A 143,818-nucleotide genomic window follows, 5' to 3' on the forward strand; every position below is an offset into this window, starting at 1 on the left:
ACAGGCCAGGGAGGGCGTCTCTGAGCAGAAACTTTAGCTGTTTTACAGAAAACTGAGTCCTGGCTGATTCTGTTCAAGCTGGATGTCTCTCTGCACGTCCCTCGACTCTGCCTCTGCTGGCCCGGGGGGTCTGGAGTCTCCCTCCTTAGGTGAATGAGAGCGTGTGTGTGTGCACGAGCGTGGGTGTGTGTGTGCACGTGTAAGCGTGAGTACGGGTGTGTGCGTGGATGTGGGCCGGTTTGGTGGGAGAATGGGAGTGAGGGGAAAGTGCCGTCTGTGGAGAGAGTACTTCTGAGGCTCTTTCTCTGAGTTTGACAAAGGAGCCCCTGGCTGGGTTGGTTTTTAGGGGTCAGGGAAAGGCCAGTCTATTTACACACCTTTGCTGAGGAGTATGGAGGGGCGGCGATGGGGGCCGGGATTAATGAGCAGTTTTATTGCCTTGCCTGTCAGGAGGGTCATGCGATATTATTTTGATATCGGGGCCCCCAGAAGCAAACACAACGGGCCAGGTTATAAATGGAAGAAAAGCCAAAGAAAAGGTGGCCTCACCCCTTGCCATTGAGCGTTTCCCTTTCTTCTCGGCCAGGGTTGGGCCCCAGACACTCCTCCCGCCCCCAGTGCCTTCGGGTGGATCGCTTCAAGGCGGCACCAAGGCCAGCTCCCAAGATAACACTGGCCAGTGGCGCCTGGCCGTGAAAATTAAACATCGCATTTGCTAATGAATAAATGGGCCACGCCATCCCCCAGCCACCATGGCCCCTGATGAGAGCTGGGCCAATCAGGGTGATTGACGATGCAGCCTGAGTGACACATAAGGAAACAAGGGGATTACCTGCCCTCTGAATTGACTGGCCCAGGCTTCCACCTTCCCCAGAAAGGCAAGACTTAAGAACAGGCCAGCCCAGCTGTGGGACCTCAGGATTTCCAGGGGTTTGTGATGGGATGAGAGAGGGAAATTACTGCCCATCTCTTGTTTCCTCCCCTTCCCCTCCTCCCTCCCCTCCCCTTCCCCTCCTCCCTCCCCTGCCCTTCCCCTCCTCCCTCCCCTCCCCTTCCCCTCCTCCCTCCCCTCCCCTGCCCCCTCCCCCTCCCCTTCCCCTTCCCCTTCCCCTTTTCTCTTCTCTCTCCTTGCTTCTTGCCTCCTTTTCTCTGTCAGGGCTAACTGTAGCTGTGACCAAACACAGCCACCTGACCCTGAATGGGAAGGAGGAACTCTGCCAGATAAACACATCCACAGACGGACAGCTCCACATGCCAGGGGCAGGGCTGGGGGTAGAGCCAGGGCTGACATGGCTGCCTGGCTGCAAGTGGGGTGCAGCCCTGGGCTTCCCAGCACAGGGACACAGCGAGCTTCCCCGGCTGGGGCCAAGATGCCTGTGCACCGTCCTGCTACTTGTCACCTATCACCTTGCTCTCTTGGCCTAGAAGATTCCAACCTTTCCCACAAAGTCTGGCTCTAGGTTATCTGCTCCAAGAAAGCCTCCCTGAGCACTCTCAGAGTGCCCATGGGTGCAGCTCCCCACACTGAGCCCCTCCCTGCCAATATAGCAGCTGAGTCTGTGGTTCACCCACTCTGCTGGACAGAAGCAGTGTCTCACCTGCTTTTGCAAGAGGCCCTAATCTGAGGCTTCATTCATAGTCAGCACCCAATAAGTCTTTTCTCGGCCACTGGATTGCTTTAAGTACACGTCTCTATCCGCCTGTCATCCAACAGGTGCTGTCTATGCCCCCAGGGCCAGCTGCACAGGATGTATCAGTGAATAGGCAAGAAGCCCTGCCTCACTGGAGCAGAATTTGTGGGTACATAACAAAGGAGAGGTCAGTCCCACGGGAGCTCTACTTGTAGAGTCAGACAGCTGGGTTCAAACCCCATTCCACCACTGATAGCTGTGTGACCTTTCTAATCTGTAACATAGGGATAGTATGGTTAACCTCATAGGGTTGTCATGAGAAGTAGATGAAATGATGGATGTAGAGGACCCGTGTACACGTGCGCATGTGCCTGTGTGCACACAGACGCCGCGCGCACACACACACACACACACAGTAGTTATTATTGTCAGTGTGGTCCCAGTTGGAGCCATGGCGCTGTGTTAGATCTCAGATGTCATTTAAGGGAGCTCATGAGGCACGCTGACGAAATCGTCTGGACTTTTCAGGGCAGAGCCCAGCTGCTGAGGGCAAAGTTTGATCCTCAGAAATAAGCGGGAGGGCGTGTTTCTGCTGCTGCCACCATCCCAGGCTGCATCCCAGGCTGTGCGGCCCCGGAGGAGGGGCTCCGCTCCACAGCCCTCACTGCAAGCCTGCCTCTGACACAGCTCAAAGCAAAGGGGAGGGCGGGACAGCCGTTACCTCTCCAGAACCTGCAGTTTTCCCCCTTCACAGAATAATTTCACTTCTGGTAAATTTTACTAACTGCAAACTTGTCTTCATTTGAGGTATGTGTATATTTCAACTGGTTCCTTGTAGTTATACCTTTTTTTTTTAAAAAAAAAAAAAGTAATGAACTGTTTTCTTTCTTCCCTGAAAACATGAGGCTGACATCAGAGAACAATTTTTGATCCCAGTTTTAAAAACAGACTGGGTGGTTTAGAGATGGTGGGGCTCCCAGGCTGGGGGTTGGCTCTCTTTCCCTCAGTTTCATTGGAAACAATTTCTTCAGTGAGCCCACAGCTCAGGGGCACAGCGCACTCTGGATTATTGAAAGTTTAGAAACATTTAGCTGATTATGGTAAATAATTCACGCAAATCCTGACAAATGCAATCTATTCTTTCGTGCAAGCCCAAGGAAGAGCAGAAACCTGCTGCCCTTTCCTCTCTTGACTTCCCAATCCTTTTAGCGACATCTAGTGGACGATCTCCGCTAAACACAGGATTGGCTTCTAAGATGTTCCTTCTCCAGAGCGAAGGAAGTGAACGCCATTTACCTAGAAGCCATTTACAAGTTACTCAATCTCTGGCAGCCTCGGTGTTCTCAGCTGTAAAATGGCTCTAACAAAAGGACCCTGCCCTACAGGGTTATCACAAGGAAGAATGAATGGTACCCACAAGAGACTCAACACAGTGCCAGGCGCACAATAAATAATCAGTATCACAAACTCACAGTAACCACAGCGTACTTCTCATCACCCTACACGCCGCAGATTCTACCTGCAGAAACAACGCTCTTGGGTGAATAGCTACTCGGTATGGTTTGTCCAGGCAGACAGTTTGCTAATATTATTTATGGAGTGAATTCATTTTTAAGATTCATCTTCTTTTTATTCTCACTGTTTTTGTTTTTATTTTCATATTGGAGTATAGTTGGCTTACAAAGTTGTGTTAGTTTCAGGTGTACAGCAAAGTGATTCAGTTATACATATACACGTATCTATTCTTTTTCAGATTCTTTTCCCATTTAGGTTATTAGAGAATACTGAGTATAGTTCCCTGTGCTATACAGTAGGTCCTTTTTGATTATCTATCTTATATATAGTAGCGTGTATATGTTAATCCCAAGATGCATCTTCTTGAAAAGGCAATGATAAACTTTCTCTCTTTTTGCCAAAATCTAACCAATAAGTAGGAATATGTCATCTATACCCAGTAAAGATCTTGGGGGAAAAATGTAAAAGTTTTAATAACACCTTATGTTTAGGAAAAATTTGAAAAATCTTTCGGGTTTGAGTGAGAAGTAGCTGCTTTTAAACTGAAAAGATTGGTTGTGTGATGGCCTAGGAATTCTATTTTGATTTCATTAAGCACAGTTTGGAAAGGAAAAACGATCCTTTACATTCATCCATGATGTGCAGTGTGCTGCGTATTTCCTCCTGGGTAAAGTCTGCTTTAGAATCAGGCACATTTCTTTTTAAAGCGACAAGAGCAGTCTTCTGTGCATTTTAGGCAAATTTAGATTAAGGTAAAAGTACCTTCTAAAGCAAATAATGTCTGCATTTTGCTAACAAGTTTAATTTTTATTTACTTTTGGCTGCATTGGGTCTTCGTTGCCACGCGGGGTTTCTCTAGTTGCAGCAAGCGGGCTACTCTTCGTTGAGGTGTGTGCACTTCTCATTATGGTGGCTTCTCTGGTTGCGGAGCACGGGCTCTAGGGAGCGTGGGCTTCAGTAGCTGTGGCATGCGGGCTCAGTAGTTGTGGCACACGGGCTCAGTAGTTGTGGCACACGGGCTTAGCTGCTCCGCGGCATGTGGGATCTTCCCGGACCAGGGATGGAACCCGTGTCCCCTGCATCGGCAGGTGGCTTCTTAACCACTGCGCCACCAGGAAAGTCCTTGCTAAGAAGTTTAGGTGACCAGAGTTAAGCTACTCTGGTGCAGCTGGGATCATCCCTAAACACCCACAGCTGCGAGAAGGCATGTAATGGTGACAGCATGTCTTGGGGGCCTTGGTGGTGGCACCTTGCCTTTGGAAAGCTCCTGGCGATAGGGGCCTCATCCTGTAGGGACAACAGACCCAACAAAGCCCCAGCAGAGGGCTCAAGCCTTCTGTAGCCCCATCTGGCAAGTGGCCCAGGGGCTCTGGGTCCAGCCATGAGCCAGAGAGATCGTTGGGAGGGTGCAGATAGCAGGAGAGAGCTGGGCTAGAGATCTGGGCTGGAGTACCAGCCACCCACTTGCCACCCACATGGCTTTTGGTACATCTGCTTCCTCATCCATGAAATGGGGATCAGGGCCTGAAGATGCTCTCCCCACCCCAGGGGGTGCAATGGCCACTGTGGTGCTTCCTGGAGGTGGGCTGCCCCACCCAAGGTGCCCCATCCTGTGACGAGAGAAACCAACTTAGGACTCGAGGGCACAATAACTTGGAACACGCCAGTCGCAACAGTTTAACATTTTACTAAATCAATTCACACGAATTCCAAATTGCAAATATAATTAAGGACAACAGATTCTGTTCTGCCTTTTAACTCTTTCATTTTCAAATCCATCATTAAGACAAAGAGTAAACAAAAATTAAGTCTGCTGCAGATTCATGATTTTTCTTCTTGAGGGGAAAAAAAAGAACATTATAGTAAAAAGAATGCCACTGGGTGTACAATAAAGCACCACGACACATGGTTACAAAATGGGCTTCCTGGACTCTGCCCCACGTAGAAGACACTGCTCTCCCCGCTGCTCTGCGTCAAGCAGGATTTCATTAAAATAAAACTATAAAATCTCCTAGGTTACACTAAAGTCAGACACGGTCTGGAACACAGTGCTTAACAACAGTAATGTCAACTATCAGTGCTAACGTAAAAACATTTTAGAAGGTCAAAAACAATTAAACTGGAAACCAAAACCTTATTTTCCCTAGATGAGCAAAACTGAAAAAAATGAAAGGGTTCCCGCCTCCCACTAGGAGTGGAGGGAATCTTTTTTTTTTTTTTCCTTTTCTTTCTTTCAAATTGGAGGCGGGGGCACGGTGCGGGCTGGTTCTGCAGTTCCTCAGCCTAGTTGGCGTCCAGCTTGGCCATTTCCTGCACGTAGATGCCTATACTCTCGCTGTCAAAAAGCACAAAATACACCGTTTTGATGGAAGAGGACATTGTTGACACGAAGTAACTGGAGATGGCCTTCAGGATCAGCTGAGCTGCCGTCTGCTTCGGAAAACCGTTCCTGCAAGAGAGAGAACGATGGCTCAGCAACTAGGGGGCCTTGGCGGCCACAGGACCCCCTCCCTGGCCACATCCTCCCTCCGCGAGCCCCTCGAGGCCCTCTGTGCTGCAGTGGCCTCGTGTTGGGTCAGGGTCCACAAGTGGTACTCGACCTCTGGCTGCCTGTACACAGGCGTGAGACAGCCCAGTGCCACCAGACAGGGGAAGAATGAGTAGACAAAGAACTATGGCCCGCAGGAGAATGTGCTGTGCTCTGAGAGGCAGCATGCCAGCAAGGCGACAGAATCTGTGTTTCGCGGCATGTGGGCTGAGTGTAGTCTCCCGCAGGCAGTGTGAGCGCCCACGGTTCTTTTCCCAACATCACCGGGACCAGTATGGGCCTTGAGACACAGCCCAGGCTCCCAAAGGCCCCCCGGGGGTCTCAGCTTCAGGGACGGCTGGAGGCTGGAGCTTCTCCAGGAAGCACGAGCCTCCATTCACGCTAGTAGAGGGTTACATCCTTCACACTGGCCTTCAGATTTCATGGGCAGCAGGAATCCACCTCCCGGCACACACCAGCTTGGACACCCCATAGGCCCAGGCCTTGGGGAGCTGCGTGCAGGTCGTTACCCTGGGACAAGTAGGCTCTTCATCTCAAGGGACAGCATCCCAGTCTCCAAGCCAAACTGGTGTGAATTCCCATACAATTCCATTTAAAGTAAACGTCACGTGGCAATTCTGGAGGCAGGGGCTCAGAGCTCAGGCAAGAATGTGAAAGCTGGACTAGGAGGATGGGCGCTCCTCGCTCTGTGTGTGCTGGGGCTGTTCCTGGTCAACGCTGCAGGTGCAGGAGGACCCAGGAGGACCATGGCAGCAATGTGTCAACTTGCCTAGTCTGGGGGAAATAACGTGGACTTTGGAGCCAGTGGCCCTGGATTCAAATCCCTACTGACCCCGGTTTACAGTCCAGGATACTGAGGGTGAGAGTGAGGGGCTGGTCTCCATGGGGATTTCTTTGTTCCTAAGCAGATCGTCTTCAGTCTGCCCGGAGCCTGCGGGTCCAGTGGAGTCCGAAGTGCTGGGTCAACCTGCCAGTTTCGGCCGGGGCTTTCCTTCGGATGGGGTACCTGCTGCCAGGTGAGAGGTTTTCAAATGTGTCAGGTGCGGGATTTCTCCTAGGCTCACTCGCTAAGTGCCATGAGTTGTGGACCACCTCAGCGGCTTCTTTTGGAGGGTCACACTTATTCTATTGTCAGCACTCAGGGCTTTTCAGAGCCTTTCAGAGCCAAGGAGAAAACCATTCTTGCGACTTGTTTTTGATCAAACAGGGCTTCACCCAGCTTGACAGTGGACCCCTAGCAACTCGTGGATGCTTTAGAAGTGAAGTTCCTTTTTAGAGGACCAGGGTGTCACCCCAGGCCCGTTCCTAGCCTGTGCAGAGGAGCCTGCAGGCAGTCGTAGGGTGTGACCTAGAGTTGGGGCCCCTCATGTGCAGGTGCCTCCCCCACCCCCAGGCACAAGGCACTCCTGCCTGGCAGCCAGCACACACGAGCCTGTGAACCAGACCGGGGTCAGAGTCTGAGAGAGAGCTGCAGGGGTGCTCCGGCCAGGCCAGGGCTGCCGGACAGGCGGCTTCCTCCTGAGGAGACCCTGGGGCTCCGACCACCAGCAGAGTTGGGGGGACCAAAAGGTGGACTGGGATGGAGGGTGGTGGGAAGAGGGGCTGTGCTGGAAGTGGGGAGGGTGGGGACCCCGCGTGGCAGGTGATACCCCTCGCACCCTTCCCCACTTGGGGCCTGCAGGCTCAGTCTGGGAAGAAGCTGTCCTCACAACACCTGGCTCGGCCTCCTTGACTATTTTCACAGGAGTCGAGGAGCACAAAGGCTACACTGTCCGGAACAAGACACGCGCTGGAAAGCGCTGGATGGAGTGAACCCGACCTTCTGCTTTGAGGGCCTCTCCGCAGTGAGTGTGTCGTGGGGCACCCAGCTCGCACCTTTATAGAGGCCGCCCTTCCTCCAAGCAACCCTACTCCTGAGGCAGGGGCCAGGCCAGCCATGGCGGAGCGCAGGCACAGGGTCACGCGGATGAGGGCCCATTTTAAACATCTCACAAAGAGCAAGTGTTTATTCTCCTGCTGTAAATACAGGAGCTGCCCTAAGGACTCATTTCGTTCCTGGTGAGGAAAGCCTGAGGCGGCGGCAGCCCCTGGGCAGACAGGCGGGAGTGGGCAGGGCTGCGAGGCTACGGCAGGACAGCGGGGCCCGGCCCGCCACTGGAAGCAGCCTGCGCTCAGGCCAGAGACTCTGAGGGCCGCTGCCCCAGGCAGAGCTCGGCCTGTGGGCACGACCTGGCTAGGCGGAGGCTGAGAGAACTGCAAAGAGTTGCCTCCAGTTGCACTGGAAGCCCGAGACCACGCTCCACCAGCCCCAAGCTCCCCCACTAAGGGTGCCCTCCTGCACGTCGCAGGTGAGCTGGGCAGAGGTGAGGGCCTGTGGAACTTCCCTGAAGAGCAAGCTGTCTGTTGTGTGGCCTGATGGTCACAGCCCATCTCCTCTGGTGTTTGCCCAGCCTGAGCTGACCCTGGCCTGGGCTTCGTGAGCTGCCCTTAGGCCACCCTGCGGCCGCTCTGCCCGAGCCAGGGGAGATGTGGTGCCGTGCAGAGACGCAGGGTGTGGCCGCAGGGCCTCCCTGGAGCACCCGCAGCAGGCTGGTCACTCCGCCTACGCCCAGCGTTTTCTGACACAGACCTTCTCCCACAGCTTTCTATGCCTCTGCCTTGGACCCTTGAAAAGGGATGTGTGACTCTGACCGAAGGGACCTCAGTTCCTGTTCCTCTACATCAACAGTTCTCAACATTAGCCTCTGTCAGGATTACGGAGGGCCGGCCAAGACGCAGGCTGCCAGGCTCCGCCCAGGAAATCAGATGAGGTGAGCCTGGGGACCATGCTTTGAGATCCACTGTGCTACACGCACTCAGGGTGGGCCCAAAGGTTAAGAACCTGCATTGGGAAGAAAGGTCGGGATCAAAGGTCACAGACCTGCAGCCCATGCCTGGATGCCCTACTGTTAAGGGAGCTTGGGCTGGTCTGGCCTTGTCCTTCAAGGTTGCTGTTGGGTGAACTGTGAATATGATTTGTTTCCAGGAAAACCTCTTGCTGACAAACCCATCCCTCTGTCTGAGGCACTCACAGCCTAAAGGAGAGACCCAGCCATGGGACTATGGCCCCTCTGGACCACGCAAGCCGCCAGGAAGGAATGAAGAGGTGATGGCTTTCCTGACGTTTCCAGGTGGGTCCCGAAAATGTTTTCTAGTAGGCACAGTTGGAAGTATTTGTAATGAAATGGAATGTAGACGTGGATGCTTCACATGCAGAGGCCCTGCACCCTCAAAACAGGGGCAGCTGTGGCACACGCAGTGGCCTGGAGCCACACGGGATTTGCGTCTGGGCCCTGTCTCTGTGCCTTGTTTCCCCACCTGGTGAAATGGGGCAGGTAATCAAGTATTGATTACCTGGGGAGGCTGTGTATCGAACAAAATACTGTACAGAGAGCCCTCAATCGACAGTGTCGTCTCTAAAGGGGGTAGTCTCGAAGGGTCTTTCTAAAGGCCCACACAGTGGAAAATGGCCTTCCCAACCCGACCCCATGATAGCTGGGACTGGGTGACTGCTGCTATCTTTGCTGCTTCCCTGTGCTGACAAAGTCAGCATCAGGGCCCCAGAGGGCTGCTGCCCGGGTCTGAGATGTCCCGTTCTCTTGGAGGGCCACGGGCACGCTGCGGTGTGGCAGGGGCTCCGTCGGGGTCCCCTGGTGCAGTACTGAGCAGCTTGAGGAGAGTGGCTTGCCTACGCATCTCACTCATCTTGTGGCTTCCTGGCTGGCTGGCTGGGTTCTTTTGTTGAATAACCACAGCCCTTCCGGCCAGGTCTTGTGCCGTCCTCCCCAGCTCAGGCTTACTGCTTCTGTGACGGTCACTCTGTTCTACCGCTGTACCGCCTTCTGGATGAGACCAGATGGCCCCTCCTCAAGGCACATTAGAGCAAGGGCAGGTAAGGGCTTCTGCACTCCAGTCAGATTCCAGTTTCAATCTTAGCTGCCCTCGGGAGCAGGCGTTCACCTCTCTTGGCATTAGATCTCTCCACTGGAAACTAGGTACTGCTTGGCGATGGCAATGACGACAGTGGTGGTGATGCAGATGCTGCTCCCCGTGAGATGGGTGCCCCTCCTGTTCCCATTCGGCTCCTGACCCTGCCAGCTGTGCTCACGCCAAATGTCTTAAGTTCCCCTGCGGCCAAGCGCTTCCCACCCCACATGGAGTTTATCTTAGACTTAGACCTTTTTTATTGCCTTGACCCCGACTAAGAAGGTGTCTGAGCTTCCCCCTGAAGTCGCTCCAGCTGTGTCTGCAACAGCCTTTCCCAAGTGTCTTAGACCTCAGTTTCCCTGGCTGTTGCAAGGGGACCCCATGGGCTACCTCCCACCTGGTGCCCTCCTGGGTCACCTGCTCAGTGATGGCCGGGGGCTGTACACATTGGTTGCTTGTCCACTGTCCCATCTGATGGCAGAGACGTGAGTTCACAGGGCCACAACACAGAAGAGGATTTGCTCCCTCCAGCTGTGCTGGGCCCCTCCTCATCCCTGCTCCGGGTGAGCTCAGCCTCCAGGGCGGGACAGGGCAGATGCTAAGGACTCCAGGCCAGGGGCTGTGCTGAGCCGGCTGATCAGGGACCCAGAGATTGCCGTGAGGAGAGGCTGTGTCCTGGGGGTTGGAAAGCGTGGATGGATCTTCTGGAGGAGCAAGTTTAGGAGCCTGACCCTGAAGGCTAACTAGGAATTAAAGCAGATTCTAGATGGACTCTGCTTTTCTTTTTGCTGGACCAGGCCACCTGTCTAATTGTCTGGGCTGTCTGGGAGATGGACAGGGCGGGGCGTCTTGGCAGCCTGGGTGACGTGGGCAAAATGTCTGTCACCCCACGTGGACCCTCCTCTGCTGGGATTAGGTTTCCCGCACACTGTGCTCCTGGGCGTTCCTGTGTTCTGTCTGGCTTTGAGTAACTGCCCAGCCAGAGACTACCCCATCCAGAGGTAAAGGGCAGGCTATCAAGGTCCTGAGCTGAGAGCAGTGGGTTAGAAGAGGGTGAAGCTAAAATTCAGAAGGGGATGGTGATGGGCCCAATGCCTCCAAAGCTAGAGAGAGGCCGGGGCAGCACAACCCTACAGAGGCCTCTTACCTTCTCTCACTCCAGGGCTCACGTGTTTTGGGTTAATAAGTAATTCTCCCCAATTCAGTTTGTCTCTGTCCTTTATATTTGTCTTCTGAGGCCCACACCGAGGGGGTAGGGAGGCTGACAGCTCTGCCTGGGCAGGTCAGGGAATTCCAAGAGGTGTTTCCAAGGTTCTCTAGAATCCACTCAAACAGAGAGCGCAGAGGCAGTGGGGTGATCCTCTGGCAGGATGCTCGGAGGTGGGTCTGTTGACCAAAGGGGACAGGAGGCAGGGGTTCCGTGTGCCTAATACCGAGAGCACTGAGGCCAAGGACCACTGAGCAAATTCTGGCTCTACCAAGTACACGCCGTGTGACCTCTGGTGAGTGACTTGACCCCTCTAAGCTTCTGTGTCTTTGCCTTTGAGTGGAATTAATAGCGCTGCTCACTTTGTGGGGTTGTGAGATACTGCAGACGAAGGGATTAGCACAGTGCCTGGGACTCAATGAATACCCACAAGTGGTAGCTTCAAGAAAACAAACTGGCTTTCCTTTTAGGCTCATAAACCTAAGGAGAGTTTAATCAAAGCCCCAAACTAGCTATTCCCCAAGTACTGCCTCTCCGGAGAGGGGTCGTCCCCTAATGTCAAACAGAGCGGAGGGAGTGGGGTATCCATCAATATTGTGACCAGGATGCCCAAGGACAGGAGGTCCGGATGCCAGAGGTAGTTTCCCGAGGCCAGGGTTACACCCCGGGTCTCATTTGCCTCCGGTGGGCTTTAAGATTGGCCCCCAGTCTTGGGGGCCGATGGGCTGGAGGAAGGGAGCTGTAGGGCTGTGGTCATCGTCCACATGCCCAAGATGCCGGGCCTCAGCTGAGAGAAAGTGATCCCACAGCTCTTTACCAACATGTTTTGCATTTATATTGTTTTAATTCCAACATGACTTTTATGCCAGAGACACTGGATGCCACAAACAAGCTGTTTTATTTCCCCTCCTAAACCCCACTGTGATTTACTGGCCAGCTCTGGTATAATCCCAGTCTTTGCTCATGAAAGAGAGGGCAGCTGTTTACACGGCTCTGTGGGGCAAGGTCTGCCCGACAGATGTGGGGCTGGGTGGCTATGCACATGTGCTTGCCTTTGGCATTCCGCCCTCTTAAAAGCTTTCAACTGATTATTTTTTAAAACTTTTTACTCCGTGAAAAATGTAAATAAGTTTGTAATAACAGATGCTCTTTTATGGGCATGACTTTTACGCTTCAATTAAAAATTTCCCACTAGTCATATGAAAGAGCATGAAATTATTACCTCCAATAAAGGCTCCTATTGCGTCTCTCCTCGGAAGCACCTTTCATCAGAGTAGATCAAAGTGCCTCCGAAACACTAATTAACTGAGCCTCAGAACCGTGTGTGAGGAAGGGCAGGCCCTTAGCCTCACTAGCTGATAAGGCAGGCCAGGGACAGAGAGGGTGATTCATTTACCAAAGGTCACACAGCAGCGCAGTGCTGAAGAACAGAACTTCCATGGGAGGTGGGGGGCTGGGAAGGTGGGAGAAGCAGGAAGTTAGCTAATTATGCTCAGATCCAAAAGCACTTTGTAAAAAAAAAAAAAAAAAAAAAAAAAGGTCTTGAATTGACTCTGGGACTGAATCGGGCACCTATACACCTCTCCACAGTTCCTGGGAAAGTTTAACCTGCTAGGTGCTTGCTGACCAGCTTATGAAGGATGCTCGTCTTCGCCAGGTGCTCTTAGAGCCGACCGAAAAAGGCTGTTAGATGCTCTAGCTCTGTCAGCTCTGCTTTCAACAGGCATTTAAATGGTATTGACTTTTAAAATGATGCTCAACAGATGCTTTTGGCAGAAGCGAATGGAATGAAGATGTATGGTGACGGGAAACATAGATGGCAGTCCAGAACAACAATCGTGTCAGCTCTGGATGTCCCTGCAGAGCTCGGCACAGGGCGGAGTGAGTGTGGGAACGCGAGGCTGGGGGCCGTGTGCGGGTTCACCTGTCCTCTGCTCAGGGCCCCTCCCCCGACACCAGCTTCTTTGTGCTAGTAAGCCCCAGAAGAGAGCCCACTGTCAGTGCAGAGGACTGAGGGGCCCTCACACAAAGGAGCACCTGGTCTGGGAGGCCTCGGCTGCCCGGAACTGCAGGGCCAGGGCCAAGGCCAGGAGGGGAAGAGAGGGGAGGTGCGGCGCCCACAGCTCACCTCCAGGAGGGACTGCAGAGGAATGCTCCTTCTGTCCCAGATGGAGGCAGGCAGTGACAGAGGCTCCAGAGGAAGATCTTTTCCCACATCAGGTCCTCTGGTGGGTCCACCAGTCACGTGTGACTGCCCTGGCCCACAGGAAGCCCTGGGGCACAGTGCCTGTCTGCCTGTAAGCAAGGCCTTCTGGGTACAGCGACTAAGCTCTGCTTGAGCAGATGTGACAGGAATTCCGCCCGGACTAGCTCTGTCCCTGGCACTTGGGGTGTGGGACCCTCAGTGATGGCACTGTTCAGGGAAGCAGAATTACAAGGCCTGCCCAAGATAAAAACAGCAAAATCCACTCTCTGTCCTCCTCATGAGTTTGGAAGAGAAGTGCTTTGAGAAGAGCAGCTTTCTATACACACACGGAATAGTGCTGAGGACTGTGACTCAGGCTCTCCCAGGAGGGCGATGCAGCCTGCGGTGTCACGGGACATCAGTGTGCTGGGACCTGTGTTGCCACCGCACAGCCCGCCTTCCTCGGGAACTGGGAGGGACTTCTGGCAGAGACCCTGGAAGGCTCCCGATCTCCATGGGAAGCCCCAGGGATGATACAGAGTCCGGGGCTGCAGCAGCTCTGAAGGCCAGTTTCCCTTTGCTTCCGTGCCCCATCCAGAGGGCGAGCCTTCCAGAGGCCTGCTGCTCAGACCCTTGGTAGGGAGGACCGTGGAGATGTGGCAGGCAGTGAGACACAGCCTCAGAGGCAGCCCTCATATCTTCATCGTGGCAGAGAGTTCTCAAAGCATGCTCCCTTTGGAGAGCTCCTTTAATTTCCGAGCAGTCCTGAGAGGCTGCGTGGGGGGGACGGTCACATCTATTTTACAGAGTAGGGGGCTGGATTCAGAGGGGGGGGTTAATTTGCATGCCATCACGCAGCTGGTTAGCCAGGCCCGCGCCCAGGGCTGCCCTGACAGGCAGGACCTGATGGGCTGTGGGCTGGCATCTGGGGGTGCACCACCCGGGAGCGGGGGTGGTTGGGGGTTGTGGCTGAATCCTGTCTGCCTCATCAGCGGCTCAAGGACTACACCCTTCCAGTGCGGGCCCTCTGGGTTGTGTGTGTGTCTTAGGGGCAGTTGCGCTGCTCCCCACAGCCTCCGTGAGTCTCCCTGGGGAGATTTCAGGGCTGGGAGGTGGGGGAGGCCCAGCCCTATCTCACTCTCACGTATCTGCCCACTCAGAACCACCTCATCAGCAGGGCAGTGAGGCACAGGGAGAGCAAGCAGGTTTTGGGGAGGTGGAGGATGCTTGGGAATACAAAGATAAGGGGCAGAGGGCTGTGCCCAGAGGATGCTGGGGTTCGGGGACAGAAGTGTAACACAGCTATATGGGCTGGGTCTGGGAGGGGCTCTCCCGCTCAGTATCCCTGCATTCACGCCTCCCCACCCACCTAAGGTCTTAGTGTCCTTCAAGGGTCACCTTCTGTGATGACATCTGCTGTCACGGCTCAAGTCTGATTCTCTCCTCAGGCTTCCTGTCTCCCCACATCTCTTCAACTGTCCCTCACAATTACTTAATGTCTATGTTCTTCCCGATTTCGAGCTTCCGGTCTCCTCAACAAAGGCAAGTGCTTGAAAGTAGCCTTAGCCGACCATGGGCACAGTCGGAGCTCCCTGCAAGCATGGGCCGCATACGCAGGGGGACAGGCCGTGGGCCCTTACCTGCCGCTGCCGATGGATGGAAAGGCGATGGACTTCAGCTTCTTGTCATCCGCCAGGGCCAAGCAGTTCTTCACTGTCTTTTCCAGAAGTTCCTCACACTTGTCTGCACCCCAGACTGGACTGTTACAGTGGATCACAAACTTGGCGGGCAGGCCATGGCCTGCGCTGACAGCGGCTGGAGGGGACAAGACAGAAGCAGTGAGCTGGGTCCCCCTGCAGTAGCACGCGTGCTAGGTGCCGAGCCCAGGCCGGCTCTCCAGCTCCAGCACGTCTTCCCGGGCCCCCCGACCACCTGGTCCAGGAGGGCTGCAGCTGCCTGCTGCCTTGTGATTCCCACGGAAGCTCGAGCCGGAAACTGCTTGTCCTGCAGTCTCCTCCCTCGGTGGCGGGGTGGGGTGGGGGGACGCCAAGCCAACCCCCACCCTTGGAAAGTTGGCGTTAGGACGCGTGGCCACCAGGAACTTCAGCCAAGGTCACAGTAAACCCTCTCCCTAGCCTCCCAGAAGGCCGAGCCACAACCATCTAACTTGACCAAATGTGTCAGAATGTTTGTAGCCTCCAATTAATCGCCTTTCGGGGGTCTCCAACCGCCCTATCCTCAAGTGGATTAATGTGCATTTAATTATGATGTACCGATATCTATAAATCTCTGACACAGTTCGGAACAAACCTCCTGGGAGAGTAACCCAGAGAGCATGTCTGCTGCCCTGTTCTTCTCCCTGACTAACCGATCCTGTTTGTTAGTTTTGACAAAATTAATTGGACAGTGCTTTTAGGATGGAACTATTTTCCTCTCCTAGAAGAGGAGCCTTTCTCCAACTACAGATCTCCATAGCAGACCTGCCTTTCCAGGTTTGTTCTCATTCTCTGCCTCTTGTCAGATCTGAAGACACTGGTCTTGGGTCTGCTCCTACCAGGAAATATATAACAGGCCAGCCCATGTCTCCCAGAGCATGTTCCAGGATTCCTGTCCCAAAAGTTACAATGTAAAGGTGGTGGTTCTGGAACCAATGGGTCTGGTGAGTGCTGCCTGGGAGACTTCTATGCAGGAGCACACTACCGTCTCCACCCACTGCTCCAGTAAGACACCCAAACTTTTTTGACCAAGTGTTTTCTAAACCCACTTTGTGACGAACACCATCAGCGCTATCCAAGGGGTCTGGGCTGTTAACGGGTATCGTCTGTCGCTAGGAGAACCTGGAGAAGAGTGATTTATGGGAGGTGTCTCATGCTGCAGTAGCAACTGCTCTGATCCCAGAGTCACAAGTCTGATTTTGAGTCCTGGCTCTGCTTGCTGACTGGTTCAAGAACTGTGGGCTTGAGCCTGGGGGGCTTAATTCACCTGCATGTCCACGTGAGAAGTAACTGCTAAACTATGCATTCAAAAGACAAGAAATGTGTTAGCAGTGATTATCTTTGGACAGCGGAACAGGGATATGTTCTATTATTTCCTTTATACTTAAAAAATATTTTAAAACATTTTCTAAAATAGATCTTAAAATCAAGAACGAAATGTGTTCTTGCTTTTGAAACAGGCAAACATATCTTTAGCTGTGCTAAGTCTAACGGGTTTGTACCAGCTGTGGCTCCGGTGTCACCAGACAAGTTTGGTGTGTGGCAGCATCAGGGCCACCTCTTATCACACCTCCTGCTGAGGGTCACCGAATGGGCTTTAACTGGAGCACCAACAGGAAGGACCCTGGGCTGGCACAGAGAGAGGTGCCGGTAAGGGGCCGAGGAAAGGCCAGGAGCCCCTGGCTGGGTAGTTTATGCTGTGTGTGTCCTCCCTGTTCAGTGTGGGCGGTTCCAGCGGGGAACTGCCTGGAAGAGCTCGGTAACTGCGCCCCCACCAACTCTCTGCAATGCCATGCCCTTTGCAGGCAAAACAGAACTGGCAGTGCAGAGGTCAAAGGCAATGCCACCCTCTTATCCCCGCCAGGACCCGTGACTAGCCCAGGATGGGAGTTTGTGCGTTAGTCACTGGGGAAAGAGAGGTAAGGCCTGGGGTACCCTCAGAGAAGGTTGTGTGGCTGTCACATAGTAACTGTTGATGCCCATATGAAGATTCATTTTAAAAACAAACAGGATTGGGAACCATCTAGTAAGAAGAGAAAACTGGAGCCCAAAGGGGAGGAAGGGAGTGGCCTGTCCTCACATAGCTGGTGGGGTGAGCCAGCCTCACCCACTGTTCAGACTCCCAGGTGCTCGGGAAACCCTGTGTCCACCTAAAATCCCCAAATCCAGGCTGGCATCAGTAAGAAGTGCCCTGCCTCTAGTTCTTAGCAGTAAATTCTCCTCACATCACATTTCAAGTCATCTTCTTACACCCCTCTTATCAGGAAAGGTGTAATTGGCAAATGAGAGATGTATATTTACATTTCTCCCATGAAAAACACAGATGGCTGAATGAAAATGATTCATTTGCATCTCTCATCAGCAATTTTGCAGATGGCTCAGTATCCCTATCTATACTTCTCAGCTCTTAGATTTGCCGAACTTGGCTTCTGTAACTGCTTAAAATTTGAGGGCTAGACATCAAACACTTAGAAGCTATTTTAAGTAATGAAGAAAAAACTTGGAAAGGCAATTTCCACAACCCTTAAGTTCCCCTGACAATTTGTATGTGATAAAAGTCTAACAGGCTTTCTTCTGCCTCCGTCTCGGAGACAGCCATGCACCTCTGAATTCTAAGTCGTCCTGTAAAACCGTTTCCCTAAGGCAGCATGCACCACGCCCAGATCAGCACAGTGCCTCCCCACCTCACCTCCAGCTACTTCCAAGGGCCCGTTCTTTTTCCGGAGTTCCAGAACAGCTTCCACGAACTCCTTGCCACCCTTCTTCTCCAGCGTGTTTCCTAGACAAGGACAGGGCGAGGTCAGATGGCCATCCTTGCGTCTCGGGGCACACACAGACACTTAGCATGTCAGGTGATTACATACTAAAAATGATCTGACTGGCTAAATGTCCAGACAGCTGCAAGACAGGAACAAAGCCCTGGCTGAGTCAGAAAAGTGAAGTTTCGAAGAGATTCACCATCGGCCAGTTACCACTCTGCACTGCCGGTCACCGAGCTATCTTTGCTGCCTCTTATCTGGGGGTGACTCGGGGTGATCCTGGACATGCCAGAGATGCGAGGGAGATGGGAGACGCCTGTTCTCTGCAAGCACGCCTGTCCTGCATGCTTTCCATCAGCGTGAGAAAGCAGATGGTGCCGGCTTCCAAGGCTGATGCCTCCCCCTGGATTTTCTTCCCTGTCTCTGGGGAGAAACCCCAAATAAGGAGGTTTTAGAAGAAGCACGCCGCGCTTCCATCAGCAGCTAGCTCTCCTCTTGGCGGCAGGCCCGGAAGAGAGCATGCAGACTTGGCCACCTCGGGGCCAGCATTGTTACCATGCTTAGTTCCTATTTTGCAGCTCTGGTGTCATATGTGAATACAAAAAAAAAAAAAAAAAAAAAGGCCTCAGACAGTATTTCCTTAATCACACAAATGATTCAGAATCGTTTTAGGTAAAGGAGAGCAACACCAGAAACAGAGCTTAAAGATGAACTTGTACGCTTAAAGAAGGATGACTAACTGTTCAGGACCAGATTTAAAAAAAAAAAAAAATCAAATGGAGGCAGGGAGCAACTCTTCTTGAATTAGGGTACTTGGTAAGTAATCAATTCTCGCTATGAAAGCCAAGTTCCCAAATAAGATTACCAACACCTATAAGGTCTGTGGGTTAAATGTCTCGCATGGGACAGCAAGCAGCAGTCAAAAGCGTCCTTGTAAGTTTGGCCAGAACGGGGTCTTAGTCTTCCATAAGCTCTGCTTCCTCAGTTGTGCACATTTTAAAGTACATTCCTCACAAGAGGATAGCATACTCCCCTTAAGATTCACCATTTGTCTTGGAAAATTCAAGGTGCCCTCGGCACATTCTGGTATGGGTCAGTGAGGGTGCACTGGGAGGCACCAGCCCAGATTCTCTTTGGATTCACCCTGGAATGACCAGGACTGATTATCTTAGAGAAACCTGCCTCATTTGCATGTTGTTCTGGTAGGGTGAACTAACCCCAGGAAGTGCCTAGAAGGAAAAGCAGACAGCCTGGGCACTGTTACAGATGAGACGGCACAGGGCTAATGGCAGGCACTGCCTATAAGCCACCCCACTCTAGGAAGTCTGGGGGCCTGAATGAACGTGAGCAGCAGGCCATCACCCACAAGGAGCTCTCGGCTAAGAGAAGGCCTGACTTTCAGACAGAGATTAACTTGGGATCCCTAAGGTGGGATCCAGCGTCCCTCCTCATTAGCCCAGACTGCCCACAAGCCTTCACCTGTCTTGGAAAGCAGCGAAGTGGGCTTTAAATGGCAGAGGTGTCCAGAGGGAAAACACATCCGCTTCAGAGGTTTTTACCGGCAGTGGTGGCAGCCTCTGCGTGTTTCTGACAAAGTTCAGCATCAGAGACAGTGGCCAAATGGGCTTAAGGGAGCAGGCTTGGGCCTCGTGGCTCAACTCCACCCACCAGGAAGTGGAGAGTTTGAGGGTACAACCCAGGTGAATGAGGCCCAATTACAGGTTCACCCGAAATATCCATGCAACCGAGAAAGATGAATCCAAAGTCTGAATCTGCTGGATCCCAAATGCTGCTGCCCAGCTGTACCCGGTCTGGCCTTCCCTCCTCACCCATCCTCCACCTTGAAGGATGGATACAAACATGCTCCAGGCAGGACTACTTCAGGTCCACATTCTCTATCCTATCTACTCTTTAGGAGAAATGGGAAATTTGGAAGGTAAAGTAAAATCAGTGTTGTATTAATACTACCAACTCCTTTATGAAATAGAAAAATATTAAGAAAATGGGCTGATTTATAATTAAAGGTGTTTTATCTTAGGAAGAGTGTTTACTTTAAAATTTTTACTTATAATTAAATCTTGCTTTAATTAGAAGTGAAATTTGCACGTTAAATTACACTTAATGCATTTCCCAAACTTAAAAATTGAACCCTAGATTGCAGGCAATCAACCCGGTCAGGACTTGACTCCTACACACACATATGTATGCACATGTTCATGTAGACACACGTGTACTTTTTAACAAGAAACAGGCCCATTTCAACTGTATTGTCAACACTCTGAATGTAAGACTCTTGCTTTTTAGGCTTAACTTCAGGGTTAATCATAAGGCAATTGGCTTATTTGCCCCCAAGCATAAACATGTGTTACTCCCATGAGAACAAGAGCATTATTTCATGCTTAGAAAGCAGGCATAAGTATCAGTGTTCAAACCAGCCTAAGCGAAAATTTAGGCTTGGACAAACGTCAGGCTCAGCCTGTGGTCTATTTCACTGTTAGAAAGAACTTTCGATGGGTAAAAGTTAATCACTGGGGCTAAGCATTCCTGCACTCGCATTCCTTCTTCCAGCAGTCTCGGGACTCAGGAATTCACACCAAGTATGAGAAGTGGAGTGATTACATCCTCGCTTCCTCTTTTCCCCTCTCACACATCAAAGTGGGAACTGGAACCAATTGAGACCATGTGTGAATCTGGTTGATCATTGTTTTGGTATTGCAAGAGATCTGGGTTCAGTACTAGTTTGGAATGGTTCGCTGAGAAAAAGCACTGAGGTGGGCTTTGGAAGACCTGGGTTCTGGTCCTGGCACCATCTTTCCTCCTTGGCCAGTCAGGTTGTCTGGACCTGCTGTGTCACTCGTGGGAGTGACGTACGACGTAACCGTGGCCGAGCTCTCGGACCCGAGTTACTTACATGTCACCAAGGCTACTCATGCCTAACCCGTGCATATGAATGGGTTAAGGGCAAGCATGTCAGAGAGAAAAGCACTAGCACTGTCATTATTCCAAGGAGACCGGTTCCATTCATGGTTTAGGAAGGACTGGGCTCTTCTGGGGGCAGAGGGCGGGGGGACAGTTGGCTCTGCATGTTACCCCGTCTGGCCCCTGCCAGCCTCAAAGCCTCCAGCTCCACCTCCTGGTGTGGCTAATCCTGAGGAAACACTTTCACAGCCGCAGCAGGCTGGCCCCTTCTTCCTCTCCCTGAGCCTGGGCGAGATTCTTCTGCCCAGCAAGTTTCACAATTTCCATTTCACCCAAAGTTCTGGATGGCAGGATGAACCTAGGCCTTAGTCACTCCTGGCTGAAAGATAAGCCCTCAGCTGTTTGTTTATTTAGTTTCCTCCAAGTAAGTACTTCCCTCCCATCAAGTTTTCACTTGGTTAAGAAAGGAAGTATCTTTCTCTTAAGCTGCCTGACTTAGGAGCTCTTAAACTCCTCCAAAATCTTGGGAAAGGGGAGTTTATTTTAATTGCCTACAGCCTGATTTCATTTGGGCCTGGCAGGCTTGGCGAATCCTGACTTTCCATCCAGTTTGTCTTTCTATCCTTGTCCAAAATCCAAAATGCCCAGGAGAGCAATTAGCCCAAATCAAAGTGGCTGGGGCAGACTGTGAACAGCAGGCTTTGCGAGTGACACTGAACAGAGCTGGACAGCTACAGATTGCTAAGCTGTTGCACTTCCAGTGTCTGGGACACTCACGTGAATCCCAACAGCATCATCCTTCAAGATGACTTCACTTCTGCCCTTACTAGAAATGTACCCCTTCTCTTTGGAAGTTGGTGTTTGAATCTATACTCAGAATGCTGCTCTCAGCACCAGCACACCTACTGTAAAAATCACATACGCACCTGAGAGCAAGACCTTTGCAATAAGCGCCTATCATGAACCAGGCAATGAAGCAGGGTGCTTTGGTTACATGACTTTACATAATTCTCTTCATCACCATTATTTTACAGATAGGGAAGACCAAGGCATTGAGGAGTTATGTGACTTGCCCAGGCCCCATAGCCAGTAAATGGTAAGGTTAGGATTCAGGATCCTCTTACCTAGCTCCAAACCTGTACTTCTTTGCCATCACACCTGGATGCCTCCTCATTATAAAGGCCCCTCAACACATTCTTAAAGCAGGGCACTATCTATGTTCGTGCAGCGGGTCTGCAGTCATAGTACTTGGCACGCCACATGCTCTCTCCGCCTCACCTCACCCTCAGCTACTCAGTGCCAGAAGCCAACTGACCACGTGTGTCAGCTGCCGAGGAGAGGAAGGAGCTTTCTGGGTCTAGGAGAGTGTTTCTCAAGAGTGATCTAGGAACAGCACATCAGAATGAGGTGGCTTTCGTACACATAAGGCCTGAGAAACCCTGAGTGTGGGAGTGCTCTAAAATTCCCCCCACGTGCATCTAAGGCTTGAAGGCCATCTCAGGAATGAGTGTGCTTCTGAGACAGACCCATGCATAGGCATTCCTGTGTATCTGGTCCACGGGGGGCACAGAAGTGGTCCTGGATGCCACTCAGCCGATCTGTCTGCATCCCGCTTGCAGCTCAAATCACGTGTGAACCCAGTCTCCCACAAAGCTGTGCCTCAGGAAGCAGTGAAGAAACGTTGCTGAACCAGTTTCCAAACCAGAAGTGTGCCCATTTGTGAGCTGCAGGATGCAACCTGGCTGACAGTTAGCTGTAGTTCTCGCATTCACAACCCGGGGACAGGAGACCTGGGGAAGGTCAGGACAGCTGGAAGTGTGAAATGAATGCAGCCCTGCATAGCTGTCAAAGGATCAAGCTGTCTGCGGCGGCTGACTGACCATGCACACACACACTCGGCAGCACCCAGCTAGGCATTACCTACTTCACCACCGGTGTAGAAGTCAGTGTTTGTCGGGTGAACGACAGCATCACTGTCGATCGAGGCAATGTCAGCCTGTACAACTTGCAACTATAACAGGTAAACAGATGTATATCAACTGTGTTGGACCGAGACCCACGCACAGGCACATTTACTAAGGCCCCAATGGCAGGGCTGGCCTACCTGGTCGATTCCAACATATGAGCCAAAAGGGCAATCAGTCCACGAAGTGTGCGCACATGTGGATGGGGGTGAGGAGAGGAGGAGGAGGAATATCAAATGTGACATGTTTAAATTAAACATTTGAATGACAAGTCCAAAAAAAGAGAAACAGACACATGAGATCATTTCCAAAGGTTAAAAGAAATAACAAAACAACGAATGCCCCACTTCACTTCGCAAAAGCCTGTGAGACTGGCACCCCACTGAGAAGGCTACTAAAACATGGCATCTGTTTTTAAAAAACGTGGACTATCAGGCGAACCAAAACAACAAGTTTCTCCATTTTATCGGCAGTAGTCACCTTTTAGGGTTTGATTTTTATTCCTGTGATGGTTAGCATTTTGTCTACCTTCGAGGGACGTCTCTTGAAAACTGAGAAAACAGTATAGGTGTGCACAGAGGAATGCCTTTATTTTTCCCCCTCGATGTGTAAAAATATTTTTCCAGCCTACCTCTTATTCTGATCAATCTCATTTTTATGTATTTTACATATAAGATATACTATGGATAGACAGGATCCTAGTTTTTTCTAGCTTGTGGGGGTTTGTTTTTGTCTTTTTAAAGAAATTATCTGTTTAAGGCAGTTAGAAAACAAGTTCAAGCAGGGCATTTTTGAGTCCCAGTTCTCATGTCTTCAGCCCACTACTGTACCCAGTCTGTGTGGGTCGGGCCTGGGCTCTGGCATGAGCATCTCTCCCGGTAAGGAAATCTGCCATCTTACAAAGGTGGCCGAAGATGGGAACTAAAGATACAAAAAACATACCTAAGTCAGCATCAGGCATAAGGCTGCCTTGGTGGGAACCTGCTAGCCTGTTGCCCCTGCAAGGCTCACAGCTAAGGAAACAGGAGCCTTCACTGTGCCCTAAGCTGACAGTTCTTCTCTGTAAAGGTGAGGCCACAGAGTGGGACACCTGAGGGGTAGCCCTCAGCTTGCCCTGAACCGTCCACCCTCCTGTGCAGGGAGATGCCATGGCTCTGGGGCAGTTTTCCTCTGGAAGAACTCACTCAGAAAGAGATATTGCCCTTCTTTTTAATATCATACACGAGCCAAGTAATTCATGAAGGTGGCACTCAGTCATATACTGTTTTCAGTTGTAGAAGAAGTCGAAGTGACAGTAGGTGGTAAATTTGGGGGAAATCAATTTGCTGGTGGATTAAAGACAACTTTATAGTATACTGATGCAGCTTAATTGTCTCCCTTCTCAAGTGTTTTCATGCTTTGTTTGTCATTTCTAATTAAGGCTTAAATGGAGAAACTATCATTTTGTAGTTACCTGAGATTTTTCAGTTCTTAAAAAAACAAAAAAAAACAAAAAAACCACAGTTTTAAAAAATCCCCCCCGAGTAACCAGCAGTCAGTGTGATCATTATGGAAGAGAATTTAGATGGCAATATATTTATAATCAAGGAGAAAGCAGCCAATCGGGCTTAATAAGACATAATCAGATCATTCCCATTTGGAATGGCTTGAAGTAAGTAGACATTCAATGTCTACCCTCAAACATTAACCTTGCTTTTGGGAATTTGGTTTGACCATTTGAAGTCTGAGAAGATGAAGAGCCAAAATTCTGGGTTCCATAACTTTTCAACTGACAGCTGATGGTGCCAAACCCCATCCCCAATTACCTAGGTCATCTTTAAGGTCAATGTCAGCATTGGTAGGATTGATTATGGCCTCCACCTCAAAGCCGGCTAAATTACTGATTTCACTGTGAATAAGGTTCAGCTGAAAAGAAAAGCATGAGGTGGGAAATAACAGGACAGCTGGGAAGTCACAGAGACGTGAGCCTTGGGATACAGATGAAGGGCAGTGGACACTCCAGGTGCACTGGGCACAAAGGGGAAGAGGGAGTCACTGGCTAAACTGAATCCGTGTCAAACGAAAGACTCAAATGCCACTCGGGATGCTAAAAGGAAGCAAGCTAGGCTGAGGGTCCAGAACGTGTTTGCCTGGTGATGCCTGGGGCCAAAGGGAGGCATAAGCCATATCAGGCTGGTGGATCCACTTCCCTTGAAAAGAACTTGTGATCTGGGGGCCCAAGTACAGCAGCTCTCAGGACCCAGAGTCAAGTACTCATTGCTGGGGTAGGGTGGGGTGGTATATGTGACCGTCCCCTTCTTTGAGCACTGGGATGGTGCGGAAGTCCTAGCTGGTTTGGGCAAACCCCTCGTAGCTCTACCATTCTCTTCCAAGTGGTCATGGGTCTTTGAGGCTGTCCCCATCACCGTGACTACTAGCTGGCTGGCTCCTGTGCCCTGCTCAGGGGTGGTGAGAAGCAAGAATGGCCTGTTATTTAGTAACATCTAATTTTACGTGCCTGTTAGTCACGTAATACTGAAGTTCTGGCCAAACCCAGGAAGAGACACAGCAGTTCTCCAGCAAGATAGTGTGTCTTTTAAACTGTTCACGTTGTTGGTGAGGCTACTCTGAGGCCCAAGGGGTAGAGCATTTTCTTTAGTGAGTTTTAGGAGTACCCTACCACCTGAGCCTTTGTAAAGAACCGCTGAATGTCCTCCCTCCCCACTGTTACTCTGGTGCCATGGCAACCCTCAGTTTGAGAGGAATCCTAAGTTCTAGACTGGCTGTCAGAGGGCAGGGGGAATTAGCTGGCCCAGGATCCCCTTCCTGTTCTTAGGTCCAAGCGCCTGCAGCTCAGCACTCACACTCTCTCAGGGAAGATGGCTGTTCTTCAGTGACAGACGTTCCTACCAGATGCAGCAGAGAGCAATGCCCAGAGAAGCGGATGACCAAGACCAACTGCAGTCCCGGCCTGGGGAGCTGACCGCACCCTCAGGGCCCAGCAGGGCAGGCGCTTAGTCCAGGCGCTCACTCCCAGGAGAGGGCCGTGTGCAGACACTCAGCTGGGAAGCTCTTGGCAACTGAGCTCCAAGTCCCTAAATTTCTGGGGCCAAACATTTTGTTGAAAACAAAACCAAACAAAAAACCTGATGTGCTATAAGCAGTAGAAATATAAACCCACATTTCTGATTCCCAGATGCAATCAGCAGATTCTCAAAAAAGGGACCTGCTTAGACTGAAAGTTGTGGAAATGAATTTGGTCTTATGGCCGGGGGAAGGACTCTGGCTAGGCCCTGCCACAGTGTGGTACGCCTCATTTTTAGTTAGGGCTCGAAGAGAGAAGAGGTACAAGCTCTCTCCACTTGGACTTTCTGGGGTGTGGTTCCCAGCACTGCAGGGTAATTAGGGGCCAGCCACTGGCATTCCTGAAGCTGAAGGAAGCCCACTGGGGTGCCCTCACACAGTGAAGCTCTCAGAGCACAGGTCCTGGTGCCAGGACAGAGGCACAGAAGAGACAGCATCAGGGAGAGGGTGCTAATGGTGTTGGTTCAGGGGGAAGGGGTGTGGATGGGCACACAATGGGGGGGGGGTCGGGGTCTCAGAGTAAGGCAAGTGAAGGTTTAGGGTTCAGGACAAGGGTGAAGGGTTTGATTATGATATCATGTAAGTACTGCATATGACTTCAAGCAAATGCTGTTTATAAAAACTCAAATCAAGCCAGTACTCCCTGCTCCCCACCAAAAATAAAAACCTACACTGTGTGAAGCAGCAGGAGATTGTTGGGGGAGGAAGGGAAAGGAGAAAAAAGGGAAAAGAACACTTCACTTGGTGTTATGAATGAATACACTTTAAAGACATCTAGGAGATTCCTTTTTTGTTTGTTTAAAAACCATACATGTTTAAATCTTTAAACTTCATAATATTTTTTTCTAATTGTATACACACTTCTGGATTTGTATTCAGAAATGTCTCACCGGAAAATCAGCTCCTGCCATGGGCTCTGATTCAACTAGCCGGGGAGACCCTGGTAGACTGTCTCTGCCTCTGCCTAGGGAGCACTCCCCCTGCTCTTTAGGGCTTTCTGGGGCAAAGTGCAGGGCTTTGTGGCCTTGCTGAAGCGAGGGAGCGGTTGCAAACAGAATTCCCAGCTGACTCAGGGCTTACCACCGTCCCTCTGAGCAGAAGCAGCCCCGCTCTTGGAAGCACTGAATCCTGCACATCAGGGAGCCACTGCCACCAGCATGGAGAAGCCCCAGCTAACCAAGTGCAGTTTCACTCTCACCCACCTCATGCTCTGCTGGGTACCAGGCTCAGCAGAAGTCCTCAGGGTGAGGGGCTGAGCCACAAAACAGTGTTGCTATTAAAAATGTACAATTATAGAGGACTATAAAGCATGTGCTTGGGGGAGGGGGGCGGTCTGTGTTTGTGTGTTTGGGAGAGGAATGGGGAGGGGAGAGGACAAATTGCTTCAGGCACTTTGGAAAGACAGATGGGCAATCATCTTGGTTTGGGCAGGCTGGCCCAGGGGGCAGAAGCCAACAGTGATCTGATCATCTGGTCATGAAACAAGAACAGAAGCTCCCCTGGACAGGAGAAGGATAAGCAGAGGCCACGTATACACATGCCTGAAAAGGATCTCACTGTGCCGAGGACACACACCAACAGGCCTGGCAGGCCCAGGATAGATGCCCAGTCCTAGGAGGTCCCAGGCCCCCCTAAGCCCACCCAGGGTCAAATTCACCTGGACCTCTTAGCCAAAGGGGCCCACAGCTGTCTGAAGCACATGGCAGAGCAGGGGTATTTGTGGGCTGGGAAATCAGATTTCTGGGAAACTGTGAAAATTCCCAAGTTTAGTCTGATTTTCTGGGAGGGGAGAGGGTCATTAATGATTTCAGAATATGAACAAGCTAACTACTTCCTTGTCTTAACATTGGGAAAGATGGAAAACTAAGTTTTAAACCACAGAATGGTGAATTTAAAGTATCTGTGAAGATTGCTGGCCACTGGAGAGAGTGCCAGTTATAGAGCAGAAGGGGGGTCCCACTTGGCTGCAGGGTTGGGGGAAGGGGACTGAGCTAAGTGTCCTTCAAGATCTCTTCCACCACGGGGACCTGATGATGCTCATGTCAGTGGCCTCTACTGGAGCCAGCCTCTGATGTCTACAGTACCCAGTCCCCCCTCGAGGGGTTATGCCCAGTTAACCCTTGTTGTCTACTCCTGATGTGAACTCGTTAGGCTACAAGCTCCTTGAAGGCAGAGTGCAGGCTGCCTCCTGCCCAAGGGCCATCCAATACCTAAGACAGTGCTCGGGTTTCTGTAGGCCCACAAACAGAGCTGGAACTGAATGTCAAACATCCAGACACAACTTTAAGATGAAGTGAACAAACCGCTTCCCCGAAAGCAGAGCTAACGGAAAGGCCAGAGCTCAGGAACCGGGCCCTTGGCCTGGCTGGGACCTGAGGTGGCTCAGAGCTAACCTGGCTATCCTGGAAGGGAGGACGGCACCCACCACTGAGAGCAGGTCGGGAGGCAGCCTGCCCATGATAAGGAAGGAGCCGGTGGCTTGGGGCTACTGGATGGACATCTGGGCTGCCTTGACGTGACCTCCTTGGCCACGGGAAATAGTACAATCCTTTTTTTTTTTTTTTTACACATATGTGATCAGAAATTCAATTTTAGGAAATAAACGTGATTTTTAAAGATTATCTGAGTGACTTGTTAAGTCTAGCCTGTCACTGTCCAGACTAGCCTGTTCGTATCTCTCATTCCCTCACAATGGACAAGGAAGACTCCTTTCCCTGTGCCCACCACATAAAATGCAACGCTCTTCCTGTCCCCAGGGTCCACTTTAACTAAGGAAGATGGAGAGGTGAGGTCTTCCACAGAACTGTTTCCACTTCCTCATGAATCACCATGTGTTCCCTGTGGCCTGCTCCAGGGCCCATTCCTGCCCTGGCCTCTGGGGTGGAGGGACTCCTTCCTCTGTGCTATGCTGCCAGCCTGCACGCATCTCCAGCCTGAATTCCCCCAGAGCCTCAGGCCTGGAGGTGGCATCTGGTGGGTTTCAGGCTAGAATGTGCCACACAGAGACAAGGACAGCTGTGCGCACTGCTGGAGGCCCAGAAGCATGGCTTCATCAGCGTCCTAAACTGTCTCAGAAGCCAGTCGTCAGCCACAGGGTGGAAGAGGGTGGTGGGCCTTTCCTCCTCATTCCTGCTTCAAGAGCTCCCTCTCTCTTTACTGTTCCCCAGCCCCCGGGACTAGGGTGTCTGGATCTGAGGAAGAAAACCCATGGTACCTACCCCTGCCTCTAGCGGCCCACAGGGCTGTGGCTGCAATCCTGATAGTTGGGGAGGCACACACGCATGCCCTCCTGACACTGCTTTCCCAACTGCTTCTAATAATACTGACTCTTCCAAGGAAGCCTACATCGCTTACTACCACTGACACAGATTTATAGAAATGCACTTTTTTTGGACATTAAACTTTTTAAATCTTGAGAAGAAGCTGAGAATCTCCACTGAACCACAAAGCAAACACATTTAGTCGATTCAGATTCACAGCACTGTTTCCCTTTTGAAAACAATTCAACAATGTGTGTGAATACTGGGTAAAATCAGAGAGCAATGAGGGCGGTTACTCCTGAGATGTCAGTATGTGAGATACATTATCATCAACAACAATTGGATCCCAGGCTCCTAAGCCCTGGGCCAGCTTCTCCTGCAAGTAGCTTAGCAACCGTGCCTTTCAGGGCTGTAGCGAGCACAGTATCACCTTTCTGACCTCAGCTTGCTTTGCACTATTCCAGCATTGGTTTCACTGTCACAGGTGGAAAGTAAGACTCATAGAACACAGAGCACCATACAGTCACCACTGTAAAGCACCCTTTCTGAAACACTTCCTAAAATCCAAGTCAAAATTAATGTCTGTAATGATGACATTTTAAAATGTGCTTTGTGTAAAAATTCCTATGTGTCAGTTTGACCACTCTGGCCCCTTTTGCACTAAATGCCATGACTTTCACTTGACAGTAAAAACTATTTATAAAGGGCCAGAAAGCCCTGCTTCAAAATAACGCTCTCAACTATGAATACTTATTCCCTCTCATGCTGCAGGGCACAGGGTTCCAGAAAGGGCTGTTAGGACACTAGCTTCTAACAGGGTGCCCAGGCTGACTTGAGATGATGCTTTATTCTGTGACACCACTTTTGGGGAGACACAGTTTACTCCGCTAAAGGGCACCTGCGGGGCTGGATTTGGGGGTAGCTCATCCTGGATGCGTGTGTCCTGGGTCATTAAGCTGGAAGCAAAGGGCCGCCTTGTGGTAGTTTGGGCTTCTGTTCTCACCACTCACATCGGACTGTGTGATATGGGAAAGAAGGCAGGTGTACTTTCTGGCTCTGCACTCAGCCCCTTCTCTCACAGCTGACCATGTTACACTGGGCTGCAGTTCAACCAGTCCCTTCAGGCTCTCCCTCCAAAAGTCAAGATATCAAAAAGCCACATTAGTTTTGCTGTCAAGCCTCCATCTTCCATTTTCCTCTATCTCCTAAATAATATTAGATACCATGCCTGTAAATGACTATAGAGTATCAGTGCTTCTCTATAGCTTTTTGGACTCTCCCTCCCCAACCGTGAGTGGCGTATAGTCAGTATTAGCTGGATCTGCACTTTCTGGTACTCTCCTGCCTGTGGTGCCTGGTTCTGAGGCCTGAGACCAGGCTGTGCCCAAAATGGAGGAGACGGCACTGCTTGGTTGCAGAGGAGCTGGCAATGTGTCTGCAGTCTTCGTTGCCTCCCTTCCCTTCCAGGGCTCGTATGCAGCAGACGAGGCCCTGATCCCAAGGCCAAGAAGGGCAAGAAGGGCATCTCCATTTGTACACAGACATTTGTATGGCTATTCCGGAAATCCAGCAAGGGGGTGTGAGGAGTTCTGACTTGATGCTGGCTTTGGGGTAACCAGCAGGAGAGAGCAAGAAGAACACAGGGAAGGGAAAGGCCAGGGTCAGGGCACGTGAGAGTGGGGTATGGGAAGGAGTGAGGGAGAGGGTGGACCCAGGCACTGAACTGTTCTACTTGCTTAACAGGTTTCCAAGTCCTGGCTCTAATCGTCAGCATTAGGGATCTGAAGCACACTGGAGCTAGTCCTAAATCGCAGAGCTTTTTTGCACTTTAGTTCAAACCAAAGCAATTTGGATGACAGGTCACATTAACTTTCAATATATTACCCGAAGGACAGGTTAAAGGGTGTGAAAGTAAACCCAGGTGGTTGCCTTCACTGCTGAGCTGAAATTTTATAAATAAAAAATATTTTAAACAAAAACTTTCAAAGCCCCAGACCTTAAGATGACAGATAGTGCTGCTTATTTTTTCCTTTGAAAAATGCATACAAAATACAGATAATGGTTATAAAATGTACACTGTAATGGTTATTTGCTGGAACACAGAGTCCACCACAGGAATTGCATCATGGGAGCCTGAGTGCAATTAGCGACAGGAAGAGGGAGGGGGAGAAGGAGCACTTGCAATGACGTGAGCAGGACTGTGTCACTGAGATGCCAAAGAAAACTGACAGTGAGGTTTTAAAAATGATGCAGCTTCAGAACCAAGTTGTTCACCACATGCAAACTGAATGCGATTTACATGGAAGCTCAAATCCATGCTTTTAATTTTTTTTTAATGTAGGATAAAAAAAATTCAGAAAAGTAATTCCCACTCTCTCTCCACCCCCTTTTTTGGCGTTAACAGAGAAATATGAACTCTCATTCTCAGGTCTTAAAAGCCTTTGCATCATTTTTATTTTCAACAAAAGTGAATCATTTGTTACAAAACCATGGCGTCCTGGCAAATTGGCATCACTGGGGCGGCTGAAAACATATTGCCCACGGTTAAAACAAACAAACGACTGGCTTGAGGAGTCCTCAGGTGGCACAGTGTGTCTAGCAACAATCCCGCCCCCTGGATCAAGGTTCCACCTTCCGTGCCCACCGGAACACCTGGGCTGCCTGCTAGATCTTTCCCTTTCTAGGACCCAGTTTTGACTTCCAGCTGCTTTTCTGGGCAGGACTACAGGATGACCAGGTCATCCCATATACACAGCTCCTTCCACAGGCTAAGCCCAGGGTGTCCCGACCCCCACAGGAGCTGCTGTCCCTCTTCTTTACCACCATCTCCTCTCCCCACCTGCCAGTCTCCCCTCAGCACCCTGTCCAGCCCTCCCTGAGTCCTCTCCTAAAGCCGCCCCAGGCCCCACTCTCTCCTCCAGCCCATGAGGCCAGGAGTGGTCCTCAGTCAGCCTTCCTGCTGGTGGAGGCACCCACCTGTCCCAGGGCCTGCGAGCAGACCGGGGCCCGCGTTTGCCTACCTTCTGGCCGAGGAAGAGGCTCTTGGTGGAGAGCACAGTGAAGCCATCGGCGGGTGTGCCCTCGGTCGTGCTGTCAGCGCTGGCTGCCTTGCTGACTTCTCCCTGCTTCTTCTTGCACAAACAGAAGAGTCAGTATGAGGCCTGCACAGATGGAGACCACGTGAATCTGGGCTTTTCTAACAGGCAGGTGAATGCCCATAATACTCAAGAGAAAACAGGAAACTAAACCACTACTAGTTCTCAGCATTTTTCAAAGTGGGGGCTGCAGGCTTATTTTGAAGTCCAAGAGTAAAGAGTGCTAAACTGTATTTTCATCACCTTTATAATCTTAAAAAAAGAGCTACCTAAAGGCAAAACTTCACAGTGATAATTTAGAACAGAACCACTTGCATAACTTTAGACCAAGTAAATGTCTCTTAATTCAGGGTCTTCACTTTCTAGATGCCTGTACAGTATTCACGTCTGCGGGGAAAAACCAAACTGCTCTGGATCCTTAGTTCTCCAAGAGCCAAAACTCAGACCAAGGATCATCACCCTCCAACCCTCCGAGCCCAGGAGGCAAGACTCTCCCACCCTCTTTCATTAAGACCTGCCCTGGAGAAGGATCCATATGGGGGCTGTTGGCGAGCCTATCTGGCCCCTTGAGATGCCCCACCCCCCTGCAGTGAGCATGGATCTTGACAGGCTCTTGGGCCTCTTTCCAGCATCGTTCAGACTGAAGTATATGTCCTCTGGGGTTTCCAAGAGCCTTGCAAAGGTATGTTGAGTAGAGAGGTATGATTACTTTCCAGATCCTCTGCTGCCTAATGTACTTCTTCCTGAAGTGGATCTGCCCTAAGAGTGATCTATGCTTGCAATCAAGGTTTCATGCTGGGTCTCCCTTCACAACCATTTCTCCCAGTTCCCAAGAGTGAATATGAGCACCACCCTTCAAGTAGGGATACATATCTTTCTCAGTCTTTTATTTCTGTCAAGGATGAGGCTTGTATTAGAAATGGATATTTTGGCTCATTTGGGGATTTCTTGCATTCAGATATATTGTTGAGTGAGAAAAGTGGGCACGATAGCAATTTTTGTTTAGGTACTTTTTCCTTCCCCCAATTATTATCAAAAAGGACATTACTCCTGAGGATGGTCCAGTGGGAGCAAATCAACAAAGTACGGGGTGAGAAATATTATAAAATATATAAAATATGATAAGTGGCCATGGCTTCCTGAAGGAAGGATCTGGACAGAAAACTCAGGGCAAGGCCTGTGCCCTATCCATTTTCCCTTTTAATACTCAAATTCATTAACATATTAATATTTTTACTTACACTGAAAAATAAGGTCTAATTTTACTAAGTGCTTTAACAATAAGGACTGCTTTGGCATTTAGGTTATGTGGCTAACCTGGAACATTTTCCATTAATTAAATGAGCTAAATTTGATGCTCCAAGATTTTGATATAAATGCTAAGACAGAAGGCCTTTTAACAAGAAACACGGTATTAGCAAAGATATAGTAAAATTATCACTATTTTGGTTTTCCTAACACTTCAAGTGTATCAGATTTGACAGGTATAATCAACAATTACATGGTAAGTCTTAGTAAAGCCTTTTTGATATACTTTCCAGGAAATAAGAAAAGCAAAGACGGGATGACAAATCCTTTCACAAGTCAGATGTTTCTAATTCTGTGCTTTCAACAAAACTGAAGAAATACCAAATTGAGTTAACAGCTGATAGACCATTAAAGAACAGATTGATGGAGTTTAGTTAACAGTAACGTACCAATGCGGGTTTCTTAGTTGTGATGAACGTACCAGGGTTATGGAAGATGTTAACAACAGGGAAACTGGGTGAGGGATATTCAGGAACTCTCTATACGGGCTTTGTAACTTCTGTAAATCTAAAACCGTTCTAAAATAAAACATTTATTAAAACAAGTTGATGACAGATTACTATGTGATTGTTGGCATGTAACTCAGAAAGAGTTCAGAGGATTGAGCGATGTTGCTATAACAAAATCCTTTCCAGTCCCATTTAATTACTTTTGTGAACAAGATTTCCCAGGCACTTATACCTATAAATAAAATATAGGATGATGACTCATTTTTACAATGAGCAACATTTATCTTTGGGTACTTGAGTTAACTGCAAAAACTATCTCCATGCATTCCACGACATGATACAGTTCCAAAAAAATTTTACTTCCTCCTTAATAGTTAAAATTAAAATGTGTCAAGTATTTCAGTTTGATCAACTGTGTATTATTAATAAATGTGATAACTATCCAATCCTGTGGAAACCATAATACTTAGTGCTTTTATGATCACAAGAAAATTTTTCAAAATGAATTTAAATTTATGTACATTATTTTTGTTGCGCAAATCACTAACATACTACAAGCAAAAAAAAAGTGTTACATTAGGATAAAAATTTGTGGGGCAAGTGAAAGGAGAATAAGGGCTCAAAGGAGTAAAATTATATAAATTTTCCAACTGTTAAAAAAGAGCCTGTTTGTGTATTTTGTGGTATATCAAATCATCACAGTAAGTAGATTTCTTTGGATACATTTAAATGATGAGAGTTTTCTTTTTAAATTTCAATATGTATTATATATCAAAATCATACCCTTTGTAGTAGATATTTAAATTTATTATGAGACGTTTAGCTGTCAAATTTTAGATGTATGAGCTATGAAGATTTTCAAAACTGCTTTAGGAAGTATGCAAGCAAAAAAGTTTTAAAGCCACTACTCTACCCAGTGAACACCATTCATACACGAGGTGCTCAGTAAATGCTTGGGAATGAAATGCAGTTGCTAAGTAGATAAATATTTAGTGCTTCTGCCCAAGGATACTTGGATTTGAAGAGGTCAGAAAGCCCTAAATGACAGAATTTCAAGCATCTGGGAATTGGAGTTGGTTTTACTGGGAGGAGGGGACCTGAAAGGCTCCCTGGGCCCCTGATACAAGTCAGCAGCTGCCTATGCAGCCAGGTTATAAAGCTTAACCTGTGATAATTAATACTGATAATTTTCAGCAATGATTCATTTGCATATGGTTACCTGCATTAAAGCTGTTGCCCCACATTGTAAACTGGTGCAGCCACTATGGGAAAACAGTATAGAGGTTCCTCAAAAAATAAAAAATAGAACTACTATGTGCTCCGCAATTCCACTTCTGGAAATATATCCAAAGGAAATGAAAACACTATATTGAAGAGATATCTGCATCCCCATGTTCATAGCAGCATTATTTACAATAGCCCAGACATGGAAACAACCTAAGTGCCCATCAACAAATAAATAAAGAAAATGTGATACACACACAGACACACACACACACACACACACACACACACACACACACAGGAATATTATTTAGCCATAAAAAGGAAGATAATCCTGCCAGGAAGCTGAGAGTTCCAAATAAGATGAACGCAAACAAAACCATGCCAAGACACATTATAATTAAAATGGCAAAAGTTAAAGACAAGGAGAGAATCTTTAAAACAGCAAGAGAAAACCTGTGACACACACACACAAAACCCATAAGACTATCAGCAGATTTTTCAGCAAAAATTTTGCAGGCCAGAAGGGAGTGGCATGATTTTTCTAAATGCTACGAGTAAAAAAAACTTCCCACCAAGAATACTCTACCGGGCAAAACTGTCCTTCAGAAGTGAAGAATACAGAAAGAGTTCTCGAGACAAGCAAAAGCTAAAGGAGTTCATCACCACTAAACTGGCCTTAAAAGAAATAATAAAGGGACTTCTTTTAAGCTCAAAAGAAAGGGCACTAATTAGTAACAGGAAAACATATGAAAAGTACAAGTACCTTTGTCACTGATAAAGGTAAATATAAAGGTGGTAGATTAATCACTTATAAAGCTAGTATAAAGGTTAAAAGACAAAAGTACTAAAAATAACTGTAACTACAATAATTAATTAAGGACTATACACAAGATAAAGAGGTGTAAAATGTGATGTCAAAAACATAAAACATGGAGAGAAGAGTGAAAATATAGAGCTTTCGATTGGGATCAAACGTGTTATCAATTTTAAATAGACTGTTATAAGTTGTTATATATAAGCCTCATGATAAACACAAAGCAAAAGCCTATAGTATGTACACAAAAGAGAAAGGAATGTTAAGTGTACCACTAAAGAAAATCATCAAATCACAAAGGAAGAGAGCAAGAAAAGAAGAAAGGAACAGAGGAACTATTGGATTGGCCAAAAAGTGCCTTCGGTTTTTAAGTAAAAATAAGAGACACATTTTTCATTTTCACCAAGAACTTTATTGAACAACGCATTCAACCTTTTGTTCCACTACCCTCTGCCATTGTTCAGGCAACTTCATAATTCCATCTTACCAAAACTTTTTATCTTTTTTGAGCAAAGAACTGTTCCAGGTGCCTTTTACAGTCTTCCAGGGAACTGAAATTTTTTCCATTAAGAGATTTTTGTAAAGACTGAAATAAATGGAAATCTGAAGGTGCAATGTCTGGTGAATATGGTGGATGAATCAGAACTTCCCAGCCAAGCTGTAACAGTTCTTGCCCAGTCATCAAAGAAACATGCGGTCTTGCGTTATCCTGATGGAAGATTATGAGTTTTCTGATGACTAATTCTGGATGCTTTTCATGGAGTGATACTTTCAGTTGGTCTAACTGGGAGCAGTACTTGCTGGAATTAATCGTCTGGTTTTCCAGAAGGAGCTCATAGTAGAGGACTCCCTTCCAATCCCACCATATACACAACACCAACTTCTCTGGATGAAGACTGACCTTTGGTGGGTTGGTGGTTCATTTCGCTTGCCCCATGATCTCTTCTGTTCCACATTATTATACAGTATCCACTTTTCATCAACCATCACAATTTGTTTTCAAAACGGAACGTTTTCATTACGTTTAAGTAGAGAATCACACGGGGAAATATGGTCAAGAAGGTTTCTTTTTGCCTACCTTATGTGGAACCCAAACATCAAAGTGATTAACATAACCAAGCTAGTGCAAATGATTTTCAATGCTTGATTTGGATATTTTGAGTATGTCCAGTATCTCCAGTGTGGTATAATGTTGATTTTTCTCAATTAATGTCTCGATTTGATTGCTATCAACTTCAACAGGTCTACCCGACCGTGGAGCCTCGTCCAGGGAGAAATCTCCAGCACGAAACTTCGCAAACCACTTTTGACACATTTGATCAGTCACAGCACCTTCTCCATACACTGCACAAATCTTTTTTTTGTGTTTCAGTTGCATTTTTACCTTTCTTGAAATAATAAAGCACAATATGCCTAAAGTGTTGTTTTTTCTGCCATCTTCAGTATTAAAAAGGCTACACAAAAATTCACCAATTTTGAGGTCTTTTATAATATGCATGCTGATATGACAGCTGTCACAATACAATCGAACAAAATTTTTTTCGAATGAAGTTAAAGACAACTAAGTGCTACTAGAGCCATCTTATGGAAAAAACCAAGTGAACCTTTTGGCCAACCCAATACAAAACAGCCAAAAAACAATTAACAAAATGGGAATAAGTGCATACCTATCAATAGTTACTTTAAATGTAAACGCACTGAATTCTCCAATCAAAAGACACTGAGTGGATAAGTACACAACACCCATCTATATGCTGCCTACATGAGACACGCTTCAGATGTAGGGATATACACAGACTGAAAGTAAAGGGATGGAAGAACATTTTCCATGCCAATAAAAACCAAAAGAAAGCTGAGGTAGCTATACTTATATCAGACAAAACAGACTTTAAAACAATGACTGCAATGACAATGAATGTCATTACATAATCATAAAGGAGTCAATCCAACAAGAGGATATAATATTTGTAAATATTTATGCACCCAACACAGGAGCAAATAAATATATAAAGCAAATATTAACAGACCTAAAAGAGAAAAAGACAGCAACACAATAATAACAGGGGACATTAATACCCCACTTTCATCCATGGACAGATCTTCCTTACAGAAAATCAATAAGAAAACACTGGCCTTAAATGACATGTTAAACCAGATGGATTTTAAAAATATACACAGCATATTCCACCCAAATCAACAGGATACACATTCCTCTCAAGTACACATATAACATTTTCCAGGACAGACCACATGATAGGCCACAAAACAAGCGCTAATAAATGTAAGAAATCATGTCAAGTATCTTTTCTGACCACAGTGGTATGAAACTAGAAATCAATTACAAGAAGGAAACTGGAAAAATCACAAATATATGAAGATTAAACAACATGTTACTGAACAACCAATAGGAACGATTACTTATCTTTAGTTTATCTGTTAGTTTCATTTATCTTTTCTGTTGTTCTTTTAATCTCTATTTCGTTCATTTCTTCTCTGGCCTTTGTTATTTCCTTCCTTCTAACAACTTTGGGCTTCATTTGTTCTTTTTCTAGTTCCTTCAGGTTATGTTTTTTTATTTGAGATTTAAAAAAATTTTTGATGTAGGCATTTATTGTTATAAATTTGCCTCTTAGAACTGCTTTTGGTGCATGTCATAAGTTTTGGTAAGTTATATTTCCATTTTCACTTGTCTGAAAGTTTTTAAAATTTCTTTTTCCTCTTTTCCTCTAGCCACAGCAATTAGGCAAGAAAAAGAAAAGGCATCCAAATCAGAAAGAAAGAAGTAAAACTGTCACTATTTGAACATGACATATTATACACAGAAAACTCTAAAAACTCCACCAAAAAAACTGTTAGAATAAATGAATTCAGTAAAGTTGTAGGACACAAAATCATTACACAGATTTCTGTGGTGTTTCCATACACTAATAATGAGCTATCATAAAGAGAAATTAAGAAAACAATTTACAACCACATTAAAAGGAATAAAATACCAAGGATTATATTTAACCAAGGAGGTGGAAGTCCTGCATGGTGAAAACCGTAAGGCACTGATGAAAGAAATTAAACACACAAATAAATGGAAAGATATTCTATGCTCAAGGACTGGGAGAATTAATACTGCTAAAATGTCCATACTACCCAAAGCAATGTACAGATCCAATGCAATCCCTAATCAAGTTCTAATAGCGAGAGATCCCCAGCCAAGACAGCAGAAGAGAAGGACCTGAGCGCACCTCCTCTCACGAAAACACCAAAATCGCAAGTAACTGCTGAACAACCATTGACAAAAAAAACTAGAGCCTACCAAAAAAGATATTTTCAAAGACAAAGAAGAAGCCACCATGAGATGGTAGGAGGGGCGCTTTCATGACATCATCGAATCCCATATCCAGCGGGTGGCTTACCCACAAACTGGAAAATAATTATGTCACAGATGTTCTCCCACAGGAGTGAGAGTTCTGAGCCCCACGTCAGGCTCCCAAGTCTGGTGGTCTGGCATCAGAATCATCAGAGCATTTGGTTTTGAAGGCCAATGGAGCTTAAGTGCAGGGGCTCTACATAACTGGGAGAAACAGAGACTCTGCTCTTAGAGGATGCACACAAGGTTTCACATACACTGGAACCCAGCACAGCAGTAACTCCACATGAGCCTCAGCTGGACCTACCTACGAGTCTTGGAGAGTCTCCTAAGGAGGCGAGGGTCGGCTGTGACTCAGTGGAGGGGCAAGGACACTGGTGCCAGAGGTCCCAGAGAATACTGATTGGCGTGAGCTCTCCCAGAGGTCACCATTTTGGCATCAAGACCTGACCCTACCCAACAGCCTACAGGCTCTAGTGCTAGTACACCTCAGGCCCAACAACCAGCAGGATAGGAACACAGCCCCACCATCAGCAGACAGGCTGCCTAAAGCTGTGCTGAGCTCACAGCCACCTCTAAACACACCCATTGACACAGTCCTGCCCAGCAGAGAAACTCAACCCAGCTCCACCCACCAGAGGGCAGGCACCAGTCCCTCACACCAGGAAGCCTGCACAAGTCCAGGACCAACCTCACCCACCAGAGGGCAGACACCAGAAACAAGAGGAGCTACGGTCCTAGAGCCAGCAGAAGGAGAACACGAAAACAGAAAGTTAGACAAAATGAGATGGCAGAAAAATATGTTCCAGACAAAGGAACAAACTAAGTGAAGTGGAGATAGGCAACCTACCTGAAAAGAATTTAGAAGAATGATATTAAAGATAAGCCAAGATCTCATAAAAAGAACAGAGGCACAGATCGAGAAGATACGAGAGACATTTAACAAAGAGCTAGAAGATATAAAGAATAAAGAAAGATGAACAATTCAATAACTGGAATGAAAAATACACTAGTAAGGATCAGTAGCAGAGTAATTGAAGCAGAAGAAGAAATAAGGAGCTGGAAGACAGAATGGTGGAAAGCACTGCTGCAGAACAAAGAAAAAATAATGTAAAGAAATGAGAACAGTTTAAGAGACCTCTGGGACAACATTAAATGCACCAACATTTGCATTAGAGGGGTCCCAGAAGGAGAAGAGAGAAAAATGGCCTGAGAAAATATTTGAAGAGATTATAGCCAAAAACTTCCCTAACATGAGAAAGGAAACACTCACTCAAGTCCAGGAAGTGCAGAGACTCCCATACAGGATAAACCCAAGAAGGAACATGCTGAGACACATATTAGTCAAAGTGACAAAAATTAAAGACAAAGAAAAAATATTAAAAGCAACAAGGGAAAAGCAACAAATAACATACAAGGGAATCCCCATAAAGTTATCAGCTGATTTTTCCGCAGAAATTTTGCAGGTCAGAAGGAAGTGGCACAATATATTTAAAGTGATGAAAAGGAAAAGTATATAACCAAGAATGCTGTACCCAGCAAGGCTCTTGTTCAGACTCGACGGAGAAATCAAAAGCTTTACAGATAAGCAAGACCTAACAGAATTCAGCAGCACCAAACCAGCTTTACAACGAATGCTAAAGGAACTTCTCTAGGCAGAAGATAAAAGCCCAAACTAGAATCAAGAAAAGTACAAATGGGAAAGCTCACCAGTAAAGTCAAACACACAGTAAAGGTAGGAAATCATCCACACACAAGAAGAGAGTACAAATGCAGGATACAGGAAATGCATTTGAAACTGAGACCAGCAACTTAAAACAATCTTCTACATATACAGACTGCTATATCAAAATCTCACGGGAACCACAAACCAAGAATCTATAGTAGATACATACACACACAAGGGAAAGCAATCCAAACACAACACTAAAGATAGTCACCAAATTACATGAGAAGAGAACAAAAGAGGAAAGGAAGAAAAAAACCTACAAAAACAATCCCAAGACAATTAACAAAATGGCAATAAGAACATACATATCGATAATTGCCTGAAATGTAAATGGATTAACTACTCCAAACAAAAGACACAGACTGCCTTAATGGATACAAAAACAAGACCTGTATATATGCTGGCTACAACGGACCCACTTCAGATCTAGGGACACAGACTGAAAGTGAGGGGATGGAAAAAGGTATCCCATGCAAACGGAATCAAAAGAAAGCTGGAGTAGCAATACTCATATCAGACAAATTAGACTTTAATTTTTTTTTTTGGCTACGCTGCATAGCATGTGGGATCTCAGTTTCCCGACCAGGGATCGAACCCTATGCCACCCTGCATCAGAAGTGTGGAGTCTTAACCACTGGACAACCAGGGAAGTCCCCAAAATAGATTTTACAAGAATGTTACAAAGAGACAAAGAAGGATATTACATAATAATCAAGGGATCAATTCAAAAAGATATAACAATTGTAAATATATATGCACCAAATATAGGAGCACCTCAATATATAAGGCAAACACTAACAGCCATAAAAGGAGAAATCGACAGTAACACAATAATATGGGGGGATTTTAACACCTGACTTACATCTTTGAACAGATCATCCAGACAGAAAATCAATAAGGAAACACAGGCCTCAAATGACACATTAAACCAGATGGACTTAACTGATATATATAGAGCATTCCATCCAAAAGCATCAGAATTCACTTTCTTCTCAAGTGCACATGGAACATTCTCCAGGATAGATCACATCTTGGGCCACAAATCAAGCCTTGGTAAATTTAAGAAAACTGAAATCATATCAAGCCTCTTTTCTGACCACAATGCTATGAGATTAGAAATCAACTACAAGGGAAAAAAAACAAAAAACACAAACACGTGGAGACTAAACAATATGCTACTAAACAACCAATGGATCACTGAAGATATCAAAGAGGAAACCAAAAAATAGCTAGAAACAAATGAAAATGAAGGCATGACAATCCAAAACCTATGGGATGCAGGAAAAGCAGTTCTAAGAGGTAAGTTCATAGCAATACAATCTTACCTCAGGAAACAAGAAAAATCTCAAACAAACTAACCTTATGCCTAAAGCAACTAGAAAGAGAACAAAACCCAACATTAGTATAAGGAAAGAAATCACAAAGATCAGAGCAGAAAAAAATTAAATAGAGACAAAGAAAACAATAGAAAAGATCAATGAAACTAAAAGCTGGTTCTTTGAAAAGATAAACAAAATTGATAAACCTTTAGCCAGACTCATCAAGAAAAAAAGGGAGAGGGCTCAAATCAATAAAATTAGAAATGAAAAAAGAGAAGTTACTATTAACACCACAGAAATACAAAGAATCATAAGTGACTACCTACAAGCAACTATATGCCAAAAAAATGGACAACCTGGAAGAAATTGACAAATTCTTAGAAAGGTACAATCTTCCAAAACTGAACCAGGAAGAAATAGAAAATATGAACAGACCAATCAAAACCACTGAAATTGAAACTGTGATTTTAAAACTCCCAACGGGGAATTCCCTGGTGGTCCAGTGGTTAGGATCAGTGCTTTCACTGCGAGGGCCCAGGTTCAATCCCTGGTTGAGGACTAAGATCCCGCAAGCTGCAGTGCAGCCAAAAACAAAAATACAAAACAAAAAAACCCAAAAGAACTCCCAACAAAAAAAGTCCAGAACCAGATGGATTCATGGGCGAATTCTATCAAACATTCAGAGAAGAGCTAACACCTATCTTTCTCAAACTCTTCCAAAAAGTTACAGAGGAAGGAACACTCCCAAACTCATTCTATGAGGCCACCGTCACCCTGATATTAAAAGCAGACAAAGATACCACAAAAAAAGAAAATTACAGGCCAATATCACTGATGAATACAGACAAAAATCCTCAACAAATACCAGCAAACCAAATCCAACAGTACATTAAAAGGACTTTACACCACGATCAAGTGGGATTTATCCCAGAGATGAAAGGATTTTTCAATATCTATATATCAATCAGTGTGATACACCACATTAACAAATTTAAGAATAAAAACCATATGATCATCTCGATAGATGCAGAGAAAACTTTTCACAAAATTCAACACCTTTTATGATAAAAACTCTCCAGAAAGTGAGCACAGAGGGAACATACCTCAACATAATAAAGGCCATACATTGATATGTCAAACCCACAGCTAACATCAGAGTCAATGGTGAAAAGCTGAAAACATTTTTTCTAAATCAGAAACAAGACAAGGATGTCCACTCTCGCCACTTTTCTTCAACATAGTTTTGGAAGTCCTAGCCATGGCAATAAGAGAAGAGAAAGAAATAAAAGGAATCCAAATTGGAAAAGAAGAAGTAAAACTGTCACTGTTTACAGATGACGTGATACTATACATAGAGAATCCTAAAGATGCTACCAGAAAACTACTAGAGTTCATCAATGAATTCCATCAAGTTGCAGGATACAAAATTAATACACAGAAATCTGTTGCATTCCTATACACTAACAAAAGATCATAAAGAGAAAATAAAGAAACAATCCCACTTACCATCACATCAAAAGAATAAAATACCTAGGAATAAACCGATTCAAGGAGGCAAAAGACCTGTACTCTGAAAACTATAAGATGCTGATGAAAAAAATCGAAGACGACACAAACAGATGGAAAGATATAACATGTTCTTGGATTGGAAGAATCAAAATGACTGTACTACCCAAGGCAATCTACAAATTAAGTGCAATCCCTATCAAATTACCTATGGCATTTTTTTTTGCAGATCTAGAACAAAAAAATCTTAAAATTTGTATGGAAACACTGAAGACCCCAAATAGCCAAAGCGATCTTGAGAAAGGAAAATGGAGCTGGAGGAATCAGGCTCCCTTACTTCAGACTATACTACAAAGCTACAGTCATCAAAACAGTACGGTACTGGCAAAAAAACAAAAATAGAGCTCAATGGAACAGGACAGAAAGCCCAGAAATAAACCCACGCACCTATGGTCAAGTAATCTACAACAAAGGAGGCAAAAATATACAATGGAGAAAAGACAATCTCTTCAATAACTGGTGCTGGGAAAACTGGACAGCTACAGATAAGAGAATGAATCAGAACATTCTCTAACAACATACACAAAAATAAACTCAAAATGGATCAAAGACCTAAATGTAAAGACGACAGTATAAAACTCTTAGAGGAAAACATAGGCAGAACACTCTTTGACATAAATCGCAGCCATATCTTTTTTGATCCACCTCCTAGAGTAATGAAAACAAAAACAAACAAATGGGACCTAATTAAACTTAAAAGCTTCTGCACAGCAAAGGAAACCATAAACAAAATGAAAGGACCACACACAGGATGGGAGAAAATATTTGCAAACAATGCAACAGACAAGGGATTAATCTCCAAAGTACAAAACAGCTCATGCAGCCCAACAGCAAAAAAAAAATACACGCAACCCAATCAAAAAATGGGCAGAAGATCTAAACAGACATTTCTCCAAAGAAGACATACAGATGGCCAAAAGGCACATGGAAAGATTCTCTAATGATTAGAGAAATTCAAGTTGAAACTACAATGAGGTATCACCTCACACCGGTCAGAACGGCCATCATCAAAAAGTCTACAAACAATAAATGCTGAAGAGGTGTGAAGAAAAGGGAACCCTCCTACACTGTTGGTGGGAATGTAAATTGGTGCAGCCACTATGGAGAACAATATGGAGGTTCCTCAAAACACTAAAAATAGAGCTATCGTATGATCCAGCAATCCCACTCCTGGGCATATATTCAGAGAAAACCATCCTTTGAAAAGACACATGTACCCCAATGTTCACTGCAGCACTATTTACAATAGCCAAGACATGGAAGCAACCTAAATGTCCATCAACAGAGGAATGGATAAAGAAGATGTGGTACATATATACAATGGAATATTACTCAGCCATAAAAAAGAATGAAGTAATGCCATTTGCAGCAACACAGATGGACCTAGAGATTATCATACTAAGTGAAGTCAGACAGAGAAAGACAAATATCATATGATATCACTTGTGTATGGAATCTTAAAAAATAATAAAAATGAACTTATTTTCAAAACAGAAACAGACTCACAGACTTAGAAAACAAACTTACGGTTACCAAAAGGAAGGGGGGAGGGGAAGGATAAATTAGGAGTTTGGGATTAACATACACTCTACTATATATAAAATAGATAATCAACAAGGATCTACTGTAGAGCACAGGGTACTCAATACTCTGCAATAACCTATATGTGAAAAGAATCTGAAAAAGAATAGACATATGTATATGTATAACTAAATCACTTTGCTGTACACCTGAAACTAACACAACATTGTAAACCAAATACACTCCAATATAAAATAAAATTTAAAAAATAAAATGTGCTCTTAATAAAAAAAAGTATATATAACTGAATCACCTTACTGTACAGCACAAATTAACACAACACTGTAAATCAACTATACTTCAATTTAAAAAAATAGTAAAATGTGAAAAAAAATTCCAATGGCATTTTTCACAGAAATAGAATAAACAATCTTAAAATTTGTATGGAACCACAAAAGACCCCCACATACCCAAAGCAATCTCAAGAAAGAAGAACAAATCTGAAGGCATCGTGCTCTCTCATTTCAAACTACGTAACAAAGCTGTAGTCATGAAAACAGTATGGTATTGGCATAAAAACAGACACAAAGATCAATGGAACAGAACAGCAAGTCCAGAAATAAACCCAGGCATATATGGTCACTTAATTTACAACAAAGGAGGCAAGAATATACAATGGAGAAAGGACAGTGTCTTCAATAAATAGTGTTGGGAAAACTGGACAGCCAATGTAAAAGAATAAAACTGCACCACTTACATCTTACACTGTACACAAAAATTAACTCAAAATGGATTAAAAACTTGAACATAAGAGCTGAAACCATAAAACTCCTAGAGGAAAATGGACAGTAAGCTCTTTGATATTAGTACTGGCAATGATTTCGGATTTGACACCAAAAGAAAAGGCAACAAAAGCAAAAACAAGTAGGACTATATCAAACTAAAAGGTTTCTGCACAACAAAGGAAACAATCAACAAAGTGAAAAGGCAACCTATGGAATGGCAGAAAATATTTGTGAATCATTTATCTGACAAGGGGTTAATATCCAAAATATATACAAACTCAGACAACTCAAGAGCAAAAAACTCAAGACCATTTTTCCAAAGAAGACATACAAATGGCCAACTGGTACATGAAAAGGTGCTCAACATCGCTAATCATCAGGGAAATGCAAATCAAAACTACAATGATACAGCACCTCACACCTGTTAGAATGGCTATTATCAAAATGACAGGAAATAACAAGTGTTGGCAAGGATGTAGAGAAAAGAGAACCCTGGTACACTGTTGGTGGGAACGTAAACCGGAGCAGCTACTATGGAAAACATTTTGGAGGCTCCTCAAAAAATTAAAAAGAGAACTCCCACATAATTCAGCAATTCCACTTCTGGGTATTCATCCAAAGGAAACAAAAACACTCACTCAAAAGGATATATGCACCCCATGTTCACTGCAGCATTATTTATAATAGCCAAGATATGGAAATATGGAAAAAAACCTAAGTGTCCATCAATGGATGAACGGATAAAGAAAATATGATACACGTACACACACACACACACACACACACACACACACACACACACCTATATAAAACAAAATGGAACATTCATCAGCCATAAAAGTGAAGGAAATTCTGCCATTTGCGACAAAATGGATGGACCTTGAGAGCACTATGCTAAGTGAAATAAGTCAGATAGAGAAATTAAAATACCATATACCACATAATCCCTCTTATATGTGGAATCTTAAAAAAACAATAACAAAAAAACCCAAACTCACAGGAAAAAAGATCAGATTTGTGGTTACCAGAGGCAGAGGGTTGGAGGAGGAGGGATGATTGGAGGAAAGTGGTCAAAAGGTACAAACTTGCAGTTATCAGATAAATAAGTACTGGGAATGTAATGTACAACACAATGACTATAGTTAACACTGCTGTATGATACGTAGGAAAAGTTGTTGAGAGTAGGTCCTAAGAGGTTTCATCACAAGGAAAAAACCATTTTTTTCTGTATGTGAGATGATGGATATTAACTACCCTTATCGTGGTCATCATTTCATGATACATGCAAGTCAAATCATGCTGTACACCTTAAACATATACAGTGCTTTATGTCAATTATAATTCAATACACCGAGAAAAAGAATGTTGTAGAGGGTAAGAGGTGGAAATTATAAACAGAATATATATCATGAATGTACAAACAAATTTAATGAGAGGCCAGAATGTGTTATTTTAAAAAAGTTTTTTAAGGTGTTGCCCCACTCACTCTGCAGTGGGCGGCTTTGCAGCCCTCTACCATCAGACCAGAGGGGATTCTACCTAGGGACGTGGTCCATAGTCACAGGACACACAAGTAACACTTTATCTGAACTCTAAAGTCCTGCATTTGAGCCCTGGTCTACTAGCTGCATAGCCTTAGGTACATGGCTCACATTCCCTAAGACTTAGCTTCCTCATCAGGAAAGTGAGATAAGGCAGGAGAACTGACTAAACAAGTGGCCAAGGCAGGGAACGTGGCAAACCCTGTGCAACACCAGCTGCTCCTTCCCAGTTCTCACAGTCTGTCCACCTGGCAACCAACACCTGCCTCTTCCCTGCTAGGCGTGCAGCCCGTGACACAGTGCTTCAGGTCTACACAGTTGCCTTGGGAGATGTCACTATATTCCAATCGTAACAACTGTGCCCTAAGTTTTCCTAAGGTCTGCAGTCTGCGATTAAGTCCCTTCCTCACTTCTTGGTATTAAAATGCCCTTTCTTATATGAAATGGTGAGAGTAGATGGTAGATTCTTTACACAACCTGGCCCAGGGAGGACAAAAGCTAGCAAGCAATACTTTGTCCATCTCCAAAATGATTGACATTTTATGGATGGCTAGTGGGAAGCTGCTGCATAGCACAAGATCAACTCTGTGGTCTGTGATGACCTACAGGGGTGGGGTAGGGAGGGTGGGAGGGAGGCTCAAGAGGGAGGGGATATGGGGATATATGTATACTTATAGCTGATTCATTTTGTTGTACTGCAGAAGCTAACACAACATTGGAAAGCAATTATACTCCAATAAAGAGTTAAAAAAAATGACTGGCAGCTGCATAGCACAGGGAGATCAGCTCGGTGCTTTGTGACCACCTAGAGGGGTGGGATAGGGAGGGTGGGAGGGAGACGAAAAAGGGAGGAGATATGGGGATATATGTATATGTATAGCTGATTCACTTTGTTATAAAGCAGAAACAAATACACCATTGTAAAGCAACTTTACTCCAATAAAGATGTTAAAAAAAAAAGATTGACATTTTAGAAATTCATATTGTTGTACAAATCCAAAAACTCCATGTATTGTGCATACACCCAGTTTTGTTTTGAGCAGCAGAAAACCTGTAAGGTCAGAGTCAGTGGGAGACGTATTTAAGAATCTGTAGAACTGAGTGTCCAAAAAGACTTGTGTGAAATTATCAACCCAAGATTTACTTACGCCTAGTCTCCTTTGCTCTGCTGTTTGAATCTCTGGAAATTTCATTAAAAAGTCAGCAAAATTTTGCAAGGATGGCAGCTTCTCAAAAGAACCAATCCCTTTTTCTGGCATCCCTTACCAGAACATTAATCACTCATTTGCAGTTTAAATATTTCTCAAAAAGAAAGAGGCGCTCTCCCAAAATCATCTTGGGCTTTTTGCCAGGCAGTGAGGAGCAAGTGTATCTTCTTGATGGGGAAGAGTGATTCACATATGGGGGTGGAGTTCAACTGGGGTGGTAGAGCGGGTTTACATTTGAAAAATCCTAGGTGAGATGACTATTTATCAAAACTTTTGGCAAAAACTGCCTTCTTGGAGATACCTTAAAGATTATCCTATGAATCTTGGTGAGCATTCTGACAGGGGTCTTAACCTTGAAGATTTAGGCATAAATGGTTTCCTTTGAATCTTCGGTATTTTATGCATTTTAAAACCTTATTTTGGACTTCCCTGGTGGCGCAGTGGGTAAGAATCCGCCTGCCAATGCAGGGGACACGGGTTTGAGCCCTGGTCCGGGAAGATCCCACATGCCGCGGAGCAACTAAGCCCGTGTGCCACAAATACTGAGCCTGCGCTCTAGAGCCCGCGAGCCACAAGTACTGAAGCCCAAGTGCCCTGGAGCCCACACGCCACAACTACCGAAGCCCAAGTGCCCTAGAGCCCGTGCTCTGCAACAAGAGAAGCCACCGCAATGAGAAGCCCGCACACCGCAACAAAGAGTAGCCCCCGCTCGCAACAACTAGAGAAAGCCTGTGCACAGCAACAAAGACCCAACGCAGCCAAAAAGATAAATAAAATTTAAACAAAACAAAAAATCATTTGGGGCCAGCCAAGTCCCTCTTAAAAAAGTAAAATTAAAAAAATAAATAAAACCTTATCTTGAGAAGAGTCCCCAGGCTTCTCTGAAACGTTGGGGACCCCACATGAAGGCCTGTCCCATTCTCTCTGGGAAGAGCCAGGCATGCTCCCCCCTGTGCCAGGAGCTCTCTCCTCTCAATCACTTAAATGCCTTGAGTGTTACCTTACCAGAGAAGCCTCCCCTGAGCACCTATGTAAGACAACACTGCCATGCCATCACTCCACTTTATTGTGGTCGGAGCACCACTTGCCCCCCTCCTTGTGCAGTGACTCTACCTCCCTCACTAGACCAGAGCTCCCTGAGCACCAACGTGCTGTACTCTCACTACCAAGAAGGGGAACAAGCACATGTAGATGTGATAAATATGGATCGAATGGATGCATCTTCTTTCAACAACTCAGTGTCAAATGTGTAAATAAGTCCACTCTTGAAATTTATTAATGGGATAATAAGCCATCAGAGTTAAAAAATACACTCTCTGCTTCAGTAAGTCCACCTTGAGGACTTTCTCCTACAGATACACTTGCACTTATGCACAGAGACCCACACACAGTGATGGTCACTGCGGACTGTTTGTCCGGATGGACACGAGGAACAATCCAAAGAACTGGGTACATTGCTCCTGCCTACAGTATCAGTAACTGGAGTCACACCATGAGAGACTAAAGCAGCTCCACACGCCAAGATGAGTAAGAACTGCCAAGGGAGTAACAGCGGCAGCTGACATGTGTGCCAGACACTGCTGTAAGCACTTCACACGAATCCTCTTTTAAGCCTCCCAACCACCCTGTGTTATACCTCCATTTTACAGATGAGGAAACTGAGATACCAGAGGAATGAAGTAGCTCCCCCACCTCACACAGCCAGCAACTGGCAGAACTGGAATATGAAGCCAGATGAGCTGGCACCAGTAACCACTGACATCACACTGCAAAAACAGTGGGGAACACGACACACACACACGCACGCACGCACGCGCACACACACACACACACACACACACACACACTCTCTCTCTCTCTCTCTCTCTCTCTCTCTCTCTAAAGGCCAGTAGGATGGGGAAGACTTTATGTATCTCTATGCTTTTTATGTGCTTAGACTTTCTGAAAGGTACATGAAAACTCATTCCAGAGACTGCTCTGGGGAGAAGTGGGAGGACTGAGTGAGATTTTATTACCGCACACTCTTTGTACCATCCAAACTCTCACACATATTGCCTACACAAAGACATTATGCAAACATTCACTAGAGTCAGTAAATTGTAGGGCTGGGATGGACCCCATCATTTCACGGCGGGGGGTAAACTGAGGCACAGACTTGCCAGAGGCCACCCAAGTAGAAGGAGGAACCCCAAGGCACTGCCAGGGCCCCGGATGCCCAGCCCCTGGTGGGTTCTGTCGCCTTCTCTAACAGTTTCCACTACGGCTGACTCAGCTGTCACAACTGGAGACTTTCAAAACCTTCCAATTACATAGAATTGGGGGGAAAATTATGATTTGGAATTCAAGTGTTGACACTTGAAAAATACCAACTCCCTTTCACTACAAGTGCTTTAGCATGTTACTAAGGCTTTGTCTGCATGTCTCTGGAAAGGTTATTTTCAGAACATTCCACTTAAACCTGGAGATGCAGGGTTCTCCGCTGTTTCTGGGAGCTGGTACCACAATTTACATTAAACAAATGTTTTGAAAATTAGCTGTTCACGGTTCCAATTTCAGCTTCCCCCAGGGTTTAATGTTAGCCAAATACTGGTACAGTAAGCAGACAATGTGTTTTATTGTGTAGAAGAAAAACAGACCACCATAACAGACTTCCTGCTTTTGTAATCAAGGGAAAAGTTGAGTGTTCAAGTGATTATTGGCATATGGTTATTAGAAACACTGAGTTCCGAATATAGCTACTAGAAGACACACACACACACACACACACACACCCTCTATATTTCAAGTCCAAAAAGAAAGAAAAAGCATTCATAGTGTTTGGGAAGTTGGGAAGTTCGGAAAGTTACGGGGCAAAAACTACGCCAGAAGACTGGGGGTGACAGGGAGCAAGGTTCAACCCAGGGTTGCCAGAGACACTCGGGTTGGAGAGGTGCCACAGTTTCGCCCCTGCTGGCCCCCTGCTCTGTGGGCAGCCAGCTCCCTGAGGCCCATAATCAAGAGATGATGGATTTGGCATCTTCATCTTCTTTTTTAACATTTAAAGGGGGATACACAGGCACTTTCCCCTGCCTTCCCTGTCCTGCACCTCCCCCCAAATGCAAATGTTGTAAGGGAAAAAAGAAACAGTTCAATCTGCTAATTTTATAGTTAGCAGGAATGAGCACTCTGTGAAATCCCCAGCCTGCCCTGAGCCTCCTCCAGGGCTTGTGAGCAAGGTGGAGTGCAGTGTCTGGAAATAACTTACAGGACACTCTTCTGTATCCGGTTTCTCTCTCAAAGAGCTGGGAGTGATTCTGAGCCTGGTGGGGTAGGGTGGGGTGGGGGGTGTCTGTTGGCAAGAGGAATTTAGATTTTGTCGTTTTCAGGAAAGTGTTTGTCCACACCCAGAAGGATGTACAAAAAATACAGCCTCTTACACCTCAACTAAAGAGAGTCCACAAACACAAACAGTGTGGGTGGGAGGTGAGAGGTCACAGAAGGTGCCCCCATGTGGTGAAGGCCTGCCTGATGTCTGGATGGGCTCAGCGGAGGGGACATGCTGGGAGGGCGGGCTGGCATGTGGCCCCGGGTCACTGCTCCTGGACCTGTTCTGGGAAGGTGTCCTCACCAGCTCACTCTGGTGAGGGCTTTGGGCTCTAGTAAGAATGTCCTGACACTGACACTGCATTAGGCCTTGCAGGGCATTTCCAAGGGGATATTACTGGGGGTCTTTCAAAATAGAGAGGCCACCTTCTGCCAGAGATAATTTCCTCTTAGTCTGGCTAGAGGCCAGAAGGGTGACTCCTGAGGGGGCACCCCAGGGCAGGGCAGGGTGGAGCAGCCTTAAGATTCCATTTTATTAAACACAGAGCTGCGCTGTTCCTAGTCTGCTGGCCCTGGAGTCTGTGACAACAGCTGAGAGGCAGGGCCCAGCGAGGAAGAAACACAAACCATGTGTCCCAGTTACCCTGGAGTCTCAGACAGGTGAATGCAACCAGCCACGGGTGTGGACCTCCCGAGGGTGGACCAGGAAGATCCTGGCTTGGGATTAGTGGGCCTGCCCCATCCTAGAAGACATTAGGTCACACTCATGAGAAGGTTTCGCTCCCCACAGAAAGATCAGCACCTACGACCTAGTCTCAATCCCAGCTGGGTCTGGCAGGAAGCGCCCAAATAACACATCTATTTTCCTCCTTAACAAGGTGGTCATTTCAAAGAGCTAACCATCTGAACCATCCCTGCTGGAACAGGCTCGGAGGAGGACATGCAGCCATGGCAACACAATGACAGTTCTGGGCACGTCAAGGGCAAAGCGGGCAGCTGGCAGCTCTGGGCAGGACTCGACTGCTGTCGCTCGCACAGGGAAGCTCCTGTATACACATGTCCCATCCCACGGGCGTGAGCATCTCCTGGAAGGGTGGGCACCAGGTCCCTCCAGCCTGGGGCTATCTGCCCCAGCACCTCCCCACATCCCCCTTGCCTACAGAAATCTAGTCCCCAACTTGCGTCCAGACGCTGGCCACTTGAGCTGCACTAGCCCTCTGTCACCAGCTCCATTTGTTCCACAGGCCCCCACCCCAGGGGGGAATGAGCCCTCAGTAGGAAGGGGAGCCCGCATGACCCCACCTGCCGGCACCCGCCCAGCCCCACCCTCCACATGTCCCTGCCAAATCACCTACGCACCTTGGATTTCCGGGCCCCTTTCTTGCCCCCTGCTTTCTTAGACACGGGCTTCTTCTGGGACGGAGACTTGGCCTTTTTGGCTGGGGGTGGTGTGATGATGGCTTCCAACTTCCCTTTGGATCCTCGTTTCTTCGCTAGCAACTCCGGATGGATGTTTGGTAACACTCCCCCGCTGGCGATGGTGACTCCTTTTAGCAGCTTGCAGGAAAACCAAAGTAGTGGATGGTGAGTCAGACCAGCACGTCCGTGACCTTCAAGAACTCAGCCCTGCCCCCACCCCATGCTCTTGCTTTGGGTTGGTAGAGCTCCCTCCTCCATGGCATCTACAAGGAGGCTGACAGGACCCTGGCTCACAACACGGGGAGCAAGTCTTCAGAGTCCCTCACTCAGGTGGAGTTTCCACTCGGGTGGAAGAAAGAACCATCTTTCTTCCAAGGAGAGCCAAATACCTTGTTTCATTCCCCTCCCCCAAACCAATAAAATCTTGGGGAAAAACTGCCATGGGGTGGGGGGGGGGGACGGGGAAGCTGCTAATAGTCCAAAATGCAGTCCACACCCTTGATAGCCAGCCAAACAGCACCCTCCCTCTGGACAGACAACTCTTGGGCAGCAAGATTGCCTGCTGGTGTGTCTGGGTGGGGGAGGGAAAGGAGAGCCCCATACCTGATTCAGCTCTTCATCGTTGGCCACGGCCAGCAGGATGTGCCGGGGCGTGACCCGGCCCTTCTTGTTGTCTCTTGCTGCATTGCCAGCCAGCTCCAGAATCTCCGCTGTGGGGAGCAGAGGGGAAGGGCATGTGGTCACGTTAAAGCATCAGAGAACCGTGTGCATCCTCCCGGATCCCCTGTTCTTGGTGCCAGGAATGGGAGCAGGCAATTGGCTTCCCGAAGCAGCTACCCCGAGCTACGAAGCTGCAGGCGGTCTGCCTGGCAACACCTGGAGCCAAGTCACAGAGGTGTTGAGAGGCAAAGCTGAGTGAGACTAGGAAGACCCCTGGTCCAACCCCTTTGTTGTGGACGTGAAGACCCCGAAGCTGAGAGAGGAGAAAGGACCACCAGCTGAAGGCCCTCAGTGAGAAGTGGTAGAGCTGAGATTTGAAGCCCTTTCCTAGAACAGGGCTGCCCACAGTCAGCGCTCCAGACGTCACCAGCAACAACCCCGTGGAGCCAGCAGTGTGGCCGAGACTGAACTGTGCATCCTGAGCAACGGGTCATACATGGGTTTACAGGACTTCAGGGGGTGGTGGCATATTACTCAGTAAATTTCTGTTAATGGAACCAATGTTGAACGCCTGTACACTCAGATTCAAAACTAGAAGGATATGACTGGACCCTTTACAAAGTCAACATCATAAAAACATAAAACAAAAAAGGTGGAGTGTAGTAGATTAAAAGAGGCTACACAGCCACAACAGCCAATTACATACAGTGTCAATCCTTGATGGGATCCTGATTGCAAAAAAAGCTATAAAAGTCATTCTGGAGACAACTGAGGAGATCTGAATGTAGACCAGATATTAGACACAAAGGAATTATTGGTTTTCTTGGGTGTGACAATGGTATTACCACTCTGAAGGGAACATCTTGTCCTTAGGAGATACATGCTGAAGTATTTAGGGGTGAAGGGCTTTGGTGTCTGCAATTTACTCAGATAATCCTGAAAAAGTCTACAGAGGAAAACAAATGTGGTGAAATACTAACACTTGTTAAATCCAGGAGTGATGTAAGAGAGCAAGACGTCAGAGAGTTCCTCTCTCAGCTTTCTGTATATTTGACTTTTTCCACAAAATAATAAAAAACCTAGAAGGATATGAGCCTGACTTAGAGTTGGTGCTAAGTTAGAGTTTATTGACCAGTCCTTTGGGGCAGGGTTTGCCAGACAAGAAGACAGGTTCTTCCACAGCACCAAAGATGGGGAAAATTAGGAAGTACCCTTTGGCAAGAGATTTTTTTCTCCTTGGTGGCCCAGTTCTCTTTGTAAGTGTCAACCTCATCACTTTCGCCTCATTTTCTTAATGAGAAATGCAGACTGTCCCAAAATGTATCTTACACCCTCACTTCTGCAATTCTGTCCACGCCACAGCCCTGCCTGTCATATCCACCTAGCACTCCCTTCTAGGCTCAGTTCAAGTCTGACCTCTTCCTGGTACTAAAGGATTTCTAATATTCGAAGTTATGTTGCAAACACTAGATGTCTCCAGCAAAGCGAAAACTCAGAATCATTATAAAATAACTAGGGAAAAAATTCTAGCTACATTAAAACCAGGTATTTAAAATTTACAATATTACATGGTTTCTGTTGTTAAGGGGTACTAACAGCTGAACCCAATGCAAAAACTAGTCTGTGTGTCAAGCTGAAAAGCTGCTTGGATACTCACACCTGGATCACACGGATTCAATGCCTAAATCCAAGGCAGGAATTCATTTACTCAATAATCAATCACTGCACTGATGATACTTGGACACCAGAGGCAACTGAGGCCCCTGCCTGCTTGATGCTCCCAGGCCATAGGGGTCCCTCGCCCTGAACGTCACATGAGCAAGTCACTAGAGTGAGGCCTGGGGAAGAAGGGGAGATAATCAGTACACTTCCCACCCTCATCCATGAGTCTCCACAGGGCTGTTCCCCATACAGCCTGAGTACAGGCCCACCTGTCAATTTCATGGAAACTTCCCTATAATTGATGGTGACTGTGTGTCCCGAAGCCCAGAGGAGATGACCCTGTCACGGCCAAGCAAGAAAGCGTGCTTGGGATACCTAAGTGACCTGATGCCCATGTGCAGAAATGAGCCCAGCTTGGCCTCCATTCTCCCACGTTCACGCAGGAGGCAGCACATCTGCAACGCTATTGTCCAACTCACTGCCTGTGAGGAAGTGAGGCCGGAGTCTGACGCAACAGGAGTCTGACCCTAGGAGTAAGGGCACAGGAAGGAGAGCCAGCCACAGCCAGCCCAAGGGGCAGGAAGGCTGGAGAGGGTAGCTGGCACCGCTGAGCTGTAGCCCACTTGGCTGGCTTCCTGGCCTCCACCACCCCCTCACCTCCCCAGCCTTCCTCCACTTTGAGGCCACAGGAAACACGAGGCCATCAGTATTTACAAAGCCAGAATACACAGGAGGAGGCTGGGGGATTACAACCTTCTCCCCATAATGTGCTAAGAATGCTTTACCTGGCCCTCATTTAAAAAGAGAGAGAGAAAGAGAAGGAGAGAGACAGAGAAACCCACAATAGTGTCCTAAGCCCATCCATTTGGCAAGAAGATCGTTTGAAATTATGGTTTCTCGGGAAAGTGGAAGTGGCCTGTTTTCTCTTCCTGCCCAGAGTATTGGTGCAGGTTCTCCCCAAGAGAAGGCACAGTGGCCGCTGGTGGAGGCTGGAGGGGAAGAGGCAAGTGGTCTTTTTATTTTTGGCATCACTACTTTATTTTTTGTGCGGGGAAGGTGCAGATGATGAATGCAAAGACCTGGAGGGTGGAGAGGGGTCACCAGAACTCCAAGTGTGTTTGGGCCCCTGATTTGAGTGAGGGACAGGCAGTATGTAACACAAGCAAGTAAAGCAGTGCACTGAGCTCTAAGGAGCACCCACAGCTGAGAAACAGGACGATCAGGTCTCCAAGAACTCCCCTGGACTACCACTAGCTCCCCCTCCGCCGTCACTCTCACATTGTGTCTGCAATTGCAAATAGCCTGAGTTTCTCCTCATGGGAAATGTCAAGGACTGTGCTCACTTACTGCTAATTCAGCCTGGACTCAGGGAAGCCAGACTGGATCCACCTGGGAGTAATAACAAGGTGGACACGGAGGGGCTGGAGAGGTGTGTGGAGTGGGGTGAGGAGTGTTCTAACTCCTCAGAAAGAGCTGGGCTGGGGTGTCCTTCCTGTCACTCCTCTGACTTCTTCACCAAGGAGCTAGAAAATCCAGGACTCCTTCCTTTCTGCAAAACCCCAGCTCACTTGTGATCTGCGAAGACCAAGATAACTGGCCCTCCCACTCCCTATCTTCAAAGAGAGGACCCTCAGCCCTGTGGGGAGAGAGGGAGCTGCGTCAAGTGGGGTAACAAAGAGGGGCAGAGATTCCCATCTTGGCTGGTTGCACAAGAGCTTTATCTTCCGTTTACTCCTGCATGTTTTCCAGTTGGATAGTTACCACCGCAACGGCTTCGGTCAAGGGACACACAAGAGGGAGCACCTCAGAGACCCACCTTTTATGAGCTGTGTTCGCCGCTCCGCCCCAGGCAGAGGGCTGGGGAAGTTGACAACAGCCCAGAAAGATGGAGGACGCACTCCCGCTGCGCACAAAAGTAGGAACCCAGAGCACGAACTCGCCCCTTGCCAAGTATTCAGTAATACCAACCCCCCTTCGTCCTCAGTCCAGTGTTAGAAACGGCAATCATAAAGGGCTTTCCTGGCTGAGAGAGGGCTGCCTGCTGCAGTGGGAGAGGAGAGGTGCCAACTGCCAGCAACTCAACAAGATGGATCAGTTCCCACCTGCTCTCCAGGGCACGTCTGTGGGAGGGCAGGAGAGAGGGTGGTGAGTGCCGAGGAATTGGGGCAGGGCACACGCCACCAAAGGTGATTTCCTGATTAAGTTTCCTTCCTAGTAAGTGATCCTCGGCTTTGCAAATGATAGCAAGGGCAAATTCATGGAAGCCCTAGGCTCAGGGCTGTGCCTGGGTTCCTGCCACTATACCCACTGCCCGCGGGGATGGGCCCCTCACCCCCACCAGCAAGGGGGCCGCCTCCTGGGCTAGGCCGGAGCCAGCTTCAGCTCCGCCTGGACTTGAATGCAGTCCGTGCCTCCCTACCAGGGAGGGTTTCCTGCACATGATTAATCTTGCATTTTGGAAGGCTTTGTGCATCTCTCAATTTTTTTTGCCTCTGGCTGTTTTAAGAGAAAAGGGATTCTGAGAAAAAGAACCAGGAAAGCAGCACATCGACAGACGCAAATTCTCTTCTCCACGGTTTCCAGAGCTCCATGCTTGGATCCTGCCTCGGAAGGAGGTCCAGAAGCCACAGCCCTGAGGCTGTAACCCAAACAAGTGGAACCCGTTAAGAAACCCCGGGAGGAACCTGGCAAAGAGCAGTAATGGGGAGAAGAAACAAACCCCTGACCAGGTCCTCCACCCCTCAAGCCAAGTCTTCCTGACCAGTGACAGTCTAATTTTGATACCGCCGACCAGCACTGGGACTGGTGTGGGGCTCAGAGCACGTGGGGTCACTCTGGGGAGGACCCTCAGTGCGGTGAGGTTCCCCAGTTATAAACACTGCAAAGGGGACAGGCTGAATGATGAGCTACAACGGCCACCTTGTGAGGTAGTTTCCTGTTTTAAGATCTTTTTGTTTAAGATCTAATTGGCAGAACACCGGAGTGTCTCTGGCTCCGACTCCTGGCCAGGGCCGGTCCCTGGCGAGCGGTGAGTCGCTGGCTCCATCATATGCAGCGGCCTGGCCCAGCGACGTGACCTTATTCTCTCCTCAGAGCAGCAGGCATGGCAGAGGCACCCCTGGGCCCACCATTCCCCAGCTGCGTGGAACGCGATTGTTTTAAGGCCGCTTGATGAAATTCCCACAATCTTGAGTAACAGCATTATTTGGCAGCCTTCTCAGCTACAGCCCAGCTGTCTGAACATGAATACCTCTGATAGGTCTACTTTCCAAGTTCACCAAGAGACCAAAGGCTTAGAGTCTTCCCCCCCCCCCCCCCCGCCAAACGCCTGAACTGAGCCCTATCTGTTGTACTGAAGCATTCTATCTCCCTTCAGGGAGCTGAAGTCATGGTTGGCAGAGTTAGACTCCTAACAGCTAACAGGTGATGTGTGGAGGCCGCACCAAAGGCTAAACACAGACCTTGCAAAGGGAAGAGTCGGGGGCTTCTACAGAACTCCTTGAAGCGTCTCCTCTCACAAAAGCAATACTGAAAAGAACAACCAGAAATCAAAGGAAAGCAAATGTTCACGTAATCCCAAGGAGAAAACAGGTATCTGCTACAAAGCCGACAGCACGACAAGGAATCTGTTTATCGTATTTCCTTCCATTCATCAGGCTGCCATCGGCAGTTCATTGAGTTCAGAACTGTTTTACGCCATTCTGGAAGGCCTTAACCCAATCAACCCCAATCGGAGAGCGACTGCTAAGCGTTTCCTGCGTCCTGACTGCACCACAGCTTCCTCCAATTCCCTCGGCAGCCCAGGATCCACCGGCCCACATCCCACCTTTTCGGGAGATGAGTGGCAGGGGTTGAAGCCCACTGAGCCGTCAGCTTGGAGCACCAGGGTCTTGCCTGTGGGCCAGAGCAAAGCTCTCTAGTCTGCCTGTCCCAGGGGCCTCCGAGGAAACAGGGGTTCCACAGAGAAAATAAAACCTACGGCAGTAATTGAAGGTGGTATGTTCTGTGCAGAAAACAAGGTATTTTGTAAGAATGAACCATTCTGTTGCTTTTCTGCAGATGTTCCGAGTCTCATACAAACTTGTCCACTGCTGTTAAGCCCACACGACAGATCCCCTCCTCAGGGCCCATAAGCCAAGGGCCCAGGAGGCAGCATCTGGTCCACTCTCCCACCTATCCCACAAAGTCTCCCAGTAAGAAAGAAACACAGCTCAATATGAGAGTTTCTAAAGTAAGCTAATTGTTTTTGGTATTTCAAAATAAAAAATTAGTAATTTTGCATTATGCAGATTAACAAAAAAGAGATTATGATTCTTGGCAAATATTACCTTCATTTAAACTGCCAACCCAGCTTGGTGCGTCAGGAAAGCCTTGCTCTTCCTTCCCCAAGTCTCTAGCGATTCTGTGTAAGCTCACCTCCTAGGTCTGTCTTCAGTGGAGGCAGCAGCCCCGAACAGCACCATGCTGAAGCCGGGGGCGTTCTGTCAAACAGCCTGGGTGTGAATCACAGCTCCTGCACTTTAGCTGTGAGAGTTGCCAAGACACACCTGTGCCTCAGTTTCTCATTCTATAAAAGGGGATGATAATTGAGGTCACCTCTAGGCTTGTGAGGATTAATGAGTTACCAAACGACATGCTTAGAACACTTGGTAAACGTAAGCTCCAAATACTGATGCTACAGCCACACACTTTATCTTTTAAAACAGAGAATAACAGGCTTGATTTCTACGGGAAGGAAACTATACTTTCTTTTCCTCAGTTTCCTCTATCAAAATAACTGGCTGGCTGGCTGGCTAGGTGGATAGATGGGATGTATGTGAGAGCCAAGAGGAGGAGGAGAGAAGCAATATGGAAAACCTGGCGTTTCCTCCCCTGATAGTTTACCCTTTGCTGTTACACTTAACAGTTTACATATGTTTGAAAAATGCACTTGAACCCGCTTAACCTCGGTGCTGCCAGACTTGCCTTGATATTACGCAGCACCCACGGTGGCCCCACAGGCATCCTCTGCCTAAGGATGGGGTCTGGGGCTTTTGTCTGACTCAGCAGGGGTAGCGTGGCAAGGGCAGGACCAAAGCCAGCTGCTGAGGCAGCACAAGTCAAGGCCCCAGAAGGAAGGCGGAAGGACGAGGTGGCTGGGGAAGGCCAGAGGAACCTGCTCTGACCCAGGGCCTGGCTGACAGCCGGGCAGGGCCCTCTCCCCCACCGCTCACTGCTTTCAAGGACTCGAAATTAATTTACAAGGAAATGGTTAATATGTATGTTTGTTTTGATATGGAAAATCACAGCCATTTGTTCTTAATTCATCTCAGGAAGGGGTGAACAATCAAGAGATGTCTGCTGACATGAAATGATTTGAAGAGTGTAATGTAAAGAGGAAACTCATTTAAAGAGCCCTGACATGGTGCCATTTCCCAGATGGACTTTTAAAGGGGAAACAAGGAGCAGAGCAGGGCTTTTGTAGGCTGCCATCCTGTGGGGGGCAGAGGCCATGCCTGTCGCCCGCGCTTGAGCCTGCGCTGACATGTGTTCCTGGAGATGTGGCACAGCTTTGCCTCCTGGGAGTGGAATTGGCGACCAGATCCGAGGGAGACATTTTTTTCTACCCTTTTGGCACTGTCTGAGTTTATCTTGTGCACAATTTATCTTTTCAAAATGTAAAAAGTAAATTGAAAACACAGCATAAATGAGAAATGGCAACTATGCTATATGCCACCCCACTGGCCTTGGCAACGGCACGTCGTAAGCACCCTCCTGCCTTGACATCTGTCCCAGCCTGCTTAATCCTGCTTCTGGAAAAAAAGATCTGACCACATGAAGACTTTTTAGGTTCTTCCATAACTGACTGTTTTTAGAGCGATATGAGTGTGTCATAGTAGGGGAGGCCCCTGCCGCTCCTGGGGTCACCTTTACTAGCCCAGCCCTGTCTGCCCAAACGAATTCCCAATGCTGAGGGCCACTTGTCTAAGGATTTGCCTAAGCTCTGTTGCCCAGGATTCCACCTCCCCTTCACTAAGAGGACAATGAAGGGATATCGGGCAAAACCCTTTGGCCCTTCAGTCCACCCTCAGCGCTGCTGAGTGCTACAGCCTCCTCACACCCGACTGGGCACTGCCCTCTGCTCTGCTCAGGGCGGCCGTCTGGTGCTTCTCCCCCAGGACCTCTGTGTCCAGCTACAGGCAGCACCTCCCACACTGACCAGACTGCCCCTTCCCTATAGCCCAGCACACGTCCCTCCAATGGCCATCACCCCTCTTGTGCTCATGCACCTCCTTCCTGTCAGGGACTACTCGTCCTTCCAGGTCCATCCCGCAGGACCCCTGTCCTGTTTGCCCACGGCAGGCCACAGGGCTGTCTCCCGCCTGACACACCCACACCACGTGCCCTTTGGCAATCACCTGTGACTGCGCAGGGCCCGCTCCTCCTGTGAGTCCACATCTGCCTCCTCGGCCAGGCTGCTGCTCTGGGGAGGACAGGAGCCAGCCATGGAGGCCTGGGCATATCCCATCCTCCTGAGATGTCCACTAAAGGCAGAGGAGATGCAAAGTGCACTGAGTAATCCCAAGCCCCAGGGCTCCCCTTTTCACTGCTAAGATTTCAGCTCCATTGACAGCCTACAGAAATGCTCTTCTAGAGATGAGTTATTGTGCTGAGTGACCTTGGAGAAGTTATTTAAACTCTTCGAGCCTCAATTTCCTCCTAAGCAAAATAGGTGGTTTGAGGATTCAGTGAGCTACCAGATGTAAAGCACTTAGCCAATGCCTTGCACATAGTAAATGCTCAATGTATGGCAGGCGTTTTATTATCTAAACCGTCCCGCCTTTGCCTGCGTGCAAAGCACTGCCCTCTGTGCCCCAAAACTCACATTTTGACAAGCCACGATTTTAATCTGTGAGGGAAACTGCCAGGGCCTGGGGCAGAGGTGGGAGAGCAAAGAAAACAATGCTACTGGAGTTAAAGACCTTCATTTTCTGAATGAACAGCAGATATTGACTTGCAGCGGTCAATATCCAGATTTACAGAGACAACAGAGAAATGTTAACCAAAGACTACCTCAGTTACCCATTACCACAGGAAGCATCAATCAGGATATTGACGGCAAAGGAAGCCGATAGATTAGCCTTTTCCAGAGGCCCTGGATTTCCACATGGTCCTCACAGTTCTGCAGGCAAGAAATGTGGGCTCTGGCAGAGAAGGAGCCTCCTTCTATACGGAGGACATATGTAAATGTCTTCTATCAAGGCCATTCGACACATGTCCCCCCGTAGACCCCACAGGCCTCTTGAAGTACCAGGAACACATGTTTTCTGGCCACTAGATGGAGGGCACTTGTCTAACAAGGAAGAAGGTGGGGTGGAAGATAAAGGAAGAGAGCGGGAGGGAGGGAAGGCGGAGGCAGGGTCAGAGCTGTAGGCTGGCTGAGCAGCCTGGCAAATCCGAGGAGTGTGTGTGTCATCCTCTTGGCAACCAGAACTGGAGGGGGTGGTGGGAAGAGGGAGAGAGCAAGAGGCTGACTGTGGTTAGTATCCTTTGGGTTTGTCTCCTTGCTAGGACTTATTTATAGTTCTGAGAAGTGGCTTTTTGCTCTCATGGTATTTTATTCTGGGTTGACTAAACAGAGAAGCCCTCAGGCAGGGAAAGAAGGTAAGAGGGCTATAAATATATTTTATTAGTTGCTGATATTTTAACAGGAAGATATTGAGAGAAGAGATATTTGTAGAATTCTTACCTACTTCCTCCTCCTCTCAGTAAGTAAGTAGTTCTTTTAAAGCCATTCTTGATGGTCATCCACGGGGGACCCAGGGGGACCTCAAGCACCTCTCCAGGGATGCTGCTACTTTAATCAGGTGGGCAGCTCCTGGCTTCCTCTGTTATTCGAGGTGCAGCTGGAGACCTCCTTTTCTGGCAGGAGTGAGAGATCAACTCTTGAAACACTCCCAGTGCCTTCCTATTTGCCACCAACAGTTGCCCTGCCACTTGCCTCTCCTCAGGCAGGTCTGGTCCACGACGCCCTGGTGTTAATCCTAATTATGCATCATTAAAAAAATCCAGGGGTCTAGTTCAACTCTCATCCTTACCAATTTCCTGGCAGCATCTGACATTACCTACATTCCCCCCTCCAGAAATTCATCCTTCCTCTAACTAGTCTTCTTACCCTTCAACAAAAACCTATGTGCTGAGCAGCTGAGTACACAGTGATGAGGGAGGGGGAGGGAAGGCATAGTCCCAGCCTTGGGGGTCACTAATATGTCCTCAGGGATGTCTGACCCATCACAGACACTCAGTACAAATCTGCTGAAATCAACAGTGATTCTTCGGACCCCCAGCACCCAGCTCAGCACCTTGTACCTGGTCAGAGCTTGGTAACTCTTTCACAAATAGGTCATTACAGATGAATTACTAAACCAGTGAACAAGCACTGCAGCATTCAGGTGGTGATGCAGGATGGAAGTGCAGGGATGTTCTCCAAGGCACTGTCCTGGTTTTATGGATTAGAACAAATACTCAGGATCCATGGCAGGCCGTGTGAACTACAAAGCTGTCATCCCGGGGGAAAGCAGCCACAGGATGGCCCAGGATCCAGGCAGGCCGTCCCTCTCAGTCTCAAATCAGGACTCAAGGTTGGCTGAGGGAACCAGCGATGTTGGGGCAGGTTAGAGGCAGATCAACCACCCTCAGATTTGGGCTCAAATATAAATGTCAGTCTCTGCATATCACATGCACCCATTACATTTACTATATTTATTTTGAAATGAAAAGGGAGAAGAGTATATTTAGAAACATATACAACATATATAAGAAACTGATAACACTGATTGTCTCTTGAGAGGAGAACTGGGTGTGTGAAAGAGTAGGGAGAGAAATGCATGTCTCACTGTATGTCCTTTGGGAACATGAATTTTGTCATTGGTATGTATTACTTATTAAAGGAAACAATTACTTTGTGTAAAAATAAAAAGATAGGAAAGACCTACCAGATATGAGAAACATAAAGTATATAACTAGATAAACATACCAATGAAACAGAAAAGAAAGTCGAGAAGTAGCCCTAATTATATCTAGAAATTTCATGTATGGTAAAAGCAGCATCTCAGATCACCAGGGAAAAGACGGAATATCCAATTAATTGTGTTGAGACAGATGGGTAACCACCTGGAACAAAATTAAGTTGATCCCTCTCCCACGCTGTATATCAGGATAAATTCCAAATGGGTCAAAGTAAAAATGTAAAAAATTAAACCATAAAAATACTAAGCAAGAGCATGAGGGAATTCCTCTGCAGCCTTGGAGAGAGGTAGGCTTTCTGAACAATGACTGAAAATCCAGCAAAAACAGACTCATGAAGACTTCAGATAAACTGGGTAATCATTTCATTTATGTTAAGGCATCGCACTGTACACTTTAAATATATACAATTATATTTGTCAGTTATTCCTTAATAAAGCTGGGGAAAAATAATTATTCAGAAAAATATATGAGAACTGTGTATAATATATATTTAAAGAAAAATGTGAAAATGAAGAGAAAACAAGATATTATAAAGAATGACCAAGCAGATTCACAAAAGAACCAAACAACTTCCAGAGTAAAAAATATCAACTGAGATTAAAAATTCAGTGACTGAATTAAATAGCAGATAAGACACAGCTGAAGAGAGAATTAGTAAACTGGGAGATAGTTCTACAAGATAGACCAGAAGTAATTATCCAGAAAGTAATCTAGAGAGACAGAAATGAAAAATACGAATGAGATGAACAGATATGGAACTTAGATAAAACACTAATGAATGTTTAATTTGTGTTCCATAAGGAGAAAGAGAGACACTGAAGAAACAACAGCTAAAAACTTTATGGATGAGATAAAGACATGTTCAAAATCAGAGCCCGAGAAAGCTTACGACCAGAAGACCTCACTAAATGAAATTCTGAAGGACGTATAAAGTGAGCCCAGATGGAAGGTCTGAATGAAAGAGGCATGCACAGTCTGGGTCACACATTTTTCCTTGCCTAAATCCAGAATCAGTTCTGTAGTGCTTCGTGCCTTCCCATTGGCCCAAGCAAAAACAGAACTTCTGGTGGGAACTCAGCTATGCATATGCTGACCCCAATGACAGAAATGAAAGCTGCATATAGCCCTTCAAAGGGAAATCATGAAGCAACAATGAGAATCCTTGACCACTGAGGTTTCCTAGGCAACGTGGCTTATCTTCAAGAAAGCAGAGAGGTTTACAACAAATGGTGCTGGAACAACTGGACATCCACATGCAAAAAACTGAATCTAGACAAAGACCTAACACCCTCTGCAAAAATTAACACAAAATGGAGCAGAGACCTAAATGTAAAATCCAAAACTATAAAACTCCTAGAAGATAACACAGGAGGAAATTTAGATGACTTCAAGGTTTGGTGATGATTTTTTAGATACAACATCAACGGCACAATACATGAAAAAAAGAATTGAAACTTTTTTAAAATAAAAAACATTCTGCTCTTTGAAATACAGTGTTGAGAGAATATGAAGTCACAGAGCAGGAGAAAATATTTGCAAAAGAAAGCAATGAGACCTTTCCTTTCTCTGATCCAAGTGATGTGGTCCAACCCCCGGGGCTGGGAGTGCAGGGGACATGGGGCCACTGTTTTGTGAAGGGGGCCCAGGCCACACTTAACACTCTCCTGGACAACCTCATGGCCTCTTTAGAAGAACTGAATGAAGGACCAGATAAAAGTTCAGTTTTTGAGCTCTGCAGCAGATTCAAGTGGCCCTGGGAGAAGCACGTCCTCAAGCCATGCTGCCGCCTCCACACCTTGGATGGGGAAGTGAAGCACTGGGGAAACTCCACCCCTCAGTGGTTTCTATGTCTGGCCTCAGCCCCGAGGTCTGACTCACCTGGGTCTGCTAACAGGCTGGCCATCTTACAACAAGTCATCAGGGAAATGTCAAGGGAACACTGTGCTAAAAAGCTGCTTTTTTCCAGCGCCCCTTGAATGTTCATCCACCACGGAATCATCTATTCCTCCTGGGAGACTGAGGAGGACTGACAATGTAGCTCTCCCTTAATGACTTCATGATTTGCTTCGTATGATCATGTACAGTGATCATCAATAGCAGATATTAATAAAAACAAATAGACTAAAATCTAACTCCCTTTCATGCATGTACACATACACACAAAAGGCATTCAGTGCCAGCAGCTATCTCTGGGCAGTGGGATTATGAGCGAGTTTTCCCTTCTTAAATTTTCAAACATAAATTACTCACATAACTGGAAAAGGGAACATACATTTAAATATAGGCTGCCAGAACACTGGAGTTTCAACTTCTGTGTTTCCAATTTTTTTCTAGTCGCAACCCTCTAGCTCATTAAAATCTAGTCCTCCCTTTCAGCTGAAGGACTTTACAGAACAGTGAGTGCTGTGGGGTTCTGGGAGCCCCAGGGAAGCATGAAGTCACTGGCAAGAGTTAGCTGGGTCCTGGCCTGAAGTGTAAGTCTAAGGTAGGGTGGTCATGCAAACAAGCAAGAGACACAGGAATTCAGAGAGCCTCGGAGCATCACGGAGCCGGCCTGTCCTCTTCTCCCTGCCCTATTTTTAGCTGTGTGAGTACAGGACGCAGTTGGCTGTTCCGGATAGAAAAGTGGTAAAGAGGCCAGGTAAGTGACAGAGACAACTGCAGGCTCCGCCTACCGTAATCTTCCAAGCTTATCGGATCCTTTCTTTCCCAGGCCAGAAATGCTAAGTGGATGGATGTTTGTTGAAATGAGTATCTGTGTAACAGGACACACTGCTGACAGAGGAGGCCTCTCCCTACTATACTTACAAGAGATGGGGGCAGGGATGGAGTGCAGACAATGACTAACACCAAAGGGATATGCAACATCTGACCTGAGTTATAGATTAGAAATCAAACAAGCTGAAATTTGGGATGAGGATGATCACTTTACTAGCCAAAACCAGATAGCAAGATGTATTTTTAACAACCATCCCTTTTCCCCGGGGTTTTACTACAGGATGCAGTCAGGCACAAGGGCTAGGACTCATCCAGTCTGTAAAGCAGCCATAAGGGTGCCCTGGGTGAACCCTGTTCGTTCCCCAGGTCAGGAGCTGGCCCTGTAAACTTCCCCATGGTTAGCGAAGTACCCGCAGGCAGTTTCAGACTGGAGTGCCTGCTGTGAGCGATGCCAGGTGCCTGCTAGAAGAGTGTGGAGGTCCTGGTCACTGACGAGAAACAGGAGAGGGAAGACCGAGGTCTGAAACACAGGGCATGGTGAGGGACAGGGCATGGGGAAATGGAAAAGGAGTAGGGGGTTAAGAATATGCAAGTCTGGATATCTTCATCATTTTGTAGATTAGAGCCAAAAAAGACAGAAAAAATAATTCTAGCCACGGCCTTATCCTATAAGAGGTGGAAATATAATACTACAACAGTAGGTATTTAAACAGACCAGAGCTGGGGTATCCAAATCAGCAGAACTCTCATGGTGGTCCCCTGGGGGAGTGGGGGGGGTGTCTACACTTATTACAAAGTGTCAACATTCAGTCTTGAGAGCTGGCAGCCAGGGCTTCCCATCCTCCTTACTGTGGAGAAATCCTCTGAGAACAGATTTGATTTTTGCAAACAGGCTTACATCCTAGGAGGCAGGTTGGCACAATAAGCTGTGTGATCAGGCTATGTAACAGGGTTTCTGGACCAGAAAAAGAAAAAGATGTCATCAGGCGTTGGGTGAGTGCCTCCAAAGGCACTTCCCTCCAGGGTAAGTCCCGTGGGCAGGGACTTTTGTCTGGCATATTAGTGACTGCCACAGCCCTGGAGAGTGGTCAATGCATGAGTGGCTCAGCTTAGCAGAATAACTGCACAGCTTTCCCAAGTCATAGCCTCCCTGTGTGAATGCTGAAGCACCTTCTAATGTGTTGGGCCCTGTATGGAGGAGGCACACCTAGGTCTCCTTATCTATTAGCCAAGCTCTGTGCCTCAATGTCATGAGCCAGACCAAAATGCATCCTTCATGGTGGCCTTCAGCTTTGTTTCTTCAGTTGGCACTCTTCATTTCTCATGGGCCTAACCCATAAGTGTCCCCACACGGTATGGCGCAAGGTGTTTACAGGTGTTCCTTGAAAGGCTTTCTGATAAAAGTCTGGGATCCACTACATATCACAGTTCCCTCCCTTGGGGATTCATGGGACACCAGTATATTAAAGGCTCTGAAAAGTCCTGCAGTAAAGAGAGCAGTTTCTCGGTGGTACCCAAACTAAAACCAGTTCCTTTACTCAGGAACTCAACAAAGGTATTCACATATCCATCTCAAAAGACGGAGTGTGAATCTAGCCACCTCCTAATTTCACCCATAGAGCCTTATGTTTTGGTGGACTACCTCTTAAATTTCACCAAACACCTCGGTTCTGCTGAACACAGTCTGAGCAATGCTGACCCAGAGTGCTTTGCATCCATCGAATCATAGCATGGTTGCTTTTTGCTCTTCCACACACTTCTCATTCCCCCTGCTACCCCCACTGTAGGACTCCAGTGCTTCTAACTTGTCCCTTAGACCTGCCCTATTCCCCTACTGGTTTGTGGGCTTGTGTGTCCCTAACATCGATGGAAGTTCCACTAGGGCAAAAGCCATGTCACGTGTTCCTTATTTCATGTCTCCTATACCTTCCAGCACAGAGCAGTGCTGTACTGAGCAGAGCGAAGAAACTCCAAAGAGGCTTTCTGAGCTGAACTAAATTCAAGTTCCCTTTAAATATCATTTAAGAAAAAAGTACCACAGTAGTATGGGGACCAAGATGATGCCTCAAAGAAACTACCTCTGTCTCCCCATGATAATACTTATTTTTATCCATCATTTATTGAGTGTTTGGTAGGAATGCTGGCTAAATTCTTAAGATGCAATATCAATCTTCAAAGCAACCCCAAGAGGTGGGGCTACTATCATCACCTGCGCTAGAAGGTCAAGGGCCAAAGAGTTGAGAATGGACTGTCCTGGGGCACTGAGAAGACCAGCAAACAGCATCACATTCCTCAGGAGGAGCTCTGGGAAGAGTCAGAAGGGCTGCCAGGCACAGAGAGGTGTGCAGAAGGAGCTGTCTGGTCGCCAGACTCAAGCTTGTTCCAGATGTTGCCTTTTCCTTTTAAGTTCGGCAGATGATTGGGCTCTGCACCCAAGAGGAGAAACAGATGCCAGCTTCAAGTTTCACAGCAAGACGCAAGGCCACATCCTCCTCCCACATCCACCCCAGCCTTGAACAGACCCTAAGGAGGAGTACTTACCCACGAAGTACTCCATGAGTGAGCATGGTCCCTCACCCCCGAAGACATGCTCTCCACAGGAGATCATCTATCTGGGCTCTGATGGCCCCTGGCCTGCCGGGCTGCTGCCTGTCCAGATGCTCTAATGTTGATCTGGCCTCAACTCTGGCCTAACACAGGCCCAGGGCTGGGCATGCTCAGCTCCTAGCTAACCAGAAAACCCTTCAAGGTTTTCATGAGTGTGCCAGGAACTCAGGACAGAAGTGGCCTTCAATACCAGACAGAAGAGTTTGGTTAACAGGGCACCTTGGTGTTGAGGGTGATTCAGGCTTGAGGAGGGGTCAAATGGCGGCTTGAAATAAACCAGAGCAAGTAGGCCTGAAACAGCCAAGATATTCTACAGGTGCCTGATGAAAGGACACCACGCATGAGTGGGCAGTGACAGCCCCATCGCCATCCCTAAAGGAAGGGGGCAACCCTCAGTTACCTCAGCAGCCAGAGCAGGATTACTGGGGACCCCTCCCTCTGCTTTTACGCTACCAGTTAGCATTGGGGCACCTACGCTGTGCAGGCCCAGAAAAGCACTTCACGTGCATCCTCTCATTTCCACCTCATAATAACTCTATGACACAGTGACTGTAACCCCCATTTCACAGATAATAAAACTGCAGCTTGGGGATGTGAGTGACCTGCCTAAGACCACAGCGAAGAAATGGCAGCTCTGACACCAAGGTCCACACTCTTAACCACCTGGCTCTGCTGCCTCTACCCGATTCTACTGAACATCGTGGCACCCCAAGTGGTGCCCCTGGCTGGCCACGAAGGAGACGTCAGCTCCCTGCTCCAGAGCTACCTGTTCCTAGGTGGGCCCTGCAGCTAGCTCCGCAACTCCTGAGCATCCAGACCCCTCCTCATCTCTCCACCGGGGCCTTCTCACAGGAGGAGGCCTGGCCCAGCCATCTCAAAAGAGCATTGTGTGGCAGGCACCCCATCACCATGCCTGCAATTGTGTAGGCCACCTGTAAGAGAAGAAAACAATCCCTCCATAGGGCCCCTCAGGTGACAACTGGACAAGCAGGGCAGCTCTGGTCAACTGGCTAACAAGCATCCTCCAGGAAATGTTTTCTGAAACCTACTCCCAGCACATGCAGTCCTACCTCATCACTGCCTTTTTCTTGCCTGTACCTGCCTCTGGACAAAGCTCTTTGGGCTGGGGGGAGGTCTTGTTCTGGCTTATATCTCAGCACCGGACACACCGTAGCTCTCAATGAGGACCTGCGGAATGGGTGGTACTTCCTTCAGATGCCTTGTGTTGGAGCATGATGTCTGGGCCACATCCTTGACTCGGCCCTAAGCTGCATGAGCGTTGCTCTCCTGGCTTCTCCCAGCTCTGGGAAGAGGCTGGCACCCAGTAGGTGCACTGTGCGCAGGTGAGTGGGTGGCAGAGCCCCTTTCCCAGCCCTCGCAGGGCTGGCTGGCACCGTCTCCTTCTCCCGGTCTCAGCTGATGTCTCCTCCTCAACGAAGCCCTCCTGGGCCACATCATCACCTGGGTCCCTCTGTCCTGTTTACAGCCTCCACAGCACTCAGCACAGTGAGGAACCATCTGGGTTGGTTGGTTCTGTCTCCCAGACTAGACTGTGAGAGCTCCACAGAGCAGAGACCATTTCTTCCCCAGTCATTCCTGTGCACTCATACAGAGCCTAGCACGGTCAGACACACAGCAGGTGCTCAGTAAGTATGTGGAATGGGTGGGAAAGGGTCTTCAGTGAAACAAGAGCAAAGAGCGAGAGCGAGCTGGTCCACCTTTACTTCTCTCTCAGGGACCAAAACCAAAGTTCTGAGCAGGCAGATGCCCAGGACTTCCCAATATCCACGTGCTCCCACATCCCAGCCCGAGGGGCTCAGGGCAGATCACCGCCTAAGAGCAGTGAGGGTGGGTGTGCAGCACTGCCCTGATGGGTGGAATGGAGCACTGCTTCACTGGATGTGGCCCCAGAACTCAGCTCCTGTCCCGTCAGGCAACCAGACACAAGTGAGCACCAACAGTGACTGAGTATAGTGCTCAGGACGCCCCTCAAGGCCCATCACACAGACCAGGTACCCAGTCGGGGGCAGGCACTGGGCAGCAGTCACATAATGACTCAGCACTGCGTACAGGCAGAGGAAATGGCTCAGACTCAGCTAATAGCTCTGCTGGAAGCACTTGGTAAAATTTAAAAATATAGATTACTCTTTAATATACAGGGGTTAACATGGCTAACGCCAGAGTAAGGATTTGCCTTGAGTGACTTGGCCAGCTCTAGGGCTGGGCTGCCCTGTCCCACCCCTCTTTGGGACCACTACTGCACCTATGACAGCCAGAGACAGGCACAGTTGGTGGGGAGGGTGCAGGGTCTCAAGGTCCGTTCCCATGAGAACGGACCGGCTGACCTGGCCTTCATGAGCACTGCACTCAGTTTCAGAGCCAGCCAGGCATAGACAAGGAAGACGTACAGATTTTCTGTGCGGCACAGACAGTAGTTGCCTCAGACATGATGGGGCAGTGGTATCCCCCCACCCACGCCCTGCTAACTGAAAAGAGGAAGCTTGACAGAAGAAATGAACCTGCTATTGTACTTGACCTAATGAACGTGTCTATGAACACCCCAGTGTCACTCCAGTGCCGGGGGCATCATAGCATCCGGAAACCAGGAAACACCGGCTGGCTGGGTTTGCACATCATGTCAGCTTTCCCATTATACTCAAACAAAGCCCCTCTCATGGCAGCCTGGAGTTGGTGAAGCAGGGACTGCTGTCTCCATTTGATTTGTAAGGAAATTGGGGTCCAGAGAGGTTAAGTGACTCTCTCTGGGTCACACAGCATGTAAACTGCCGGGCCAGACCTTAAAAATGTTCTCCGAGTCCTATCTAGTGACGTCTTCCCTGGTCTCCCTGGCTGACTGCCTGTGTTATACATGGTTTTCCTGGATGTGACACATAAATTCTGGGCCTCTGTTTCCTCATCCGCATAGTGAGAAGAATTAGGCCTACTTCATGCTACCAGCCATGCCACCTACGAGTCTCTGACAAGCAGAGGGTCCAAGTTCCAAATATGTGCAAAGGCCTCACAACAATAACCCCAATTACTTTTTTTGCCTAGACTCTTTTAACAGAACACAAAAAAACTCTATAACCCTCATGACTGTGTTCTCTGTGGGGGAAACCTTGGTGTTGTCTTATTGAGAGGCCTGGGATAGCAGGAAGTGACCCAGCTCTTCTACTGCCTAACCACTTCCGTTTGGAAGAGGCGCCCTGTCTTGTTGAGTCTCTCCTTTCTGGCTCTAGGGAGGCAGCTGCCCCTGCCTGCCACCTACCCTGATGGTGTACGGAAGCAAAAAGTGGTAAAAGCATTACAAAAGGAGAGCAGGATGTGCACTCCTTCTCAAGTACTTCCTAGTTATATGTGACCCTAGGCAAATTTTTTTATGCCCAGAGGTTGGTTTTCTCCTTACTAAAAATGGGGGGTGGTATCCCTGCCCAGCTGGCCTCCCACAGTTGCCATGGAGCCACCAATAACATTATATCTGGGAAAAGGACCAAGGACGCCCCTGAAGGGATGGCCAATTCCAAGACTAGGGCAGGGGAAGGTCAGGGGGAGATGAGACTATCTCATTATGTTGGAAAGCAAGGAAATGTACAGAAACGGATGGAGAGGGGGCAGAAAGACACAAAAACCAGCTTGAAGGTCAAATTTGAGACAATGTGACCATCATAACGAGTAATGACATGATAGTGTATAACACACTAAATTTTAAAAATCCGTGAACCAACATTGATAGAACAAAAAATAAAAAGAAGGGAAGGGCAGAAGGAAACCTTTTCTTAACAGAAGAATGCCGACTAACAAATGTAGGAAAAATAACAGAAATAGAAAAATCACTATTTTATAACCGTCATAGTGATAACAGATCCAGGTAAGATCATCAAGGAATGCTAAAGCCAATGGGTGACAGATTGTGACCCAGGATGTGCAGAAATGCACAGATACCACCTTGATCGAATGACTAAAGCAAAGATCACTAATGACAGGACAAACCCACAGCAGGTGCCTTCTGACACGATGCCAGAGAAGGACTCAACATCCCTTACGGAATTCTCCTACCAAAACATTTAACCTAAATCCAAGCCTTAGGCCAACCCAGATTAAAGGACATCCTGCAAAACAACTGGACTGGGCTCTCCAGAAACGTCCACACACACATATACACAGGGTGGAGGGAGATAAAGCAAGTGCGGCAACATGTTAACAACTGTTGAATCTAGGTAAAAATGTTCACTGTACTGTTCCCGTAACTTTTCTGTAGGTTTGAAAAATTTCAAAATAAAAGAAATGAACAAGGTCCTCCTACCAATCCTTGGAAAGCTGTGGTGTCTGCAGTGACTTGGGCACACTCACCTGTCAGGTACTCCAGGACGGCAGCCATGTACACAGGCGCGCCCACTCCGATCCTGTACTTGGGGTGGCCTTTCTTGATGTACCGCAGCATCCGGCCCACAGGGAAGATGACTCCTGCCTTGGCGGACCGGGAGGTTTTGGTGGACTTCTTCTTCCCACCCCGGCTGGACATGGCGGTGGCCCTGGAGATGGATCAGTAAACACACTGTGGAGGCAAGAGACACATGGGTCAGGACTGCTGGGGACAGGGCATCTCCCCTTTCCCCATGCCTCTGGCCCCTGGGAGAAATGGGTTGTGCCAGCAGATGCCACTGCCTGCAGCCGCTGAGCCCCACAAGCCCAGTTTCTGCATTCTGCCGGTGTGCTTCAGCCCTGGAAAAGAGAACGGCTTCGCTTTTCACGTTTTATACCATGACACCAATTTTATCGGCCACTTCCATATAAACGTTACTCTGGCAATGACTGCTCTTAAGTGCCTCGCCTTTATGCCACATGATGTAAAAGAAAATGGGATTTCTTGGCTACAATCTATACGCTTGTTTAATAATTGTATTTTCATACACTTGAGACCAGAGCTGATAAATTTGCTGAAGCCTTCATAAAAGAAAAGAAAACTATGTCACCTGCCCCTAGAATGAAGATGTAAGGCATATACCTAGGTTCTCTGATGAAAGAAGTACCTCTACCTTAAGGTCCTTTATCTGTGAGAGGCAAGAACAGCTCACAGGAGTTCAGTGGGCAGCCAGGTTGGAGTTAAGAGGCCCTCTGAGCACTTGCAGACTGCTAGACAGGCCTGTCCTTAGAGAAGAGGGAGGAGAGTTCTTCCTTCCTTGGCCCCCACCGCCCCCATCCAAAATGCCCCTCAGTCCGAAGGATCCCCCCTCTTCAACACCTACTGTGGAGTCCTCTCTTTTCCACCCCGACTGTGCCTGGATCCAGGTCACCACTATCTTAACCAAACGATCACAAACATCTCCTGAAAAGGTCTTCTCACCACAGGCCACACTCTAATCTACCTGCCCTCCACTGGCTGGGCTATCTCCGTACACACAAATCTGAATACGCCATGGCCCAGGTCTTAAAGCTTTCCCTGCTGCCACAATTCCCAAGATAAAATCAGGACCCCTGGACTGTCACGAAACGCCCTAGAAATCTAGGCCTGGCACCCCCATCTAGTTTTACCTGTGCTTCCTTAGGTCTAAACGCAAACACAGGTAGTGTCCCCAAATGCCCTCCTCCACCATGGCTGTGCCTGTTAGCCAGGACCTCCTTTACCCTTCATGCTTCTTTTCTGCCCTCTGCCAACCCCTCCCTGAGTGCTCCATCCTCTGGGCTCCTATGTGCTTCACACCACAGCACTGACGTGCACACACCCCCGCCCCACCCCGCCGTCTCTCCCATCACACTGCAAGGTCTCAGACGGCTGCCCCCAACTGTATACCTAGTGTAGCACCACACAGTAAGGTCACAAATGTTCACTAAGAGCATTCAAGTCATTCATGCATTCACTTCAGGAATTATGCTGGGGAATGGAGACAGCAGTGCACGAGACTGATGTGGTTCCTGTTCTCCCAGAGCTGGTGGGGAAGAGAAACAATAAATAACCCGACAATCATTTAAATGGTAACTGTGAAAGGCCAGTGCAGGGTGCTGGGAGAGGGGCTATGCAGAGCCCTCAGCCTGTTCTGGGGCGTCAGACATGCCTTCCCTCGAAGTCACTGATGCTCAGACCACTGAATAAAATGGGCAGGTCTCTCATCTTCTCGTAAACTGAGGTCAGGCTCCACGGTGTGTGGGCCCCGCCAGCTGCCACAGCCCATATCTCTATGACCATGGAAGCCACAAAGTTAGGAGTCCCTGTTACTCTGACACCCGACCCTACATTCAAGATATGCATGGTCTATACCTAACATCAGTATGACCCTCAAGATCATCTCAGATCACATGCCTGACAGAGAGATGGCCAAAACAGTAGAGAGCAGAATTCCTGGACACTCTGGGGCAGCTGTGCTGACTGGCTCACCAGAATTAAGGGGGCTCAAGGCCTCTGTGATGAGAACCCTGTATTTCACCCTGTCAAGGGGGGCACCAAGTCTTAACTGTTCACTGAGTGCTAAAGAGAGTCCCAGAAGGGTCTGGTTTTTCTGAAACAATTAGTTGGCTCCATTTCTTCTGTAATGAGCTCTATTTTAAAACATTCCCTGCAAACAGGTGCCCATGCTCACTCTGAGCAGGAAATGGTATGTGTACACGTGTGTGCATGTGTGTTCGCAGGGAAAAGCTGTAACTGGGCTCCTAGCAGTCTTCTGCTTTAATGCAAATGCGTTTCACAGACCAACCCCATTCCTTTGGCCTAAGAGCTTTTACATCTGAATGCTTCCCCCCTTCCAGAAGGAGAAGCCTGTTCTTATTGGAGCACAGACTCCAGCTCTGTCTACAGGCGGACCTGTCTGGGTATGTTTGGGGCTGCCTTTGTGGGAATGGGACAATGTCCTGTCCCAGAGAGGAGCCACTACCATTGAGGGATCTGATGGGTCCTAGACACGCTTATTCTTCAAAAGTAATGCTCCTGGGGTTTCCCTCTGACTTGAGTCAAGAGTCTTAGTCGACATGCTGGTGACTCCCGGGTCCCTAACCCAGTGCACACCTGTTTGCTGAGCCCCAGAGCTCTGTTCTAACTGCCTGCGGCAGGACCCACTTGTTAAGTCACACAGGCAGGTGAACTCCTCTGGGTTTCTCAGCCCCAGCAGTGGCAAAACCACGCATCAAGCTGCCAGGCGGGAGTCACCCTGTCCCTGTTTCTCTGCCCACCACCACAGCTCCCAGTCATTAGTGAGGTTCCACGGAGGCTTCCCTAACTTCTCAAGCCTTCCCTAACTTCTCAAGCCTCTTCCCTTCTCTTCGCCCTCCCTGCCTTGGTTCAGCTCCCACCTGTTCTCCCCAGCACCAGTCTCTCTCCATGGACACCAGAGGATCTCTGCCCACTTTGCTGGTTCCCCATCACCCTGAGCCAGCCACAAACAGCATCCTTCAACTACTTCTGCAGCACTGCTTCCTGCCACCCCTGCCCAGGCTGATGTCCCAGGCTGCCCCTGAATTCCCGACCTGTGAAGCTGTGTCCAGAATGTTTTTATACACGCTGCTTCCCCTGCCTGAAACACCCTTTGTCCTCTTGCCAACCTGCTGAACTGATGCTCACACAACCCCTCTCCTCGGTCCTGACCATGGAATTGCTCACTGCTCTGTGTTCCCACAGAACATACCCCGGCACATATCTGTGTGCCTGCCTCCCCAGCTCGACTCAACCTGGAGCTACTCCATACCAGGTGCTGTAGTCAACTCATCTGTAGCTCCCCAGGTCCCAGGAAAGATCTTAAACATCACTGCCACTCTGCTGATAGAAGAACATCTTCATGTCTTATTTGGAGTCAGGCTCCTCTCTGATAGAGCAGCCCGAGTTTTCATCCCCTCCCCAAGGGGCCTGTCCTGAAGGGATTCTGTTCCTCTCCCCTCCTCATGTGCTTCCTGCGCTTCTAACTATAAATCCCCAAGCTGCAGGCACAGCTCTGAAAGAATTCTGACTGAGCCATGCAGCCTCATGACATCCAGTAACTGTGGTGGTTTTTAAAACGTCATTTGGAAACTGATGTGCAATCTCCAGATCAACCAATCTACGAACACGCTGGGTCCGTCCTGCTCTCCAGAGGTCTATGGGATGCGGGGCAGCTGTGGCCAGGCACCAACATGGGGGGAGAGAGTGGCTGTGACAGAAGTGGCTGTTGAGCACTGTGGTTAATAACTCGAATTCCAAAGTCAGACTGACCTGATTCAAGTCACAGCCCCACCACTGAAAGCCTATGCGTCCTAGGTTAGCTGCTGAAACAAATAAGCGCCCCCAGCTTACTTCTCACTTGTGAAAAGTCCAAAGTGGCTTCCATGACTGGCTGGTGCTTCTCTGCAGGATGATTTGTGGATCCAGACTCCTCCCACCCTTCAATGCACAATTCAGGGTTTACTACTGGAGGGAAAGGGCCATGGAGGACAACACATGGGGGCTTTCAGAGGCCAGGCCTGGAAGTGGGGCACATCACCCCTGACTGTGATCCACCGACTAGAATGTGGTCACGTGGCCACACCTAATTGCAAGAGATTGGGAAATGGCCTCCAGCTATGTGCTCGAAGAAAAGAGGAAACAGCCAGTCTCTGTAACCTGACAAACCAACTTGAAAGCTGACCCTGAAACCAGGGTCTGAGCGACCAGTCAAAGCCTACTTTGACCCATGTCCTGTGTCTAGCCTTTTCTGAGAGACGGACAGTCCTACGTCATGGAGCAAGTGGCTTCTTCTGCATTCACCTTCTCTTCGGGGCACTGAGCTTGCCCACAGGAGAAACAGCAATAATACCTTATCGAACTAACAAAGCTGTGTCCTTCCTTCCTGGACTCGTCCACCAGGGGGGCACCCTGTTAGCAAACCAGAAGCCCTCAGCCCTGTAGAGGGCCCCACAGGCTTTGAAAACAGTGATAGGTCTTCAGGCAACCCTGGCATCTGTTCGTTACTGAACATTAGCTTGGCGGTCTTTTTGACTGTTATCAGGCCAGGAAACGAAAATTCTGTGGTTGGTCCTGAAGGGATCTCTGTGGTCTTTATCTCTGCAACTCCTCCAACAAGCAATCATTCACAATAGACATGAACCGTGTTTGCAGAAACCCAAAGTTCACCCAGAGACACACTGGTGGAGGGGGCTGTAGAGGGAAGAGCCAGGCTTGAGTGAGAAGCAGGTCTTTGATGACAAGCCCCCCAGCGATCGAGATGAGACCGCGACAATGTGATCTGTCCTCAAAGCACAGGACAAAGGAGAAGCCTGGCTGTAAGGACTCCATGAATAAAATGGACACGAAAACAAGGAGGAGGGGCAACAGAGTTCAGGAGGGGAAACGGCCACCCTACCACACCGTTCTATTCCTCACCAACAGGGCACCCTTACTGGTTCCTAAGTGCGCGGCAAACCACCTTCATTCCCACTTCCACCCTTCGGCACATGCCACTTGCTCAGTCTGGAACTCTCTCTCCAGCCCTCAGTCTGGGGCAATCCTACCTAGTGGTCCCAACATGTCCTCTGGCGATGGAGACCCATTCCTGCAGTGGCTGTGCCATGTGGCCCCCAGTCCCAGTCTAGTGTGGAGCAGCCCCACGCCCAGACTCTAGCTTTACACGCAAGGTCCTGCTGACCTCCAGCTCATCTCTCCCTGTTTCCAGCAATGAGGGCTCCACCAGGCTGAATCGCTCTCAGTTTCCTCAGTAGACACTCCTGCGGTGGCCACTCCTGCGGTGGCCCCTGAGCCCAGCGAAAAATCCCTTATAATGCACCTCAGCCACCACGGAAATATGTTCAACTGCTTTTCTCAGTCTTATATAAAGTGCTTGGCAAGTGCAGTTTCCAGCCCCTCCCTCCAACATGATTGCCACTCCAGATCCAACTTATATAAACATTCTAAAGCCAACTATCCCACTCTTAGCACTTGTTACACTGTATCACCACTGCCTATTTCCTTGTCTGTCTTGACCGCATGCACCAGGCTGCTCTGCTCACCACTGTATCTCTAAGAACCTACCACCCAGCCACGTTCCTGAGAGGCCCTCAAATGCTGGCTGGGTTGGGACTGATTAGTTACAGTGGATGGGGTTCTCCTGACCAAAATGAGGGCAGCATTTCCAAAGGCCACAGGACTCAGAGATGTGGCAAGTGAGACACCAGTCTGGGACCTTCTTTGGGACCATTCGTGTGGGAGCCCAGACCCTCAAAATTCAGGGAGCTTGTGGAGCTACCTTGGGGATTCCCAGGAAGGGAACACTGCAATTTCCCCGATGGCTGAGGCTGGAGCCTGCAGAGGCCTTCTGACTCCCTGACCATCCTATGGCTCCAGCAATCTCTCTTCTTGCCATAAGATGGGCACCGTAACACAGACCAGAGGAAAGTACTGACCTTCCTCATATCTGTAAGACACTGACCTCTGTAAAAGATGCAGCATAGAAAACTTAAATAATCAGGACGCTCACAAAACCATTGGAATGGTCAATGGTGAAGTCTTTTATTTTCTAAGCAATGAATGTGTGCACATTGATCTTGAGCAAAATATTGATTAGAACGGCTGGGGGGCTGCGAGTCAGACAGCCCTATCTCCAGCACCTGAGGATGGAGCAATCTGAGCTATCAGCGCTCAAGTCGCTGTTACAGAGCGAGGACTGCCCCATCCATTCCCTGCAGCTGGATAAATGCCCACGTGTCCACATGCATTTGTCACCTTCCCATCAACTCCAATCACAAAGGCAAACCTGAGACACTTAATTCTGAAGCGCAGGACACTAATCCTGTTTACTGCATTCTCTTCCGTTTACTCCTATCGTACCAAATGATTAACGGTGTTGTTGCTGTCATGTCCCCAGAGGCATGTGGATATACTACATAACTATCACTCACAGAGCAGGGGTTCACAAGCTGCACTCTGATTGGCTCAGAACAGAGACTTGGTCTGGTACTCTGGCCAATCAGGAAAAACATCTCTCTCCATTCATAAAACACTACACCATAAAATGAGGCGGATGATTAAAGAACTTACAGTCCACCCTCAGTGAACCAAGGGACTGCAAACAAGGAGAGAAGGATAAATTGAGACAGTAAGTAAACCCTAAACCACACATTTTGTTCCAGCAGATACTACTCTCCTCATGTGTTAGGTTTTTAATGGCGGGAAAAAAACAAAAGCTGAACACAAGTGTTACTCACTACAAGCAGGTACAGTTAGCAGGAAGCTAGTCTGGAATTAAAATCTCACCTCTGCAAACCCACTCCATGATGTGCTTCCTGAGTGACACTAAAGGAACCAGCACTATTCTTCAACAACAGTAAGGCACTGTCTGCCTGCTTCATAAGGACATTTTCCTTCAAACCTCCTCTCCCTTTTAAAGGTTGTGTGAAACTCAGAGAGTATCACTCCAATGGAAGGCCCTCAGAGGAAAATGTGAGCTTCAGTAGGGCAAGACCCTGGTGAGGCTTGGCATCTAGAAGCTATTCAATATTTGCTGAACTGATGAAGCATTCCCAATAAAGGACATCTGACCACATCTTCCTCCTACTCAGAGCCTTCAAAGGCTTGTGACTGCTCTTAGGAAGAAGTTTAAATCCTTCCGTGTGTTTCTGATCAGGATCCTCTGTGATCTGGTCTGTTTGGCCCTCTGGCTTCACCTGACTCCCCTCTAGAATCCAGCCATCCTGAGCACTCTGGCAGTTCCCCCATACGACCTCTGTTCTCATTGTTCTCAGACTCTGCACATGTGGGGCAGGTCTCAAACGCTTGTCCCCACCTGCCCTCCTTTGCCCAGCCAACTCTTACTTGGCCTTTCCGTGCCTGGTAAGGGCTTGCTCCTGAATAGGCTACTGTCTGGGAGCTGCTATGGGATCTACTGTGGCCTCCTGTACTGACCCTGCAATGGCTGCTTGCCTGCCTTCTCCTCCTCATATCAGCTTCCCAAGGATAAGAATTGGGCATCTCTTTTTTTTTTCTTCTTTACTAGATTACCAGTTTATTAAACTTGGAACAGCCTGATGGAAGAGATACATAGGGCAAGGTCTGGGGAAGGGCATGGCGCGTCCATGCCCTCTCCAAGTGTGCCACTCTCTCCAAACCTCCACTTGTTCACCAACCTGGATGTTCTCTGAACCCTGTCCTTTGGAGGTTTTATGGAGGCTTCATTACATAGGAGGCACGACTGACCAAATTACTGGCCACTGGTGACTGATTCAACCTCCAGCCCCCTCCCCTCCTGGGAGGTGGGGGGACATGGCAATACTGGACATTTCTTGATCAGGTTCTGTCCCTAGTGCCTGACCCTCAAGAAAATGATTCTCAAGAAATATTTACCGAAAGCTGCAAGACACTGATCTGGAAGGCCTGATCCAAGTTAACAAGCTATACAACTCTTTGGAATGAAGAGCTGACGCACTTGGGCTCACTCATAAGAGCTGGGGTGGGGCCCAATGTATTTCTAAACCTACAGAACTTGGGAAGGACCCATAAGACAGGTATGGGCCCCACTGAGCCCTGCCCCTTCCTAGTCCATGTGCCAAGAATGGGGCTCTGAAAAAGCTGACATAAACCCAAAGGCACACTCAAATGAGAGCTAGAGGCTGCTGAAATTCTGATGAACACCACATATAGATTCTTGTTGGGTTTTGTCAGGTTGGGTTTTCAGTTTATGCTTCTGTTTATTTAAATAAAGCTCCTTTAAATGGCTTGGGGCAGCATTAACTCTGAAGCTATTAAAGGCAGGTCTGAGAATACATGTATGTAGTCCAAGTCTCTCTTGGAAGGAAGGGATGAGGGATCTTCCAGAGATCTGCTGCCTGGAGGACCAGAAGAAATGTTAGATTGAGACGTACCCCTCCCTGACCCTGGCCCATTTGGTATAGACCAAGCCAGTGACTTATAGTTGTGCAGAGTGTCATGTGTGATGTTCCAGACAACTCTTAACGTTTAATAAAATGTGAGCCATCCCTTCCTCATTCTAAAGGCCCTCCCTGCCTCAGACAATTTTCACATACTTTAACCCCTTCCCTCCTACTAAACGCCTTTATCTAGGGATCAGCATTAACAATGGTAAGAGATTAAAACAATAACAAAGTGGAAAGATTTCCCACTCTCCTCCTAAAACTAGAATAAAGAAAAATTTAAAGTCTTGAGGATTTAAAAAAAGAAAGAAAGAAAAACAGGTTGAAAAACACATTTATCCTCATCGGGTAGTCTCTTGTACAAGACTGAGATGCTACTGCCCAGCTTTGGTTAGTTGTGTACAATGGGTATTAATTCCAGTTGCAGGCATAAGGTGTCCATTTCAGAGCTAATAACTCCTCTGAAAGCAGACTAGTAACCGAAACGTGGCCATGGATTCCATCTAATTCACAACTAGAGTCTCCCACTCAAACCTAAAACTGTTCAAAATTCCCTGAGTCCCTAGAGCAGGAAGTCTTGTAACAAAGCACTTTCCCCCCTCTTTAATGATAAAACCTCAAACCACAAGGGTAGAAGAGAGAAGCTAGCAGAAGTGCCCCTCTAACTGTCTATTCTTATATGCTGTTTCTTGGATCATTAAAGTCTTACAAGGACTTCGTGGTAATTTTAATTATTGAATTTAAGGCTTGTCTCAGCTGTTTGTATCAATACATAAGTCTCTTACTTTCAAACTCAGGAATATTTTTCTCTAACATCTTGTCTAAAAGAAACTTCCAAGCAATCTACTGACAAGATCCTTGAGTGATCTGTGATCTCTGCAGGAGTGGAGGTGGGGCGCGCCATTCCGCACACCTGTTGTCAGGTGGCATGGCCAACAGCATCCTGCACACTCACCTCCTCACTCCACCCCACCCCCAGCGAGTCTCTTCCCTCCCGGCCTTCTCCACCCGAGGAACCTACAGCCTTCCAGCCTTCCGGAGTTACCTTTAAAAAAAACCTCCCAACCACAAAGCAAACAAAAGGCCGGTCAGAAGACGAGCGAAAGCTGCGGGGGTTCCCGTGGCCCCTCTCCAGGCAGTCCCTGAACAAACCCCTCCCCGCCCCTGCCTGGTTGCAGTCCCGCAAGTATCCCCCAACCCCCCACCCCACCCTCACAGCAGATACCAGCCAGACGCCTACACCACGGCCACCTGGGGCTCGGGCCCCACTTATTGTGCCGGGGCCGGCAACTCGCCGACGGACGGGCGCCTCACCAAGTACAACTCCGCGCACAACAGCTCCCGGGCGTCCAGGCCCAGGCCGACCGGCCAGCTCCCCGCCGCCTCCCGCAGCCTCGAGTCCAGCCCGCCCGCCCCGGGAAGGGTCGCCGGGGAACGGGCCAGGGCTGTCTCCTGCCCACAAAAGCGCCCAGGCGCAGGCAGGAGGACGCGGTTCTAAGAGAAGTTGGCTTCCGGGTTTGCTTTTTGAACAAAACCAGAGGGACTCCCGCGCGGCCGGGGCAGGGCCTGGGAGGGCGCCGTGCATGCGCGAGGCCCCGGCGTGGGCCGCGCTGAGGCCGGCGGCCCGAGAGCGGCCGTGCGCCGCCCGGTACACGCCAGGCCCGGAGGCTCCCAGGCACCCTCGGCCGGAAGAGCGAGGCGGCCGGACCCGGGCGGCGGGGACGGGGCGCGCGGCGAGGGGGCCCGTGCGGCACTTACGGGGCGGCTTGGCGGCGGCGGCGGCAGCAGCAAGGTGTCTGGCCTGTGCCCTCTCGGCCGCTCGCGCCTTTTCTTCTCCGCGCTCCTGGCTGGCCCGCCCGCCTCCTCGCTTCCCGCCCGCGCGCCCCGCGCTCGCCCCCTCCGCCCGGCTCCACTGCTGAGTGAACTGGAACCACTAGCCGCGGCCCCGGGATTCCCACAATGCACAGCGCGCCGCTCGTCACATCCCATCCCGTCCCCGCGCGTCCGGCCACCCCTCCCGCTCCACCCGGGCGCCCCGGCCTTGACCCTAAGCCCGCGGCTGCGCGCGTGGGGGACCCTCCGCGCTGTATTGCCTGGACGTCGGTGGGTCAGTCCCCTGGCCGCATCGCGGTCTTGGCTCTGGCCCTCAGCCCTCGGTCAGCTCGCCAGGACACCGAACGCTGGGTCCCGCCCGAGCCGGGGACTCGCCCTGAGCGAAGTCCTGGGAAAGGGTCGGGACCCTGGCAGAGGCACTTCTCCAGCGCGCGTCCCAGCCTGTGCGTCTCGAGTGACACTTACTGAGCGCCTACTGAGGGGGGCTTTTGCTGCCCATCCCTAGAAGCCTTCCCATTAACGCAGGGAGGGAGGCACGACTGCTGTTACCAGCAAGCACTTTTCCCTCCCCAACCAATGCAAACCTCCCGCGCACTTCAGAACCTCCCGCTGTCTTTAGACACAAGCCCCCATCAAACCTGGTCTTCCCCACGACCATCTACTGCGCACCCCTGGGGTTCTTCATAGTGACCCCTAGAAGTCTGGATCTGCTCTGTTGCATGGAAGGCGTTTACTTCGATTCAGCAAATGTTCACTCTTGGACCCAAGTTGAGATTTACTAATATAAACAGTGATTCTTTATCATCACACACATTTTTTTTTTAACTGCAGACAAGCAGAAAGAGGGGCCGATGCAAAACTTATCTTGTATTCCTAAATTGGTTTTTGGCCTGAAGGCGTTAGTGACCCATCCCAAGGACTTAAATAGGGACCTTTCCTCTCCTTCTCTCCTCTCCCTCCATCAAAGTGTGGAGGGGGAAGCCACCTCGGCACCCAGCTGTGGACCAACTTTAGATAACAATACATACCCTCCGCAGAGTTGTTCTGTGGCTGCTGGAGTTGGTGACGGGAGGTTATGAGTCACTGAAGACCCCTCCCTTCCCTCGGGCTGCCCCTGTAGCAGCTGGTGGTAACCTCCTCCCCTCACCATGATGCTTTACACTAGGCTTTAAAAGTTTGCAGAGCAGTGTCCAATACATGCCATTCACATATCCATTAATTCAATTAACTACTGTGGTCATACTTTGTGCCATGCACCAATTTGGGTGATGAAGATGAAGCAGTGAACAGAACAGGCAAAAATCCCTGACCTCCTGAAGTTTGCCGTGTAGTAGGGAAAGAAAGGTTATAGGCAAAAGAGATGATGTGCCAGATGGTGTAAATGCTATAGAGGAAAATAAAGCTGTAATAGGGAAGAAATTTTGTATCCTACTACAAGTTAATCACTAAAAGGGTGTTTCCTATAAGCTTAAATTACATATAATGGCCCATCTCTGCGAACCCTGCCTCCCAGGTAATGAGCATGAAGCTAAAATACCTTTGGTTAGCTCACAGGAACCATCCTTACCAGGCCCACCTGTGAATGACTGCAGGGAGGAAGAAATTAACACATCCCCTCCAGAGGCTGACCAGAACCAGCAAATGTTTGGCTTTACTCCTTCCCCTTTTAGTATAAAAGAAGCCTGAATTCTGACTCAGGCAAGATGGTTTTTTGGGGCACAAGTCCACTATCTTCTTGGCTTGCTGGCTTTCTGAATAAAGTCATTATTCCTTGGCCCAACAACTCGTCTCTTGATTTATTGGCCTGTCGTGAGGCAAGGAGTACGAGCTTGGGCTCAGTAACAAAGCAAGGAAGGGGGATAGGAGGTATGAGTTGGGGTGCAGTTTCAAACTTTAGAGAAGGCCTCCCTGAGAAGGTGACATTTAAGCAAAGACGTGAATGAATTGAGGGAGCAAGCCAAGTGGATATCTGGGGGAAGAGTATTCCAAGCAGCAGGAGGGCAAATGCAAAGACCCTGAGGCAGAAGAGTCTCTGAAATCATCAAGGTATAGTGAGTGTGTTCTTACCATTAAAAAAGATAACGTTTGACATGATAGAGGTGTTAACTAGCGCTAAGGTGGTAGTCATATGGCAATATATAAATATATCAAATCAACAGGTTGTACACCTTAAACTCACACAATGTTATACGTCAATAATATCTCAATTTTTAAGAAAGGAAGAGTGAGTGTGAGGCTGAAGTGGAATGAGTGAAGGGGAAAATTACAGGAGGTGAAACTGGAGAAATGATAGTTCTTTGGGTCCAAAAACAAAAGCATTAAGGATGTGTGAGGACTCCCCCAGGGAAGCTGCAGAGAGGTGTCTGGAAAGGGACAGAGATCACCCCCCACCCCAGTTGCTCTGTCCTTCCCCGCTCTTTAGGGTGGTCCCTCAGTTCTGCAGGGGCCAGCCACCAGGTGAGGCTTCTGTAGGCCACAGCAAGTAGGGAGGATGCCAGACTTCAATAATTCACTCAACAAATACTTGCTGAGCACCTGCTGTGGACCAGGCTCCTTCCAGGAGAAAACCCCTCTAGGTGCGTTGCCACACTGCCCAGACTCTGGTCCGAAACATAAGCAGTACTCCTAGAAACTTAACAAGAGAGAGCAGCTGGGCTGTAGGGAAGGCCAGGCATGTGTGGAGAGGAGGAGATGCCTGCAGCCTGCTGGTGTCTGGCTGTTTACAGACCTGAGGCTTCCTCTTCCCCAGGTCCTTAGTGATGGCTAAGACCAGACACAGAGCATGATTGTCTAAGAGATCCCAATCTGCAACCCTAGGGCGCCAAGAAGTAATTCACTCACCTCCACCCCAGCTTTGGTTTCTGACTAAATTGATTTCCCTGGTGACATGGAAGTGGGTCATGCCTACAAGGCTGTTTTTTCTTTCCATCTTATTGCACACTCACTATGTGTCAAATCACATGTATCATTTTCATTTCACATCAGCCCTAGCAGGCACACTATTTCTGGGACATCTCTATCCCCAGTTTACAGATGAAGACACTATAGATTCGGAAAGCTAAGAAATATGCTGGAGATCACAGAGCAGGTAGGCTGGCGCTGGAGTTCAAATCCAAGTTCATCTGGGACCTGAGTTCTCATGGCTCAGTCCTGAAGAGAGCCCTTCTAGGGGCTTGGTTTCCTCTGCGCCCAGCATCTATCCTCGGCATCCTCCCCGGCCATTCAGAATGGGTCTTTTTGTCCCCACTGAGTCATGCACTGTTGTCCTTGGGTTAGAGTCTATACCCCTCCAAGAGCTGGTCTTAGTGCCATCCCCCCTCACACTCCCCACCCCCCCGCCACAGTGTGCCATGCTCATAGAACTCAGTAGGAATATTGTCCCTGGGAGCAGTTCAAGATGCCCTCTCTCCAAAAGGCTCCACCACCCTTTCTCTTCCCCTCTAACTTGTGTGCTCTGTTCTTCCACTTCAGTGACATGCACTCTCCCCTAATCTGGCTCAGAGGGTTCCACCAGCTTTTTTTTTCTCCAATTGCAAAATAAATGTATGCTTACTATGTAAAACTTGGAAAATAAAAATGCTCAAAAAAAAAATCACCCTAAGTATACCACTGGGAGAGAACCACTGATTCCCTTTCAGCCCTTGTATCCATATCTACCTAATAGTAAATGTATTTGGGTTCCTATTGTATTTAGGGCTTGTCACCTGCTTTTTAAACTTAATGGTCCTTTATGAACATTTAACCAGGTATTCTACAACAGCAGTTCTCAAACTATTTGAATTCAAAACGCCTTTATCTTAAATTATTGAGGACTGCAAAGAGCTCTTGTTTATGTGGGGTATATCTGTCAGTATTTGTTCTATTAGAAATTAAAACAGAAAGATCTTAAATACCAATTTATTCATTTTTTAAATGTTAATATGTAAACAAGTTACACATTAATATAAATAATGTATTTGTATAAAAAATAACTATATTCTCCAAACAAACAAAATTTAGTGAGAAGAGTGTCATTGCCTTGCAACTTTGCACATTTCTTTAATGTCTGGTTTAACAGAAGATAGCTAGATTCTCATGTCTCCTGTATTTGGTCGTTGCTATCTATTGTTTTAAGTATAAAAAAATCCAGCCTACATTAAAAAAAAAAACCAGATATGTGTTTGGGAAAAGATAGAAGATTTTAATATCCTTTTCAGATAATTTTGGATGTTCTTCTTTGATACCATACCAAAACCCAAAAAGTAGTAGTTTCTTAAAGGTTAATAGCAATGTAGAATCTGAAACCAATGGATACATTTTTGAATTTGGTAACATAAAAATCCATTAATCTACTTTTTTATTATTTTGAATGGATTTATTAATCTATCTTATTTGGGGGGGGAATGAGCAGAATTCTTAAATTTTATTTTACATTTAAAAAGTCTGCATTAGGACAGGAATAAAGACGCAGATGTAGAGAATGGACTTGACACGGGGAGGGGGAAGGGTAAGCTGGGACGAAGTGAGAGGGTAGCATTTACATATATACACTACCAAATGTAAAATAGATAGCTAGTGGGAAGCAGCTGCATAGCACAGGGAGATCAGCTCGGTGCTTTGTGACCACCTAGAGGAGTGGGATAGGGAGGGGATATGGGGATCTATGTATACATATAGCTGATTCTCTTTGTTATACAGCAGAAACTAACAAACATTGTAAAGCAATTATACGCCAATAAAGATGTTAAAAAATAAATTAAATAAAAAATAAATTAAAAGTCTGCATTAAAAAAAAAACACCATAAATCAAGTCCAAGTAGAAATAAGCTAGGAAAACATGATTTGTAACTCACACCAAAGGCAAAGGGCTGATTTCCTTAATAGTCTCTTATTTTTTTATCCATTATTTTGATGGACCTTTAAGCCATGCACGATTTGGTGTCATCACTCATTGGTCATTTGGAAAACAGTGGTTCACCGAGTTATACAGATCTCCCAGTCTTCCAAATGCCAACTCCTTTCATGGTACAATCAGATCACATTCCTTAATATCACCGCTGATATCAACAGAAGCTTTTTAAGTACTGAGAAGATTTCAAGCTCATGGTGGCAGATACAAATTTCCCAATATTGTAATTTTTCCTTGTAAGTTCAAATTTACCATTGGCAACATAATGTCACAACTACCTTTCTTGAAGTGACAAGTTCATTTTATTCATTTTCAAGAAAATGTCCACCATATACACAGGACTGCATTATGACTTTCCTGGGCCTTAGGCATCTTTACCTTCTTGGGCTCCCTTCCTCCATTTAAAAACAGAAACAAAAACAAACAAAAACCCCCGGCACTGGTGTAAAGACAAATATATTAACATGATATATTACAACTATGCCTCATGGAGGATTCAGCCTTGCACACACCCAAGTCTGAACAACCACAGTTCATCTGTCAGTCAGGCCCACCTTCTCCATTAGGAACAGAGCCCAGGCCCACATGACTTTATGGGACCATAAAAATGTTTCAACTTCTTTAAAATCAGAAGAAGAAAATGAAGGTTACTTCTTTTAGATCAAATAAAATATTTTTAAATATAACATTAATATATTTGTCTTTATACTAACATAGTCATAAAATATAATTTTATATCTTTTTATAGAGGAAGGGGCCCAAAGAAGCAAAAGTGCCTGGAGCCCATGAAAATATTAATGTAGCCCTGCTGTCCGTCATGGTCATTTCAAATAAAAATGGTGTTTCATGAAAAAAGCAGCTAGTTTAGCCCACAACTCAGTCACACAAATGCTTTTTCTCAAGGCAACCATCCTAGTTTGTTATATAGCAGAAGTACGTCACACATACTTCCCAGGTGGTCACAGAGAACATTTTAAAATGTAAAATGTGTCCTGAGGGGTCAAGATCAATAAAATCCGTTAATCAATAAGAACAATAAAATTAGTGATTTTTACTGCTTCATCAAGGACATTCTTAAGTGAAACTGTTGGGATTTTTTTTTTCTGCGAGTGCTTGGCAATAAATGATAAAATGATGATTAGTAAAGTTTGGTGTCATTGCTGATATGTGCTGTCACCAGCAGTTGTACCCACGATTGTTTTTGCACCATTGGTACAAAGACCAAGACAGTGAAAAAGCTAAATAATGTCTGAGCATTATCATGAAAAGTCTGGGGTCTCAGTGACCTTCAGGGATCTGCAGACCCCATTTTGGGAACCACTGTCCCAAACATCCTGGGCTGTACCATTGTTTAGTTAACCAATTATTATTGGTTATTGTTGTTGTTACTGTTTTTCTTTCAGGCAATTTCCCACTCTATTAGAAAGACCTGATGAATGTCCTTAGAGATGCATCTTTGTGCACATCTGGCTGTTGAGGATAAGTTCTTAGAAGCGGAACTGCTGGATCAAAGAGCCATAGTTTACAAGCTTTAACACAGGTAGCCAAATGGCCCTCCAAAGATCTTGGGACAGGGCAGGAAACGGGTGGGATGGAGCATTCGTGCATTTCCCCAGCACCTCCTGGCCCCACCCTGACTGTTCTCCAAGACCTTTGATGATCTGAGAGTCAAACGGTGGGGTGTCACCATTTCCCTGGTTTAGCTTGACCTTATTTGTGGAAGGGCAGGGAGTGGGTCTCTAGTTAGTTCCTAAGCTTTTCATCAACACACTCAAGCAAAGAGAAGTGAATGTGAGTGCTCGAGGGAGTGGAGGAATCCCAGGAAAGAAATAAACCTCCCCCCACCGTCCTCTGCCCCCCACAAGCAAACAGATGTGGTCTCTTCCATGGAACAGATGCACCAGCGTCTAGTCTCTTCCACTGGAGCCTTTCTTCCTTACTTCATTACTGCAGAGGTAAGTTCTCTCTCTTTGATCTGTAATTGGCGGTAACGTCTGACTCCTTCCCTTTTTTTCAATAATCCCCACCCCCTCCTGTCTTTGTTAAGCAGTTAATGCCCTTCTCTAAGAGAAGTACAGATGAATATTTACCCTTAATTGGGAACAACAAAGGGACCAAGGAAAACCATCAGGGCTACATTACCTTTTTCCAGGCCTAGAGGCATCTCTAGATTTAAATATTTTCCCCCCTGAGGTTAGAGCTGGATTGAAAATATGGTTTAAAGGATTAGGCTACCTGTAGAGCAGTGGTGCTCAAAGGGACAATTTCAGGGTCCCTGAGACTCTTTACTGGGGTCTGTGGGTTGAGACTACATTCATAATTAATAGTAGGGCCTTATTTGCCTTTCTCACTGTATTGACATTTGCACTGATATTACAAAAGCACTGGTGGGTAAAACTGTGTCTTAGCATAAATCAAGGCAGTGGCCCCAAACTTAGCAGTTATGGAATTCTTCAACAAACACACAGTTTCACTTAAGAATTAAAAGTGTCTTTAATGGCCAGATTTTAAAAATTTTTGAAAGCCTGTGTCTGCCACCATGAGCTTGACAGTTGACAGCTTCCCAAAACTTAAAAACTTTTCTGATGATATTGGTGACGGTATTAACTAATATAATTTTTTGATGTTATATAATAAAAATCTGTCAACATTTGGAAAGATCTTAAATATCTTAGTAATATATAAGATAGTATAACTTAGTGAACTTATATTTTCCAAATGCATGATGTTACAACATCATGCATTGGTTAAAAAAAAAATTCATTCAAAGTGAAAGAAAAACCAATGGATTTAATGTCACAGAGTATGAAAAGTCCAGTGATATGTTTTAATATGCTACATAACTACTAACCGTTAGGAAACTACCACTTAATGAGTTTGGGTGTAGAATCAGAGAACAATATTCACAATTATCTGAAAAGGTTATTATAATACTTCTCTCTTGACTACACTAAAAACATGAAAAACAAAACAAAACTTTTCCATGGAAAAAGAAAACCACCATAAGAAAGTCAAATGACAAACTGGAAGAAAATATTGGCAAAATATAACACAGGTAAAAGTTATTGTCCTTCTCTTAATCTGCTTAGGTTGCCATAACAAAATACCATAGACTGGGTGGCTTAGATAATAGAATTTCCTCACAGTTCTGGAGGCTGGAAAGTCCAAGATCAAGGTTCTGGTACAGTTCAGTTTCTGGTAAAAGCTCTCTTCCAGAGCACATGGCCACTTGTCTTCACATGACCTTTCCTCTGTACACGTGTACAGGGAGAGAGAGAAAGAAATAGAAGAGATTATTCTCTGGTGTCTCCTCTTATAAAGACACTAATCCTTTTGGATTAGAGCCCCATCCTTATGACTTCATATAACCTTAATTACCTCCTAAAGGCCCTATTTCCAAATATAGTCACATCGGGGTTAGAGCCTCAATATGAGTTCTGGGAGGGCACAATTCAGTCCACAGCAGTCATATAACTATATCTCTTCTGAAAATTGGGGGGGAGATTTAAAATTCTATTGAAAAAATGCTCAGGGACTTCCCTGGTGGCGCAATGGTTAAGAATCCACCTACCAATGCTGGGGACACAGGTTCCATCCCTGGTCTGGGAAGATCCCACATACCACGGAGCAGCTAAGCCCATGCGCCACAACTACTGAGCCCGTGTGCCTAGCGCCCATGCTCCACAACGAGAAGCCACCTCAATGAGAAGGCAGAGCACCACAGCGAAGAGTAGCCCTGGCTCGCCGCAACTAGAGAAAGCCCACGCGCAGCAATGAAGACCCAACGCAGACAAAAAGAAAAAAAAAAAAAGAAAAAATGCTCAAATGATACAAACAATTAACAAAAGAGATATAAAAATGGTGCTTAAAATATGAAAAGATGGTCAACTTCACTCATAAGAAAAATGTAAATAAAAATACACCTAGGGGCTTCCCTGGTGGCGCAGTGGTTGAGAGTCCGCCTGCCCATGCAGGGGACACGGGTTCGTGCCCTGGTCCAGGAAGATCCCACATGTCGCGGAGCAGCTAGGCCCGTGAGACATGGCCGCTGAGCCTGCGCGTCCGGAGCCCGTGCTACGCAATGGGAGAGGCCACAACAGTGAGAGGCCCGTGTACTGCAAAAAAAAAAAAAAAAAAATACACCTAGATATCATTTCTCACTTATCAGACTGGCAAAAGTTCAAAAGCTTGAAACTACACCCTGTTGGCACAGCTGTAGGAAACAGGCTCTCATATATTGCTGGTAGGAATACAAACTATTACAGACTTATGGAGGGGAATTTCACAGTATTTAATAAAATTATCTCTGTATGTATCCTTAACCAAGCAATTCTGCTTTTAGAATTTACCCTGAAAATGCACCCCAATGATACGAAAATACATCCCATCAAGATTATTCATTGCTTCACTATTTGTAATTGCAAAATATTGACAAATACTTAAATATCCAAGCATGTAAGATTGGTTGAATAAACTCTGATACTATACTACACACTGTAAAAAGAAAGGATGAAGATCTCTATGAACTGATTATGGAGTGATTTACAGGAGATATTGTTAAATGAAAAAAGCAAAGTGCAAATGAGCATATATAGTGTGCTACATTTTGTATAAGAAAGAAGGCGAAATAAGAAAACGTACATATATCTCTACAAATAGAAACACAGAAAGGATAAACTAGAAAACAATGAACATAGTAACCTAGAAGGGGTAAGGGGCAGAAAGCAAGGGAGACAGTAACACTTCTCTGAGTATATTTTGCACACTTTGGCTTTTGGAAGTATGTTAGAGTTCCACATACTCAAAAACTAAAACTGCATCTGTAAGAATGAACAGGGAGAACATTTCTAAAACTAAAATCAAACTAAAACCAGTGAACCCAATTTATTTCAAATGACTACCATAACCCTACTGAATGCGGGGGCGGACAAAGAAGCAGTTGACTTTACTTATGAATACAGTATTTGATACTTTGTCTGTGGTGAGGAAGGGAGGCAGGGAAGAGTTACAAACAAATCCTGAACCGTTTTTATTGTTTGCTTTTTTTCTGCAATGCTATAGGAAAATCAATTCTAAAACAATTTTTTTGGGGGGGCGGGGGGCTGCGTTGCTGCTCGCGGGCTTTCTCTAGTCGTGGCGAGCAGGGGCTACTCTTCGTTGCAGTGCGCGGTCACGTCATGGCGGTGGCTCCTCTTGTTGCGGAGCACAGGCTCTAGGCGTGCGGGCTTCAGTAGTTGTGGCTCGCGGGCTCTAGAGCGTAGGCTCAGTAGTTGTGGTGCACAGGCTTAGTTGCTCTACGGCATGTGGGATCTTCCCGGACCAGGGCTTGAACCCGTGTCCCCTGCATTGGCAGGTGGATTCTTAATCACTGCGCCACCAGGGAAGTCCTCTAAGATAGTTTTGGATCTATTATACGTTTTAGAAAAAAGAGTAAATGTGTTGATATTATTGGAAGCCAGGGTTTTCACCATGGGGAAAAGGGATGTAGAAATATGGAATGGAGGAAGGCAAGGAAGAGACCTATAGGGATGAATTGGGACTGGAGGTACTGGTGTGAACTCATTTCTAAAATAGGTATGTATAAATATATATGTGCATATACCTGTATATGTTCACACACATATATATTTGTGTGTGTGTATATGTGTGTGTGTGTGTTTATTATACACGTATATATTTCCTAGCTCTATCTGCTGAAAAGGCCAAGAAGAAAACACACCCCTGTAGCAATATGGATATCTAATACCCAGATCTTGATTTTTAATACCATTTCCTACTAAAAGGAGTCTAGGGCTCCTTGGAGAAATGGCTCATTCTAGGGCTAGGGCAGGAAATATATAAGACTGGAATATCTTGCTATGCTAGGAAGTAGGGAAATACACATGCACAGACACACACACTCACAAAATGATCGGAGCCAGTTAAAGAGGCTCAACAACAAGCCAGTTTAAGAGGCTCCCATGGGCCAAATCTGGGACAATTTGACGGATTTATGAGTCCATACTGATTATAAAAAGATAATATATATATACATATATAATATATACTTATATATATAGTATATTGCGTATAAATATATATTTAATAGATACTTATACATATAATATTTATTTATATAGAAAGGGGGAAAAAGTTCTATTCCTTTAGTAGAATGACAAGTGGCAACTAGAAAATGTAGAGGGAGTGCTGGAGTTGGAAAATCAGCATGTTGCAACCATCAAAGTAAAGTTAGTTTTGGCAAAAATCATCAGTGGATACTACATTAGTTTCCTATTACTACTGTAATAAATTACCACATATATTACAAGATGTCTGCTTGACATTTTACCAAAAAATTATTTTTCCTATCTTCCCAATAATTTTAACACCTTAGAATATTTTAATTTAGAATATTTTTAACTCTCTCAACTTTTCATTATTCTCATGAATCTTCCACATATATTTTAAACTCCACAACATTATTAGGATTATTCTGTATAGTTACCTTAATTTATGTTCATCCACATATTTATCCCTTCTGGTGCTCTTCGGTCTCTCTTGTATATCTATATTTCCATGTGGATCATTTTTATTGCTTTTTTTAATTGAAATTCATTTATTTTTAAAAATTTATATTGGAGTATATTTGATTTACAATGTTCTGTTCGTTTCAGGTGTACAACAAAGTGATTTAGTTACACATGTACATATATCTATTCTTTTTCAGATTCTTTTTCATTTTTATTTCTTGAAAAAACTACCATTAGTGTTTCTTTTAATAAAGACTTGCTGGCAACTAATTCTCTTCATTTTTTTCTTCTTTAAAGAAATTTTAAAACTTCTTTATTTCACCTTCATTAACAAATTCTATTATGGAAAAATTCACATTTACAACGTAAGGAGGAGAGTATTATTAACGCCAGTATATTCATCACCCAGCCACAACAATTATCAAATTCTGCCATTCTTGCATCCACTGTACTCCCCCGAACTTCCCTACCTGATGATGATTTTTAACAGTTCTTTCATTTTAAGGTAAAATATACATGCATGGAAGTGCACACATTTTAGCTGTATGATTCTGACAAATGGATATATCATTTAATTGCCTCTTTTATCATGATACAGAACATTTTCATCACCTTAGAAAGTTCCCTTGAGTCCCTTCCCAGTTAATCTCTACCCCCAGAGGCAACCATCGTTTTGATGTTTTTCACCTTCGATTGGTTTTGACTGTTTTAGAACTTCATAAAAATGGAATTATAGAGTATGTCTCTTTTGTCTTCAGTTGTTTTTGTTTGGGACATCAATCCATGTTGCTGTGTGCATTGATTGTTTTTATTGTTGAATAGTACTACATTGTATAAATACATCGTGATTTGTTTATCCACTCTCCTGTTGATGAATATTTGGGTTTGGGGTTTTTTTCCAATTTTTTTGTTATTGTGAATAAAGGTGTGTGGAGCATTCTTGTATAAGCTGGTTTAAAGACATATGTTTTTGTACCTCTTGGATAAATAACTAGGATTGGAATTGCTAAATCAAAGTGTAAGTGCATGTTTAACTAGCTAAGAAATTGCCAAAGTTTTTGCAAAATGGTTGTACTCTTTTATGTTCCTACCAGTAATATGAGAGTTTCGGTTGCTCTACATCCTTGCCACTTTCCTAATGCCTTGTAATGTTGAGCACTTTTTCACAAACTTATTGGCCATTCAAATATCTTCCTTTGTGAAACGTCTGTCAAGTTTTTTGCTTATTTTTATGGGGCTGTTTTTCCTTTAAATTATTAAGTTGTAGGAGTTTTTATGTATTCTGAATATAAGTTCTTTCTCAGTCATCTATCTTGTCAATATTTTCTTTCAGTCTGGGGCTTGCCTGTTTATTTTTTTTATTTTTTAATTTTTTTTTGTGGTACGCGGGCCTCTCACTGCTGTGGCCTCTCCCGTTGCGTAGCACAGGCTCCGGACGCGCAGGCCCAGCGGCCATGGCTCACGGGCCCAGCCGCTCCGCAGCATGTGGGAACTTCCCGGACCGGGGCATGAACCCGTGTCCCCTGCATCGGCAGGCGGACTCTCAACCACTGCGCCACCAAGGAAACTCTGTTTATTTTCTTGATGGTTATCTTTTGATGAACAGACGTTTTTACTTTTGATAAATTCCACTCAATCATGATTTCTTTTATAGTTATATCTTTCTAGTTCTGAGAAATCTTTGCCTACCCCAGATCATGAAGATATTTTCCTTACTATCTTTACAGTTATAGCTTTTACATTTAGGTTTATGATCCATGGCAAATTAAACCTTACATATAGTGTGAGGTAGAGAGGTCAAGTTTCATTTGATCTCATATGGATATTCAGTTGTTCCAGCACCTTTTGATGAAAAAACTAATCTTTCCCCACTGGTTTGATTTGGCATCTTTACTGAAAATGAATTGACCATATAAATGTCTCCTGAAAATAATGTGTATTCTGCACTCATCTGGTAAAAAGTTCTCCCCTCAATGAAATCTTATCCTTTAATCTCCATTGCCTCAGTAGTTCTCTGATGCTTTTGAATATATGATTTTTATAAGTTGTCTGTGTTTCCAGAGGTTTTTTTAGTGGGAGAATTGCCTTGCCACAAACCACTTCATGCACCTGGAAGTGGACCTTTTTGGGTTGAATATGCTGTTGATATTCTAATTTCCTGGAGATAGATGCTCTTTCCTCTTTTCTCTTACATGAATTCCAGGTTATAAATTTCCTTCCAGGTCCAGGTCCATTGTGACTATGTTCCACAATATCTTAGTCATTCCATAACAAAATTCTATAGCCTGGATGGCTTAAACAACAAACTTTTATTTCTCATAATTCTGGAGGCTGAAAATTCCAAGATCAAGGTGTCAACAGATTTAACACCTGGTGAGGGCCCTTTTCCTGGTCTGCACACCTTCTTGCTGTATCCTCACGTGGTGAAAACAGAGAAGGTTCTTGTCTCTTCCTCTTCTCCTATGGGTACCAATCTCACCATGGGAGCTCCATTCATGTCACCTCGTCTAAACCTAATTACCTCCCAAAGGCCCCACCTCTGATACCATCACACTGGGGACTAGGGCTTCAACACATGCATCTGGAGGAGACACAAACATTCAGTCCACAGCTCACAAGTTTTCGTATGTTGTATTTTCATTATTATTCAGATAGTTTCTCCTCTCTATCATGATATTCTTTGATCCATGATTTATTTAGAAGTATATTGCTTAATTTCCAAACATTTGAGTATTTTCTAGTTTGTTGTTATTGGTTTTTAGCTTAATTCTACTGTGGTTAGAGAATATCTTCTGTATGATTTCAGTTCTTTGAAATTTGCTTTATGGCTCAACACATGCTCAATTTTGGCAAGTGTTCTGTTCACTTGAAAAGAAGGTACTGTTCAAGTGTTCTGTTCACTTGAAAAGAAGGTACAGTCAACCCTCGAACAACCAAGGGGTTAGGAGCACCAACTCTGCATGCGGTCAAAAATCCAAGTATAACTTTACAGTCAGCCCTCCATATTCACAGTTCCACATCCTTGGATTCAACCAACCATGAATTGTGTAGTACTGTACTATACAGTAGGTGAAAAAAATCCACATATAAGTGGACCCAAGCAGTTCAAACTATGTTGTTCAAGGGTCAATTGTGTACTCAATCTCTCACTGTTTAGAGGTGGTAGTATGTATGTTATAGGTCAACTTTTTTTATTTTATAGCTCGATTCTTTTAAATCCTGATTTTTTTCCTGCTTGTTCTATCAGTTGCTGAGAGAACTGTATTTAAGTCCGCTACTGTAGTTGTAGATCTGTCTTTTTCCTTTTTAGTTTGATCTAATTTTGCTTTTTATATTTTGAGCCTCTGTTATGAAGTGCATACAAATTTGGAATTGTTATATATTTCTGGTGGATTGACCCTTTTAATATACATGATCCCTCTTTATCTCCAATAATGCTTTGTTTTGAAGTCTACTTAGCTACACCAGTTTTCTTTTAGTTACTGTTTGAATTGAATGTCTTTTTCCATCTCCATTTTTTAATAATTTTGTATGCTTATAATTAAAGTATATTATTTAAAGAAACATTTGCTTAATGTTGTTGTTTCTAAATCTCCTCTAACTTAGACTTTTAATTGGAGCATTTTCTTCATTCATACTTAATGTTATAACTGATACTTAGGTTTCAGCATTACAACTTACTATTTATTTTCTATTTGTCCTACCTCTTTTATGTTCAATTTCCTTTCTTACTCTTTCATATTAAGTATTTTTATTATTCTATTTTTCTTCTCTGTTGGTTGCTAAGTTACACATTCAGTTTCTATTATGTTGGTGATGAAACTAGAGATTCAACATGCATTTTTGATTTATTAAAATCTAATATAAGTGAATATTTTAACAATTTCCCAGACAATACAAGGATTTTAGAACATCTTAACTCCATGTATCCCCATCCTTCTGCCTTTGAGCTATTGCTGTGTGTTTTAATTATGTACATGTTTTAATTATGTATGTAATCTAATTATATGTGTTTATGTTTATTAATATTTAATGTGTATATGATTTAATTATACGTGATGTTAAATACACGTTTATAATCCCACAAGACGTTATTATTCACGTTTTCACCAGAGAAAATTCATTTGGTTTAACCTATCTGTTTACTCTTTTCTTTTTAATAAAATTGTATTTTAGAATAGTTTTAGATTTACAGAAAAGTTGCAAAGATAGTACAGAGAGTTCCATATACCTTGCACCCACTTTTCCCTATTGGTAACAATTTACATTACTAAGGTACATTTGTAACAATTAAGGAGCCAACATTGGTACATAACTATTAACTAAACTGCATACTTTATTTGGTTTCCATTAGTTTTTCCCTAATGTTCCTCTTCTGTTCCAGGATACCACTTCATATTTAGTCATCATGTCTCATCTGGTCTGTGATAGTAACAGATTTTCCTTGTTTTCGAAGACCTTGAGGGTTTTGAGAACTGGTGTTTTGTAGAGTTCAGTACACCCTCCCTTACACACGTTCTCCCTTCTGCTCTGCCCCACTCCCTTTCTTCCTCACTCCAGCTTCCCTGCAAGTGTGTTTCCTGGCAAAGTGGCAGCATGCAAGCTTTTGCCTCTGGCTCTGTCTTCTAGGAAACCTGGCCTAAGACCCTCTTATTCTAGGTAGTAGATCTTTGAGACGCCCACTGAAAACCTGGGCCGTTCATCGTATCCTCTCCTGATTGGCAGGTCTCAGACTCCAATTTTTGTTCCTGCAACCCGGTGAGAGGCTGTCAAGAGTTCTTACTCAGCTTCTCAGCTGCCACTTTCTGATCAGCGCTTCAATCAAAAAGTCCAGGGACTTCCCCGGCAGTCCAGTGGTTAAGACTCTGTGCTCCCAATACAGGGGGCACAGGTTCGATCCCTGGTCAGGGAACTAAGATCCCACACGCTGCATGGTACAGCAAAAAAAAAAAAAAAAGTCCAAACTTCTCAAGGAAAAGAGGGATGCCAAATATTGGGCTTAGATTCCTGGTTGCCCCTTCTCTCTGAGATCTTGCTTCTATAAATCTCTGGTTGCTCTTTAATGCCATCGAACAGTTTAAAAGAGATATATATATATATATATATATATATATTTCTGTCTTCTTTTCTAGTTATTTTCAGCTAGAAGCTTGGTCTGGAAAAAAGCTAGACCCCATCTCATCCCCCACCCATTCCAGGAAGCAGAACTCACAACCTTGGGTTTTAATAAGAAACCACAGGGTATTGCTAGAGAAACTGCTGTTTCCTTATAAACTCTTGCAAGCCCCAGGCCCAAGAGAAAACAAAATGGGACTCTGTCTCCTCATGTGTTTCTCCTTTTATATCTGTTTTTTTCCCTCAATGCCTCTTTTCTAACAGCTCTGCACATTTGTATGTTTTGGTGGAAGGTAGCTTCAGCACAGTTTTTCCTTACCTCGTGCAACAGGATATTTCAGCTAGAGAATTTTCAGACATGCAGGAAAATTACAGGCAGAGTTGGTCCTTAGAACAATTGCAAAGGAGATGGAGGTGGGGGACACATATCTGGAAGAAACTTTCCTCACTGTCCCCCACTACATCAAACAGAGACCTTCCACAATCCTGGTGTCAGCCTCCTGCCCCTTTCCATAGTTACTGACTCCATTTCTCCCTTTCATGAGGATTCAGTTATCATATGTGTATCAGCCATTATATAGTATTGCCCTCTGGTGGTACAGGACTGTTAGCCCTGTATTGAATGTGTCCGGAATGCTGCTGTTCTGAGCACTTTGTTAACAAAGAAGGAGACAGAACAATTAAAAAAAAAAAAAAGGACTGACAACTCTCATATCTTATAATGAGTCTCCCCACCTTGACCTCTTGCCCTAACTCACCTGGGAAGCTGGTAAATGGTACCTATTACAACTGTTTCTGAATTAAAAGTCAATCGGTAACAGGCAAGAGGCCACTTCGGCTTCTCAGATTTTAAAAATTCTTTGGGGCTGGCTCTACATTGGGAAAATAGGGGTGATTTGGAGACCAGGATTTACCTAATTTCAAAATGGTTCTTGTATTATTCAGGGTAGGCTAACTGCTGTAACAAACAAGCTATGCATTTCAATACTTCACACAATACAGTTTATTTCTTGCTTGTGCAATGTCCCATCATAGGTTTTCCTGATGAGGCAACTTTTCTGCATGGCTCTCCTCCACAAGATGTCACAGGGACCTGGGTTCCTTCTGTCTTACAGCTCTGCCCTCTTCTAGGACCTCAGAGAACTCTCCAGTTAGCCAGTAGATAGGAAAAGGTAATCAAGGGTTGTTCATGGGAGGGTTTATGGGCCAAACATGGAATCTGTGTCCATTACTTCTACCCACTCTGGGTATTCCATTGGCCAGAATCCAGTCACATGGCTGCCCCTACCTGCAAGGGAGGCTGGGAAGTATAGCCCAGTGCTTGCCCAGGAGGAAGAGGTAAATAATTTGTGAACAGCTACAAGTCTCTGTCACAAGTCTCATTTGTATGTGTATGTGTGTGTTTCTGCCTTCTGAAGAAAAAGTAAAAGGAATGTCTGTGCTTTTGCCAAAGAGCCCCTAAACCTTCTTGACTATTTCACTCCTCAGTTTTCTCAAACCCTGAGTTAACAGCAGCACTGGATATGGTTTGTTCAGGCTCTTAAGACTAGAAGGAAAATACTTTTCAGGGAAAACATGGACTATTTTCCTGGTACTGAGGGAAGTCTAATCAGCCACTATTGTTTTTATTTATTTCTTATTGAGGTAACATTGGTTTATAACATAATTTTCAGGTGTACAACACTGTATTCTACTTCTGTGTACCCTACAGTGTACTTACCACCAAAAATTTAGTTTCCATCCATCACCAAACAGTTGATCCCCTTTACTGATTCCCCCCCTTCCTCCGTACCTGTTCCTCTGGTAACCACTACTCTATTCTCTGTATCCACGTTTTTTGTTTGTTTGTTTTTTTAGATTCCACCTATAAGTGAAATCACACAGTATTTGTCTTTCTCCATCTGACTTATTTCACTAAGCATAATACTCTCTAGGTTCATCCATGTTGTTGCAAATCAGCCCCCATTATTTTTAAGTAAGCTTTTGATTGAAATTTGACGTAATATAAAAAATAAAAAAAACCCCGTAAGTAATCAGCTCAATGAATTTTCACAGGGTCAATACAGCCATATGACTATCACCCAGATCAAGAAATAAAACATGAACATGACCACTATCTCAGAAGCTAACAAGTAAGGGTTCAGGGGGATTTCTTAGTGATGAAGGAATTCTAGGGGCACTAAGTTTGGGCTATGACACCTCCTCCTTTAAATGTAAGCTCCAAAGTTGAGGAGAAGATGAAGCAGCCTGGGTACTGCCCCTACCCCCTTGATTCTAGCCATCTAAATTACCTTTGGCAGGTCACTTCCTCTCTCACAATCTCTTTCTCTATGAATACAATGCAAGGCTTAACTAGCAAGCCATGAAGGTCTCTCAAGCTGGAACAATGAGGTTTTTAGGACTTGCCAAAAATCCCAAGGGATGGGGTATGATGGGGGAAATGCATGATGGACCTGGAAAGAATCCCTGGAGTAGAGAAATGCCCTACAAGCTGTCCCCAGGCCTGCTGGAAGCCCCTCCACTGAGTTCTCCAGACTGGCGTCCTGGGAGCGGGTCACCACTGCTCTGTTACAAGCAGTGTCCACCCAGCTGGTATTCAATCTTTTTGCCTTAATCCAGCTGTGTGTGTGCTGTGAGGGGCTGCCAGACCTTGGAGGGTCAGGGAGGTGTACACATAGCCCGGGGCTAAGGATTTCAGAATATGGACTTAGACAGACTTGTGTGCCAACTCTGACTTTACCACAGACTGACTGTGTGACCTCGGATGAGGCATTTAACCTCCCTGAGACTCAATCTCCTTATCTATGAAATTCAAAGGAGACAGTCACCTACCTCAAAAGTTCTTGTGCAGATGAAATGAGCTAATCTCTGTAAATATGCTTGGCATCATGCCTGGCATCTACGTGCTAGCGTTAGTTGTGAGAACTGCCCTTCCATGCCAACCCTTCAACAAGGGTGCTGTAAATCTCCCCAAGCTGCAATGGCAGGGAGTGAGGAACCTGTAGCCTGGAACAGAGATCTAGGAGGATATAGGTTTGCTCTGCAGCTAAGTCCAGACTAGTCACATTTACTTTCTCTTAACCACTTCCTCTGAACGCTCTCTCCACTGATACTTGAACAATTTATTTCTCATGACTGCCAGAGTAATTTTATCCATAATAGTCTCCTGGCAATTTAATCTGAGATCTATAATAACCACCAATGTAATTATAATTAATAGGAATGCTTAGAATATGTAGAGTGCTTTTTCTCCTATATTCCCCAGAAAGCAGTGGGTAAGAACAGGCTTCATAGTCCTGCAATTTTAGGCTTAAGTAATGGCTCCACTACCTACTAGCTGTGTGACCTTGTACAACTGGCTTAACCTCTCTGGACACAACTGAAAAATGAGGAGGTGAGGCACCCTTATTCTCAATTCAACCCTCCTTCCTTGGAGAGCCTGGAAAGCTCCCCAGACACCCTTGCAACTAGAGTTCTGGATGGGAAGTAAGTCCCACTAGCTGGTGGTTCTCATGGGAGGTTTGGAGCTGAGGGAGGCCTCTTCCTCCTGCTGAGGCAAGCTTGACTGTTGTGAGTTTAGAGGTGTTCAAGAAAGAGGGTCACAGCTTCAGGCTGGGAGAGGTCATGTGACAGTAGCCATGGTGGCAGCTATAGCAGCTTCCTGATGTCTCAGCCATGTAATGGGTCCTTATAAACAGCAGCTTATTATCACCCCTTTGCATAGGCAGCTCCTACCACAATCTGGTTGGCATTTGATTCCCAATACAAAAATCCCCTTTTGCTCGAAATACCTAGAATAACCTGTTTCTTACACTGAACCTGGGATGATGATACTGTTTAGCTGTTAAAATTTGGGGGAAATCAGTTCTGTAAATTGCATCTTGCTGCCCACTGGTGTTAGAAGGATTCCCCGCCCTCCCCCCACTTCTTTTTCCAAGCGGTCAGCAGGCATCTATAACAAGAGGAAAAGGATCCTTGGCTAATGTCGCTTTCCCCTTATGTTCTTGCCAACAATTCATGTTGCCTTAAGAGATCAGGCCTTTTTATTGCTTGCCTCATTGCCCTGCTGTCTGCACCAAAGTTACGTCTTGGCTGGCTGGGCGTGTCCTTCTGATGGAGTCCAGGCCTGCTGCACAGAGAGCAAGGGGGTTATTTGATCTCCTGACTGTGGCTCTTACAAGTCCCATTGAGAGTGTGCTTACCCACAGAGCTCTGCTATGCTAATTGGCCCAGTGTAGCCCAAGAAGCAGAATTCCACCTAAAGCAGTGAGTGTTTTTTCTGGCAGGATGTGGCATTTGTGAGAGGGCAGCCTCTATGGGGCTCAGGGGTCAGCACTTCCCAGACACTGAGAACCCCCACTGGGCAGCAGCTTCTCAATGAGGGTGATGGCGGGGGGCGGGGGGGGGGCGGTATTGAGGGGCATCCCCTGACTCCGGAGAGATTTTCACACAGCCTGGACTAAAGTCCTAGAGAACAAGAAAACCTCTCTGATCGGATATGTCTCAGGATGGATCCAGAGCCTGATATCTTGCCCACTGAGCACTGTTGCACAGACACTGCTGGTGGGAACGCAGAGGAGTTAGTCTCTCCACCCATGACTCACATGTTTTTCTTTATTAAAAAGCTGGATGGCGCTTTTCCCACTGTTCATTCTCATTACAGCTCTTCCTAAAAGGCACAGTTATCCTACAAAGTCAACACATGAAATCACTAGACCCTGGAGAGAGGCTCAGACGCAATCCCTTCCACTGCTACGAGCTTCATGAGAGTGGGGGACTTCAGGTTTCCACGGCTCCATCGTCACTAATCCTGCACCTCTGCCCCCAGCTCAGTCACTATCTGCGCAGTCTTCTTAGATCTCAACCCCGTTCTCCCAACTCCCAAACTCTTCAAACTTGCTTCAGGACTATAAGGTGCTCTTGATGGGCCACTGAATTCAGCACTAGGAACCAGTGTTTGTTTAAAACAACAAAAAAGAAAAAAATTCTTTTTCTTTGAAAAATGACAAAAATCCCCTTCCCTTTACCTGAGTCCTTATCTCTCTGTTGAAAGTTCTGTCTCCTTTTTATTTTTTATTTTATTTTATTTTATTTATTTATTTAGCGGTACGCGGGCCTCTCACTGTTGTGGCCTCTCCCGTTGCGGAGCACAGGCTCCAGACACGCAGGCTTAGTGGGCATGGCTCATGGGCCCAGCCGCTCCGCGGCATGTGGGATCTTCCCGGACCGGGGCACGAACCCGTGTCCCCTGCATCAGCAGGCGGACTCTCAACCACTGCGCCACCAGGGAAGCCCCTGTCTCCTTTTTAAACAGTACAGTTCTCCAGCTTTAGTATGCATGAGAACTACCAGAAGAAAACCACATGAGATACCAATTCGCATCTACTAGGATGGTATAATAAAAAAAAAAAAATGGGAAATAACAAGTGTTGTTGAGAATGGGGATGGAACACTCATGCATGGGAATGTAAAATGGAGCAGCTGGTGGAAAACACTTCAGCATTCCTCAGAAAGTTCAACATAAAATTATCTTATGACCCAGCAATTCCACTACTAAGTATATACACCAAAAATTGAAAACAGGGACTTGAACAGATACTCAAAGACCAATGTTCACAGCAGCATTATTCACAAAAGCCAAAAGATGGAGTGTCTGTCAATCAATAGGAGAATGAGTGGGTAAACAACATGTGATACATCCATGCAATGGAATATTATTCAGCCATAAAAATGAAGTTATGGTACATGCTACAACATGAATGAAACCGGAAGATATTTACGCTAAGTGAAACAAGCCAAACACAGAAGGACACATATTGTATGATTTCACTTACATGAACTACCTAGATTAGGCTAATTCATAGAGACAGGCAGTGGATTAGAGGTTACCAGAAGCTGGCAGAAATGGGGAATTATTGCTTAATGAGTACAGAGCTTCCGTTTGGGGTGATAGAAAAATTCTGGAAACAGATAGTGGTGATGATTGCTGGTGATGTTGTGTTGATGTGATTAATGCCTGCCACTTTATTATACATTTAAACATTATTTTATGTTATATATATTTTACCACAGTTAAAAAAAAAAAGAATTACCTGAAGAGCTTGCTGAAATGCAGATTCCTGAAATCCACTCCCAGAATTGATTCAATAAGTCCAGGTTGGGCCCCAAGATGTGCCTTCTTAACCGCGTCCTCTCTTCCGAGAACCTTAACGGCATCTTGTATCTTTGCCGTAAACTCTTTCCCGCAAGCAGTTTTACCGCACCGCTTGGCCGTAAGGCACCTCTGCCGTAAAAGATAAAGTAACTGGGTGACAGTTTGGTTTCAAGGCCATAAAAGATAGTATAAAAGAGGCAGCTAGTGATTCACAACACTCTTCGAGAGCATTAATTATCAATTCTTTGGCTAATTTAGATCCAAATTGTTCTCTAATGCCATCTCTACCAAATTTATCATTGCAATATTAGAAGTTGGAGGCAAAAGAAGAATCAGCACTTCCTATCCCCCCCTCCCTCGGCCAATTAAATGGTTACATGATTCCTGATGAGTATAAGTTTCTTGAAAACGGTGAAAAAAATTTGCAATTTGATAGTGGGTAACATGATGGGACAGAATTTTGATATTTGGCACAGAATTTGGCTTAGATGATTTGGTGAAATTTTAAAACTGGGCATGTGATGGAGCATTTAAATGTAGTCCAGATGTGTACTACCAGTTATATGGGCTACATATATTGGTAAGAAATATCAGCTTTACTTCCAGGGAAATCTGAAGAGACTTACAGCAGAGTTTTTTTTTAGTATTGTAAAGAACTCACATACGCCTGACATTAGATCCTAAACCCTTAATGATCGACTTTGAGAAAGGACGATCTCTAAGATATATCCAGATACAACTGTAATCATGAATCTACACACATTTTTTTTTTTTCGGTACGTGGGCCTCTCACTGTTGCGGCCTCTCCCGTTGCGGAGCACAGGCTCCGGACGCGCAGGCCCAGCGGCCATAGCTCACGAGCCCAGCTCCACGGCATGTGGGATCTTCCCGGACCGGGGCACGAACTCGTGTCCCCCGTATCGGCAGGCGGACTCTCAACCACTGCGCCACCAGGGAAGCCCTCTACACACATTTTAAATGTATTCAAATAGTTTCTGTATTTTCATTTTCCACAATAAATCTTTTTTAATTTTGTTATTAATTTTCATGTTTCATTATGTCCTCTTTTATTTTCACTATTTTATCTTTTATGTTATTTCAATTGGTCTTATGGCCAGTTCGTTGTGCGGCGAAACAGCCAGCAGCAAAGATTTTTAGGAATTCTTAGGTGAAAAAAGACAGCATGACCAACTACAGGAGGGGATTGGAACCCAAATCACCCCCTGCTCCTGGCTTTTGCCAGACCGAGCAGAAGAGTCTGTCTGGGGAAGTGCAGGCTGGAGAAGGTTGCAAGACAAGGCTCTAAGTGCTTGTATGACACCTTTAAGCATGGACTATTTCTAGGCAGTAGGGAATACAAGAATATTTTGCAGTGTTGTTTGCAGTGTTGTCAGATTTGCAGTGTTGTGTTTTTTTTTTTAATGTATGAAAAATTTTGTAAAAAGTGGACAGAATAGTATTATGAACTTCCCATGAACCCATACTGAAACTGAACATTTTTTTTACACAACTACAGTGCCATTATCACATCTAACATAGTTTCTTAATATCTGATACCAAGTTCATATTCAAATTTCCAAGATTGTCCCCAAAATATTTTTGTTTTAAGGTTGATTTGTGTGAATCAGGATTCAAATCAAGTCTACCATATTGCATTTGTGATTTTGTTTCAGAAAGATCACCAAAGAAGGTGAACTGTGGAAGGCTCAAGTGTACTGGCTCGGGAGAAAGGCCAAGCTGCCTTGTTTTGGTTGAAAATATAGGTCTGGAGTTCAGGAGAGCAGGCTGGGCTGGAATCATCTCTGTGTTTGTGGGTGAGAAAGGGTGGGGTCCAAGCCCTGGGGAGGACCAGCCCTAAGGGGTGGCAGGTGCGAGAGTCTTCGGCAATCTTCTAAGAGAGATGGGGGAGGGGTGCCTGTGGCCAATGTGTCTGAGGGTCAGGTGGCCAAGCACTGAAAAACAACTTTGATGTTTGGTTCAAGGGGGGCCTGTAGTAACTCTGAGGATAGTCTCGGTGGAATGGTGGGGGTGGGAGTCCTTCTGTGGTGCCCAGAGCAGTGGGTGCAGAGAAGGACGAGGGATGTGGACACCTCTTTCAGGAAGCTCTGCTGACAAAGCATGAGAAAATGGGCCACAGTGAGAGAGGGAGTCTTGGGCAAAGAAGATATCTTTAGGAGTGGGAGGTCCATGAGCCTCTAAAGGTTGAGGCCAGAGCTTTTCACTAGAGAAGGAAGGATCGGGATGGTGTGGGTAAACAGAAACCACTTTCTGAAAGACAGACTAGCAATACACATCAAGCTCTTCAAAGTGGCCATAACGTGGAGCTTGCCCACAGAAACTGATACAAAGGACATAATCAGAGGTCACAGAATGATTTATCTAGGAAGTCTGCTGTTGCCTTATTAATAACATTAATTATTATTATTATTAATTATTTACAGGGAGTCTCAGCCTCAGCACTGTTGATGTTTGAGGTCAAATAATTCTTTGCTATAGGGGCTGTCCTCTTTAACAGCATCCCTGACCTACTAGATGCCAGCAGCCACCTTGCCTCCCAAGTTGTGACAACCGAAAATGTCTTCACACATTGCAAAATGCTCCCTGAGGAGGGGCAAAATCAACTGAGGTTGAGAACCACTAGGTTAAAGCATGGTATGTCCCTATGGTGGCATGTTACAGGGTCATAAGGATAGTTTTCAAGAGGCATTAAGGACGTGTGCACAAATCCTTACAATATCATATTGAGACAACAAAAGTCACACAGGCACTTTTAAGTTCAAAAATATGACTAAATGTATAAAATACACACACATCATACATGGCAAAAGGTGGGAAGGAAATAGACTAAAAAATAAAAAGAAGTAACTTAGGATGGTAGGATGAGGGATCTGTTTCCAAGTTTCTACATTAAAAAAACCATTTCCTACACTGAACATGAATGTTTTATATTTGTTTTTAACACGGTGTTGCCAAGGACCTGGAAATTTGTTTTAAGGAAATTTATTGTGAACTATAACAAAAGACACAGAGAAGTGCCGGAATCATGAGTGTACAGCTCAGTGGATTGTCACTGAGTGAACATACCTGTGTAACCAGTCCCCAGATCAAGAAACAGAACATCCATCAGCAGCCCTTCAGAAGTTCCCCTGTCTTCCCTTCCAGTCACTACCACCCTCAAGGATGACCTGCTTCTGAGTTAAACACCACAGATTACATTTCCTATTTTAAAACCTTATACAAATGGAATCATGCAGTGTGAACTCTTTTTCTGTCTAGTTGCTTTTGCTCAACGTTGTTGATGCGATTCACATTCATGCGATGGTGTGTAGTCGTAGTATATTATAATGAGCATATATAGTTTTTAAATCATAAAACTATTTTTAAAAATATGGCGGATGGCAGCTGTCAAAAACCTGGATGTTTTCCACTTCCCAATGAGGGCTCTACAGTGCTTCTGCTAGGGAGTTGGTTATGGCCTCCTGCTCCCAGCCCTCTGTCCTGAAGTTTCTGTCTCCCAGTTGCTTCTCCAGGTCTCGGATGGATCTGTGCCAATCCCACCATCCCTTGGCTCACCTGCCATCACCAATGACACATATTGGTGTTTGAACCCCTCAAAGAAGAAACCAGTCAGACAGGGTGGGAAGGGGGCATGTGCATCTTGCACAAGACTGAACGAGACCGGAAGTGGGGATGTGGGTGTCTAGGATGGGGTCAAGTCCTCCTGAAGGGCGAGTCTTCACCTCCGTTCCTATGGTGACCATGGCTGACATGCCACTGACAGAAAATCAGAAGTTTCCTGGCAAAAGCAGCCTCATCTGGTCTCCTGGCTTGTCACATTCCTCAGCATAAAGCACCTCATGGACATTCTTTTATTTCTCACACCAACCTTATAAAGGTGGGGCTATCATGATTTCCCATTTTATCACCATGAGACTGAAACTGAGAGAATTTAGCTTGTGTAAGAGCACAATCTGGGCTTTGAGCCCAGGTCTGTTGTGAACCCCAGGATCACCCCCACAAGGCCGCTTCCCTGCCCTTTTCATGGCTGGCTGAGATGGGAAGATGGGAGTCACGACTCAGTCTTCAGTGATGGACTCAGTCTGGTGGCCTGGTCCCAGCCAGCTGTATGGTCAGGCAAGCCACTGTCTCTGACGATGATTTGGTTGGTTTAATCATACAACAGGTAGCTCAGTATCTCTTTTCTTGTTCCAAGCCCTGCCTCCTCCAGCCGGTAGGAATCTCTGGAAAAATATTCTGGAAAAATGGAGGCATTTTTACAACTCTCTCCTCACCTAAACCTGCTGGGCCAGGACAGAGCACAGAGCCTTGGGCCCTGACCATTATCCTACACTTTGGACCCGGGCTGCCCCAGGCTTTGATGTTGTCTTGGTAAATGTCCCTGAATCACTGGTGGGATCTGATCTCTCCAGCACCTAATAATTCAAACAGCCTGGGGCAGTGAGCAGCTAATCAGCTGGGCAGCCCTTGCAGCTGCAGAATGAGGTGGAGGGAAAAGGGAGTGCTTTCATTCTTAGGGTCTCATTCCATGACCTGATGGCCAAGGCAGACACCCCTGTCCACTAGCCCAGGGGTGAGGTTAATTCCCGCAAGGACCCGGGCGGGGATCTGCCTGGCCGTGGTGGCGGTTACATGGTTTGAATCATGGCTGTCCTGGCCAGGCCATCGGGTGGGAATTAAAATTTAATTTAGAGTCCTGTCTCTGCGGCCCTGGTGGCCGTCCTCTGGGTGACTGACTGGCTGGTTTCTTTCACCTTTGCACGCCTTGGGTTTTTACTGGCGGAGGAAATGAAGGCTGAACTGGGGCAGGAAATTCCATGTACACAGGTGTTTCTGGTTAGCCCCATGCACCTCGCCCAGGGGCACAACTGGGGGCCAGAGATGCCTGTGTGAGCCTGGCGCCTCTCTGGCCCGGCAGCTGCGGCAGCTTTGCATCTAGAGAAGGCTGGGCAGGGCGCTCAGGCTGCCGCAGGGCAGAGAGAGGTACCCGCGAATGGTCCCCTGCCAGGTCCTGGGAGCCCAATGACCGCCTGCCAGTGATGTGAGATCATACAGGCAACTGGGTGAGAGCCACCCGGGCCTCTGTGCCTGCAGTGGGTGGCTGGTGGCACCAGGCCCTGACCTGGGAGATTAGCAGCGCTCTGAGGTGGTGTTTACACATTGCGGCCAGCACTTCATGTGGCTGACCTGCCCCCATTTTCACATCTTCTGAAGGGCTTAGAGATCCAAAAAGCATGCCCTCCCTGGCTTAAAGGGTCCTTGGAGGGACTGAGGAGGGCAGTCTTGGGCTTGGTCAGAGACAGCCATCTGCAGGCTTCTTTCAGAGGTTGAAGAATCGACATTCTTCATCCTATAATTATCTCCGTGCTGCCATCCGGGCATTTCCACTGTTACTCATTTACAGCCTTGGGCAAAGACACTCAGGTCTCCTTTTAAACCCAGGGTGCATCGTGAGGGAGGAGGTCACATGCCAAGAAATAGCACAGGGAGATACCCACTCCACCCACCTCAGTTTTCTCATCTGTAAAATGGGAATCAGGAATGCACTATGCTGGGTTGGCACATGGATAAGTGAGAGGCCATTCATAGAACATCAAGCCCACAGAGAATCTTCACACAGCTCTCAACTGGGCATCCAGCTCCCGGGAACATCTCCAGGGGAATAGCTCAAAAGGAAAATTATTTTATAAATAGTTTAGGGTGTTACTTTGAACACAGTAAAAAAAAAAAAATGTAACCAGTGAAAATGCTGCCCATAGATTGGTTATACACTGAGGTGTGTCATTGATGCCATTAGTGAATAGCCAATAAGATCAATATGACAAGTATGAAGCCATGTCAAATGCCCAGGAAATAACTGAAGAAAGCAAGTGTACGCACCCTGATTATGACTGTGGGAAAATGCATACCCTGAAAAAGAAAGACTGGAGGGAGATGTAATTGCTTATTTAAATATATTTAAGTCATTCAATATTTAAATGCATAATAAAAATGAAAATTAAATGAGAATAGAGATTGATATGAATGTGTCTAAGTTATCAAGTTCCTGCTAGGATGAGAGTCCATGTCATCAGTCCAGGACAAGATGTATGTGGTCACAAAGGCTGGAGAAAAGCCTGCAGCTGGGGCCCTGCCCATGCAGAGACGGTAGAAGCAGAGTCATCAGAATGCATGTGGACACCTGCATGAAGTTCCAAGGTTGGGCAGGGTGTCCTGGGGGAAATGGGGCTGAGCCCCCATCACAGTCAGCTTCCTTTCACAGCCCAGGACCCCACATACACCCCCTGCCCCTGTCAGTTGGAGAGGGACCTTGGCCCCTGAGGAGGGCTGGGAGTGTCCTCAGGGCTCTGACCGGCGCACGGCTCCCCCTAGCGGTAGGGTGAGGGAACTGCGTTTTCATTGCCATTAGGAGTTCCAAAGCTGGGCAGCACTGCGGAGGGGACCTCCTGTTCTGAGTGAAGCAGAAATGAATGGCTGTTGTGTGTGACCGAGTGCATTGGAAGATGGAGGGAGCCTAAACCGAGACCCCTGAGAGCAGGCTTCCTTATCTTCGGACCCCTGCCTGGTGAGCAGCAAGACATAGATTGTGGGTGTCTCTCCCTCAACAGACTTCTCATCGTTCAAGGCACAGCTTTGTCCTCCTCCTACCGGAATTCTCTTCTGACCAGCCCAGCACTTGCCGCCTGAGCTCAGAGCCCTTCTAGAATCTGGATGTAGTCCTGGGTCCCTCACCCTTTCTCTGCTGCACCTCCCTCTCCCCCCAGGCTTTCAGAACAGACCTCAATTCCTTCTTACTGAATTGCCACAGATGCAAAATAACGGTTGGAATAGCAGCAATGATTTGTGAATTTCAATTCCTCTCCTAAAACCACTTGTAGATAGTTTTGCAGTTTGTCCCCTCCCCCTCCCTCCCTCCTCTTCCTCCCCACCCCACCCCTCAGACAGGAATTATGAGACAGTAACTCATATCCCCTCCCTTTGCATCTCCTGTCCCTCATGTGGTTATCAGGATGGTTACTGCAGGGAGCGAGCCTGGCTGTGATCTACCTCCCAGTGCCAGACCCCACAAGCACCATCAGATAGGGGTCTTGTCCTCTTGGAAGGAAGGGCAAAAAAGATAACTTCCAAATGTTGAGCCCTTGCTGTAGGTCAAGCCTTGTACTAAGGGCTGCACGTGCATCAGCCCATTTCAACCTCCCAAACACCCTAGGAGACATGCATTTCTGCTTAACAGATGGAAGAAACTGAGGCTGGGAGAGGGAGTAAGTGACAGAGCTGGGATCCAGACGTTGACTGTCTGACTCCAAAGCCTAGGCTTTTCTTTGTTCTAAATCCCTCCACTGAACTCCTCTTTTGTGTGCGGAATTCTAGGAAGTGTCGGTTCTGTTTCTCATCAGCGGGGCTTCCTGCTCCCCACGGAGCAGGGCCTCTGGGCATTTGCACATCATCCCTAGAGGGGAACCTTGGGTGTGCAGAGCCTCATCTCAGGGTCCAGGATGTCCAGAACCAGCTGGAATCAGAGGCCTTCTGGCTCCTTTCCCCGCCACATGGAAATGTCATTTATAGTCAGCCGGCTGTAGTCGGAGAACTGCCTTTTAGGTGCAGAGTCAAAGGACCACATGGAAACACTTTAGCCTGAGCCGGCACTGGAGAAGCCCTGGCTCAAAGCCATGAATGGCGGCAGGTCCAATAATGCTGAGCTCCAGGCATGCATGTTGTCAAGAAGCCAGAGAGGTCTGGAGACTGACCAGCTCCCTCAGCTCACGCCAAGGCCCTGCACAGTGCTGGGCTTGCGGATGCTCAGGAAAGTAGCTTCCGGTTCTCTGTGAGAGAAGGGCCTCAGTCCTGTGGGCTGAGTGTCTTGAGGATGAAATGCTCTGTTCTAGAGCCACCTCGGGGGGAAGGGGGTCTAAATCAGGGGACCCTGAGGTTGTATGGAGGTTTATGTATGTTCCTGTGTCTGAAGAGGAGCCACAGCTTTCTTGGCATTTTTGGAGGCATCTAAGACGCACAAGAGGCCAAAGATCACACTGTCCAAGAGACCGTAGCAGGAACAAGGGGATTATGCCATTCAGCACGCCCAAACATACAAGCCCACCCCTGGGGCTACTGGTGGGGGGTGATGTGCCAAGCCGGTGCCAGTATGTGAGGATGGGGAATGGCTACCCAGGTCAGGTTGGCTCTGAGCAGAATGGAGCTCCTCGTGACTCCCTTCCCACTCAGACCACACAGGCTGCAGAGAGCATCCCCCGCTCCCACCCCCGGCCTTTGGGACAGATGGCCTCCCCCACCATCATCTGTGAACCTCATCTCCAAGCTTAGGGCTTCCTCCCCAGGTGGTGTTGCCCCCTCTCTGAGCTCCGATTTCCCCATCAGCCTGGGGCCGTATATCCTCTCCTCCTTTCTCCTGGCTGCTTTATAGCTTGCTGGAAACACCTTCCTTTAGCACTTCGAAATGTATCACTTGAAAGCATCTTAATGTTAACCAACGTGATTCTTTTCTAATTTGAAGGGGCTTATTTCTCCGAATGGCTTTCCTGATCATATAGGAGGGCATGCTCCTTAATATTAAACTTTTTCTTCATAAAGAGCAAAAAATGACTCACATCTGTTTGATATTTAATTCAAATTGAATGGCAGGACAGGAACAAAATTACACTGCAAAAGGCCATAAAGCGTGATGTTTAAAAGAGCCAAGCATACCAAATCTACATGTCAGAAAATTTGAAATGACACAGGATTGAGGGGACACGGCCTGGGCAATGGGGTGTCTCCTACCCAAAAGCCAGAGGGGTAGTAGCCAAGTTGGGAGAAGGTGAGAGGTAGGAGAGGGGCTCACTTTGCTCTGGAGGAGGGATGGGTTTCTGCCACATGTGAGTTTGGGGTCTGGGATCCAAGCCTCAAGTGGGGGTCTTGATGCCTCTAGAATTCAATGCCAGTTGCTCTGGGTTGGGGGGTAGCCTGTCTGGAGCCTCCCAAGGGGCTGCTGGGTAATGCTCACACACTGCCTGGGTGGCCAACCAGACATTGCCCTGCTGTCAGTGTCCAGCAGGCCTTGGGGTTTGGCTACAGCTCAGAGAGTGAGTTGAAAGCCCCTCTACTTCCTGCTGATCAGTAAACCAGAGACTCCAATATCCTTTGTCTAAGAGGGATGAGAGGTGGGGTGAGGCCCAGAGAGCTGTGCTTTCCTTCCTCTAAATGCCAGGCAATCTGTCACTGCCCCGAACTCTTAAAGAGTTCCCAGGAAAGAAGGGAGTGTGGTCTCTTACTTAACACCCCCGTTGCATGTTTTAAGCCAGAGGACTGATTCCAGGGCCCTAGCACAAGCACTGCCCCTGTAAACCATATCTGGTGACATCTGCTAGACGGGCATTGACAATGTGACTCTGCAACCCAAGCTCGACCAGAGCTGATCAGCTGCCCTTCGCCGAGTGTGCATGGAGCGAAGGGGGTGAGAAGAGCAAGGATCTAGAAGAAATCAGATACTGGCTCTCCCACTGCCCTGCTGAGAGAATTTGGGCATTCATCCCCTCTCTGAGCCTTAGTTTCTTCTTCTGTTGCATGGGATGGTTTAACATCTTCATAAGGTTATTTTGAATATCCAGTGTTCTAAATCTAAACACACATTCACTTTTGAGTAGCAAAGCATTATACAAGTTTCTTAGGATAGTTACTCTGACCCCTCTAGAGCTTCTGTGTACTAGCATCTTTATTTCCAAGGCATTTTCGCATTGGTTACTTTGTGTCTCTGGCCCACAGTTGAGCACAAGGGGCAGGCACTTTTTCCATACAGTGGCGTCCTGGAGCTGTCTCATGCTGTCTTGTAAGAGACGACTGTTAAGGCACTATTAAAAATTAAATTGTATGAACTCACAGTTAAACAAACTATATTAAATACAAAGTTAATAAATAATCAAAACACAGCTTCCTAATTATTTTACTGCATTTTTACTGTATCTCTGCTCTCGTAAATTGTGTCTGTATGGCAGAAATGCTATGAAAAGCTGTGCTCACTGTGCATCTCTTTCCAAATCCAAGTTCAGTGATGTCATCTTGATAGGTTGAAATTGACCACAGTTGGAGAATTTACACCATGGAAATCGGAGATGGGTAACGCTACAACCAGACTTCACGCACCACCCAGAGAGCCTGTTGTTAAACATTAACCAGCACGTCCCTGACGGTTGAGGCTGGCAAAGTGAGGCATGCGGAGCTTTTGGTGACTTTCTCAGTCTCAGCCATGATGAATGTCTTTCTTTCAACCCGCCGCTCTCTCCATCAGAGTTAGCTGTTCAGCATTCCCGGGACCTCATGTCCAGGGTGTATAGCATTTCGTTACCCAGAACACTCTGGCCTGTTCTGAATGCCCCCTACCACTCCTCTAATGAGATCTCCTTGGCTTCTTTTTTTCCTCTGAGCTGAGCCAAAATATTCACTCTGGTTTGCAAAGCACGCTGAGAATCTCAAGTGGAGGTATCTTCTCTCTAACTTTAACTTTTGCTTTTAAGGAGCAAAACTCACAGCTCATCATTACCCCATGGTTTTCTAACCAACACTTTACCTGGGGTGCTTGACAAAGCCCAGAGGCAGGCGTGTGCGTGTGCGTGTGCGTGTCGGGGAAGACGTCAGACCGCATGAGGCTTTCCTGATACTGCAGTTTGAAGTCTGCACAGCAACCGCAGGCCCCGGGGAAGAGGAATGTAAAACCGAAAGACGAAAGACGGAGCCCCCTGATGCTTAGCTTCCCTCTCTGGCCTCCAGCGAGTGCCACAGGGGACTATGTGTTCCTCAGTAATGAGGCCCAGCACTGGTGCTGGAAGCCTCCGACGTCAGGCGTCCAGCCTGCCTGCTTCCAGGGCTCTCGGGCCAGAGCTCCAGCGTGGGAGCCCTGCGCCTCGTGCGCGTGTTTCCAAGAGGTGAAGGGCTGGGTGGTTGTGTTGCACCACGGAGACGGGACTCGTCTAGAAACAGAAAAACCTGCTGGCCTCGTCTCATTCCGATCAATTAGTTTTTTAAAGTGCACGTTAACCTTTTAACCAGCATCCTTGTTGTGGTGTGATGTGCTTCTCAAAGCCTCATTCCCTGAAGGTCTGCTTTCACCCCCTCCAAATTCTTCCTCACAGTCAACAGACACTTACTGAGGACCTACTGTGTGCCAGGTGGTTGTTCGACCTGCAGACAGTTTCCGCCACCCCCGGGGCTCTGCTGGGGGGGAGTGCCGGCGTGACGTCGAGCACACAGCAAGTACCCATAGGGCCAGCTGAGGAAATACATTTTGTTCCGTGGATCACGCCTGAAAATCCGCTCTGAGTGTCCCAACACTGGTTTGGAGGTAGGAAGGAGCTGGCTCTTTGCGGGAACAAGTCAAGGAAGCTTTCTGGAGGGAAGAGCATTTGGGGATGGGTGGTGGTTCCCGTTAAATAAGAAATGGGTGGCATTTATTGAGCATTTCCAAGGTAGGTGCTGAGATCCCGTACAGGTTGTGCGTTTCAGTCTTCACAGAGGTGGGGTAGGTACTAATAGTATCCCCACTTTATACACGAAGAAAAGAGGCTTGGAAAATGAAGTGTCAGGGTCAGTAAGTGAAGGGCAGGGGGGATGTGGACCCTGCTCTGCTGCCCTGCCTCTCAGGCGGGAGGGGAGGGCTGCAGGATCAAAGCAGACATCCTTGCAGGACTGTGTGGGCCAGGCCAGGCCACATCTGTACCTCACTGTTCTTTGTGCCTGCACTTGTTCTTTGTGCCCTCTCCCTTCCTTTCTTACAGATGCTGAAGGTCATACAGGCTGGGATGACAGTGGTAGAGGGGGATTTGTGTTTGCCTATGGCTTCGGGAGGCCCCTGAGCAGCGGAGCCCTCTGTGCTGTGCGTCCCCCTCCCATCTCCGCTCCATTTTTGGCGGCCACCCCAGGGCTTCAGGCTGGGACTGAGGGCACTGAGGTGGGCACACTCCGCTGTGCTGGGTTTGACGGTTTGCCCTCAGAGCCCGCGCTCCCCCTTCCCTCCTCGGCTCTGTACTCCGGGGAGTCATCCCTGCAGGCTGTGTCTCCTAGGCTGCTCTTCAGACGCCTCGGGCCGGCTTCGGCCACTGGGGGCCAGGAAAGGGGAGAAGCCAGGATAGTTTGCTCTCTCTCTCAGCACCTTGGGGGGAGTCTGGCAGCAGCTGCATCTCTTCCATGGCTCCAGCTCCCGCTGGATGGCCTCTGCCTCCAAGGTCGCAGCTTCACGGGTGGTTCTAGCTCTGTGCCCCCCAGCACCTGCTCTGGTAACACGGTCTCCGCAGGTGCCCCTGCAGCCCCAGGGGTGGGAGCTAGCCGTGGTAGCACTTCTTGCTCTTGCCGAACTCTGAATTGCATTGCCTGTGTGGCTTTTCGGCGATTCTATCACCTGTATACCCAATTCACTGAACCAAATTTTTGAAATACTCAGAGTGTTTTTTTCTCCTGACTGGATCCTGACTGATATACTCCGGGCCACCGTCACCCCACCTGCCCCACAGGCACGGTGACCTAATAGGGTCCATCTTCCTAGCCCATCTGCGGCAAGCTGCAGGTGAACGAAAGAGTGATATCACGGCATCCCCATCCCTCAGAGAAGCAATTATGGAAACCCCATGGCTGGCTGCCTGGCTGAGCTCTCCCTCCAAAGGCCCCCGTCTCTGCTTTATTCTGAAGATTCCCCGCCCCCCCCCCCCGGCGTGCACATCTTTAAAGGAAAGTGAGGCAGACATCCCAGCTGGGGCTCCTTCCAGCAGTTAAAGTGCTTGGCTCAGAGCCTGGGGCGTCCTGATGGCTTTGCCTAGTACCTGCTCTATGTAAGCTCTGTGTTAGGTAACGCAGAGAGGATCGGAGAACAGAGGGGAAGGAAAGCCCCCTCCAGAACCCCAGACGCCACGGTTTCTCCCTCCTCCCTGGACTGTGATTTGGTTTTGATTCACATCTGCCCTTTCTCAGACTCCTTGTTTCTTGTTCCCAAACGTCTGGAGCTGCGCACTCTGGTGATAGTGCCCCTTAAAGAAGTGGGTGTCACGGGGAAGTGGAAGCAGAGATAGAAGCAGCTCAAGGATGCTGACATTACTGCGGGACACACATTTTTGTGGTGCAAGGCCCCTGCCAAATGGCACCTAAAGCCCTTTCAACTCATGTGCCTAAAGAAGGAGATAATGAAACTCTTCTGTTGAGGATCACCTGGCTCCCCGCATCCACTCGCTTAGGCTGTTTTGTTCCCACTGGAGCGTATGATTGGAAAACAAAGGTAAATGAGAGCAATTTATTCCCGGATCATTTTTTTCCCCCAGCAGCTTTAAAGCTGCCTCTGCTCTAAAGAGTTTACAAACTCTAAAGAGAGATAACTTCCCTTCTCACGGCCCGGTCATGGGGAGGTAATGCATGTTTCCAATCAGCTGAGAATGTAACTCAAATGGTAGATTTTATTTCACTTTAATCCGCCTGTGAGTTCACTTTCAAGGTAAGAGGGAGCACAACCTGCAACGTGAATAGAGTTGATTAACCCCGAAATCTCCTCCTAAAGGTGGAGGGGCTGGCCTAGCTCCTCCTTGCGTGGCTTCGGGGCCTGGTGTGATAGTGCGTGACTGGGGCACGGGGTGCAGGGAGAGCTGCCTCAGTGAGGGGAAGCTGCCTCAGTGATTCAGAGACCCGCTCACCTGATGGAGGTACCAGTACCAGCAGATGCCATGGAGTGGAAGCAGAGGAAGCAGAGGACACAGAGCAAAGCTGGACAGCCAGACTCACGTAGCAGTTACAGCAGGAGGCAGGTCTCCCGGCCCAGTCCGGCGGTGGGAGGAGGTTATGGAGGCAGCAACGAACCATTCACCTGGCATGGGGGCTCCCTTGCTTTTGCACATCTCTTTGCTGACTGCAGTCTGGCCACTCAGTGGGCTGCTGGGAAAGAATCCCTTCCCAGTTCGTGTCTCAGCTCTCTTTGGTCACAGGGCAACCTCGAGCTAGCCCCTTAACTCTGTCTTATTCATGTTTATGAAGTAACCTCGATTTGAGGGGAAAGGGAAAACGTTTCTTTTATCAGCCTACGGTGAAAACTTCAATGTCGCTCTTTCCACTGGGTAGGCATTGCCCTCTCCAATCCTTTCTTTGAAAATGCAGATGCCTCTAGCAGGGCCAGATCTTAGCATCCTATACCACAGGAAATCTCTTTAAGAGACAGTCTTGTTTCAGGGAGGCTGTGTGCTCCTAGTGTATGTTTGGGGTAGGTGGTCTCTGTGGCCCACAGGCCCAGACTCAATCCAGCCAGCCCGAGCCCTGATTGCTGTGGCTGGGAGCCCTCCCAGGGTCTCCTAGGGACACCGACGTGCCTCTGTTTGGGGCAGGAAGTGCTGGCTGAGAGCTGTCTCTTGGTGATGTGGGACCCTGTCAAATCTGTCAGCCTTCCTCAGTAGTCATCACACCGAGTTCCAAAAACCCAGAGTTTGGGCTGCAGAGTCTCAAGAACTAGGCAGAAGAACCAGCCTTGTTCTGCCCCAGCCAGAGGTTCTGGGCTGCCCCGACAGAGGCCTACGGCAGGTAAGACTTACTGTCGGCCCTCAGCTTTGCGGCCTTGTTGCCCCAGAGGGCCGGCCTGCTTCTTGCCCCCCACTGCAGGCCTTGGCCCTGCCCTCGCCTGCCCCGAGAAGCCTGGCTCAAGCCCTAGCACCGCCAAGGTGACTGCTTCCCTGACCACGCGTGCCTGTCTGTCCATCCCGGCTCTGCCCAGCTCCGTGATGGCCATCAGGAATACAACAGCAAACCACCCAGGGTCCTCGTCTGTGTGGATCTTGGTGTCTCACAGGGAGAGAGACATGGAAACCGTGGGCGCAGCGTTCCGGTGCCGGGAGAGAACGGCCGTGCACGGCTGTGGCCAGGACTGCGCTGTCTGAGGAGTCTGCCGCCACGACCTGACGGCGTTTCTTTGTGCCTCAGAGCCCCACGCTGGGGCTGTTGATGGAGCGTTCTCGTGTCTCCCTCAGCACGGGGCTCAGGCGAACGCGGTGACTCACAGACAGGTCGGAGGGACTCCCATTCTTAGAAGAGCAGAGGAATGTGGGGGTATAATGCCTGAAAGGGCACAGGGAATGATTTCTAAATTTCCAGATGTCCTCTCAGAGAGTTGTAGCGCTCTGGGGCATGCCTGAATGTAATTGCTGTAGCTCTTTGTAGCAGATGTGTGTGCGTGTGTGTGTGTGTGTGTGTAAGCTGAGTCCATGCGTCTATATGCATTCAATTCATTCCACTAAATCAAACAATGAAAGCAGCCCCATTGAGCACTTCCTGCATGCCAGACACCGCACCAGGTTCTTTGTATGCAGGGCCTCATTTTACCTTCTCCAAGCTGTTATCTTCCCCATTTCCCAGAAGAAGAAACTGAGGTACAGGGAATTTCAGTCACTTGTCCAAGATCCCAGAACTAGTAAGTGTGGAGCAAGAATCCTAACCCAGGCAGCAGTCTGACTGCAGAGCCCCTGCTCGGAACCACAACAGCATGCGCGCGTGTGCGTGTGTGCGCGCATGCTCGTGTACACCCCTCAGCCACATAGGCCGTCCTGTGTATGCCAGCTGAGGGAATGCAGAGGACATTGTTGAGAGGGACTCACTGCCCTGCTCAGTCTGTCTGAGCAGCAAAGGAAAGGGGTATCGAGTTCATGGACCAGGGCCTGAAGCCAACCTGATAATTCTAGCTTCTGGGCGAGAATTGGAGGGTGGGTGCTGGGGTCTGGTGATTTAAATGGTTTTCTACCTAAGAAAAATGGAGCCCTGCATGGAGTGGAGCTTTGCTGTTTAGGAAACGTGTATGAGGCAGGCAGTGAGTTTCCGGAGGGGACTTTATGAACAGGTAGAGTCTGAAACAACAAGCTGGGTGTTTCCTGGCTCCCTTCTGCCCTGTCTCTGGTCTGCCCTCCTCCCGTGTGCTGCACAGTCCATCCTGGGGCCCAGAGGGCCTCCCAGACTTCACCCCAAGTCAGAGACTCCCCCAGGGAGGAGGTGGGCTGCTCCCTCTCATAGGCCCCCAGCTAGGTTGGGTTTGCCCCTTCCTGGAAGGAAGAGGACTCTCGGTCTATGGCAAAGGTTCCCTGGTGGAGCAGGGGAGCTGCGCCCTGGGGGCTCTGGGGAGCCACCAGCCAGCTTCCTCTCTCCAGCCTTTGACGTTCAGGTTTAGACTTCAGGCAGTGGCTTTTCCGTTCTGCGTGCAAAGGGCTGCTGCTCCCTAATGCATAGTTTGGGGAGCACTTCGGTCTGTGGAGGGATCATTGTGTGAAACATAAAGGCAGTCCCAAAACAGGGGGCTTCATCAGACCACAGCACACATGGCTTCTGCGGCTCACCCGCCCTGACTGTGTGTCTCCCATTCTACAAACCCCGAATATTGGGCCTTCTGGTGCCAACGTTCACAATAATAACCCCCCTCCTGACTGCCCACCAGGTCCATGGCTAAGACAAAATTCTTCATCAGGGAGTCACAGAGTGTGGCTGAGCCCTCAGGCTCCAGAGCCATCCCGCCAGGCTCCCAACCTTCTCTCACTCCATATTCCTGTCTAAGGTGAGCCCTTGGGTCAGGACCTATGTGTTTCCCTCTCTCAGGTCTCGCGATAGTAGCTAATACTTACTGAGTGGCTGCTGTGTGCCAGGTGCTGCACTAAGTGCTTTATATGTGCCACCTCCTAAAACCCTCACAGCCCGCTGGCTGGCTCCAGTGGGGAGCCCAGCGGGCTCCAGAGGGAGGTGCTATCATCTTGCCCATTTTCCAGAAGGAGAAATAGAGACCAAAGCAGCCTAAGTCACTTGCCCAAGATCACACAGCTAGCGAGTGGCGTGACGTTGGTCAAGATACTTCACTTTTCTGAGCCTCAATTTCCTCATCGGTACAATGTGGTTAATACCGTTGTCTATCTGGGCGTTGTGGAGATTAAATGGGGGAATGTACACAGCACCTAGCGGAGCGTGGAGTACATAGTAAGCACTCACCAGACACGGCCACTTAATAGTAGAGCTGAGGTTAACACCAGCATGAAGAGAGAGAAAACACAGTGTCTCTAGCACTGCCCACAGTGACCATCTCCTGAATTCATGTCTTTCCTGAGTCCCAAGTAAGCTCCCTGAGGGCAGGGCCTTAGTCAACCTGTTCACTGCTGGCTCCCCGGGCTTTGCACAGCATCTGGTACAAGGTGGGTGCTTGGTGAAAGTTGAGTGAAGGACTGCTTTGGTGGCCCCATGGGCCATTCACAGCTTTGGACAGCCCCTTCTTCTCACATCCCTTGCCCTCCTCTGCTTTGTGGCTGTGACCTGAGTGTATCTGCCTCGTTCCCTATCGGATGGAATCTTCCCAAGTCTGGGCAGTCTGGGTCCCGCCCACTGCTATCTTCCCCAAGGCAGTGCGGTTGAACTTCCTTGCAGCCTACCCTGGGTGCAAAAGGATCTCTCTTCTTGGGTGGGAAGTGAGGAGTGTTGAGAGCCTTGTTGGAGGTGGTTACAGACCTTGGGATGTGAGCCAGCTAGTGGGCAGCTTCAGTGCCTTGGATATCGTACAGCAGGGCCAAGGCTGGTGGCAACCATCCGGGCCTGAGGTCCCTCCCTTCATTACACAGGTGAACATGGTTTCTAGACCACACTCCCCCTCCCTGGGATGGCATGGAGCTCAGCTCCCCAGCACATACCTGGGCTCAACTGCTTGGGCTCAGCTCCCCAGCACATACCTCCCGACATGCACTGAGAAAATGAGCCCACTCTCGATCCCCCACTAGTCCACCCCCATTGGCATATGACCCACCCTTGAGTGAAATAACTGCTGAACTGTATTCTGTCACAACCTCCCAGCCTGCCCTCTCATAGAATTGGTCCCATTCAGTCCCTTTTCCAAATGGCTAAATGAGAATTAGAAGAGCCCATTGCTCTGGGAAGCTACCTTCCCCTGAAGACCTTTGCCCTCTGGTCAGCCAAGGCTTTGGTCCAGAAGTGAGAGTGGGGGAGCGTGAGGATGAAGAGAATGACAGTGACGATGAATTTCTTGGCAGGCCCAGCCCCCAGCTCCCCATCCCCAGGAAGCCCTCAGCCCTACCTCCATCCTTTTCAGAACCCTGAGCCCCCGCCTTGCCAATTTCCTCTTACACCTCTTCTCTATTTCCCGCCCCTGCCTCTGCATGACGATGTGGCGTACAGGCGGCCCATCTGGGGATCAGGGAATCCTACTGGGTATGCCAGCTTAATGAAATACTTGCAGTTTATTAAACACAGGCTTCCCTAAGCCCCGAGTGCCTGTGGGTATTTGAAAGCCCAAGGTAACCCCAAGCTACCACAAATGTAATTGTTACATGTGTCCATGCATTCCTGGTGCAACCTCAAACTCCAGCTCTTAAGCGGCACACAAAATTAGCAACATAAAGTAACTCCTAGTCAGACGAGAGGGGGAAATGTGGGGAAACACTGAGAGAGGCTCCCAGAACCCCTCAGGGCCTCTAAACGTATATGAAGTTCCTGTTACCTTGCATAGCTGTGGATGTGGAGGGCACTCCCCTCACCCCTGGTGGTTCATGCTTGCAGAATAGGTTCATTATTACGCGGCAGGCCTGGCTTGTCAACCTTGCATGATGTAGCTTGACTATTTCAAGCCCCATTTCAGCTAAGGCTTGCTCCGGGGTGGCCGGCGGGGCTAGCAGAGCGCACTGTCTGGGGGCTCCCTCTGGAGCTGTATTTCTGGTGCTCCTCCAGGGCTGGGCTGGGAAGGGCTGTCGAGAAACCCCAGGTGACCCGGAGCCTGCTGCCCTGAACCTGAGGGAGGCTGCTCCTGGGGGATGATTTCCCATTCGTCGCTCTCCTCAGCCTGGAGCCTGTAAATCAGGGGCGAGGGGCTGAGGTGGAGGCAGCAGACAAAGGCCTCCAGGGAGGCACCTCCCTCGATGTGGACCACCATCTGCATGCCAGAGAAGGCGACCCTGTTGACGGTGCTCAGGGGCACCTGCTCCAGGAACCTCAGCGTCAGCCCATTGACCCACACGCAGCCCTTGCGGCTCAGAGCCTTCAAGTTGAAGGCCAGCCGGGCACCGCCCTTCTCCAGGTAGGGTTCCAGTGACAAGTGCTGGCGGGAGAGGCGAGGGAGCTGCAGCCGGAGGTGGGCATCCGGGCCCCGGCCCACCAGCAGTGGGCTGGGGTCGTGCTCTAGCTGCGGAGGGACGTTGGCGAAGGTGGCAGGGCCTGGCGTGGGGTGGTGCAGGCTCACCCGCAGGACCGTGAGGGGCCTCTCCTTGGCTGATAGCCTAAGGAAGACGGAGCACAGACACACAGGCGTGGGTGGAGGCAGACACTCCTCTGTGAATCCCTGAGCCCAGACATTCTTGCCCACCTCAGGGGCTCCCAGCCACCTCTGGCCAAGCAGGGCCGGGCACTGAACGTCCATGCAGTCATTCTGCTCCAGCCAGGCTGCAGCCACGGCCAGAGCTGGTGTGGAAGCTCAGGCCCGCTGCTTCTAGCCTCAGCCTCATCCCTAACACACTCTGAGTGAGGCACGCTACTCACTCTCCAAACTTTAGTTCTCTCTTCTGTGACGTAGGTATGTTGATCCTTGTCTGTGCGAGGTCCAAGGCGTACCAGCCTGTGTGGTGGGGTTTGGGTGGCCTGTTGGCATTTGAGGACAATTGGCCCTGCCTCATGGAAAGGGAAGGACGGAAGGTAGGATCCACCCTCCTTGTATCCGACAGTCACACAACGATTGCCTGCCGAGCCCTCCGCTGAGCCAGGCGCTGACCAGTGATCAACGGGAACACCCAGCTGCGAAAGGAGAAGGGGTTTCTAGCTCCCGGCGCTGTGGCGTGACACAGAAGAGGGGACCCCCGCCTGCTCCTGGGGGATCAGAAAGGCTGCCTGGAGACCCCAAGGAAGAACAAAAACATCTAGCACATTCTAAGTGCTCCTATGCACGCGAATGCCACAAGCATCCCCTCCTCACTGTCTGGGGCAGAAGACAGATGCCGGTGATGAACTTGGAAAGAGCTGATGGGGCTCCACAGAGGCCAACTGGCCATACATATCTGACAGTGCGCGGTGCACATGTCACTTGCCTCTGTAACTCCATCTCTAGAAATTTGTCCTTTAGAATCTCACTGGCACCTGCGGGAAGGCTCTGTTCCTGCATGGATTTGAGGAGCATAAACTCTCTGGCACCTGTACCCACCCCATATGGCCCAGGACATGCCAACACCTTCTACAGGAACCAAGGACTGAGTGGATCTGAATAACTAAATGTACACTTTCCCAGCACCAGGCTTTTGCTTACAGTATTTTCTCTCCTGAGAATGCATCTTCTCTCCCAAACTGCTCAAGGCCCGGTTCAAAGGTGACCTCTTCCGTGAAGCTCTTTTCCTCTCTCTGCGCCCAGACCCTCAGAACAAGCAGGCTCCCCCCCGGGGCTGTCCCATTCGGTCCCTTTTCCGTTATGTGTCAGTTATGTGGGTCCCTGCCCCGTCTTCCCTGGGCCCTTCTCCTCCTCTCTTCCCTGAGGCCTCCCGACGGCAGAGCTGCCTCGATGCCCCGTGTCCCACTGCCCGGTCCAGACGGGGCCTGGCCACAGCAAGTGTCTGGGGGCACACCTGCCAAACGGCTAAATGAGAAGAGGCTCACACACGTGAAAATCATGGGAGATCAAGTCCAGAGAGACCCCACACGAGAGTCCGGTCCTTAAAGGCGGTGGGACAGGCTCCAAGTCCCTCCAGACCCCGGACTCCCTATCTTTTGGGTGAAGTAATGGTGAGAACCTCCCAATCTGACAGTGAGTGCAGAGCCCTTAGGGCACGCCCTTTTCTCTCATGCACACACGCAGCCCCACACAGACACACCACAACCACACCCCGCTTCTTGCCCCAGCCTGCAGAAAGCCTTTCCCTGAGGTGTGTGTAAACTAGGCCCAGGACAGCTGAGCTGGACGGCCAAGTCCTCAGGCCTGGCCAGGAGCTCAGCGTTCACGTCCAGGAACCAATCCCACGGCCCAGGGACCCTAAGAGAATCCCTCAGAAAAGAAGCGTTCAACACTGCTCCTGTGACCTTACTCTCTGCTCTGCTGAGTCCTCCAGAGCTGATAGAAATCCCCCTGCTGGCGCAGAGCCCCTGCAGAAGCCTTCTCTTTGCTCCAGGACCCCAGCTGTTCCGGGGAAGCGGAAACTCAGAGGAAGACTCTCTGGGGTATGTGCCTGGCGAGGAGCCAGCAGGGGCCCCCTCCCAGTCCCATCAGGCCTTCTCCTCTCACTGTGAGTTCCAGTCTCTGACCCCCATCTACCTTATTTCCAGGGTCACATCTGACTCCGGCACTGCAGCTGTGAGCTCTCGGGAGGAAGTGGGTGTAGGCTGGGGCGGGTCTGGGGATGGCAGCTGTGGCTGTGGTTCAGAGAAGTGATACGTCACAACGCTCATCAGGTTTGTTGCTTTCTTCCTTTTTCCCTTTAGGAAAGAAAATGGAAGTGTAATTTCTTGTTTCAGAAGTGCAGCCCCACTGCTAAGAGGTTGGAAACCCCAGTCTGAGACCCTTGCTAGGAGAGGACCCTGAGTTCCCTCCCGGGTTTCATCTCTGCCAGTCTCTACTGCCCCGTCCCCAGGGACCTATTTCAGGGTATGAACAGTTCCTCCTCCCCCCTGCCAGGTGGTTGGGGCAAGGGCATCCCAGACCTCTTAGAAAGGGGAGCTCTTTGGACAGAGGGCCAGTGAGGGGAGCTCCCATTGCATGTGGGAGACTGTGAGGGGGCCACTGTAGCCGGACCAGGGGTGGCCAAGGGAGCTATGGGCAACACAGTGGTCCACTGAGTGTCTCAGGAAAGGGCAGGGCCTCAGGGGAAGGATAAAACAGCTACTCACAGAGGGTGGCCTCTCCAGCAGTAGGACAGCAGGAAGGCCACCTTCTACGCCCACCTCTCCAGGGCTCTGCTGGCCTTCGAGGGCAGCCTGGAAGAGACCAAGATGGATGTGTGTCCAGCACTGGCCCCAGATGATCTCAATCTCTCTTCTCTAACTGCCTCCTAGAAAAAAAAGAAATACTTGCTAGAAAAAGTTAATATCATACAGAGCCTCTACAACTTCTCATTAACAATGTTCTACAATTAATAAAGAAAGTACTAGGCATGCTAAGCTACAGGACCAACTGTCAAACAAGAGAAAAAACCAACAGAAACAATCTCACTATGTATGTCCACAAAAAGACCTGTACAAGAATGTTCACAGACGTGGGTAGATCTAGAGACTGTCATACAGAGTGAAGTAAGTCAGAAAGAGAAAAACAAATATTGTATACTAACGCATGTATGTGAAACCTAGAAAAATGGTACAGATGAACCGGTTTGCAGGGCAGAAGTTGAGACACAGATGTAGAGAACAAATGTATGGACACCAAGGGTGGAAAACCACGGTGAGATGGGGATGGTGGTGTGCTGAATTGGGCGATTGGGATTGACATGTATACGCTGATGTGTATAAAATGGATGACTAATAAGAACCTGCTGTATAAAAAAATTAATAAAATTTAAAAAAAGAATGTTCACAGAAGTTTTATCCTATTAACCCCAAACTAGAAACAACCCAAATGTCCATTAAGAAAAATGGATAAAAATTTGTATAATATGTATACAGTGAAACACTACACAGCAGTAAAAAAGAGAATGGACCAATGATACACACAACAATGGAGATGAATCTCATGACCATTATGGACAGCAAAAGAAACCAGGCACAAATGATATAGACTGTGTGATTCCAATTACATGAAATGCAAGAGCAGATAAAACTAGCCTATGGTCATAGAGGTCAGGGTATTGAATGATCTCTGCAGAGAGGTATTGACTGGTGTATTCATTTACTGGGGCTGCCGTAACAAAGTACCACAAATGGGGTCGCTTAAATAAACAGAAGTGTATGGTCTCAAAGTCCTGGGGACTAGAAGTCCAAGACTGTTTCAGTAGGATTCATTCCTTCTGAAAGAGAACCTGTTCCAGGCCTCTCCCCTAGCTGCGGGAGGCTTGCTGGCAATCTCTGGCATTGCTCGGCGTGTAGAGGCACCACCCTCATCTCTGCTTTCGTCATCACGTGGCATCCTCCCTGCACGCAGTGGTTCCAATGGCAGCATTTCAGGCGCGCTGGTTGGCTTATGAGGGGGAGGAGCCTGGGGCAGGCAGGCAGGCTAGACCTCAGGGCTCTTGCTGGCACCATACCCCCGGCTCAGCACAGACAGCTTCACCGCCCTGATGGACGGATGGATAACCAGAAGTCCAAATGGCCACTCTGAGGAGCTTGAAGGTCTGCAAACACACCAGGGCTGAGCCTGCTGAGTGGAAGGTGGCTGGCCACGTTCCAGAGACCTTCCTCTCGGCCCATGGGTCTGCCTAGCCCAGACTGCCGGCCAGCTGCGTGTCTCGGAACCATGGTCTTCCCCAGGGCCCCTCACACACACTGCCTTCCCTTCTAGGTGATGCTCAGGTATTTCCTCCCACCTGCAGAGAAGGGCAGTGGGCCTCAGGCAGAAGCCTGGCAGGGGCTTTGTTGCCCCTAGGTGTATGACCTTGGGTAAGTCCTATCCCCTCTCCATGCCTTAGTTTTCCTCGCTGGGGCATGGGACATCCCTCCTCACTGCCACCTGGAACCAGGCCTCAGTGAGAGGAAGGCTGTGTCCCCACTCCCAGCCCTGGCCCGGGAGAGCGGGTGGGCGGAAGAGATGTGTTTGTGGTCCCTGAGTTCCCTCAAAACTCAGTTCCCAGAAGTTCCCAGCAAGAGAGGGAACTGAAACAGCCAGGGAACTTATCTGACAAGAGGAAGAACTGCCCAGCTGCATCTCCCAAGGGCCAGCAGGAAGGCGGGCTGGTAACTGTCTGGCCTTTCCCCGGGGGCAGGGGGAGAGCCAGGGGAGGTGAGAGCAGGGGGAGTGAGGTGCTGGCTTCTCTCTGCTCGGCGCCCTTGGCTAGGACGGCCTCCTTTGGCTGGTGTCAGGACGCTGGGGAGTGTACATCAGTGAGCAAACGCCCCCAGTCGTGCTCCTTCGAGAACTCAGGGACAGAAGGACAGCTTCTGGGGCTCCTACAATGGTGGGCAGACGAGGACTCTACTGTTAGATAGACTCGGGTCTGAGGCTTGGCTCCTTCTTTTGTAGCAACTGTGTGCCCTCAGACAAGTTACTCAGCCTCTCTGAACCTGATTTCTGCTCTGTAAAATGAGGATAATTTGTTGCTGTGTGAGGGCTAAATGAAACACGTGCAAAGGGCCAAGCACGTGGGGAGGGTTGGTAGGTAGAACACCAGAGTCGAGTGCAGATGCATTCTGGGGAGAGGGGCTGGCAGAGCCCACTGACAGCTTGCACAAACCCCAGATTCTCAGAAGCCTTCACGTTTTGCTTAAGACAAACATCATTCTGGAGCTGAATACGTAATTTGCATGAGTTCAATAGAAATTCCATTTTTAAATGATAATGAAGTAAAACGGATGCTCTAGAAAGAATCTCCACGTTCTGGCTGGGGCAGGTGGCCCTAACCCAGGAGGAGAAGGCTACTCAGTAGACAGGAAAGGAGGCGGAGGCTCCCAGCAATCAGTCGACTAATTAAGATCACATGTCTGGGAAATGTCCGAACCAGGATTTGGGCCCAGTCTGTCGTACTCCTGGGCCTAAACATGAAGCTGTCGTGCCTCATGGGTGGTGTTCTGTGCGGTCCAGCTGCCCCATCTTCTCCAAACGTGTGCTCCGCTGGCTGGCTGGCAGTGCGCTCAGCAGAGAGGGCGCTGCTTCCAGCCTGCCAAGCCAGTGTGGCCGCTTACCACCCCCATCCCCATCAGAACATCCCCGCGTGTCCTGATAGCCTGTGGCCACCAGGTGGCAGCATCCCTCAACCCGGTGGCTTGCTCTTCTAGGCGGAAAGGGGCGGACGGTGAAAGTCTGGGGGAGCCATTCATGGGACTGCTGGGGAGGGAGGGCGACAGGGTCCTTGTTTCTCTGACTCAGAATGCCCTGAAATGGCCTAAGGTGAATCTACAGCAAATCTCACCAGAGGACACCAACTCCAACCGTGGAGACAGAACAGGAAGCCAGAGGGTGAGGCCCCGCAGAGCGGCGGTTTGTTATAAGGGCAGGTGCTGGGACAGACATGTCCCTGCCCGGGGACAAACTTCGTACGCAGCACAGCGTGGGTGAGAGGCCAGGTCTGCTTCCTTACCTGTAAGATGGAGTAGCCATGATCCTCTCCAAGGAGGGGCCCTCTTGGAGGAAAGGCACGCACCGCGCTCGGCCCAGGCGCGCACTTCGGTGCTCACTAAGCGCTCAGGGTAGGGATCCAGCGGTCGTTACCATGATCATCAGGACAGCGTTCCCTGTCCCCACTGAGCCGTCAGGTAAGAAAAAAATTAGCTGTCACCTGTAGAGATGGTGCTGTGATGGGGGGATGCCCAGTATATGAACCCAGGAGGGGCACCTAAACTGCCAGGGGTGGGGTGCACCGGGAAGCACTCTGGAGGAGGGGACCCTGTGCTGACTTGTGCAGAATGACTAGGAGCTGGCCAGGTGGAAGCGATGATAGGTGGGGTGGCACCTGGCGGAGGAAGGTGGCGTCAGCTGCCCAGCTGCTGGAAGGGCTCTCCCACGCTTTGCTCTATGCCCTTGGCTAATAAGAATGGTAACAAAGACGGTGGCGGTGCATTTGAATTTTAAAACAATAATGAAATGAGCGTTGAGTGAGTCCTGACTCTCTCCTGTGTCCTGTGCTAAGCCCTCATATAAACTGTCTTATTTAATCCTCACTACACCTGTGGGAGAGGTTCCACTATTAACTCTGTTTCACACATGAGAGAGCAGAGGCACAATTAAGTAACTCACTCAAGATCACCCACGTAGAAGGGCACGGAGCTGCCTCTCAAACCCAGGTCTGATCTTCAGACCATTGCCCTCAACTCCTGCGCTGCCAAGGGGCAAGCCCTTTCCCCTCTCTGGGCCTTTGGTCCTCAGCTTCTGATGGCTGGGCTGGGCTGGGTGAAGCAAATGGCTATGAGGGACAGCCCTGGCTGCTTATTCCTGCTGCGCTCCCTCCCAGAGCACTGGTGGGGCCTCCTTGCGCAGGTGGGGCTGGCCAGCGTGGCCCGGGGGGTGACCTCCACCTGCTCCAGAGGCAGAGATGGTGAGCATTCTGCCCATGCTCCCTCCCCTATGCCAGGGGTCATTGCTAAGCCCAATTTCATTATTGTTCTGTGTTCTTAATATATGTCAGTTTTACTTTATGCTAAATCCAATAATGGAGCCCTGACCAATGCCTGGGGCAGGCCCCGGAGACATGGTGCCTGGGAATTCTGAGGCCTTCTGGGCTCTCCCCTTGGGGTGCGGTAGTCAGGCCACGTAGAGCCAGTGCCAGCAAGCCCAGCAATTACCTTGTGCTTTTACTTCCTTTTTTCCCACTGAGCTAAGGGCTGTCCCTTAGGCTGCCTGGGGAGGAGAGGCTTGGGGAAGGCGGAGGCGGAGGCGTCTTGCATCCTGGCCTGTGTGCTCTCCCCTCCCGCTCCACCCACAGCATCCAGAGCAGCTGTGGGCTGGAGGGCAGGGAGGGAGCCCTCACTGGGAGCCCAGCCTTGACTCTGCCGTGGACATACTTTGTGGCAAGTTGCTTTTCCTCTCTGGGCCTCACTGTCCTCATCTGTAGAATGGGGATAATCATGCCTGCCCAACCTCCCTGGCCCTCTAGCCAGTGTCTTCATCTAACACTTGGACCGGGATCCGCTTTCACCTGGTCAAAAGGCTTTGCCAAGGGCTTCTTTCTTTTTCAGTCAAGAACCCATATTGAAGAAACACAGCTTGATCTTCTTTAAAGAATGCAGCTGGCCAGGAAAGATGGCCCCAAACACAGCACAACACACATCAAACATGGGGGTTTTGTTTTTAATTAAGTGAGGTAAAAGCCTAGCATAAATACTTTAACTAAAGTTTAGGAATAAAATGTATTCTGAAATTAGCATGTCTTCAAAGGCAGATTTTTAACATACCATGTAAAATACCTCTGTGTGGCAATTTAGGTGCCTAGAAGTACTCCATGTAGATCTGACAGCAAGAGGATGGAGGAAAAAAAAACCTAAACTGTTCCTCTGCAAATAGTTATCTTTCTTTAAATTGTGGTCAAATGCACATAACACAGTTTTCCATTTTAGTCATTTTAAATGTACAGTTCAGTAGTGTTAAGTATATTCACGTGTTGTACAATCTCCAGAACCTTTTCATCTTGCAAAACTGAAACTTTAAACCCATTAAACAACAGCTCTCCGTTTCGCCCTCCCTCCAGCCCCTGGCAACCACCATTCTACTTGTTTCTGTGGGTTGGACTATTCTAGATACCTCATATAAATGGAATCATACAGTATTTGTCCTTTTGTGATAGGCATATGTCACTTAACATAATGTCTTTACGGTTCACCCATGTCGTAGTATGTGTCAGAATTCATTCATTTTTGAGACTGAATAATAGTCCATTGTACGTATATAACACATTTTGTTTATCCATTAATCTGTCAATGGACATTCGGGTTGCTTCCACTTTAGGCTATTGTGAACAATGCTACTGGGAATATGGTGTATAAATACCTGTTTGATACCTTGCCTCTAGTTCTTTTGGATATATACCCAGCAGTGAAATTTCTGGATACGTTAATTCTGTGTTTAATATTTTGAGGATCTGCCCTACTGTTTTCAATAGTGGCCACACCATTTTACATTCCTACCAACGGTGCAGAAGGGTTCCAATTTCTTCACATCCTTGCCAACACTTGTTATTTTCTGTTGTTGTTGTGTTGTGGGTGTTATTTTATTTTATTTTATAGTCGCTATCCTAATGGGTGTGAGGGGATATCTCACGGTGGATTTGATTTGCACTTCCTTAATGATTACTGATGTTAAATATCTTTTAATGTGCTGTTGGCCATTTGTATATCGTCTTTGGAGAAATGTCTCCTTTAAGTCCTTTGCCCATGTTTTAACTGGGTTCTTTGTTTTGCTGTCATTAAGTTATAGCAGTTCTTTACATATTCTGGATATTAACCCCTTATCAGATATGGGATATACAAATACTTTCTCCCATTCCATGGGCTGCCTTTTCTCTCTGTTGTGTCCTTGAATGCACAGAAGTTTAAAATTTTGATCTAGTCCAATGTACCTATTTTTACTTTTGTTGCCTGTGCTTTTAGTGTCACATCCAAGAAGTTATTGCCAAATCCAATGCCACGACGTTTATCTTCTAAGAGTTGTATAGGTTTAGTTCTTACATTTAGATCTTTAATCCATTTTGAGGTAATTTTTATACACTGTGTAAGGTAGGCATCCAGAGACCAACTTCATGTGGATATCCAGTTTTCTTTCAAATAGTTATCTTAAGATAAGGTTTATGATTGATGGTGACAGTTTACCATATCTGACCATATTTGGTTGAATAAAATATTTTACATACCTTGGCTACAATACAAAACAAAAAGCATTCAAATTCACCTTCTAGGTTTTGCTCATTTCATGTTCCCATCTTTATATCTTTTAACAGAAATACTCTTTGTTAAAAATAACATGCTGCACTGTCAGCAGTGTGGACTGTTTTCCAACAATATAAATTTCAGGGAGGTGTTAGTGGGCAGATCAATGAATCATCCACGTGGCTGAGTCACTTACCAGACTCAGCGCCTGTCCTTTCCTGCCTGTGAGCAGGATCCTGTGATGCTTGGTCTCTGCACTTTCCCGGTGTTCCTGATAGCACAGATTTTAAGGGTAAGGGTTGGTGTCATTGTTATGAAAGCTCTGGCCAGACAGCCACCACCGAGCACCATTTTTTGCAGGTTTGGGCCCCAGACTCAGAGCCCACGAGCAGAGTTCTGAACCCCCAATGCAGTAGACACATAAAACGCAGAGATTCAGAGCACTTCCGAACTTTTGATTTGCTCATAGTTTAAAGCTCCTCCTAGAAGGCTGCTTCTTTAAACTGCTGGATCCTTCCCACAGGGAAAACTGGTCTCCAATGCACAGAGTGCCACCCGCAGCAGGCGTTTGAGGGGCCCGTGCTGGGTGTCCACTCACCCCTGCCGCCTCTCACACCTCAAGCCGCCTTCCGCATCTGGAATGGTCATCATGAGCTGGAGGAGGACCTGAATTTCCTGGGAAAATGCTAAATCGCGGAGGCTTCTGGTGCCAAGAAAAGTAGCCTGGCCAAGATTTGGGGCTGTGAGCCTCAAATGCCACCTCAGGAAGCAGCCATCCCCCTGGGTAGTGCAATCTGGCTTGATTTTGCCAAAACAAAGGAAAGGCCCTCCAGCAATTTCTGTGGCTTTGTTTTGCAAGATTAAATCGCCTGCCTTTAATTCTCCTTTACCGGCTTAATAAAAACTGGAATTTCAAAACAGTGAAAGACAGAAACCTCACTTTGGAGTGGATGTCAGATCCCACATGACCTGCATTTCAGTCTGGGACAAAGAGATGGATCATGGAAACTTCTGGGGAGTGGAGGCTTTGGTGGTAGTAGGATTCCCTAGGCTTTGGAGCTCCTGGACCACCCCCATGTGTACATGTGCTCGGAGCCCATGGGGACTCATAGCTGTTTCCACACACAGAACAGAAGCTTGCCAGACTTCCCCACTCCAGGACCCTACCCCGGCATGCCTCCAGAGCCAAGTTCCAGCTCATTTATGTGTATTTCCAAGTGGGGCTTCGGGACCTCTTCCCAAGGAGCAGGCTGGGCCCAAAGGGAAGTGGCCTCCTCTGCACCCAGCCCTGGATGGGCTCTGCAGCGGCCAAGCATATGAGACACCCACCCCCCCGCCCTCAGGGAGGTCCAGGCACATGCAGAAGACAGGCTCTCAGACAAGTACCACCCAATGGGACCCGGGAAGGAAGCATGAGGACAAGGGAGTCCGAACAATGTGCCAAGACCAGCCTAGGGGGATTAGGAAGGCTTCCTCAAGGAGATGATGCCAAGGCCGGTCTTGAAGAACCAGCAGGAGTTGACCAAGTTAGTAAAGGAGGAGCAGGCGTCTCAAGAGGGGGGCGTGCATGAGCAAAGACTCACTCAAGTGCGAGGGAGCCAGACGTCAGAGAACTACAGGAGAAGGAGCGGGCTGCTGCTTCCTCAGCCTCTGCACACACACGGAGGTTCTGCTGTAATCACTGCCCCCACGTCCTCCCGGCTCTTCCCCTCCAGTCTCTCCCTTGACCCTGTCAAAGCCCCGAAGTTGACTGGGTCTGATGGGGCATGTTGGCCCTCATCGCTTAGCTTGTTCTCCTATCTCTGCTGTCCCATTGAGTACCCTAAGCCACAGCCCCTCACGAAGAATATACAGTCTCTGCCCCCAGAATGTGGGAGGCCACCAGAGACAGAAGGTCCGGCACACAGTCTGGATGGGACCATACCCAGAGAACCTGCAACCCGGGTCTTTGGAAGGTAGTGTGGCTCTTGGGTTAGGTGGCCTGAATCTGAGTCCCACCTCCACCGCTAATGTATCAAGGGACTTGGGCAAGTCACATGAGGCTCTCGGAGCCTCGGTTTCCCATTTCCAAAATGGTGAGGGAGTGAGGATGCAGTGAGGTTGAGGTCGTGCATGTAAAGCACAGAGCGTGGAGACGTCCGCTAGCGTGACTGTACTGATTGCCCGAACCTAGATGCAGAGAGGCAAAGTGGTGATCGCCTATCTTGTCTTCTCCAGAATTCCCACATTAAGTTTTTCTCTACATTCTCTCTCCCTCTCTTCTCTCTCCAGTGTAATGAAGGTTTGGCTGGTTTAACACAGATCTAAAACCGTGGCTTCAACAAGAGACAAATATATTTCTCGCTTACCTAATAGGCCAGGTGTAAGCAGTCTAGGGCTCCTAATGGTGGTTCCACAGTGTCAGCAACCTGAGTTCTTGCCAGCCTGTCACTCTGTCAACCCCAGAGTGTTGTCCTCATCCACGTGGCTCCAAATCGCTCTTCCCTGCCATGTCTGCATCCCAACCAGTGGGACTGGGGCAGACCAAAAAGCACGTGGCGCATCCTCTCCCTTTAAAAGCACGACCTGGAAACTGCCCGCATCACTTCTGCTCACATCCTTTTGGCCTGGCCTTAGCCACGGGCTAGACCTAGCTGCAAGGGAGGCTGGGTAGCTGCGTGCTCAGTGACCAAATGACGGCTGTCTTATCATAGACGAAAGGGAAACCAGATATTGGGAGACAACTGAGTCTTCTTTTCTCAGCCCGCTAGCCTACTCCTCAAGGGTGTGAGAGCTCAGAGCTGGGCTCCACTGCTATAGATTTATTCACACGGAGGGAGGCTGACTGCTAGCCTGACACCTCGGAACTGCTGTAGTGAAAAGCCCCACGATCAGCCCTCTGCCTTCTTAGAGAGCGGAACAAGGGACAGCCTAAAACAGCAGCAGCAAGACTGCAGCTTAGCTGGGGGAAGGCTTCCCCGAGAGAGGGGATCGTTCTCTGTAGAAGCCGCTGGGCTTCTACACACAACTTGGTACAGGCCTCTGTGTACTGGAGGGTGGCTGATGACCAGTCGTTGGGTACAGAGAAAGTGGTGGCTGGAGGGAGGAAGTCTGAGATTATTTTCTAGTCAAAAGATACAGTATTTCTCTGAAGGTTATAGTCTGTTCTGAGACACAGCCTCACAAAGTAAAAGGCTTTTTGTTTGCTTTATTTTTATGTACTGTTTACGTGGGCCTCTCACTGCTGTGGCCTCCCCCGTTGCGGAGCACAGGCTCCGGACCCGCAGGCTCAGCGGCCATGGCTCACTGGCCCAGCCGCTCTGCGGCATGTGGGATCTTCCCGGACTGGGGCACGAACCCGTGTCCCCTGCATCGGCAGGCGGACTCTCAACCACTGCGCCACCAGGGAAGTCCTATGTACTGTTTTGAAAAGTTTATATATTCACATTGTTTACAATCTTTGAAAAGATAAAAAGGAGTAGAGTTCAAAGTCCCTCACCCCTCCCAATAGGGAAGCACTGTACTGAGTGCCTTCCTGATACTCTTTCTGCAAGTACAGCAAACATGAACAGACAATGCCGCCATGCCCACCCACCTCTTTTCTAAACACTCTCTGGTGCCCTGCTCTGTGGATGTGTCCTCAGGGCCAGCCGCTCACGTTCTTCCCAGTGGCCTCGCTCTCTCTGTCCTTTGATATTTCACAAGAGTAGCCCGAGACATGACAACAAATATTTCATACCCTCCACACATGACATTTTCCACATATGCTTTACAAATGTGCGTCTTCATTCCGAATCCAATGTCCTGGGAAACATGTCTTTTCCACATGGCCACTAATATAATATAAAAAGCATTTTCCCCTTCCTTCAGCCCCAGGGGGGAGCTATATCATGAAAACGAAAAAGTGATGAGAAAATGAGAAATCCTGCCTAGAGAGCTCTGTCTCCAAGTGGTTTTCCAGAGGCTCCCTGGGACTGCGTCACCTTGTGAAGCGTAAATCACCAGCTAGGCCTGCTGAAGCTGTCACCCAGTGGCCCGGTGCGTGGCTGTTTCCGTTTGGTGGCCATTGACCCAAAACGTCCCTGCTGTGTGTGGTCCTCTGCCTGTCCACCCACTTGCCTGCTTCAGCAGGCCTGGCACTGGGGTGGGCACACACGCCCCGTGGGCCCATCTGCTTGCAGAACTGCAGAGTTTCTAGGTGAGGCCCGTGACCACCCCGGTTCAACCGTTTGGAGGCAAACCCTACTGCTGCCGGGCTTGCAGCAGACCATGGGGTGCCTCCCGTGCCTTCCAATAAAGCCCGGGGCCTCTGCGCTCAAGCTTGGCGGCCTTTGCGAGCCTTCAGCACAAGTCATGGCCTGGAAACCCGGGAACCTGGCTAAAGCACCAGGGCCAGGGCTTGGTAAATGCCAGCCTCAGCCTGCCTTTCCTTCCCTCGCCCTGCCCTTCCCTCTAACCCCTAACATACCCAAGCTATCAATAAGTGCAGCTCAGAGAAGCAAAAGTTCCCCTGGTCTCTTGCTCTCTGGTACTTCCAAAAAAACTCCAAGCCCTACTGTCTATAAGAAAGTTCACGGTTCGCGGTTGCTAGGGGGCGCTGTCGCGCAACATTTGTGCGCTCAAAAATGTCTTGCCTGCATTTTTCAAAAAAGAGGCATTCTTTTTTACAACAAGTTGAGGTTCAGAGCAAAAATGAGCAGAAAGTACAGAGAGTTCCCTTATACTCCCCTGTGCCCTCCCCCATCCCAACCCACAGCCTCCTTCACTGTCAACATCCTCCACCAGAGTGGCACGTGTGTTACAGTCTGTAAGCCTACGTTGACACATTATTATCGCTCAGATTCCATAGTTTACGTTAGGGTTCACTCTTGCTGTTGTACGTTCTATTGGGTTTTGGCAGATGTATAATGACAGGTGTCACCATTATAGTATCATACAGAGTAGTTTCACTGCCCTGTAAATCCTCTGTGCTCTGCCTTTTCATCCCTCTCTCCCCTCCATTTCCGGAGGCCACCAAAATTTTTACTGTCTCCACAGTTTTGCCTTTTCCAGAATGTCATAGAGTGGGCATCCCACAGTGTGTAGCTTTTTCAAATCGGCTTCTTTCACTTAGTTACATACATTTAAGTTTCCTGCATGTCTTTTCATGGTTTGATAACGCATTTCCTTTTAGTGCTGAGTAATATTCCATTGTCTGGATGTACCACACGTTTACTTACCCATTCACCTATGGAAGGACGTCTTGGTTGCTTCCAGTTTGGGGCAGTTATGAGTAAAGCTGCTATAAACATCTGTGAGCAGGTTTTCCCGTGGACGTAAGTTTTTAACTCGGTCGAGTGAATTACAGGGAGCACACTGCTGGATTCTTACCCTGAGCGTCCAGAGGCAGGATGTTCAGTGGGGTAGGCAGTCTTATAATCGGTCAGCTCACGGGGACCCCTGTGGAGTCTCACATCCTTGAGGGCCAGAACACCGACCTCGCTCTTTCAGAGTCCCTGCTCCCTCTTGGTGGCAGAGATACGCCGAGAGGTGTGAGTGGTAGGCCTGCCTCTACCCCTCCTCTCTCTCTTTCATTCTTTACTCCACAAAGTTGAGGGTCTGAAGATTTTTCATTATAAACTGAATTTTTTTTCCAACACCAGCATGTAAGAAAATCAAGTATACAACTTTTCATTCATTACCGGTATTTTGCTGTCATTGTTGGAGTGATTAATGTCATACCTCTTATTTGTTCTGTTTGTTGCAAACATACAGCTGCACTGACATTCAAATTGGTTATGAAACAAACTAGTAAAGAAGATGGGATATATATATATATATATATATATATGATGGAATACTACTCAGCCATAAAAAACAATGAAATTTTGCCATCTGCAACAACATGGATGGACCTGGAGGGTATTATGTTTAGTGAAATAAGTCAGACAGAGAAAGACAACTACTGACAACTACTGTTATCACTTATAAGTGGAATCTAAAAAAAAAAAATGAATATAACAAAAAAGAAACAGATTCGCAGATGTTGAGAACAAACTAGTGGTTACCAGTGCAGAGAGGAAGGGGCAAGATAGGGGTAGGGGTTTAAGAGGTACAAACTACTATGTATAAAATAAATAAGCTACAAGGATATATTATACAGCACAGGGAATATAGCCAATATTTTATAATAACTATAAATAGAATATAATCTATGAACATTTTGAATCGCTATGTTGTACACCTGAAACTAATAAAATATTGTAAATCAACTATACCTCAACTAAAAAAACGGTTTTGGTGCTTTACCCCAGGGAATCTAATTCCCCCGGGGATCTTTAGGGAAAGCTGTCCTAACTTGCAGGCACCCCAGTCTAAGCTGGGAGCCACCAGGACTTGGCCCCTCTGCTTCGTGGATTCTTTGTCCTCGAACAAGAAACTGGTGGCTAGTTTGGGCTAGTTTAGAGTATGATGTTTTAACCATTTTGTCTAAGTTGTCCACATTTTAAAATCAGGACCTTGGAAATATAAATCTTGTTTGCAGCTTCTCTTGAAAAGTCAGAAAATGAGGCCACCTGGGACTTCTGTTCCCACAGGGTACCATTCCGTGCCCTCGAGATGAGCTGGACGCTCAGTCCCCTCCAGCCTGTCTCACCATCTGTTTTACATGCAACGTTCCTGTAAGCCTCTGAGTTTGCAGCCCTTGTGTGAGGTGTGTGGTAACCTCCAGTTAACCAAGATGTGATTTTTCTGTAGTACGTGAGTCCCCACAGGACCAATAACAAATCACCATGAAGGCACAAAGGTCTACCAGTGAGTAGGGGGCAGACATCCCAGGGGGGTCTGTCTAGACTGGGGTTCCTTAGGGTCTCTGGTCCTGATACTGTGTGGTGGGCCCTGCTATGAGTGCTTTACATGTATCCAGTAAGTTGATTCCTTCAGTAACCCTATGAAGTAGGGACCGTTATTATCCTCATTTTACCCATAGAGAAACTGAGGCACAAAGGAGTTAAATCACGCATCCGAGGATGATAAATAGAATCTGTCTTCAAAGCTCCTGGGGCCTGATGGGACCCCTCAGGCAAGGTAGTCCTGGCCCTTGGGAATGGAGGGGAGCCACGTAGGGTCTCCCCAGGAGCCTAGACAGGAACCCCTAGACAGGGGTTGCTCCTCGGGACTCAGATCAGCTGCCTCTCAGTGGGAACACTGGAAGGAACCTGGATGCTGCTGGAGGAAGACCTTCTGACCGCAGACCCCTCTGACCCGCAGAGCAGGCCGACTTACTTCTCGCCTGCCCATGCATTCAACCCAGTCTCCCATTTTACAAAGGGCTGCCGTTTACTGCGTGTTTACTACGTGCCAATCCTCTAGGTTCGTTGTCTTACTGAACCCCCTTGATGACAATTTTGTGTCAACCTGTGTCCCCATTTTATGGAGGAGGAAACTGAGGTGTCGACAGTTTCCCTCACTTGCCTGAAGTCACAGAGCTCACCAGTGACGAGCAGGCTATGAACAGTCATAGACGGAGGTGCTCGGACCCCCTTTACTTCTCTGCTCTCTCTGAAGCTTACCCCTTGCCCTTTGCACTCAGTTTCCCCTCCTTTGCTCTGATTTCTGGGCCCAGCTCCAACCCCCAGCCCCCAAGTGACCCCTGCAGTCTCTTCTCTCAGCCTCTGATCCGTGGCCTGCCTTCAGCCTTTTGTCCCCATGCATTCATTTATTAGTTCCAGCTTCTAATTGTGATGTTCACATCTACCATCTTACTCATTCATTGCCAGCTTGACCTATTCATTTTTGAGAGGAACAGTACAATCTCCTACTATGATCATGTTCTCATCACTTTTCCCTTTTAATTCTGTGAAATTTTGCTTTATCTATTTCCAGATTATGCTATTAGGTGCCTACACATTCCCCATTGGTAATCCTTTGCCTTGCTATCTACTTAGGCTCATAAGATAGTGGTATTGTACTTCTTTTGGTTAATGTTTGCCTGCTTAATTTTTTTTCTATCCCATTTATTTTTTGATAGTTTTCTTTAGGTGTAGTTACTTTCATTCAATAAT

The 143,818-nt window shown here is 47.5% G+C and overlaps 3 protein-coding genes and 1 long non-coding RNA gene across 12 annotated transcripts; 1 reads left to right on the forward strand and 3 right to left on the reverse strand.

The window, feature by feature from the left end:
- Positions 1–4,817: 4,817 nt before the first annotated feature.
- On the reverse strand, positions 4,818–84,755 carry LOC132517077 (core histone macro-H2A.1). 9 transcript variants are annotated; one of them, XM_060143649.1, is made up of 9 exons: positions 84,590–84,745; positions 74,384–74,588; positions 53,981–54,087; positions 53,318–53,515; positions 31,753–31,860; positions 22,366–22,456; positions 17,457–17,546; positions 14,693–14,867; positions 4,818–5,595 (listed from the first exon to the last, which is right to left on the reverse strand). In XM_060143649.1, exons 2-9 carry the CDS (start codon positions 74,553–74,555, stop codon positions 5,430–5,432), a joined length of 1,107 nt encoding a protein of 368 aa, XP_059999632.1. In that variant the 5' UTR covers positions 74,556–74,588; positions 84,590–84,745; the 3' UTR covers positions 4,818–5,429. The 9 variants fall into 9 exon arrangements, with proteins under 9 accessions (XP_059999632.1, XP_059999630.1, XP_059999631.1 ...); XM_060143647.1 differs by lacking the exon at positions 22,366–22,456 and adding an exon at positions 24,215–24,314; XM_060143648.1 differs by having other exon boundaries at positions 31,753–31,863.
- LOC132517078 (uncharacterized) lies at positions 7,462–13,831 on the forward strand. Its single transcript, XR_009539583.1, has 4 exons — positions 7,462–7,538; positions 8,336–8,504; positions 8,720–8,864; positions 12,631–13,831. It is a non-coding gene; the product is annotated as an uncharacterized LOC132517078 (long non-coding RNA).
- A 38,126-nt stretch (positions 84,756–122,881) lies between the features above and the next one.
- Positions 122,882–123,849, reverse strand: DCANP1 (dendritic cell associated nuclear protein 1). The gene is given in 5 exon segments (XM_060146348.1): positions 122,882–123,037; positions 123,211–123,308; positions 123,311–123,476; positions 123,479–123,590; positions 123,680–123,849. Coding segments are annotated over 5 exon segments (702 nt in total).
- A 2,151-nt stretch (positions 123,850–126,000) lies between these two features.
- On the reverse strand, positions 126,001–128,750 carry TIFAB (TIFA inhibitor). The gene is made up of 2 exons (XM_060146252.1): positions 128,617–128,750; positions 126,001–126,604 (listed from the first exon to the last, which is right to left on the reverse strand). The coding sequence occupies exons 1-2, from the start codon at positions 128,748–128,750 to the stop codon at positions 126,001–126,003; spliced, it is 738 nt and encodes a 245-aa protein (XP_060002235.1).
- Positions 128,751–143,818: the final 15,068 nt, after the last annotated feature.

The sequence above is a fragment of the Lagenorhynchus albirostris genome, chromosome 3 (genome assembly GCF_949774975.1).
Source record: "Lagenorhynchus albirostris chromosome 3, mLagAlb1.1, whole genome shotgun sequence".
Taxonomy (NCBI): domain Eukaryota; kingdom Metazoa; phylum Chordata; class Mammalia; order Artiodactyla; family Delphinidae; genus Lagenorhynchus; species Lagenorhynchus albirostris.

Coding starts and splice junctions, on each gene's coding strand:
- LOC132517077 (XM_060143646.1), bottom strand. CDS start 74,555: ATGTCCAGCCGGGGTGGGAAGAAGAAGTCCACCAAAACCTCCCGGTCC. Junction 24,315..31,752: donor GCCTCTTCCTCGGCCAGAAG/GTAGGCAAACGC, acceptor TTTTCTTTTCAG/CTGAACCTTATTCACAGTGA. Junction 5,596..14,692: donor CCATCCATCGGCAGCGGCAG/GTAAGGGCCCAC, acceptor TCTCTCTTGCAG/GAACGGTTTTCCGAAGCAGA.
- TIFAB (XM_060146252.1), bottom strand. CDS start 128,750: ATGAGCGTTGTGACGTATCACTTCTCTGAACCACAGCCACAGCTGCCA. Junction 126,605..128,616: donor GATGTGACCCTGGAAATAAG/GTAGATGGGGGT, acceptor CGTCTTCCTTAG/GCTATCAGCCAAGGAGAGGC.